Source organism: Strongylocentrotus purpuratus, unplaced genomic scaffold (genome assembly GCF_000002235.5).
Source record: "Strongylocentrotus purpuratus isolate Spur 01 unplaced genomic scaffold, Spur_5.0 spur5_contig_820, whole genome shotgun sequence".
Taxonomy (NCBI): domain Eukaryota; kingdom Metazoa; phylum Echinodermata; class Echinoidea; order Camarodonta; family Strongylocentrotidae; genus Strongylocentrotus; species Strongylocentrotus purpuratus.
In genome coordinates, this window is record NW_022145525.1 from 371,365 (window position 1) to 496,028 (window position 124,664).

General features: G+C 37.5%; 9 protein-coding genes across 10 annotated transcripts in view; 2 read left to right on the forward strand and 7 right to left on the reverse strand.

The window, feature by feature from the left end:
• Positions 1–3,041, reverse strand: part of LOC105439863 (beta-1,3-glucan-binding protein-like) — a 19,479-nt gene extending 16,438 nt beyond the window's left edge. Inside the window, exons 1-3 of the mRNA XM_030980708.1 lie at positions 2,586–3,041; positions 1,478–1,657; positions 41–142 (exon numbers count right to left, since the gene is read on the reverse strand). Of these exons, the coding sequence (XP_030836568.1) occupies positions 41–142; positions 1,478–1,601 (226 nt within the window). The 5' untranslated portion in view covers positions 1,602–1,657; positions 2,586–3,041. The remainder of the gene's footprint in view (positions 1–40; positions 143–1,477; positions 1,658–2,585) is intronic.
• A 3,850-nt stretch (positions 3,042–6,891) lies between these two features.
• Positions 6,892–34,138, reverse strand: LOC100893659 (receptor-type tyrosine-protein phosphatase kappa). 2 transcript variants are annotated; one of them, XM_030980719.1, is made up of 21 exons: positions 34,099–34,138; positions 31,963–32,022; positions 29,582–29,643; positions 27,956–28,025; positions 25,092–25,219; positions 22,474–22,847; positions 22,028–22,115; positions 21,662–21,738; positions 21,152–21,188; positions 19,197–19,294; positions 18,346–18,468; positions 15,013–15,161; positions 14,073–14,208; positions 13,687–13,839; positions 11,867–11,966; positions 11,203–11,279; positions 10,315–10,446; positions 9,674–9,796; positions 9,102–9,241; positions 8,614–8,749; positions 6,892–8,297 (listed from the first exon to the last, which is right to left on the reverse strand). In XM_030980719.1, the coding sequence occupies exons 3-21, from the start codon at positions 29,607–29,609 to the stop codon at positions 7,989–7,991; spliced, it is 2,478 nt and encodes an 825-aa protein (XP_030836579.1). In that variant the 5' UTR covers positions 29,610–29,643; positions 31,963–32,022; positions 34,099–34,138; the 3' UTR covers positions 6,892–7,988. The 2 variants fall into 2 exon arrangements, with proteins under 2 accessions (XP_030836579.1, XP_030836584.1); XM_030980724.1 differs by lacking the exons at positions 25,092–25,219; positions 27,956–28,025; positions 29,582–29,643; positions 31,963–32,022; positions 34,099–34,138 and adding an exon at positions 23,103–23,450.
• Positions 34,139–37,962: 3,824 nt separating this feature from the next.
• LOC591023 (CMP-N-acetylneuraminate-poly-alpha-2,8-sialyltransferase) lies at positions 37,963–46,509 on the reverse strand. The gene is made up of 8 exons (XM_030980732.1): positions 46,311–46,509; positions 45,479–45,722; positions 43,436–43,561; positions 42,495–42,666; positions 41,344–41,456; positions 40,582–40,671; positions 39,404–39,642; positions 37,963–38,299 (listed from the first exon to the last, which is right to left on the reverse strand). Exons 1-8 carry the CDS (start codon positions 46,327–46,329, stop codon positions 38,067–38,069), a joined length of 1,236 nt encoding a protein of 411 aa, XP_030836592.1. The 5' UTR covers positions 46,330–46,509; the 3' UTR covers positions 37,963–38,066.
• Positions 46,510–50,554: 4,045 nt separating this feature from the next.
• On the reverse strand, positions 50,555–55,248 carry LOC115922243. Its single transcript, XM_030980743.1, has 3 exons — positions 55,179–55,248; positions 53,252–53,339; positions 50,555–52,738 (listed from the first exon to the last, which is right to left on the reverse strand). The coding sequence occupies exons 1-3, from the start codon at positions 55,233–55,235 to the stop codon at positions 52,443–52,445; spliced, it is 441 nt and encodes a 146-aa protein (XP_030836603.1). The 5' UTR covers positions 55,236–55,248; the 3' UTR covers positions 50,555–52,442.
• Positions 55,249–55,339: 91 nt separating this feature from the next.
• LOC115922254 (MAM and LDL-receptor class A domain-containing protein 1-like) lies at positions 55,340–65,106 on the reverse strand. Its single transcript, XM_030980786.1, has 10 exons — positions 65,068–65,106; positions 62,361–62,451; positions 61,296–61,547; positions 59,904–60,187; positions 59,314–59,422; positions 58,264–58,392; positions 57,361–57,632; positions 56,160–56,385; positions 55,397–55,468; positions 55,340–55,353 (listed from the first exon to the last, which is right to left on the reverse strand). The coding sequence occupies exons 1-10, from the start codon at positions 65,083–65,085 to the stop codon at positions 55,340–55,342; spliced, it is 1,467 nt and encodes a 488-aa protein (XP_030836646.1). The 5' UTR covers positions 65,086–65,106.
• On the reverse strand, positions 65,094–69,265 carry LOC115922256 (MAM domain-containing glycosylphosphatidylinositol anchor protein 2-like). Its single transcript, XM_030980799.1, has 3 exons — positions 69,079–69,265; positions 67,428–67,592; positions 65,094–65,332 (listed from the first exon to the last, which is right to left on the reverse strand). The coding sequence occupies exons 1-3, from the start codon at positions 69,263–69,265 to the stop codon at positions 65,094–65,096; spliced, it is 591 nt and encodes a 196-aa protein (XP_030836659.1).
• Positions 69,266–70,199: 934 nt separating this feature from the next.
• Positions 70,200–91,109, reverse strand: LOC115922258 (MAM and LDL-receptor class A domain-containing protein 2-like). Its single transcript, XM_030980807.1, has 7 exons — positions 90,827–91,109; positions 79,674–79,808; positions 75,979–76,301; positions 74,998–75,082; positions 74,519–74,680; positions 72,515–72,825; positions 70,200–70,295 (listed from the first exon to the last, which is right to left on the reverse strand). Exons 1-7 carry the CDS (start codon positions 91,107–91,109, stop codon positions 70,200–70,202), a joined length of 1,395 nt encoding a protein of 464 aa, XP_030836667.1.
• A 1,757-nt stretch (positions 91,110–92,866) lies between these two features.
• LOC115922245 lies at positions 92,867–99,456 on the forward strand. The gene is made up of 6 exons (XM_030980750.1): positions 92,867–92,891; positions 93,639–93,813; positions 95,770–95,906; positions 96,645–97,238; positions 97,746–97,821; positions 98,779–99,456. Exons 4-6 carry the CDS (start codon positions 96,915–96,917, stop codon positions 99,162–99,164), a joined length of 786 nt encoding a protein of 261 aa, XP_030836610.1. The 5' UTR covers positions 92,867–92,891; positions 93,639–93,813; positions 95,770–95,906; positions 96,645–96,914; the 3' UTR covers positions 99,165–99,456.
• Positions 99,457–109,110: 9,654 nt separating this feature from the next.
• LOC100891886 lies at positions 109,111–121,277 on the forward strand (the record flags this gene model as incomplete). The annotated part of the gene is given in 7 exon segments (XM_030980813.1): positions 109,111–109,573; positions 115,804–116,012; positions 116,043–116,204; positions 116,971–117,068; positions 118,488–118,686; positions 120,001–120,155; positions 121,121–121,277. Coding segments are annotated over 7 exon segments (1,062 nt in total), but the record flags the coding sequence as incomplete, so codon positions are not given.
• Positions 121,278–124,664: the final 3,387 nt, after the last annotated feature.

Below are 124,664 nucleotides of genomic sequence, written 5' to 3' on the forward strand. Positions count from 1 at the left end.
CCTTATTTTCTAACCAAAATAACTTTTGTTGAATAATTACCTGTTTTAGTAGTGACATCATAGTTATATTGACCAACGTTAACACCAGACAGCGGTGTATTGATGCTATAGTGAAAAGCTACCAGGGTAATGCCAGGTTCATCTAGAAAGAAAAAAATCAATTGATAGGTGATGTAACGGTCTAAATATCTAGATATTCAAGATAAAAACATAATTATGACAATGAAATTAATTTCAATCTAATCACAATGCTTATTATGAAAATAATAACGATCATGACATTCATTTTTATATATAGAGCGTTTAAAACAGTCAGAAATTATAATGGCATTCATTTCAATTTAATTATTATTTTCAAAAATGAAGAAAGTAATGAAATGATTAATTTTATACAACTATATTTCAGGTTACATGCCTGACCTGAAATCTGAACAATTAAATCATTAAAATGTGTGAGTGGATTAACACAAACAAACTGCATCTTAGCTATAACAAATCTGTTATGTTTTAACCGTCCCAAAACCTATGTTTTGTTATTACATGATTTTCAAATGGCTGTTTTTTGTATTCATAGTATAATGAAACTTTTACCAGAATTTTGTTGGTAACATTCCACAGAGGAAAAAAGATATTCATAGAAGATACTGAACATGCACTCGTGTAGTATGTGGGAATTCTTCCTTTTTAAATATTATCTTTTTATGCAAAGGACCCATTCAAGAACGTTGTATAAACTATCCCAAGCGTGAACATTGGACATCATTAAACAGTTTTAAGCATACCTTCACTTGATGCAGAAGCTTTGAATCTAACAACCGCCAATTGTATCTTTATGATTTCATTGTGCAATTGTATTTTTTATTAATTTAAATCTAATCATAATTTTTTTCAAAATGAAGAAATTAATGATGAAATTAATTTCAGTCTAATAAAAATGAATACAGGTTAGTAATAATAATTATAATGGTGATAATAATAATGATACAAATAATAATAATAAAAGATAATAACAATACTATTTCCGAATTCTACGCAATCTTACATTTTCAATAGTGTTGTGAGTCCATTTATTTTCTTGAATTATTTCACTTTGTAAAAACGATTTATATCCCTGTTTCCATATAAATATGTCATTGTACATTTGCTACTGTGTATATTATTTTCTTATGTATATTGTTCATGTGCTTTATATAATGCCAATAACTGAATTTCCAAATGGACCAATAAGATTAATCTGAATTGATCTGAATTAATCTGAATCTGATCTGAATCTGATCTGAATTTTTAAATATAAGAAGTAATACTTATAAAATTAATAATGCTGGAAAAGAATGTATCTTAGGAAGCTTCCATTATTATTAACTAATTTTTGTATAACCTCCATTAATTGAAGCAATATAGTGTTGATGAAATGGAAGTATAACATATTAATATAGTGGATTACTAATGTGAAATATGAATGAGAGAGTATACTCACCTGGGTATGCGAATCGGATTCCCCCAGTAGTCAAGAGGGAGATCTCAGGATTCTTCATATCATACGCATTAATCGAAACTAATATAAGAGGTAGCAAAGCCACTACGGGTCTTAATCGGACCATTCTTGACAAATGTCTTCTTGAAGACTAACTGATCCCCGAAAATCAAACGATGAATACTGTACATGGATAGACAAGGTTATAGATGTGAGCACGACATTGATAACGTCAAGATGAAAGCATATGGTTATAGCTTTCACAATCTTATGTAGAAAATTCCTCGCAAACATCAGTCATTGATTAACTATTTGCTATTGTTTGAAAATGACTGCAATATTAATGTACACTGTAATATATGTATCAGTGGTCGATTCGTTTCTTCTTGTGAAAATGTCTTTTTTCTTTCTTTCTATTTATCTCTCTCTCTCTCTCTCTCTCGTCGGCATATCTCTTTTACATAAATAATAGATAATAGCAAGTAAACACCCCTACGCAGCAATTTAAACAATATTATACAGTTTGCCTTTGTCTCACAACGTTCATATTCATCAATTGTCTCCATTTAAACATTCAAAAAAAAATATGAACAAAAACGATGCAACAAAATATTGGATAATTTTCCAAAAGGAAATATATTAAGTAAAACCAACGAATATTTAATGACGAAGCAAGGATGCTTTTAATGTATCAAATCAAAGTATTTGACAATAAATCATACATAATTGTTTCGATACTCGCGACGTATACAATCTAAAAAACGAAAGGAGATGACAACCCTTAAAATTAGATATCAGTCATAAAATATAACTTGTTAAAGTTTCAAACAGTATTGAAACTTTTGTAACAGCGACATGTAATTTTTCTCCCCCATGTGGATACATTTTTGCGCTATATAATACACGAGATTCCAGAGTGTTTTTAACTTTTTCTTTCTTCAACAAAGTTTGACAGTTGCACAAATTCTTAAATATTCACATTAAATTAATTGAAAAAGCAAGATAGCGATAAAAAGTAAAACTTCACAGTGGTCCCTTTTTACAGACGTGGTAGTGACATGGAAATTTAGCCAAAATAGAAAGAAGGAAAACGAAAAACGCAAGATCTCACCTTTACTTTGTAAAAAAATGTCTTGTCACCCTGGTAAGGTGAAAATGTCGTCTGCTGTATCGAGGTAAATATATCGTGGTCGAGACTTCTCTGTTGATACTTGCTTGTTGGATCAAGGTCGGTTCATTCGACAAAACTTAAACGACACCGTCTTTTTGCCCCTTTTTACAGCAATAGGAGAAATTAGGCACACAACTATTCCTCTTTTTATGAGCTTATGCTTGTTTGTATGCGTATATAGAACAACGCTGTGATTTGTGATTACTCACTACAGGTCACGTTTATTGTTAATAGACCTATTGTTCCGATTAAAGAGTGTGATAGTTTCCTTAGTTGACTTCATTCGCAGCATCGCGAGCTCTACTACCGGCAACAGAGGCGCGACAGACTCGACTCTAGTCCAGAATCTGACCGGCTCTTTAAATACTCCCTACAAATGATTCAAGCCACCGAAGATGGCGTAATCAACGAACTCATATAAACGCTCACAAGCCCAGTCTTAGTCTAGTTCTGGACCCTGTTGATTTTTGTTATTCGCCGACTATATAAGCGTTAAGCCGAGTGATGGCGCGATCCCCGAGAACCGCTCGGTTCTCGGGGATCGCGCCGTCATTAACCCTAATAAGGCCGGGGGGGGGGGGGGCCATTATGGCCCCCCCCCCCTCCACAATTTTTCTGATTGCTCGGGAACGCATATGGATGGCGCCCCGCCGCTCGCTGACTTTTTTCTTTCGAGTCTTGCGCAACTTTTAAAATAATTTTTTTGAAAATCGGACCTACGGTTACAAGGTCACGTGACCTTTTGTCTTTGCATGTCAGCCCGAAAATCGCTCATTTTCGTGATTTGTGTACAAAACGTATGGCAAAGTCATTTTTCCTAAAATCAGATCAAACATGGGTTATTGGGTCTTGTTTAAAGTTTAGGTGGTTGTTTTGGGAGTCAAAATAGTTGAATTGTAGTAAAAGATGAAATAAAACAACAAAAACAATGAAATACATAAGTTAAAAAAACAATGAAATACATAAGAAATTATCAAAACAAGGGATAACATAAGAAATAAGGTGGCTCTTCCAAATTTTTTGTTGTATTATTATTCAGAATGGTCTAATGAATATATCTAGTGAAAAAGAATGCTTAAATATGAATAATATATGATTTATGGGTAAAAATGTGATTTTTATGACTTTATTTGCATAAATTACCATAAATATGCAAATGAGTGAGTTTTTCAAAAAATTGAAATTATCATATTATTCTTTACACTTCACTTGACATGCGTGCAAATTTTCGCGGCGATTGGCCGCTTCGCGGCCGAGATCTTAAGGGGGGGCCATAATGGCCCCCCCCCCCCCGGCCCTACTAAGACTTCAAATAGCCCGGCCTTATTAGGGTTAAGGATCGCGCCATCACTCGGCTTAACGCTTAAATAGTCGGCGAATAACAAAAATCAATAGGGTCCAGAACTAGACTAGCCCAGTCTAAGCATTTCGTCCTAATTTAAAGATCACGCCATCTTCGGCTGGCAGTATGTAATTTAAGTAGGGTTGAGGTCGCATATTGCGTCGGTGTGGTGGAGATCAAAATCAAATAGGCCAGATTCTGGACTAGCTCGACACCTGCTGGGGCAAATTTCGAAGTAATCGCGAGCGCAAAAAGCACATCAGCTAGCAAGCAACCAAGGAATGAGCGCAGCGATAGCGAGTACACCGAATCAGACGTCTCGCCTGAAACACCATCACAACCCGCAATTATCGAAATATACCCAGAAATTAAAGCGGGAAGATCGAAGAAAAAGGAAACTGCAACTTTTTCCTACTAAAAAGAAATAATTTAGTTAACTGATCGGACATGGAAAGAGGAAGCTATCTGTATTATTTTTCATCACCCTTGTCATACCTTTTACATGGTTAGTTATAAAAGGACTTCCTATATGAACTAAAAAATAAAATAATGATGTTACTTTATATTAAAATATTAACAAAGAATTCATATATAAAATTCAATATCATGATTTTGTTTTCATTTTATATCTTTGAACGCTAGAGGTCTTCGTGAAAAGTTAAAAAGCAATAACAATGTTCGACCTTGCAAAATGAGATAGACCAGTGTGTTTTGCGCTCCTGGTAGTAAGGAAAAAACTAGTTCAGCCCCCTCAAAATTATTCGTTGATTACGTCACTGGTGTGACGCCATAACGTCAAAAATAAGGGCGGGTAAGATGACACACGGAATAGGGATTCGATTTCATCATTGTAATTTCCTCTTAGATGTGAAGTTCACAGTGACGTAAACATACCATAGGATCTGTCGCATATTTTATCTTTGAAAATTTAATTCCCTAAATCATCGCATATTCAAGCATACATATTACAATTTTTAGAGATACTTGATTGATATTCTTTTCGAATCGATTTAGATGTCACCATTTGCCGATTGTTTCTGGAAGATATTCAAATACTCTTAGAAGCATAATATTGTATAATCTGTGTAACTTTCCAGTTCTAGGGGGTGAGAACCATCATTTATTTGGATGCCCTTTTTTCGGGGATAACAGAAGATATGTCTATGATAACTACAATACAAAGGAGATAAAGAGAAAGAGAGTCAGACAAACGGAGAGAAGACGAATGGGCGTTTGTGTGTATGTGTGTGTGTGTTTGTGTGATAGAAAGAGCGAGTGAGAGAGAGAGAGAGAGAGAGAGGTGAGATGAGGCGAGGGAATCATGTACCTGATGTATACTCGATAACAAAAAATCGCATGAACATGGTTTTAATATGGATTTTATAGTGCATAGAATTTATTGCAAAATCATCATGAATTTAAAATGTAATGTTCTTCAAATTTCTACAACCATTCTACATTCACTACTAATAGGCCAACATGACATTAAGAAACTAATATTTTCTTTTTTTGTGAATACCTTTGGTGTTTGCTCATAGAGAATGGTTTTGGTGATATATTTCCTTAATCGGGATAGAAAATTACAATTTTTATTCTAAACATAAACAAAAACAAGCAAATTCGCATATACAGAAAAGTACATCAACATTAGCATTCCTAACGGGTGAATTATTGCGAGCAAACCATAATCATATACATTATCGAAACTAATGATTAGAAATGTGCGGCTAAGATGTCGGGGGTGCTCATATCTGTTTCTAAAAAAACGCTTAGGGTAGGTGTAGGGGATCGGAGACCGTAGGGAATTGGAGACCACCAAGCTTGAACCCATCACTGTCTGTCTGTGTTGGCTCCAATATTGCTATAGCGCCATATGTGGCCTTAAACAACACTACTGCATATATAAAATTCGTTTCGAAGACTACAATGCGTTCTTTCTCCGAGAAAATTGGCAGAGTTGACCAAGATAATCATTTTTGATCGTAAAATTTTCACTGACTGTATATAGGGGTGGCTCTTAAAAAGTAATTTCAAAAGGAAGTTTATGAAGTATGCCAACCATCACAGAAAACGTACGGCCATTGTGTGTTACAATGCACATTATGAATGGTGTCTGATCAGAAATGTGTGAAGGTAATGGGGGACACCATGTCTAAGATGGGGGCCTACTTTCCCCCAGTTGTTCATTTAATGTTAAAATGCACTATCATGAAACATATTTGATTGTTCTTGTCACCATTCTAATTTGAATGCATTTCATTTTTAAAAGTTGTTGCTATGCTGTGAGTTTGATCAATGTAAAAGTCACATTGCCAGAACATTATTCTGAAAGTTTTTAAACATAATTTAAAGCACCTTTATTACTGTAAACAACAAACTAAAAAATATTTTTTGCCGCATTGTTTTAAAATCGCTTCAAAATTACAGTAAGTTCATTGGCTGCATATATCTCTTTCAAAAAGTGTTTGAACTAAGTATAACAATCCCATTTTCATTCAAATTGTATTTAAAATGTCTTGATTTTTAACTGTCCCTTATTACCTACACATGTAGGTAATGAGAGATCTTTGTTGATGACGTAATTAATCTTTGTTATCTTATTAATCAGTTACATCATGACCACAATTTTGTTACCAAATAAAGAGAAGAAGTTACTGAAGAGAATACAAAACTTTCTGCATGTGTAACCATTTTCATGTTTATGTAAATTATGCAAATTAAGGGTCTCCAATTCCCACACCTACCCTATATGATTGTGTTTATTGTTGTTCATAATTCACTTCATCCATAGTGCATAATTCCTTCTAACAAGTTCTTACATCATTACCTTATATTTCACATTTCATTCTTACTAGACAAAACATTGAAGTTTTCGTCAACCTAATCCTACATCCAGACTTTTTGATTGTAAGACAGTTTGTTGCCTGTATTACAGAGTACAAATAACATGCCTACAAACTGAAATACAATCTTCAAGACATTTTGAGATATATCACTTCATAGCATGAATTACATAGTGTTAAATATCCATATTAATAGCCTCATGTTAATTATCCACTCTACATATTAATCTTCTTTGAAAGTCGATCACGCGTCCCCGATATATCCCCATCCGCTACACGCCTCTCAAAGCAGTGAAAGAGTGGCTGCTTTGAGGTGCACAGTTTTGACAAAATACCCCGTTCAAAATGTATTCAGTAGGCACATTTACACACCCCAATCACCTTTTCGAAAAACCCATTAAAAACCGTCGAAGTTTGCTCATACCGAATTCGGTGTGAGTAGTGCGTATGCACTATTCGTCGGTGTCCTGCTTGCGTATGTACGTTAGCACAGAAGCGAGAAGAGTCACGTGAGCAAAAATCGGTATCTTACCGAAGTTTGCATTTACACTGCAAAAATCCGTGAAACTTCGGCAAGCGTTTCAAAAGTCCACACTACATAGGTGGATTTTTCGATTTCGATTTTTCGTCTAGTTGCATACAGCTACCGGCGAAACACCAGAATGTAAGAAAATATCGACGATTTTTGGTTACAGTGTAAATGCACCTATTAATATAGGGCAATTTTATTACCAATCTGAAAGAAATACTAAGCGTATTTAATACTAATTTCAAGTGCATATATTGCGTCATTGGAATGTACGCGTAAATAGAACTATGCCCGCTCAATATGTTTTGCTATATTGCCCAGCGATCAGTGTTGAATTCTTGTCTGCAGTTGTTGACCAATCATAGGCCTAGAACCTTGATAGGATGTTTTTAAAAATTATTCTAGAAGCGTTTAGGAATCTGCTCTCCAATCTGCCTACTAAATGGTCTGGGTTCGAAGCAGGGTTCGTCTGACAATAAGGTCTTAAAGGTTGGTCAAGAGACGCGATCGAACGTTAAACAAACCATGGAACTATTTAGTAGTAGCTCCATGAACAAACATACACAAAATTAACACATAAAATCATTTCCCTTTGACAATAAGGAATCGGAACTGTTGTGATAAGACTACTAGAGCTTAGTAATGGTCACCTCATCGAACTCGGAAAGGTGAAGATCTCTTGTTAGAGATTTCTCGAGGTCATGTAATCCTTCCTTTTCATCCGCGTCTTCATCCTGTATATCATCGTCGTTATGAGCGTAGTACTCAATGGGATCAATTTCAACATCTTCACAGTCTTCATCACCCGTTCTTGTCGATACACTCTCCGATAGACCGTCATCCTTTTCCATGTCAAACTCCTGACCGGATTGTAGAGTGTTCTCTTGTGACATCGCCATCAGATGATTCAAAATGCGGTAGCACAACTTATAATCCTCCTAAAAGATAGTGAAACAAAATGAAAGAAACTCCCTGAATAAAGCATTCCAATTTTAGATAAATCATGAGCAAGTCAACAAGCCCGAGATGCTTGTAAATATTTACGCGTACAAAATTATGTGGCAATATTCTGAACCAGCCATCCACGATATTTTGAATCACAAACTCATATTCTTATAAGATGTGCTCGTTGTCGTTTCTCTAACTTTGCCAAAATGATATTTCAGTATAATGTCATGATTAAAAATGATAACCAAATTGAAGCCTTGAAAATCTATTAAATTGAAATTAGAACAAAAGAAATGCTCAACTTACCAAACTCTGTATCATCTGGAAGTTGTCATGTCTCAGAGCCTTCACGATCTGAAAAACATCGACTGCGTCTTCAACCTCCAGTTGATCTAGACACATCTTGACTACACAGAACACTCCTGTCCGTCCAACGCCATTCCTGTAGTTTGTTCATTGGAAATGGATATTCAAACAAATTGATTTAAAATTAATTTTGTATAGGACAGCGCTTCACTTAATGACTGCTGGGACAACATCACCACTGCGCCTAGAAACAACGTATCAGGGACGTTATAAATGTGATCTATTATTATCATCATTATTATTATTATAGGCCGACATATAGATCCTCTTTCCAGAAGTACAGTACGACATCTATGAGGCAGAAATCTATGCCCTTAAGTTTTAGTTTATCGTTATTCAAAATTAAAAACAACTTTAAGCGTAACACAGTGTAAATCTTTATTTAGGAAGATGCTAATCGGGAATTAGTCAGTGAGATTGATACTTACAGACAGTGTACAAGGACTGGGCTATCGCCCCCTTGCTGGCTCGTTACATTGTTCATGAAGTCAAGTAATGTTTGGTAGAAGTCTACTGAGTCCACTTCCTTCCATGATAAGAACTGGAAATGTTGGATGATTCTTGTGTTCTATCGTATTGACGTGAAAATAAAGAACTAATTTAAGACATTCATATAATGAGAAATTCCAACTTATAGTGATAATACTGTTGTCCTTCACATTAGTTAATATTTTTGTAAATCTCAATTTTCGTAAGTTTTAGTAATAAAATATTTTGTAGCAAAAATGCATAAATGGAGAGACCAGCAAACGACTCGGTCTGTAGGATGGTTTACTTTAAGTCACACACCATGTAATATTATGTTTCAGATTATTACTTTCTTAATAACAACAATTGAAAGAAAGAAAGGCTAGTTTACAAATCTTTTTGTTAATCCTCCACCTTGTATAATTCATGGTATATGGATCGTCCGTATCATTTGTATCATACTTTGACGTATTTTGATACCTAGAATATTACTCAAGTTTGAGAAGTGTGATTATGAAAGCCAAATACATACCTTTCTGTGTTTGAGTTCCAATGTACGTTCTGTCCAATGCTCAGATTCCACTGTGTCCAGTACATTCATGGAGAAAGGTTGCTTGATGTTTGGATTGGCCTCATCCCAGTAAATAGAAGAAGCCTGTCAAAACACCATTGGTTAATATACCGCATGCAGATTAGACATTATTCTCATACCGAAAAAAAGTCAATACGTGGCAGTTCAGTTGAATTCGTTCCGTGATTGAAAAGATAAAGGAAGACACTTTAAATTTCTGCGTTGATGATAGCATGGGGAACCCCAGTGGTAGAAAGATTACAGAACATACTTTACAATTTTGACTGATATCACCTCGACCTATATACTTTGGTTTCAAATAAACCGCTTTCAATTACCAATTGCGCATATAAACATTGGTAAAGAGAGGTAATGACAGGAGACTATACTGTCTGATGGATAGGCTATTCTTTAAAACAACCATATGCTCAAAATGTCTGCATCTCTACCATCTGAGAATTAGCTTACAGTTGTAAGTTGCATTTTAGTAGCATGTACAGTCTCTGTTCTATTTCTTCATCTTGATCTTTATTACACGAGAGTTAAATCGAGGGGGAGGGGTAATGTAAAGTAGGACAATGAAAGATGAAATATTTACTCACATCTTCTTTGGAGAGATCGTTGAGCATGACGATGGTACTGATACGGTAGTCGTATATCAGTCGAAGAAAGTCAGTAACAGTCTGTGATAGAGGCATCTGTGTTGTGATTATCTTTTCACGATCTTTGTAGCCCTGAAAGATATTCACTTTCCATTCTTACATACTATACAAGTAAAATTCAATACGATACGATAATATACGATTCGATACGATACGATACGATTCAATACGATAATATACGATTCAATACGATACGATACGATAATTCAATACGAGATTGAAACCTCCTGATCTACATAGCATGTGATTAATGTGCGTTTTCCATTTCTTCATAAAAACGAGAACTGACAGTAATAATAATCTAAGCTCTATTTGAATTAAACTTCATTCCCCTTCCCATCTGCCTCTGTTTCTCCCTCTCATCTCCCTCTCTTAATAAGGAAGCAAATGCTGAAAGGGGCCGTACCATTCCCCAAACATGACGGAAAAAAAATCTAAATAATCATTTAGCACTGCCTAATCCCATCACTTTAGTACAGTTCACTTTAGTTTATATAGCCATGCAACTTTTTATTTTGTTTGAGTCTGAAGGCGACCTCGCTAAATAATATGTATAATTCACAAAAAATTGTCACTATAAAGCACACTCGCAAGTATAGCCCCCCCCCCCCCCCTGGGGTGAGACACATTTTAAAGTTTTCATTTTTAATTAAAAAAATGAAATACCGAAAAATAAGCCTACAAGGACATATGACAATGTTTCCCTTCCAATATCTGTAATTATATTCACTCACTTAGCGTTGACAAGGAAGGAAATATTAAAAGTGTATGATATTACTTAGATATGTTTCCCTTCTTATTATTAAATGATGTCGAAAAGAAAATTACCTGACAGAATGTTGCGTTGATATACTGGGTGGATGTATCAGTACTGAAGGATATTAACAGAGGCCGATGTGTATCTCCTAAACATTAAGAAATAGTTCAAATGTTTGAAATATCACTAATACAAACAACAGTTAATCTCGATTGACGAAATTGAATCAGTGATTATTCAAAATCATTATTTTAAATCTAGAAATCGATCAACCATAAACTCATATTTTCAAAAACATTTTAAACATATACAAGATAATGTAATTCACCGCCCTTCTATCTATAGGAAAACGTGCTGAATTATGACCTTGTTTCACGCATCTATTCATCAAATCTCAATGACATTTTATTGCATTCAAATGTAAAAACAAATGTGTCTGGCTACGGGAACTACAGTGTGTTCTCCTGATTGCTATTTAGACGAGTATGTATACCTTGTTCTGATATTCAATTCAATTATTCTCAACAGCAAAGAAGATAATTACAAAGAAAGAACAAAATAAGGAAATTAAAAGAGGCCTGGGAAACCGTAAAAATTAGGATTTCAGAATGAACAAATTATGAGTCCGGGGGTGGGGTGAGTTATGTACACAATGTAACCAGTGGGGGCGGGGTACTGCCCCCGTCCCCGGTGATTGATGTCTATGACTAAAACCATGTTTGAAATTATATTTACGAGGCAAGACGTTTTGGTAGCGATTCTTTGATGCGTTTTCTTCCAGTTTTCCAACGTTGGTGGCGTCCATCGGTGGCTCATGACAAACTTTGTTCATGATCTAGAAGAGAGAAAACTTAGAGTTAGGCCCCATGACAGTATAGCAGTAGTTTACTAAACGTGGTAATTAGTAGCCCAGGGGCGGATCTAGGGTGCTATGGGGGTTCGGCGGTTCATCCCCCCCCCCCCCCTTGGGCAGCCAAGTGAAGGAAAAAAGAAAAAAGGGGGAAAAAAGGGGGGGGGGGGAGTAAAACAGTATAACGGCGCGATTTGGGGAAAATCCTGGATCCGCCACTGGGTCGAACCCCTCTCTTGGCAAAAAGCTAGATCCGCCCCTACGTCATCTAAGGGCATGATTCATAGTGGCCCAAAGTTAATATTTGAATCTCTTCTAATTGTCAACCCCAGTTGGTTTCTCGACATTACGCCTTCACAGGCATGCACCTGTGAAATATTGAATTTATATTACGTTGATTGCTCCATCAGTTTGTTCCAGTTTTCTACAATGACATGGCCTTTCTATTTCTTCATTATTTTCGACCTTTCTTCCTTCTTATATTCTTCCCCCACTTCGAGCATTATTTTCATCTAAAACAGTCAATAACGACCTACTCTTCATAAAAGACAGATCTTAAAGGAAACCAAAACCTTTATACTAAGTTACTTTTATTGTAAAGTTTAAGATATTTGAAAAATATCAGTGAAAAATTGAACAAAATCGGGCAAGGAATAAAGGAAGTAAGAGTGTGTGTGTGTGTGTGTGTGTGTATTGGGTTTTTACAGACGTGTATCAATCAGATATGATTATTTACGTCTGGGACCGACCTTTAAACGTCACCATCCGAAAGACGTGACTCAGTTTCGAACCTGCGTCCTCGGCTGAATCAGTTTGTAACTTCCACTTTTTAGCTGGATTACAGGCGCACGCCACAACGCCTAGGAGCTTTTTTAAATTACTAGTCACTAGAGGGCGGTATTCAATTTGATGACATCATCTCTGAACAACTCTCCATGCCTTTTGTACATAAAATTTCACAATTTTTTTTGTTTTCTTCATATTTATTTGTGTTCTTGATCCGACTTCATAACATGTGAAGTAGAATATCATTTTGCATTCTATATCTTGCTTTCAGGGGAGTACATTATCTCAATCACAAGAAAGAAGGAAAAACATGAAATTTGATGTACAAAAGGCATGGAGAGTTATTTACAGATGATGTCATCAAATTGAATACCGCCCTCTAGTGACTAGTAATTTAAAAAAGCTCTTACTTCCTTAATCCTTGCCCGATTTTGTTCAAATTTTCACTGATATTTTTCAAACATCTTAAACTTTACAATAAAAGTAACTTAGTATGAAGGTTTTGGTTTCCTTTCATGTACAATTTCTATTAATTTGTTTTATTTTATAAGATTTATGAATCTAGAAACCTATATGACAACGCCGATAATGTTAAGCTTCCTGGGAGAAATTTCAATTGTTGTAAAGAAATCTGGTAATAGAAAACAAGTCAGAAAAAATCTTGGATCAAGCGGGTTTTGAACCTGCCATCTTCTGCTTGCCGGGCAGCGACTCTATTGCTGAGCCATCACTGGTCCATGGCACAGTAACGAACGGAAAACAAAAACCTCAGCTCTCCTTATCCTGCCCTATTAGAATTCATCAGTCCGCCATTAGGACAATACTTTTGAATGTTAGACTTCCTAGAAAAAGTTTCACTTGTAAAGAAAATATTCGCTTTCACCCAGTCTTCTCAAAGTCAATGTCCGTATTACTGTACCTCAAATTCTTGGTCTAGTTTAGTCAAGGTGACATCTTGATCTGATTTGGTCCGCAAGTCAGCGAAATGTTCGATGAATCGATCACGTGGTATCATAGTGTCATGGCCGACAAGAAATTCCAACATGGCGTCATGGATGAATTCATACTGTTCCTAAAGAATAACACAACACGGTTTAACGATTGGTTATTCGAGCAAATGTAAATATAATCATGAAAACAACAAACAGGAAGAAAGACCAGAAAAAAGAAAATCTACATACACAGAATCGCACACATTATAAACTGATTAATGTATTACGTATATGTAGTTGAAAGAAGAATTAAGGATATGCGTTCGTGAAATCAAAACAACTGGGACACATATGTCTGCTATTGGCTACTTACAGGTGTTTGAACCATTTGCGGTCTGCGTTGTCTCATCGCTCGAACGAAGTTGAAGATATCAACAAATCCAGTTTGTTTGGCTCTTTGCATCTCATTATCCAATGCGATCACCACTCCTGTACGACCCACGCCAGCACTAGGGATAAACAGATAATAACTATCTCACTATAACACCAGGTTGGGGGATGTTTCCCAAAGATCATAAGTCGAAACTAACTCGGACTTTAACACTGAGAGATCCATTTTTTTTAATCAAATATATTTAAAAGCAAAAATTAGAGCATTTTAGATTTTTCATGAATTCCACTTCAAGAAGATGAAAGCTCCTTGATGTTAGAAAATATGAATGATTTGGAACAACATGTTATGCCTTTTAAAATAAGTTTTTTTTTAAATATCTTCAAAGATGCTAACGGCTTTCCATAATTGTTTAGTCCAACTTAGGACCTTTGTGAAACACTCCCAGTTCTATTTTAGCAATGAGCATAGAGGAATTATCCCCTGAAAATGAATGTCAACCTTTTCAAGGTTAGCGAACAAATAGGCACTTTTCTTTTACAGTATCATCAAGCTTACAAGCATTACTCAAATGTCACACGATCATATTTATGACAGTATTTGTCATTCTCCTGTCGTTCAGTATAGAAATCTCCATGTAACTTCTAAAGTCGTAACTCCTGGGACCCGTTTCACAAAGCCTTTTTTCAATGACAAATGACAAAAATCAGTGAAAAATCTGCTGATAACCAATCAGAAGCAAGGATTTCAGTAGCTTATAACAAAAACTGTAATTTGTCACTGATGACAAGTTTTGTGAAACACCCCCCAGGAAACACATCTCTCAATGCACACAATATTAATGGTTACCCTACATTCATTCTCTTTCTCAAGCCATATTCTCAAATGAAATAATATGTTGTATATGCTCCTGATGATGTACCTGCAATGAACCAATAGAGGTGTAGATTTATCATCACGTGACTGATTGACCTCTTGGATGAATCTGAGTAGTACGGATACGTTCCTAGGCACTCCTTTATCTGGCCACCGAGTGAAATGAAAGTGATCCAAGCAACGAACCTCCTCGTCCTATATAGTATGTGTTAAAGAAGATACACACTATGAACATGACGGACAAAGAAAGAGGACAAAATGTGCAGTTCCTCAGGTAGATAAAGGAACATCCCTTCTCTGCTATTATCTAAAAATGTGTAGAACAGGTGTCACATGCATATCCACCTGTTTTACTCATTTTTACATAGTAGCAGTGAAGGGATGTTCCTTTGTCTACCTGAGGAACTGTATATTTTGTCCTCTTTCTTTGTCCGTCATATTCATAGTGACAGCAAAGGCGATGAGGATGGGGAAGGGTAGGGGTGAAAGCACATTTGTTATACTGATGTATGGGGGCAGTGACATAAACTTGAACAACATGCTAGTATTCAATTATCTCTTGATGCTTGAATTTTCTCTCCATTCCCGAGTATGCAAACGGGATTTTTTTTTTTTTTTAAACTGGTGCTTACAATGAGATGTATTGTTAGCTAAAGCCCCCATCACATCAAACTAGTTCTCACCACGTTTTTTTTTTTTTTTGGTGTTTATTTGAACCCCGTAAGTGATGTTTTCCTGGCATCTATTAAACACAATGGAGACCATAAAAAGCAGTGCATGATAACGTCTTTTTAAATCAAGTAACAGTTAAATACACAGTTATATCCAGAGTTATCATGTGTTTGGTTAAGTTACCAGATGAGTTGAATATCTTCTCACAATATTTGCACTTGAAAGGGTTTCTCTCCAGCGTGCGTTCTTTTTTCTTTCTTTTCTTTTTTTTTTTCCTTTCCCCCCCCCCCCTTTTTTTTTTGGTTTGTTTTTTGGGCCGCCCAAGGGAGGGGTTTAAACCCCTAAACCCCCCCCCCCCCCCCCGTAGATCCGCGCCTGTTTCCCCGCGAAGCGTGGGCGCTGGATGTGTTTTATTTACTCAAATTGTAGTATTACAACACGTCCGTATTATACCCCCATGTATGGTAATTTACCCTGTATGCCAACTTTTTTGCATGATTCAAACATACCTTCCAGTAAAAAAAAGATGCGAGACTGGATTGCCGCAACTTCTTTGCCCTGTTTGCTTCCATATTGCTTGTCACTACACTCAGACCAGACTGATAAAAAAGTGAGCAACTTGAACAAGTAATCCAGGAAATGAGCAGCCCAGCTCAGCGTGCGTTGCCAGGTTAAATCTTCACAAAATCCCCACCCAAACGACACTTAAAATATCCCCAAAGTTACCAAATTTTGACAGAAAATCCCCAAATTCGTTTTTCATAAAACTCAATATTATTTTCATTCCCAAATATTTATTTTTCATCCCCAAAGACTTCAACAATCCCCCAATTTTTTTATATTTTTTTTTAATGTGGGGATTTTGGGGATGAGAATCGGCAACGCTGGCCTAGCTTGTCACTTCGGCGGTGGCCCGTGTCCTCAAAAAAGCTGATGGGGGGGGGGGGGCAAGGGACTCTGTGACATTTGTTCGCCCAACCCCCCCCCCCCTCCCCCCAAAAAGAAATAATAATAACAATAATAATAATAATAATAATAATAATAATAATAATAAATGAAATAAATACATAGAAATAGAATAAAATAAGATTACAAGTTTTAAAAAAAAGATAAGATTTAAAAAAATGGTCCCCGGATTTTTTTTTTTTTTGGGGGGGGGGGGGGGGTTGCAACCCCCCCCCCCCCCAACCCCCCCTCTAGATCCGCTTCTGATTTATTAACTAGTTCTAACTCGTTCCGAATACGACCAAACCCATTCTAACAAGTTCAGAGATAGTTCAGCTCGTCCTCATCTCGCTTTTAGTGCGTTCGAACGCGCTCCTAAAGCGTGTGGAAGCACGTCCTGGCTCAATGGTTATAAGACCCCAGCGCGTTCTTGCCATTCATTAGTCCCGTTCAACTTCAACGATTCAAACTGTGCAAATCAACACATTCAAGTGAAGCCCCCATCACACCAAACTAGTTCTCACTTGGGTCTGTAAAATGTTGCCAAATGTGCTCAAACTGTGCGCGAACAGAGTGAACGTAGAAGCAATTGTTTACGATCTATTTAAGAACTCTACGGACGGGCTTGGACTGCTTGGAAATGGCAAATCTACCCGATCTGAACTTGATGTGAACTGACTGTGAACGGGGTACAGACGAGATGGAAGTATTGAGATTCGTATTATACACATTATTTACACATTCTAACCCGACCATTACCCTTTTTTAAAGGATTTTCTAGGACGGTTCCGGGACGTAGTGAGAACTAGTCTGGTACGAAGGGGGCATAATTATAGCTGCTGCTAATTGATGTTCGACCACAGCACGTTGTAACACGTTCCAAGTAGGATCGAAGTACGGCGATTCCGTTCATAGTACGGCAATCAGTCTGTTTGTAGTACTTCCTTTTTATTTTAAGTACGTTGTCGCTCCGTCTAATTGCAGGACGGGGACAAGTTTGAACAGGCTTAAAGTTCTAGAGCAGTCTCCTGTACAGCCAGTCTGAGCCTGTCCATGAAGTTCTTAAACAGATCGTAAACAGTTGCTACTACTTTCAACTCCATTCGCACACAGTTTGAGCCCGTTTTGGCAACATTTTCCAGAACGTATTGAGAACAAGTTTGCTGTGATGGCGGCTTTAGTCTTCTCATTTTAGGGGGGGGAAGTTACAGCACAATTGTAAAAGTGTATAAACAAAGAAAGTAGAAACCGAAAGATTGGGTGAAGATAGGAGGGAAAATTAAAGGGAAAATTAAAAGCAAAAATTGAAGAGAGAGAGAGAGAGAAAGAGAGTGACAGCGAGAGATAGACGGGGGAGGATTAAAGTAGAGGAGAAAATATACTACAGGAGAAGAAATCTGTCACTTATTTATCAGATTATAGCGTTTGAATCATCATGCACATGGAGGCCCTGCATGTTATCACAGGATTAGCAATACGAACGAGTATTGTTCCTGAATTCTTTAGGAAGGACTCACTATGAACATGACGGACAAAGAAAGAGAACAAAATGTACAGTTCCTCGTTCTACCCTCAACAATTGCTGTGGTAGATAAAGGAACATCCCTTCACTGCTATTATGTAAAATTGTGTAGAACAGGGATGTTCATTTGTCTACCACAGCAATTGTTGAGGGTAGAATGAGGAACTGTATATGTTGTCCTCTTTCTTTATCCGTAATGTTCATAGTGACTTGGAATAAAATTCTGTTTTAGTGATATACCTTGTGAAGAACAAGCGATCGTCTGGCGTCATGTATGCCATGAACCTCAGCTTCACACGTCACTACTATGTCCTCAAAATACATCTCCTCACCCTGATCAGGCCAGTATTTCTCACATTTGATCTGTAACGACAAACATTGTATCTGTAAGATTTAGTCTTTTACGACAAATAATAGGGACTTTTAGATTCTGCACGACGAGAACGTGGACTGCCCTTTTAAGGCAATGTGACGTCCTTTTAAGACACTGGCAATGACGTCACATTGCCTTAAAAGGGCAGTCTGTGTTCTCGTCGTGCAGAATCTAAAAGTCCTTATTATGAGTGCGTAAACTACCGAATTTTGATTTGAGCCGCGAAATGGTATTGCAGTTCACACAATTACGTAAATGCATTCAAAAGTGGTGAAAATATGAAATCGAATACATCAACAAACAAAAGACAATATCACATATCTGTAATAGCTAAATTGATATAATTTATGGCACAACATGATCCTCAATACAATTACTATATCAGGGTAATATAATTATATGTTTGTTTCCTTTTTCTTTTGTAATTCAGTGCCAAGACATGCTTTATGCTATCTGAATCAAATCATATCAACGTAATAACCATCAGTAGTGAATTTGAAGGGGTGATTGGAAAAACCGTTCATGATCTCAGCCCGTATTTAGGTAGCGAGAGTGAGGGAGGGAGAGAGAGAGAGAGAGAGATTGCTGACAATTATGATTTATATATATATATATATATATATATATATATATATATATATAGGTTAAGAATCAATGTGAATGCATATGGACTACAATGAGGAAGAAAGGATAATACTTAAGATAATGCACATGTTACCTTGCCCTTGTCTACCAGATTGGTTGCCATGATAATAGTTTCCACCTCTTTCTGCCAAACCATCCTCCAAAAATCAGCTATTGACGTCACATTAGGTCCTAGATAGATAGAAAGACAGAAAGAGAGAGAGATAGACAGAGAGAGAGAGAGAGAGAGGAAGAGAGAGAGAGAGAGAGAGGAAGAGAGAGAGAGAGAGAGAGGGGGGGAAGAGAGAAATTTTATTGGGCGGAGCTGATATCTCTATAGTTGTATGCGACACATTCTCGGGGACCTTGAAGTCATGAATGTTTGTTACCCACCCCCGCCCCACAAAAAAATATTCTGTAGTGTATTATGATAACAAAATTAATTGTCTAAATTTTCTGGTTATAACGGGAGAAGAGCATAGATATCAACGTGGCTCTAATAACATAAGCAGCATCAACAACACCACCACCACCAACAACAACAACAACAATAAATCGTCGCTGTTTTCACGAAGTGACGGTAGTGAAAAAAAAATGCATTCACTTTGCATTACGATTTTCCTCACTACCGTCACTTCGTGAAAACAAGGACGAAATGATAGAAATGTGTTAGTGAAGGTTTAAAGCATAATGAACATAGGATGTCCGAAAATTCTGGATTTCTAATCGTTGAAGCAAAAAAAAAGGCTTGTCTATAGAAAAAATAATTTATTTTTGTTGGTAGAAAAACTTAAATCTATGAATACCTGATGAAAATTTAAGAGGAAAATGATCTCAAGCGAAGTCACAGAGTGATCAATTTGTGTTTGATCTACCCATATTAACGTCCACGTTTCAGAACTTTTCCCATATTGGGTTTCTTTGAACTTTTATACTTCTGCACCTTCTTCAATAAACTTGATGCCAGGATGGACTTCGTGTTACATGTCACACTGTCATATTTAAAAGATTGTTTTTAAACGTGGAAATAAATGTTAAACTTCCCTATAACATTTTGACAACTTTACACCAGCTATCTCTAGTCAAACATTTAAAATCAAACGATGATTTAGGGCAGTTGGGATTTATAAACATGCTAAGGTTGTACTTCACGCATTGGGACTTTTTCATTAATTCAATTCCACAACTATAACAATTACAAGTTCGTACTTTAGTTTGGTAATTAACTCATAAAGCTTTGGGGAAAGTTTGAAGAAGTGTTCAGACATTACGCAACTCTACAATACGGTGTTATCTTTTTCTAATAATGTGGTACTTGGTACTTGGTTGGGTAATCCCTTTGGCAGCTCACTCAGGAAGCTATACTGGGATGGTAGGTGAGGCGAGTAACCACAATGAGTGACATTAATTGCTGGAGTGGTGTGTGGACAAAGCACTTATTGATTTACAGTAAAATATGCTAAGTCCAGTGCAAGTATTTAAAAAAACAAGCTAGTAAGCTTATATGATGTGAGAACCAACATGGGGCTGCATCATTCTGATGGAGGGTAGAGCATCCTCCTTGAAGTGGGTTATTCCTTTTGCATTTTGGTCCATAACTTTAAAGATTGCACTTTTTCAATCAAACCACATGACTTGTTTTATACTTCTTAAAGATGAAGTTGAGTTCCGGTCATGCGATTGCATTGTGAGAGAAATGGTGTGGAATCGACCAGAAAAGGTTTATCATCTAGCATATAAGTATTCGTGTGTATTGCAAGGTTCTGGAACCATCAAAATGATAAGAAATTTGGCCAAGCTTGGGTAAAGTTACAAACACTGTACACAGAAAGATGTATATGGGACAACACGAATACGTGGCGTAAGAATTCGTCCCGATTTTACGATGTTACATGACATATTTAGAATATGAAGGCATTTGAAGAGCCATGTTTTTCAGGAAACATGTTTTATCTGATGTTCTTCCACACTTTCATAATAAAAATGATAATACGCTAACAAATATTTTTCACTTCTTCCCAGAACTCAACCTTCTCTCGCTTTGCTTACCCTGTGATGCGATGTAGGTATTTTCCTTTGAGAAACTCTGCAAACAAATATTTAAAAAGGTTATTGATAATAAAATGTATAATATATGTATTGATAATGTACCTCGTGTGCAACAGGCATCATTAGTGGTTCTTGAGGGATTTTGGGCGGCTCAAGCTGCGGTGTCGAGGTCTCCCCCACAAACAAAAACATTTCAACTCCATCCCCCCCCCCCCCAAAAAAAAGGCGAGGCACGTGTAGAAAATGAATGCAAGACACCCTAACCCCAAGCCCCCCCCCCTAAATAAAACAGTTATCATAGAACCGTTCCTGACCACCGGCATTGCATATGCACTTCATTTCCCTATAAAGAAGACACATATTCTTGTTTGTTAGCGGGATCAAACCAGAAAGATATAAAGACCCTTTTCACCTCAATAAAACACTTTGCTAAAGATACATCAACTTTTTACATGTTATCTTTATCTCATATTTTAAATGGCATGTGTTTTTTTAAGAGCCCTCACTTACCTGGATGTAACTAGCATTGACGTAATCACTGTGAGGGTCATCACCGATCAGGTCTAGAATCACTCGAGCGTGGTCATCTTCAAATAAGCATATGATTAATCAGATCATTGATATCGAATAAATAAACGAGATTGAGTAAAAACTTAAGACATGAAGAATAAAGATTTGTGTGTTATTGATAACGTATAGAGATAAGTTTGTGCTACAACTTTCTCAACTTAATTCCCTTAAAGATCATTAACGTACGAGCATTTTTCTAATTTTCTAATTTAAACACAAATACAAAAACAGTTCTACCTGAGTAACAAACTCTTTAACGATGATAAATTACATGTTAGGATTTCGGTAGAAAAGTTGTTGACTCACAAGGAAGAATGTTTTTGTAGCGGTTCTTCTTGAAGTTTGCTTCCATCATTGCAAAGGTCTGTAACTTGTATCTGTGGTCGTATAGTCGCTGTAAAATTAAACATGACAACAGATTATAAATCTTATGACGCAGTTCTCTCTCCCTCTCTCTATAAACTTATTAAGAACATGTCGAAGCGTTTAATTTGTGTGATGGGCAAATCAGTTATGTTCGTTCGACAAATGAATGAAATGAAAATTAAAAATAATTTGATCAAGTCTCTTGGTTTTCCATTATCATGGCAAATTCAACCAAAATGCAACCCAAGTATGTACCTATACTTACAAGAGGTAAGGGGAAACATATGATCTAGTGTTAACAGAATCATTAAAGCGCACCACACGCATGTATATATTTAACTAATGTGCCCATTCATTCTGGTTATTCTGAGTTGAAGATAACTTACGGCCCATTCATCGTCGAAAGTTGTACTGTCATCTTTCATTATCTTGACATGGTCTGCGAACTCCTCGACTGATACAGGACCGATGGTAGCTTCTTCTGTATGTCCACAGGACTCCATGTCTTCTTGATGATTGAAGCCTTTTGATTCATCCTCCCTCTTCATCTCGTCGACCTCAGCAACATCCTCCTTTCTCTGCTCATCTCCCTGACAACCCGGTGATGGCTCCTCCTCCCTATGCTTGAAGTCGAGGACCTGTGTTTCCTGAGAACCGGCTGCATCCATTGGAGGATGAGAGTGGGCTGGTCTCAGGCTGTCAGACCGTGGTTCAACCTTCGGAGTGCTCTGGGTGATACATACAATCCCCGCAGTTTTGTCTGCATCGTGTAATATTCAATGTGATAGCATAACAACGGGATTAGCTAACTATACACAAGGTGGCTTCATTTAATAGTTATTAATAGATACATCATGTATCCCTCCGTTTTACGCCTAGACTATAATCTCCGTGGAGGTAACAAGGTATTACAAGAGTGTAACAATGGAACAAATAATATAAATCAATAATGATACAGAAAACTATCATCAGTTGGGGGATAATGATAACATGTAGTTTCTAAGCTTCTACCAACCTTAATTTTGTTATGCAAGCTTTTGTCCACTCCTGTGGACTTTCTCAAAGTAAGTGATCAGTCTGAGTCACACGTTTGCTTCGCTGCACTGCCTGGTGTCCTGTGATCACTGGACCAAAGATCGGTGACAATAGGTACCCAGAGTCCCTGTTTAGTGATGGCTTAATTCTCTTAATCCACATGGGCTCTTTCACCTTTCTTGCCCAGAAGTTACTTTCAAAGTCTATTATGAGGGCATCCTCCCATCCAATGTTATGTCCTGTGTTGAGGGCGTGTTCAGCTAATGCTGAATGGGATGGGTTGCTCAATCTGAGGGCTCTTTTGTAATCTTTTAGACGCTCATTAAGAGTTCTGCCAGTTTCCCCAACATAAGAATTGTTACAGTCTGTGCACGTAATCTTGTACACAATACCTGTCTTTTCCTCTCCTGAGATTTTCTCTTTTGGGTGGACCAACCTACTTCTTAGTGTGTTAGAGCTTTTGAAGGCAACACTGATGTCCTTGTCTTGGAATGCTCGTTTCAGGCGAGAGGATATAGTGTTGACAAAAGGAAGAACTATACTCTGTTGTTCACTTCTTCCTTTTCCTTTGGGTGGGGAGGGGGATCTTATTTCTTATTTTGTCCTTCGCTCTTTGTCTCATCCAATGCTGGATATCCACAAGACATACGCGCCTTGTCAATATGTTGGAATTCACTCTGTAGTGCATCATTGTCCGAGGGTACATTTTGAGCTCTCAGATACAATGAGCTAGCAACTCCAACCTTTGTGCTGAGGGGGTGGTCCGATTCGAAGTTCAAATAAGAATCAGTGTGGGTTGGTTTCCTGTACACGGCGATGGAATCTGACAGGTCAAAGACCTTTGTGTCCAGGAAGTTCAGTGACCTTTGAACCTCTTCCTCAACGGTGAACTTTATGTTTTGGTCGATGCTATTGATGTAATTAGTAAATTCGTCAATATGCTGATGATCAATGATAACAAAGGTGTCATCAACGTACCTCCACCATATCCTAGGGAGGTGGGGGCATGATTCTTATTTGAACTTCGAATCAGACCACCCCCTCAGCACAAAGGTTGGAGTTGCTAGCTCATTGTATCTGAGAGCTCAAAATGTAACCTCGGACAATGATGCACTACAGAGTTAATTCCAACATATTGACAAGGCGCTTATGTCTTGTGGATACCCAGCATGGATGAGACAAAGAGCGAAGAACAGAATAAGAACTAAGACCCCCCCCCCCCCCAAAAAAAAAGGGGGGGAAAGGAAGAAGTGAACAACAGAGTAGTTCGCCTTTTGTCAACACTACATCCTCTCGTCTGAAACGAGCATTCCAAGACAAGGACACCAGTGTTGCCTTCAGCAGCCCTAACACAATGGTTGGTCCACCCAAAAGACAAAATCCCAAGAGAGGAAAAGACAGATATTGTATACAAGATTACGTGCACAGACTGTAACAATTCATATGTTGGGGAAACTGGCAGAACTCTTAATGAGCGTCTAAAATAACACAAAACGAGCCCTCAGATTGAGCAACCCATCCCATTCAGCATTAGCTGAACACGCCTTCAATACAGGACATAACATTGCATGGGAGGATGCCCTCATAATAGACTTTGAAAGTAACTTCTGGGCAAGAAAGGTGAAAGAGTCCATATGGATTAAGAGAATTAAGCCATCACTAAACAGGGACTCTGGGTACCTATTGTTACCGATCTTTGATCCAGTGATCACAGGACACCAGGCAGTGCAGCGAAGCAAACATGTGACTCAGACTGATCACTTAACTTGAGAAAATCCACAGGAGTGGACGAAAGCTTGTATAACAAATTTAAGGTTGGTAGAAGCTTAACAACTACATGTTAATCAACAATGTTTGCAAGTTTACAAAATATTATTAATTGTATGGCAATAAATAAAGTATCAGACATCAAGGCATTTTAATAAAAAAATGCCTTTTTAGAGGAAGCGGTTTTCAAAGTGATACATACCAGTCACTGTGATTGCATCCCCGTTACCCGTTTTAGAGTGAGTCAGTCTTCGCGGATAAGTAAACTTGACAGCATACTCCATATCGATTTTACTCTGCCTTCGTCTTGGTTTCCGGTGTCGTTTTATCCTTTTTTTGTAAGAATAAATCAGAGTTACCATAGTTACCGAGTCGTCTGAATAAGTGGTACTTCTCTTCGACTGATCAAATAAGTCATTTAAGTTGTACACTTATAAATAGATTTACATATTACACACATTTCCGTAATCATATTTCCCACGATCAAATATAATTACCTTAATGGTTAATGGCCTGAATGTTTAAGGAGATTGTTACATATTACACACATTTCCGTAATCATATTTCCCACGATCAAATATAATTACCTCATGGTTAATGGCCTGAATGTTTAAGGAGATTGTTGCATTATTTCATATTATTTGATTGTCATGCAAGTTATAGGTTTTCATTGACCAGGTTGGAAAACAAAGAGCAATATATAAAAGAAGAGGTGCAGTGTATAAAAAGTTTCTGGGTTCAAATCAATCTCTGTTTGGATCCGGAAGGGCATTAACTATAATTATAAACCAACTTACTATAATTTCAAAAGCAGTTTATAATATTTGTAATATCATGTTTGACTTTCAATAGCAAACAAATACAACTGATTTGTTTTTCATCTAATTCTTTTTCTGTTCGCATTCTTCTTCTAAATTAGGGCTTGTTTGGATTTCTCGCCTTCTAACCTATTTGTATATATATATATATATATATATGTGTGTGTGTGTGTATGTTCTATTTAACTTTTTATGTTAACCATGTTAATCTATAATGTTTCCATTTATATCCTGGTCGCACCGATGAGACTGAGAAAGACTAGGCAAAAATTGAGAAAGATTAGGCAAGAATTAAATGTATGGGCTATCCAACCGTTTGTCTATACTTTACACATTTACTTATTTTCTTATCGTTTGAAATGTGTTTTATATGTGTGTTTTTTTAAAACTTGTATGTGTATATGGATTTCGGAAATAAAAACAAACGAACAAACAAACAAGGTTTCATCGGATGATTCGGAGGCGGTTTGAATATAGGCCATTTTGTTTGACATGTACTTTGATCCAGTTTTGCACTCGGAATTGATTTCGCACGAACTTAAAATAGTTGCCCGTGTGTTAATACTGAAGTGCAATGTATCAGGAAATAATGCCATCCACTTGAACAGAACCCCATCCGTCAATAAATTTTTATATCAATCTTTATCAATTATATTTTGTATTTTGTTTTCGTTTTCATTTAAGAAGATAAGCCTACGAGAAGTTGTTGGTCTACTGAAAAAGTCAACAGACTGTAGATCACAAGGTACGAGGTTCGAATCCTAGCCCGGTACTAACCTGCTTGATGAGCGCTGGTTAGTTTAGCCGCTCGGCTATATCCATAGTATACAAAAAAAGGCTACAAGCGTCGTGAAACGTGACGAATATGAGGTTTTTTTTAAAGACCATCAATACTACTGGGCCAGAAGGGATTAGACCACACAGCGAGGTCACTGACAGGTGGCTATCTCATTAACTCAGCTCTCAACTAACATAAGAAAAAGAGGATCATGGGGGATCAACAGGCACCGATTGGGGAAGTTTTCTATATAGAGGGAGCAAGTAGCTACAAGTAGGACAATGGGGCTTTAAAGAAGAATTTGTGAATGTTGTTTTCTTGAATCTAACATTTGCACTTTTGTGAAATAGCACTCTGACGATTATCCGATTGTAGTAGGTGGCGCTATATCTAATCTGCTTGGCATGGGCAATTCCAAGGAAAATAAAAAAAACAATCATAAATCGGCGATAAGTCCAGGAATATTTGGGCTACCTTTTCAAGCTTAATGATAATATCGAAAGAAATAGTAGAAAAAGCTGCATTTGATTCGTTTATCGATATTTTGAAGTTCGTGTAGGCCTACGTATAATTATCTTAAAATCTCACTTTTGCCGGGGGCAAAACTTGGCAACAATGATTTTGGTCAAAAGGTCGAATCCTGTTATTAGTTCTCATCATTTCAAGCTAAAAGCATGTGAAATTCAATTTTTGGTATTTTATTGCAGTGAATGTAGCAAAGACTAAATATAAAAGGTTTATATAACCAAATCAATGAGCAATCTAAAGCAAACATATAAAATTCTATAAAAAAAAAGTGGACAAAAGTGTAATGTCCATTACGCTCAACTTTAGCTCTGCCTATGTGCAATCTAATATTTTTTTTTAAAACACACAAAAAAGTAAAAATGTCATGTCCGATAAGCTGTATTTGCTGGATCTCCAGAGTCTCCCCGATAATTCCCAAATTACTTTCCCTGGTCTTTCGCGTCGGTCGCATATGAGGACGCCATAAGACCGTAATAGAGACATAATGAGATCGCCATAGACTCAAGCTGACAAGACACTGTGAATATTTGGGGCTCTCACCATCGTAGATATGAAGAAATACTCTTCCCCATTCCTGATACGACCTAGGGGTTACACTCACTATGAACATCACTGACAAAGAAAGCGGACAAAATATACAGTTCCTCAGATCAGGTAGACATCCCTTCACTATTATGTAAAAATGTGTAGAACAGGTGAATATGCATGTGACACCTGTTCTACACATTTTTACATAATAGCAGTGAAGGGATGTTCCTTTGTCTAACTGAGGAACTGTATATTTTGTCCGCTTTCTTTGTCAGTCATGTTCATAGTGACTTTGCTCCTACTTCTTGATCTATCCAGATATATCATTTCGCAGTGAGAGCTCGTAATGTCGGAATGTCAGAATGTGACAGAGCGATTTTAAGCATGATATAACACGGACATACATGTACTTACCACACGCACCATAGTAACGTAATGATGATGACACACAGTAGGCATACGGCAATGGTTGTTAATTGCAAGCCTGTACGGTAAAAATAGATGAAATACATCTAAATCAATCGGTTGAAGCCAACTACAGTCAAACCTGTCTATAGCGACCGCCCAAGGGAAACACAAAAAGTGGCCATTCATAGACAGGTGGTCTTTGTAGACAGGTTCCTTTAGTACATGATTCAATGAGAAACCATTTTCAAGGAAAGCAACAAATGTGGCCTTTGTAGACAGGTGTATATAGTTTGCATGCAGACTCAAACCATTGTAAGTCATAACTATATAGTACATGGCAGAGTCTGAAATAAGAGACTATGTCAACTACACGGTCTACTGAACATCATAGGCTCTGTATTGTAGCTGCTCAGGGCCAGAGATTACAGCTAGCTAGGCTCTGCTTTAGATTTATGGAATTGCGTTTGACTGTCAAATTAGAGTCAGACCAGGGCCCAGTTTCACAAAACTTGTCATCAGTGACAAATGACAGTTTTTGTTATAAGCTACTGAAATCCTTGCTTCTGATTGGTTATCAGCAGATTTGTCATTGAATTTTGTCATTTGTCATTGAAAAAGGGCTTTGTGAAACGGGTCCCAGCACCCAAACGTGATTTGATTCCAGATTATTTGACAGCTTAATCACAGATTTAATGAAACACATAAACAGCGTGTCCACACACAAAACAATTTATCCCGAAACTCTATAACGAAACGTCGTATAAAGAATCATAGTATAAATTTCAAAGTGTCCACACACAAGAAACTTCATATGAATAATCATCGTATAAATTCAAGGATGTCCATAAACAGAAGAAAGTAATCCTGAAACTCTACAGTCTGGTCTCCTTTCGCTCGAGGTCACGTTAAGCCCCGCCCAGTTAGTTACACTAGTTACTCTCCCCCTGTCCACACACAACATTTTCGTGATTAGGCGTGATTTATTGAGTTTCAGTTCGAAACGATGCCCAAACCTGCGTTTCGTTAGACTAGTTTCGTTATACGACGTATCGTTAGTGAGCGTCCACACACACAATTTCATCGTAAAACTATCGCGAAACGGTATCACTATCGCGAAACGGTATAGCTAATCACGGAAAATGTTGTGTGTGGACAGGGGGAAAGTTTAATATGAATATAGTTATATCGAAACCCCATAAGCACGTGATTAAAGGAGGACATGAACGTCAAATATTGTTTAACAGTGTTTCCAGTTTTACAAATCTGAGATGCATGGCCATACGTGTTATCAGTGTCTGTGATGATATGGTGTAATATTGAAGCCCTAAAAAAAACTACGCTTCAAAATGATCATGAAGTGCCTCAAAAAGTAATTATCTTTGAGTGACCGATTTTACCATACTCATTTTCGCCAATAGACTGTAGTGTTATAAAAACCGTGCTAACAATGCACATTTTCTCAGAGGCCTTTTATTCCATTAACATGAAGCATGTAGTAGGAATATCTGACCATTATACGTTAATGATAACACTCATTCAACTTGTAAAGGCCTAGTTGCTTTCGACAGCTTATTCTGACGTTCCAGTAATCAAGTAAGATTAGACAAGTCTAGTAAATGACAATTACTATACCTGATATATGTGAAGAGATAGATACCATGATGGACTGCTTATCTCTCGGTCAAGCTTCCAAACTAAAGAATGTGAAACAAAATCAAGATATCTACTGCGGTAGCATGATCATAATGAAAACAATAATAATATCATGAATAATTACAATTATATTCGAAAATTAACTTGTTACATATTAAAGGTACTATGTCCCTTTTGCAGCCAACCTCAAATTCTGTAGAACTTTGCAGGAATTATGAATATGTCATGTTTGTCCTATCTGTGAGATTTAAACGTTAGCAGTGTCCTTATATTCAAATTATGCAAGAAAACCTGTTTACTTGCTAGACTTCACTGTCGGACACTATTGAGTGACTGACTGGCTTTTTTTCTTCTTTGGTATTAACATACATGAAAAGAGTTGTAAAGGGTACATGAGCATTTGTCTACATCAATAACCCACTTCTTGTGATGGCCAAGATCAAACTGATTGAATCTTTGCGCAGCATAAAACGTATGACCATTCGGTACTATAAATGGAAATCAAGACTATTACTTTTGGGCTCTATAGCCCTAAAGTAGATTTGACAACTAATAGTCGTTATTTTCCAACTTGAAGACATTTTCAAGCCCCACCTTTTTTAGGGAAGTTCTAAATTAGTATTATCTTTCAAATGCAGTTGGAATTTAACTTTTTCATTTTTTTAGCCTGCAAATGGGACATAGTACCTTTAACAGATATAACAGGCGTACGTGGCACCCCTGAGTATTTTGTAAAGAACAAACTGGCAAGCAAACAAACACACAGACATTAAAAAAAAATTATCTCTTATTCGGGCACTAAAGTATTTGTGATTTTTATATATCACACTGTACATGTTGATAGTAGAAATATTGGCAAAATTTAGAGACGGAAATGTTTATAATAGAACAAAGACGTCCCCCCCCCCCCACCCCTACAGTGACAAAGTCATGTCTTTAGATATATATATTACGTTCAACCATAAGAATTTCCATACAAAAATATCACATCAAACGATATATATGACAGGGATTGAGTATTCTTAGTATCACCTTTCCCTCTATCTCTCTACCTCACCCAGCCCTCCCTCCCCCTCTATCTATATCTCTCTCTCTCCCTCTCTGAAATATCTGAATTATGTTAGGGTCTGAGATTATTAAATTTAATTTGTAAATTGGTAGTGGGTAATCAAATAATTTTCCCCTGATATTAAACCAAACTTGTGAGAAAATGAAAGATGTTAGTTGGGAAAGGAAGAGGATCTTATTTAAATACTACATAATTATATATACTAACGAAATGCCATATCATGCTAGTTATTGCTCGCATTTACCACAAGGATCGTCTTCACTTTTGGTTTCATATGCGTTTTGAGTATAATACAATGAGGAAGTAACAGCATTGCATGCGTATGTCTGATTCAATACTCATGTAATATAAAATTTGTCTTTCATGTATCCTGGCACATGTCATTTTTTTTAAAGGGCAGACAACAACAAAAAAATTCTGGAAAAAAAATGTGAAATTCTATTTGGTACCGAAATTCGTGTCAGGTATGATCAATTACTGAAGATATTTTCCTTAAGCCCGTCTGTACTACTTTGGCCTGGAGGGATTAGACCACCCAGCGTGGTCACTGACAGGCGGTTATCTCACCAAATCAGATCTCAAATAACATAAGAAAAAGGGGATCATGGGGGACCAACGGTGACCGATTATAGGCATTGTTTGCTATATAGAGGGCGAAAGTACAGTAGTGCAGTGGGGCTTTAGACATAATTATGCGTAGGCCTACAAACATTGTAATTGCAATCCAAATCCCAATCCACTGATACAAAACTGCAATAAGAATGCAATAAAACAATACAATACAAATTCAATTACATTTGGTTATTCAGGAAGTCGTACACTTATTCAGTCAAACGGTCATTAAGTTTGATTGACAATTAAGTCCAAGAATAATAACTCCATCATAATATTGCAAATCTAGTTTTAAGTGCAAAATAGAAATGATTTGAATTCCACGAGCGTTATCTCTTTGACCAAAGTCAATCTTAAAACTCTAGTCTCAATTATTGAGTCAACTTATTTCTTTCGTATTTCAAAAGAAAGTAAACATCTTTGAATCCACTTGAAAAGAGAGAGAGGGAGGGAGAGAGGGTGCTAGAGAGAGAGAGGAAGAGAGAGAGAGAGGGAGTGAGATAGAGAGAGAGAGAGAGAGAGAGAGGGGGGAAAAGAGAGAGAGGGAAAGAGAGAAAAAGAGAGAGATTCACTGAACCACGACATGACAACCAGCGATTATCAAATATCATCAATATTCGTCATGTGAATATGAATAAAGCATGTGAACTGAATAAGAATAAAATAAAATAAGACATACCTTGTCGGAAGACTGCGTGAGAGCTGATTATGAGCCTATTTCCAGCGGGTCCTATTAAACCTAAACAACAATCATAATGTCGTTTGCATATATTACTTACGATCTCAACTTGAAATGAAGCGATGATGAATTGTGCTGGTACGCCTTAGCCAGCCAGGCCTACTAACTGGCATTACAGGCCTTAACATACAGTGTACCCAAATCAACTCACTACTAACAATATCATACATATAAGCCATGTTCTAAAGTTATACAGTGTGTATACACAAATTGTACCCAACTTTGGTAGCTCCTAATTGAAAATTCATAACTAATATGACTTTGGAATTTATTTCATGATGAACAGTAACTTGTTTTCTATCCAATGGCACCATATTCAAAAAGAATCTGCCACAAGTGACTAACACCAGCCATTAATTGCACGTGTTTCTTTGATCTTAAATGTATATAGTTAAATTATTCCCCGTGCCTCAGTGCATCGTTGTTTAAAATGATGCAATGTATCTTGATTTTCACAGAACGTTGCTTAAATGTGAATAGGATAACCTTTCATTATTTTGAATAGCTTAATGAAAACTCAAAGGTTACTAAACCCAAATGCAAGTAGTAACACATGTGGTGTTAAAATGTAACTATTTTGTATTACTCAAGCGAAGGGTTACCTTAAACAAGGGATGCACATATGGTCAAGATTTTAATCATTTCAACTACCTAATAGTCAAAGTGATTAAATGAGCGATTATTTTTGGAATGAGATAACAAGAGGGTTTAGACAATACTTTTTGAAAAGCCGGCTGCTCGGTCGTTTTCTTTTCTTTTATAAAAAACTGGAAATGTCTTATTAACTCTACAAAATAATTACAATCATTCTTGGCAGCACAATTATAAATATGGTGTTATTAGACAGGGTATACGTTATCTCTTACATTGAAATATGAGTCAATGTCACATAGATTATAACTCTTATAAAGGTCGGTCACAAATACCACTACGAACTGCTACGAACGCCGTACGAACGATTTTCAGACAATTTCGTAAGAACCTTTTAAGAAGGCCGTAAGAAACCAACAATCGTAGACCATTCGTGGACCGTACTTCGTAAGCTCGCAGACTGGTCGATGGTCTTGTCCAAGATTTGTTCAACCTCGTACGAAATATCCTCTTCGAAAGGCGGCCGACGAGCGTCGTAATAACTTCGTAAGAACCACGTGGATCTTCGTACATTTCATAGGGTCGAGAGAAAATTCTAGAAGCCTCAAATTATTACGATGATCATAAGAACGTTTCAAGTACTTAAGAGAGGGCTTTTACGGCGTAAGAACGCCTTACGAACGGAGATTCGTATGGCCTTCGTACGAACGACTCCTGGCAGTCGTAAGGCGTTCGTAAGCAACAATTTATGCCATTTATGCAGCACTTGTTTTGCAAACCGACAATATATATATATATTTTTTTAAAGGTAACATTTTCTTACGAAGGACTTGAGAATGCCGTCAGTTACACCTACGACCAACTTGCGAGAACCCAAACTCATAAGATGGCTATAAATCTGACGTAAGAAGAACTCAGAGCATTCTTTAATACGAAAAAAATGAAAAATTAAACGGCGTTTATACGAACTCCGTAATCAGAACGTAAGAAATTATGCCCCATCTACGAATCACTACGAACTTTGGAATTCGTACGGACGCATCGTTCGTATGTCGTTCGTACGAACAATTGTGATCGTAGCTTTATTAGAAGCTAACAAAGTTGGGTACACTTTTTTAATACGCACTGTAGTCCACGTCCTTTTATTTTTCTGAATTAATCCCAACATCCCCACACGGAAAAGGTTTGAAACAATTGTGGGGAAAGATTTAGAATGCTCCACGTCGTTCTCTTTACATAGTGATTAAGTGCATTTAATATTTAAAAAAGCACCCGGAAGTATTCTCGCTCTCCCACGTTTCATGCTACATTGCTTATAATAACTGTACATCCCTGATTTATTGCAAAATTGTTGGCAAATAAAACAAAAAACAAGCACTTTTTAGTGTACTCTGCAAGACTGAGAAGTAAATAGCTCACAATCACACACAAACTGGATCTACATTTTCAAGTAATGAATAATGAATGTAAAGAAACTTGACTTACTCGACAGGTTCGCATACCAATATCAGTATTGAATGAAAAATGTTGTCGATAGCATAGGATAGGATTTCATACCAATTTATATCTCACTTTACAGAGCTCTTAACCCCTTTCTCATGGTAAAGTTAATTTCAAGGAAATACCCAAACGAGCTGGTAGAATCGGTTAGGATCAGATCGGGGAGATAGTTAGAACATGGTAAGACTGAAGACAGGTAAGTGATGTTTAAAGGCCCACTGCATTACTTGTACCTACTTGCGCCCTCTATATAACAAACAATGCCTAATCGGTGACCATTGGTCCCCCATGATCCTCTTTTTCTTATGTTAACTGAGAGCTGAGTTGATGAGATAACCACCTGTCCAGTGACCTTGCAGGGCAGTCTAATCCCTCCTGTAAACTACGGCAGATATGCTTTAAGAGTTAAAATTAACACAGGTGAATGAAGTTTAGATGGAAATGAGAGAAAATAGACGAGATCAAAAAGTAATGCTTTAGTTGGATAACTCCATGCTTAATGGTCAATCTATTCTCTTTCTTTCGAAAGTAGTATGATTGGTTTACTTTAACTGGTACATAGCAAAGTATTATTATTTGAATGTGAACCAGTGATCTTAAGTGAAAGTAAATCCCTACAATGAATCAAGATTAATTATGTCATGTGACTTTGATTATGGTTTCACTTGTATTTTTAAAGGATGTGGCTGTATCAGCCATAAGACATAATCAAGACATGAGGATAAACAAGTACAAGAATCATGAGAGGATTATTTTGCTTTTATTTATAAGTTGTGAAGTAAATACAGATGAGACAATAGGGACTTTTAGATTCGCACGAAGACAATAGGTCTATGCTACGATCGACGTCCTTTTAATGCACTGCCTTGAATGGACGTCACACGTATCAGTCCACGCAAATCTAAAAGTCCCTACTACTTTCTGAGTTTAAACGAAAGTAAGATGCAGGGTGTTACTGTCCTCGATTGTATGTTAGCATTTACCCCGGATATTTCCATCGCCTGTGAGCTTTATGGAGTTTGTGAGTCGTATATGCATCGAACCCAACATTTATATGACTTGCTGAAATAGGATTTTCTCTACCAAACATCGCGCAATTCTTTAGCGCATAATCAATATTAACTGATTATTCAAGTGTGAAAGATAGTCTTATACGCGCTAATCACAATTCTGAGATAATATAAGGTGAGGAAGCTCATGCGCGGTTCTAGGGCAATTACCCCCTGGGCAATCACACCCGGCCAATTACCAGCGTGGCAATTACCCCCGAAAAATTACCCCCCCCCCCCCGAGTACAATTAACCCCGAAAAATGGCCTTTATTAAAACCAACTTATTATCAGGGTAGGCTTCCCCTTTAGTGAACAGGGGGGGGGGGTAATTTTAAGGGGTGGGGAGTAGGCTAATTGTCCTCGGGGGTTAATTGTCAACGGGGGGGGGGGTGATTGTTCTAGTGTGTAATTTTCCGGTGGTTATTTGTCCTCGAGGATTATAGGCCACGGGGGCGGGGGTATTGTCCTGGGGGTAGTTTTATCGGGGGGGGGATTTTCCGGGAGGTGATTGTCCATGGGGTAATTTTCCTAAAACGCTGATTGGCTTATATTATATCTGCAGAATCCCGATCATTTCTCTAGCTTCGATAACCCCCCCCCCCCCCAACAGCAACAAAAGAAATGCCTGATAGATCCCACAATATTAAGCCCTGGGATTTGAAGGAGCTTAGTGACCGAAAAAAGGGCAAATTTGGGTTACTCATCCGGAAAATAATTTCCACTTAAAAAGTAACAAAATATTAGCGAGAACTAACTTTGGTTTCTCTAGGAGCACCTGATTAAATTTCATTTACTTTCTCTACAACGTCTCAATTCAGTTGATTGTCATAACTCTATACACAATGTCTCAAATCCTTTCATTAAATCGTTTCATATCATTCCTCTATACAAGTATGGAATGTTTGCATACAACATATCAATACTACAAAGAATCGCATCTAAAATAAATAATGATCTGTTCAGTAATTTACATTTGTACAATGAATAATAAATAAGAAAGCCAATCAATAAAAACAAAGAAAGTCTCATACAATAAAAATTACATTCTATTCCAAACCAGTTCCACAGTAAATATTTTTAAATAAAAGCAAACAAAATCATAAAACACATGTATTAGAAAGAGTATAATTATGGCTCGAAAAACATAGAAGCTGATATAAACATGTATATTGGACAAACATTGGGTATATTAAAATCATTATTCGTTGACGGTTGCCTCTAATTAACTTGAATCAATCATTCATAGATATTTAACAAAAATGGCTCCATAACATACTTGAATTTAAATCATACGTGAACACCTACACTTGTGAAACAAAAATTGACAACTCATTTCCTATGGATGAAGGCAGCATATGATATCTTTAGATTCAATGATGATACTTACAAACTTAAACTAAGTATAGTATACGGTTGATTATAGTTGCTTTCATTAAATTAGAGGGTAGAATTTTACAACAAATATCAATCTCAGCGCGGCGATGCCTTTATTTATCCTCTCTTATAATAATTGCTCTATATGGAAGATGATGTTTTTTTTTTCCTCGTGCAGATGCTTGATTCCTCACCTTCATTAATAACTCCCTTTTCCCAAGAACGTTCTATAACTTGCTTGTGAGCTTAGGTGTTGGCTTCTGACGGCTACAAGATCGATTGACTCCTATTTGAATGTGCCCTGCACCCCCCCCCCCCTCCCCCATCCCCTCCCCCTCTCTCTCCCCGATTAATTGTGAGCAATATTTAGAGTTACTGAATTGCTGAGAGACTATTCTAATTCAGGCATATAGACGGAGACCTCCAATTTGACCATCGTTTTTATTTCCTTATTAATTTGTAATCATCAATTTTCTATATTTTATGAACAATGTGGGGCTTAGGCCTATGCATTACAGTCAAGTGTTGTTTCATTCCCGAACTATATCATGCCTCGTAGGGTCTTCGTCGGAAACCCTCATATAGGAATACAAAACCTATGAACAAGAAAGGGAGAAAGCGTGGCGAGCAAGCCACATAATTATGACTGAATAAGGGAGTTTACAGATAGCACATGGTACAAATGACCCCAAATATCCACAGATCTTTTACACATGGAGAAGTTCCACTTTGAGCATCTTGGAATAATAACTGCCAAAGTCCTAGATGTGCTTTATGAATACCTTTTGTTCGTCCTCTTGAAAAGAATACTTCCACCTGCGTATCATAGAATGTACCGTTGGTGCATAAATGAATAATGTTACATAACTTTTATGAGCGCGTATCCAGTATTCATCTCTGTGGGTTTTAACATTTTGGTACAAATGACCTTTATCTGCCCATGCGCAGATTGTTTCTATGAACTGGCTTAAATTGCACCGTCATGACGACAAGAACAGCTAGTGGATATTTACCCTTGACAATAGGAGGAAGAGAAATAAAGGCAGTGTTACGTCATCAAGTGATATGGGTGGTGTAAACAGAAACATATGGCCATCTTCATTTACGAAAATACAACTATAATCAGCCTTTTACATTACATGTAGCGTTAGACAGTTCGTATATCGTCAGTTTGTTTGAAAGGAAACGAATCTCAAAGCAAAATGTGATGTGAACTATGCTGTCAACACAATTGGAATAAGCACCAATATAAGGCAAGAACAATGTATAGGAGACAGATCATATGATCAAGGTAACATTCAAGGAGGAGGCGCGATAGCTCAGTCGGTAGAGCAGTGGTCTCGTGATCCGGTGACCCGGGTTCGAAACCAAGTCGATGCGCTAGTGCCCTTTGGTAAGGCATTAATCCTCATTACCAGGTCCCTCGGAGAGGACCTAAAGCCGTCGGCCGTCTGGTTGCTTACTTACAAGCATTTATGCTTTCTTAGCAGTCAGGTAAAATAACCACCACCACCACATTCATGTTATTTCACGAACATTTTCCAGCATGCATTTGTAGAAGACCGTGTTTGTGCATTTGTAGAAGAATCTGGAATTCTTTGTTCATGTTGTGATTCTTGGTGACTTTCAGATTATCAAAGTAGTGATAGGGTATGTCATGAACCTGCCCTGGAGATGGGTCCAGTTGAGCTGAGAAAGGCCAGAATCCATATAAATGTATTTCTTCACATACACTCAGTGCTACATGCACCAGATAGAAACCTGTTGGGTAACAAAAAATAATCTAATAAATCAATTTTAAAAAATAAATTATTCCTGTCTATAATCTGGCAAACGTTGAGGGAATCAAGTTTGTTGCCCCTGTCATCATCATTTTATTTGTATTTTTGTAGTATGAGACCCTTACCTACCTTTTGCAATGATGCCCCATTTGTTATGATTATGTAACGGGGTAGGGAGGGGTGCATGGTAAACCTAATTATGGGGGCGTTCTGAAGTGAGCAAAATGCAAAGTACAGAGCTACATGAATTTTTAAAGGTGAAGTGTTCTCTTCTATGTAGATATATATATTTAGTTTGATTGAAAATATCTGGTTTGGTACTGGTACTGGTACGGTATCATTTTACTATATGGCGCACATTGTAGTGAGTCTCTTTGGAGGGAGGGGAGGGGAGGGGGTGGTAAGTGCAGTACGCTATTTCACCTTCATTTTTTAAAAATTCAAAATGAAAATGTCAGAGCTGAGAAACATATCCCCAAGAAGGATTTTCTTTTTTAGAAACTGAACAAAAAGAACAAAATGTTGCGCACAAATACCAGAAATGCGCTCCCCCCCCCCCCCCCCCCCCCCCTATCTAGTACGCTTCTTTGTAAGCGAGGGAGCAAAACTACGGAGCGGCTGATATTATGTATTTTTAATTCTCAAAAACGGAATCTTTGGCATTTCACCAAAACAAATTCGCAAGGAACCACACCAACAAAGTGATAAAGGGTACAATTTCGAGCATTACTAAGCAGTTTTCCTTCCTCTGTCTCTCTTTTGAGTTTTTGTGCCCACTCTCTTTTCCGTTTTTTTTGTTTGTTTTTTTTGTTTTGCACCCCTAGATACGCTATTGATTAAGCCAATGGCAGAGGTGTAAACAAATAATAATAATGGAAAAAGAACAACATCGCCCGAATTCACAAAGGAGGTTGGTCGACAAACCGAGTTTTATGTACGTCATAATGACGCGTTTTTACGCGTTTTTTTTTTACAAACCTGGTTTGTAAAAACGCGTCAATACGCGTCATATGACGCACGAAAACCAAGGTTTGTTGAAAAACCTCCTTTGTGAATTCGGGCCCATGGGTTTGAAAATACGCACCGGTAGAAAGTGGTTCAGTTCCGAACTTTCTTTCCCTCCAGAAATCCCATACGAGACGAAAATGAGCTGGATTAGCCACGAGTAGTCTAGGGTTGAGTCCCTCGTATACATCCAGTGATTTTAAGCATGTTTGGGTGTGACTCTGGATACCGAAACAAGGCAACCAGATGTCATCATTGTATTGGGAAATCGCCTTGGCAAACGAAGATATGTTTTCTTCCTTTTTTAGACAATTGAATCTGAAGTTCAATGCAAAAAGAAACAGGAATGGTATTTAGAAAATAACTTTGTTGCAAAGACTATCAATAATCTTTATTACATGAATATTGAATCTAAATTTAATAGATGTAAATAATTTGTTATTCAAATTGTCCGTCCGTATTAAAGTGCTACTTTCTCACTCAACGAATCTTTATCCAAATAATATTGACATTAGAATATCTCTCTAATGACATATAAAGTCTTTAAACTGGATGAAGAAACTTGGGGCGTTTTAGATAAGTTTACATTCAACTGTATGGATGTGTTATACGCAGCATGTATTAATTGTGAGGTGCGTTTCATTCCCATGTAGTCTCGCTCTATCTAACACTTAGCTCTAAAAAGACTAGGGTTACCCTGCCCCCCCCCCCCCTCCCCCTCCCCCCGACATTTCGCGACCAAAACGCGAAAAAGGTTGCCCAACATTACTTCCAGAGCCTTATTTGCTTTATGGGGTAGGGCGATTGGAGTTTCTTTTCACGATCTCCTCTTCAATGTGTAGATGAATGTGACTTTGATTATTTAATGTTGATATGACATGGACATTATGTACACACGATGTTACTACTCTCACCAACAACGGTATGAATGAAGTCATAGCTATTTAAGACCTGTAGATCGGATATAAGAGCGAGCATTTTATCTATCAAACATTTCCCAAGGCCCCAATGACTCTAGTAATGACTACGAGGGTTGAACTTAAAGGCCGGCTGTACTAGTTTAACCAGAAAGGATTAGACCACCCAGCTAGCCAGCGAGGTCACCGTGATAGGTGGCTCATCTCATTAACTCAGCTCTCAATTAACATAAGAAAAAGAGGATCAATGGGGACCAACAGGCACCGATTGGGGAAGTTTTCTATATAGAGGGAGCAAGTAGCTTCAAGTAGTACAGTGTGGCTTTAAGCTAGGTCATACCTTCTCTCAATGATACTTGGATTCATCGTTGTTAAGTTGCTCTTCATTCCAGCATCACATCTAAAAGGCTCCAACGGGGCAGTGTTACACCTGTTATAAAAAATTGATCAAAAATTAATGTATTAGACACACAAACGATACATGTGATTGTAATTGATCAAATTAAAGTATTAAACACACGAACGATACGTGTGATCATAATAATTGATCACATTAATATATTATAATAGACACATGAGCAAGGAACGAGTTTAGAATTATTAAACAGTCTAGGTTATGACAAAGTGGCATCCCTTTAAAATTTGGGGGATGTAAAGAAAAAAAACAAAAGTAGGCCTTGATATCTTTATATAAAATATGTGTCGTTTGGGTACTTTTGCTCAATTTTTAGTCCACAGTATGCACGTATAAAATAGGCATATCTCTCTGATAACACAGAAAGGGATATACCTTTCCATTTAGATGTTCTCCGAGTGAGATTTATAAATGTACTTCACAACAATAACAGAATAAGGGTCCATCTTTCATCATACAGATTTATTCCTTGTTAGGCACTTGGGACCGGGCTTCAGTACCCTCACCTGATCAATAATCTTAACTTAATTTTTATTAAGACAAGATGGACAATGTCTCAAATTGGGACACCTTTATATGAATTTAGCCGGAATTTAGTAAGATTCAATGAACGAATATGCAACTTTAGGCACAGGGTGAAAACGAAAAAGGGTGAAAATGAAGATGAAAATAAAGACTCATATATACCTGAATACATAATCTGACTGATCAATCTGTTTTCCACAGTCACTGTCGAGTAGAATACCGCTATTCCCTACTACACTACACCGACCAAAATGACTACCATCCAACGGCGAAGCCTGTTAACAGAGAGAGAGAGAGTGCAGTTGTCGAGGGAAGGTGCGGACATGAGAGAGATATATATATATAGAGAGAGAGAGAGAGAGAGAGAGAGAGATATAGAGTAGGAGACAGAGATATGAAGAGAGAGAGAGAGAGAGAGAGAGAAAGAGAGAGAGAGAGAAAGAGAGAGAGAGAGAGAGAGAGAAAGAGAGAGAGAAAGAGAGAGAGAGAGAGAGAGATTGATTTTTTTTTGGGGGGGGGGGGGATGGAGAGAAAACGGTTAACGATAAGCAGAGAGGCCGATAGGGCTGCACTGATCGCAAGACACTAAAAGTAAGTGTAATATTTACACACAAAATATGATAGTATAAATGCTGTGTATTATTTGTTTTATAAAATTGTGACGTGGATCCTTGTTATTTGATAAATCACCCTCATCATTCACCCTCATTTCTTCAGTCGAAAGCATTTCAAACGTAGGCGTTTTAAATTCGGCGGCAGCCATTTTCGCGAGTAAAAGTAAAACGATGAAATCTTAATGGTTACGATCGCAAAACATGATCGCCAATGACCCGTCATTACCATAGGATAATGACCGGTAGTTATCAAAATTTCGCTAATCATTTGATTAGGATCCACGTCATCATTTTATAAGAGGGTTTACTGCACATCAATTGAGGAGAATTATCAGATTGCACATGACAAGTAGCATACCTTTCATTTTCGTCTTTTAACGCAACAATACAATAATAGGCCTATTATCTAATAATTTTATACATATTATATTGACCTTTACTTGTGCTTTTCCATCTATCGTACAATATAAGTCTTGCCCTATACAATGTCACTATAATTATAATTGATGTATAGGCTAGCCTTGGTCTACTTTGTGGTTCGGGTATTTCGATGGAGTAGGGTTGTGATTAAGGAAATAATCTACTAATGTGTGATGGATAGGTTAGGGTATAATAAAAGAAAAATACATAAATATTTATTGTAGAAAATAATAAACAAAATATCAAAACATAAAATGGTGTAGAATAATGGATACTTACATTAGGAAGATTGTCCATCAATTTCTTGGTGACTTTGAACTGCTTCATTGGTTTTCCTTTGACTTTCCGATACAAGCTATACGTTAGCGAATCGTTCTCTTTTACATTTTGTTGTGTCAAGATGAAATCTTTATCAGCAGTGAGGTTACTTGCCAATTCGTTCCACTCGGATCTAAAATCGAACAAAGAAATGTAATGAGTTAGAACATCGTGTTACGACTCGCTCGTGCAGAAGGGTGGTGCCGGGGCGGGGGGGGGGGGTGTCCAGGAGGAATATCCAGCTAAGAAAATATAATGATATAACTGATTTTCAGCTCAGTAAATCCATTATTGCAAGGTAATAATACATTTTAACAATAAATTATGTCAACTGTCTCATTGCTGCTAAACGTCATAGACTAACAAATTATAATTTTCATTTGTTGCTCGGCTGCAATATGATTGAACCAGCCACTCGCAACCTGAAAAACTGAGGACAAGTGGAAAGTATTTATATACAAATCTCTCTCTCTCTATATATATCCTTATAATATTATTATAAGCAACTCTTATGTTACATGACTCGAAATCCGCCTGAAATATCATTACAAATACCAATCCAGAAATTGTAATTCAAACGAAAATGTGGCCCAAATCTGTTCTTGCTCGCAAATTACCAGCAATGTACAACAAAGATCATGCTAACAAAAGCATCTCGAAATCAAAATTAGCAAAATTTAAAATGTTTGAAGAAATGGGGAAAATTCGCCCCCACCCTTCATACAATTTAGGACACAGAAAACGTCGATATATTTGGGTCATTATCAGCTTCGCTGCCCCATCGACACGGTGTATTTACTACATGTAATGTTTTTTATCAGAATTTATTTCAAAAATGGATCGTCATCTTTTATTATTTCGCTTTTAGTAAAATGCATACATTAAATACATTTATCGATTACCTCCACATTTGTTGATTGGTTGTATTTGGTTTCCACGGTGTTTCTAGGAAGTGTTGGTATAGAAAGAGTTTCTCTGCTTCATTCGCCACGAAATTCCACAGGTTGCGGGTGAAATGACTGTTAGATCTAAAGGGGAAAAAATCACATATAAAATCCACGTTGAATGAAAATCATGATTTATTATTGCGTATGAATCATTTTCACAGTCTATGAATCGAGAGCTAATTTAAAAAATAAAATAGAGGGTACATTAATTCTGACCAAAATTGCTTTTCATTAAACATGAATAATTATATATGAAAATATGAAACTATATTGCATTATTAAAAATCTCTCAAATACACGGCGTAGATATTGCCCAAAGGAGGGCAACTATACTTGCCCATAGGGTCCATGGTTTGACCAACGCTAGGCAATTTAAGCGTAACTTGTGCAAAGTTTTACCCAATCTGTAATATCCCCTTTTTACGACAAATTGAGGAAAACATAACTCGGCATATGATTGGGGAGAGGTTGGTATGACACATCATTAACCTCCTGTTTGGTAAATAATTCCTAGTTACGAAAGGTAGACAAATCTTGGATACAAATTTGATATACTATTACTACTTCTACTATTAATACTTGTACTACTTCTACTACTAGTAAAATAACGATAAATGTATTGAATATAATTTGTTAAATAATGATAATAATAAAGGTAACTACTACTTCTATTACTGCTACTACTACTACTACTACTACTACTAAAGATGATGATAATAATAATATTACATGTAGATGGATTTATAACCTTTTGTCATGGCTGGGATAGGTAAAGCTTAAGTTGGCACACTTAAAATAATTCCTCAAGAATTTGAAATGTTATCATTGTCGATATAATTATGGAGAGTTATTATCAACGCGATAGAAGACTAGATATGAATTGATACGCTAGATTATATACAAACAGAAAAATGGCCGGGGAATGAAACTATGGGAATCACAATCGTCATAATAAGCCAGTTCATAGATAAAATCTGCGCATGGGCAGATAAAGGTCATTTGTACCAGGGACGTGATAGAGAAGGACTGGAATCAAGCCGCTCTCCTTTGACCCCATGCTCCACTGAGCCGCCGAAAAGTTATGCGCTAATCTGCAACTGTTGACCAGGTGGTGAGATAAAAGAGCGCATGAAATTTCAGGAGTTAGAATTCCTACATCAGAAAATGGTATCACTGCAACTGTTCGCTGTCCCTTCCAATGATTTCTCATCCATTGTTGAATGTGTAAAGAGTAGAACAAGCGAACACAAACTTGTGTACTTTCATCCTTTTTTAAACTTGAAAAATACAAAAAACACGCGAAAACACGCATTAGCAAACTTAATGTTATTGAAGATTGTAAACCATGGATCAAATAACGGGACATTAAAGCATGCACAAATTAGCGCATCATCCTAAAATATTGAGTTTTTGACAGGATGTAATTTTTCTTTTACCAACTCTGGCACACAAATTAAAGGAAGGACGGAGTTTTAAATTTGAAAATTTATTTGTTATAAAGTTTTTGATTTACACTGAAATTTTGCCGGTAATTTAATATTTTGTAATAAATGTAAAACTGGAGCCTGGCTTCCGAAAGTCCCCGCAGTGGAAGCGCGGTTCGGAGCATGGAACTTCAAAGCCAAGTGGAATGTTACACATCCCATTGTTACGCTTTAGAACTCAAGAATGCGTTTGAATAAATTACAAGAGTTTCGCCTCCTTTTCTTTCACCTCCCTGTTTGTACCAAAAAGGTAAAACCCACAGAGATGAATACTGGATATGCGTTCATGAAAGTTATGTAACATTATTCATTTATGCACCAACGGTACATTCTATGATACGCAGATGGAAGTCTTCTTTTCAAGAGGGTAAACAAAAGGTATTCATGAAGCACATCTAGGACTTTGGCAGTTATTATTCTAATATGCTCAAAGTGAAACTTCTTCATGTGTAAAAGACCATGTGCTATCTGTAAACTCCCTTATAATGAATGGAAAATTAAAACAGCAACATACTTATGGTTGGACATGGGTTCAGCAGGCGGTGGCGTCTTAGGTGGTTTCGCTAATCTTGATGTACCGACTGGTCGAGCACGCGTCTCCATTAATTCTCTGGCATTTGCCGTGAAATATGTTATTGTGCAGACTGTTATCGTTGCTATAGTCAGGATGACTAACATACTGATGTTCTCAGAGTGGAATGAGGATCTGTTATAAACCTGAAAGTTGTGCCTTAAAGGCTTGATGTGGTAGCGCCGAGCTGTATAGATAAAAACAATTTTAATTACGTGATAAACTGAAACAAATAATTAATAACAATTTCCACTAAATAACATCATTTGCTCTAAATTAAAGTCTTTTTAAACTTGCTTCTTATTCCCGGTCGAATGGAATATTGAAAATTATAAATTCATGATCATCCAAGTTGAATAAAATAAGTATAAAGAAGCAATTTATAGTTATCCATACTTTAAGAATATCCGCAATCAAAGCAGAGAGACCGGGAAAAACTGTGAATACATAAACTACAATATTGAAAGTTTTAAAAAAAAAACTCCATCGTGTTTTAATCAATTTTCTCTCGTGAATGGGCAATTAAATTCTATATTGAAATGTTTTCTTATTCCCCCATGGGATTTGTAGGCCTAAACAAAAAGGGGAAAGACTGAATATCAATTAACATCCCCCCCCCCCCTTGTTCATTTTTCGGAACAGAAACTTCTGAAGAGCACATCTTCATATAGAAATGAAACTTCCGTTCTTTGGTTGCCTTGTAAAGTGCATAGATGAACACAGAGTATACGTTTCGTACATGAATTTGTACATTAATAAAATACGATCATCTCACCCATGTGTGTGTCGATCATTGAAGTAAGTAACACCGAAGAACTGTAATATTATATCAAACAATCATCCCGGGCATCATTAACGCACGTAAGAGTTTCAGTCCTGCATGCGTCTATGTTTTATGGTGCACTTCCTTCGTTGTGTCGGGTTGATGTCGTATATATATGCCGTGACAATGCATGAAAGGTAGTAATATCGACCCTATTTGCGTTTCAACGTACAGCAGATCACTATTACGTAACAATACAAAAAATACAAAGCGACGAGTATGCAGTGGGTCAATTCGAAAGTCTTCGTGTGTCATTGTAGTGAAACGTACTCTTTGGGCCGAATCCGAGTTTTTAACCGGTCAATATTAAGGTTGTTTCCATTGTTGTTGTTGTTGTTTTTGTCAAAAAGGCGTTGTTGTCGTTTTCTGATTCCCGAAGAATCGAGGCATAATTAACTTGGTTGGTTGGTTGGTTGGTTGTGATGGTTATTTTACCTGAGTGCTAAGAAAGCATAAATGCTTGTACGTAAGCAACCAGACGGCCGATGGCTTTAGGTCCCCTCCGAGGGACCTGGTAGTGAGGATTAATGCCTTACCAAAGGGCACTATAGCACATCGCCTTGGTTGTATCTCTTGTATCTCTTATCTCTTGAGGTGGGGGCCAGGGGAGTAGCGGGGGGGGGAGGGAGGGAGATCATTCTTATTCCTTGCGTTGTGTTTAAGAAACTGATTTTGACGATGCACTCACAGGAATTTTAAGAAATCAACTTGATGGCAAATCCAGTACCCTACTTCATTGCCTAAGGAAATCAAATCAAGCCCGGATTACGTCATATCATTGTAAATATGCTATTTATCAAAGGGTATGTACGAAAATGGCATATATTTTCGGTAGGTTCGTACACCCAAGTATCAACTTCCCTGTCTTTCCATCACTATATGAGAGCGGGAAAAGCGAAGCAAGCGAGCAAAACGAACAACTAATACAAAAAAACAAACAAAAACGCACAGCCCACAAATAACTACTTTGTTAAATAAGAATTATTTCATAATACAAAAAGAAACTAGATTATTATTACCCTAACCCTGTCACCTGTTGTCAAATGCATGGTCACTTGTTTGTGTGTTGTGAGGGTATTGTAAACATTATGGTAGTCCTAATAATGGAATTTCCTCAACTGTCCAACAAATTCTAAAATCAGTATAAGTTGCATTTAAGGAATTTTAAAAAAATAGATCGCCTTTAATATACTTCAATTTTGAAGTAAAGACACCCTCCTCACCATATGTTGTTTGGCATTTACGAGTTAAATAGAGAAGAAATACTACTAGAAAAACTATAGCTCCTGACAGAATTTATGAACTCCCCCCCCCCCTACGATGCCTACAAGGAATTTGTATCTGCTTGAAGAGATGTTAAACTGTGTGTGTGACAGAGAGAGGGGGAGACAGAGGGAGACAGAGAGAGAGAGAGAGAGAGAGAGAATTTCATAGACAAGTGGAGAAGAGTTAGTAGATAAAATACATGTACGTCAGTTTGTATAGGACGCGGGAAAGTTGATATAATTATTCCCCTTTCTTTCTCCCTTCCACTCCCTCTCTCTCTCTCTCTCTCTCTCTCTCTCTCTCTCTCTTTCTCTCTCTACATGTAAACATACAGGATGTCTCAACAGCAACAACGAAAAGGAGGAAAAATAACGGGAATATGATTAGCAACATCCTAAACAATTAAGCACCCAAAATTGAATTCATGATATCCAGTCTAAAGAGATCTATGAATGTACACTGTCGCTCATATAGTTGGAATATATATTTTTTACCTCAATTTATGGAATTATTTTGACAATGATTTATTCCTAATACATCTAGATAATAGTATACATTTTCAGATTTTATTGAATAATAATTTACCAGTGTTTGTTTTGCGTGACTGCTTAAGCCATATGTGTATGCTACTATGCATATCAACGAGGGGACCTGCGCCCTCAAGTCATCAATGACAGTCATGGGGATTAATGCCCACAAAAGGGCACTAATATAGCACATCGACACGTTTTTTTTATCCTGGGGCCTCACAGTTGCGAGGCCATTGCTTTGCCACTGAACCATGACTGTACGCAGCGGGGGTAGGGGCAGTTCCCACAAATAAAAATTAAAAAACAAAGAAAATGCAATCAATTTTAAATAATTCATTGAATTCCCCCCGGTCCCCAACATAGAAAAATCTTCTGTGTGCCCATGCCTTGAGCCCGGTCGTACAGAGGATTTGTTTATGTGGGTCACCGGGGTAAAATTCAATGAAATATTGAAAATTTATTGCATTTTCTTTTCTTTTTTTAATTTGTGGAAACTGCCCCCTACCCTAGCCCCTAGAAAAAATAATTAACCTGGAGAATATTAATCTAACCACCTGTTTGTAATAATTTGAGTTAACTAGAGAGCTCATCATCAAAATATTCAGGCGTTATAGGTATACGATTGCTGTGCACTGGTGCCATTGAATCCCCTCAGATCACTTTGTAACATTTGTAACGTCTTCCCAAAGTAGATCCTTGCGCAATTCACAATGGTATTAGGATCGGGAGATACTACTACAACATTGCCTACAAAATTTAATTAAGAATATTGGGTATTTTTAAAGATGGTGCCAATTAAAATCTCGTTGCTCTCTCTCACACACACACACGCACACATCACACATACATTTTGTGTATGGCTATTGTGTTTGATTATCGTTTGTACCGTCTTTGGCATAGAGTTAAAAAGTGTTTCATTGAACGTACTATCGACTGTAATATTGTTATATCAACAACATATCTTACCATTCGCACCATAATGTGGCTTAATCTTTTAATTGTTATTTGCTACAAAAGTCTTTATTTCAAATTGTTTCAAGATCTATATTAATGACAAGCACACAACGAATGAAGATATTTTTGTTAAATATGGTAACTTTATTTTTTCAAAGAGATGACAAGACTAGCTTAACACCAGGTGAATACATCAATTATTAAAATCAACTACGTAAACAATTATGAAATCTTTCATATACAATACGATAACATCTAAACCAAACAAAAATGATTAAGTAAAAGAGATAAGGTAGTGATTAAACTACTTTAAGCGTGTTGGAATGTATTATGAATTTATAGAAATTGAAGCTTTTTACATATTTGATATTAAACAGATCACATATTGACTATCAAACCATATTACGGAAATACCGATTGAGGATACCAGAACTAAAAAAAAGAAATCATCTATCTGTACAAAGTAGCACAAACCGAAGCGAGGAGGAGGGGGAGGTGGTTTAACCCTTACTGTACTGGGCTATTTCGAGCACTCTCTGACTGGGGGGGGGGGGCCTGGGAGGCCCCCCCCCCTATGATCTCGGCCGTCGAATGTCCGATGAACGCGAAAATTTGCATGTTTGTAGATATTTACATAAGGAACAAGATGGTATAATTAGTTTTTTCCTAATATGCAAATTTTTGTCGTTATAGCCTAATTAATTTTGCAAAATGCTAATTTATGCATTTTACAGAAAACTCTACATATGTGTCCGTAGACTTGTGAAGAATCGTGAAAATGTATTGAATAAATGTTTCCTTCATCTCAAATTCATTAGGTTTCATTATTTTTATGATATTTGAAAATGCATAGGTTAATTTGCATAAATTATGAATACACAAATTACGCATTCATGAATATCTAATCTGGAAATATACAGGGAACTAGAATCATTACAAAAAATGTCAGACTCCACTTTTGTTATGTTGAAACTCATTATTCGTATGAAACTTCTTTTCTAACACAAAATAGTTATTTGATGGAATTAATAATGATAATTTATGCAAATTTGATGCGATTTTCAACATTTTATTTTCTTATGTATTTCATTGTTTTTTATTTGTTATTATATCTATTGTTTTATTTCTAATGTATTCTTTTGTTCTGAAATACATCAAGTTACTTTGAGAAACATATAAAAGCAATTTGATATCAATACATATCTTCACATTTCTGCTTGTACATGAATATATGCAATTATAGCACTTTTTTGATGACATGCGCATACTAATTGTTATGTAACACCTTACAGGTATATCTGATTTCGACGAAAATGGTATCAAAATGTGCGTAAGACTTGAAGAAAAAAAGTCATGAATCGACAATTCGAAATTCCAAACGGTTGCGGCGCGATCTCCGAAAATGTCGAGGGGGGCCTCCCAGGCCCCCCCCCCCCCCCAGTACAGTAAGGGTTAAGAACTTGTCGTAGTGGTTTAAGCACTTGGCTGGAAGTGCAAAGGTCCCGAGATCGATCCCGATACGGTACTAATTAATCTACATTAATCTACATTTGCCACTCCATACCAAGGAGAGAAATGAGGGACCTTTATCAAAGGGGTAGCTTAATCGTTTTTAATTTAACGATAAGCTTTCTATGGTGTTCCATAAGAGTGACGTAACAACTTGCAATAATATCTATGTTCTTGTTTGCAGTAATCGATTTTGACCTCCCCATTGGGTCCCCTCGCATGAACAAGGAAATAAAGCAGAAAATAACGTGAATTGATTTCGATATACAAACATGTTTAACAAGTTTTCTCTTGTTCTAAAACGCAGTCTCAAATTAATGCTTTAAACTCATATTTTCTAGTTCGGTCGCTACGATCCCTCATAAATTGTGGATACAGTGTTTCTAGTACTTTACAAGGCCCCGAATTGGCGAGTTAGGGCAGGTATTTCTCTCTAAATAAGGGAGTGCAATATTTGTTCTGTCCCCTTAGCAAGAAAACAATACAGTAACATTCTTGTAAGTTGTAATACAATCATCGTGAAAGATATTTCTAGTGCCCTGAAATACTGTAAAGAGTATCGACATTAAACAAAAAAATGTCCGTACTCCTTCACCTCTTCCTCTGATATCACAGAGGTACGCATATAGGTACGCAGAAAGTAAGAGTTACGCATATAGTAATAGGTACGCAGATAGTAAGAGGTACGCAGATAGTAAGAGGTACGCAGATAGTAAGATGTACGCAGATAGTAAGAGGTGCGCAGAAAGTAAGAGGTACGCAGAAATTAAGAAGTACGCAGACAGTAAGAGGTACGCAGACAGTAAGAGGTACGCAGATAGTAAGAGGTACGCATATAGTAAGAGGTACGAAGATAGTAAGAGGTACTTAGATAGTAAGAGGTACGCAGATAGCAAGATGTACGCAGAAAGTAAGAGGTACGCAGATAGTACGAGGTACGCAGATAGTAAGAGGTACGCAGATAGTAAGAGGTACGCAGATAGTAAGAGGTACGCAGAAAGTAAGAGGTACGCAGATAGTAAGGGGTACGCAGATAGTAAGGGGTACACAGATAGTAAGAGGTACGCAGGTAGTAAGAGGTACGCATATAGTAAGAGGTACGCAGATAATTAAGAGGTGCGCAGAAAGTAAGAGGTACGCAGAAAGTAAGAGGTACGCAGATAGTAAGAGGTACGCAGAAAGTAAGATGTACGCAGATAGTAAGAGGTACCAAGATAGTATAAGTGGTACGCAGATAGTAAAAGGTACGTAGATACCAAGAGGTAAGCAGATAGTAAGCGTAGCTATATTTCGGAGCAACATTCGCCCAAAGTCTGTTCAAGGTGGGAGTCCTGGACTTCTTCTCTTTGAGTGGCACCACCAAAATGTTATATTATTAGGCAAACAGTACGCTGTGCATTGAGTTGATGAGTGGTACAATGTTTTTACATTATAGATTATTGAAGGGCATCGAATACTGAAGTTTCTCTTTCATTTCTGCACACCATCTCTATACATATATATATATATTTGTTTCCACAATGTAAGAGAATCACATGTTATGCTTGATTACCAGCCTATATGAAATATATATTACATGATAAACCTGTATTTGCTAGGTTCATTAAAGAAAACACCTGGAGAAAGGCATAACAACATTTCATGTATCTAGACTTTTGAATTTCTAAAAACTACGAGACACTTTAGTAAGTCATGATGAGATATTCTTTAAAGTGTCAGTCTGAATGGTCCACCTAAAGCATGTTTGCACCAAGACATGCCCATCCATCCATCCTCTATCACAGACACGGGCAATGTTCCTCTTCTTATCGGCATTGATGACAGACTATCCATCGACAACGGAAGACTCGGGTGCATCCAGTTCTTGAGTAATGATGGTTGGAATCTCTACCGCTTCTTTCTTGTCTTCGTTGACAAAGGCGACATCGTGACGTTTATAATTCATCTCGGTGACGGACTGAGAACAGCGATGAACTATGGATTGGATGCGACTACGATAGATGAAAAGCAAGACAGCCAAGACAGCCACGATGATGAGGATGAGGATAATGATACCAGCAGCCATACCAGAACGGTTACTACTCCTTGATGATCGTGTCTGTGATCTGCCATTCAACGATCCTAATAATTCAAATAGAAGCACGAATAGAAAAAAGAAGATTGCAATGGGTAAATATATCGCCAAAGAATGCTTTGACATTGATATTGTCTGATCTCCTTTTCTTCAAAATCAGTCAATTAAAGACCGTCACCACTACTGGGCCAGAAGGGATTAGACCACACAGAGAGCCATCGAGGTCACTGTGACAGGTGGCTATCTCATTAACTCAGCTCTCATTTAACATAAGAAAAAGAGGATCATGGGGGACCAACAGGCACCGATTGGGGAAGTTTTCTATATAGAGGGAGCAAGTAGCTACAAGTATGGCAGTGTGCCTTTAATATTACTTATTAGCGGTCTTATAGAGCTACAAAACGCGTCACTATAGACAAGACACGAATAATACATGCACAATTTTGCACATGTATAGGAAAGTAACCTTCATAATATTACACCCACAGTCCCACACGCCCACTTGTAGGCGCGCGCACACACGCACGCACAGACATTTAATCAAATGACAATATATTTACCGAGAGAGTTGCAGGCTGCTGATGACACGACAAAGTTATCTATAGCAATTACTGCAGCATTGTTTGTGGATTGGATGGATACCACGACCTGAATAAATAAAAATTCAACACTTTATTATCTATGAAGGAAAAACTTAAAGCCCACCAATTATGAATTACATATTTCAGCCTGAGAGAAGGGGGAGGGTTTGTGAGTTTGATGCTCTCAGCTATGAGAATGCAACGGTAGAAAACCGATAGATAGATTATTATTAGAAAGTTTGAAAAATATGTAATTCATCATGGTATTTTATCAACTTATCGCATAAGGAAGCGGAAAATTATCTAAGAAAAATGAACCATGTTCATAAACTATGGATCCAGATTTATGATATCAGCACCCCACTCACGCAGGTTAGTTGGAAGTATTAACCCTTACTGTACTGGGCTATTTCGAGCACTCTCTGACTGGGGGGGGGGGCCTCGGAGGCCCCCCCCCCTATGATCTCGGCCGTCGAATGTCCGATGAACGCGAAAATTTGCATGTTTGTAGATATTTACGTAAGGAACAAGATGGTATAATTAGTTTTTTCCTAATATGCAAATTTTTGTCGTTATAGCCTAATTAATTATGCAAAATGCTAATTTTATGCATTTTACAGAAAACTCTACATATTTGTCCGTAGACTTGTGAAGAATCTTGAAAATGTATTGAATAAATGTTTCCTTCATCTCAAATTCATGAGGTTTCATTATTTTTATGATATTTGAAAATGCATAGGTTAATTTGCATAAATTATGAATACGCAAATTACGCATTCATGAATATCTAATCTGGTAATATACAGGGAACTAGAATCATTACAAAATTGTCAGACTCCACTTTTGTTATGTTGAAACTCATTATTCATATGAAACTTCTTTTCTAACACAAAAAATAGTTATTTGATGTAATTAATAATGATAATTTATGCAAATTTGATGCGATTTTCAACTTTTTATTTTCTTATGTATTTCATTGTTTTTTATTTGTTATTATATCTATTGTTTTATTTCTAATGTATTCTTTTGTTCTGAAATACATCAAGTTACTTTGAGAAACATATAAAAGCAATTTGATATCAATTCATATCTTCACATTTCTGCTTGTACATGAATATATGCAATTATAGCACTTTTTTGATGACATGCGCATACTAATTGTTATGTAACACCTTACAGGTATATCCGATTTCGACGAAAATGGTATCAAAATGTGCGTAAGACTTGAAGGAAAAAAGTCATGAAACGACAATTCAAAATTCCGAGCGGTTGCGGCGCGATCTCCAAAAATGTCGAGGGGGGGGGCCTCCCAGGCCCCCCCCCCCCCCCAGTACAGTAAGGGTTAAGGATTGATTGATTTATTGATTGATTTTATTAGTAAATTATATATCATGGAATATACAATAGAGAGAGAGAGAGAGATACACCCTGACAGAAGAACCCACAAAAGCTAACAATAACTTAAAGCTTATTTCCAACGGAGAAAACGATGTGAAATTTAAGCCGGTCTTTGACCACATCTGTACACAACACATTTTTGACCAAACTATAATACGAAAAGCTCCCCAACCCAGTGTTTATGATTGCACATGGATCTTGCTAAAGGATTAAAGGGAGTGTATCATGGGAAATACTGGTTAACGCCATCTATGTTTTCTTTTGGACAACTGCACGTTAACGAATGGACTTGATTAACTGGGTCAGTGCGCAGCGTTCGCGAAACAGACCAAGTTCTCCTCACGCTCCGGTTTCGCGTATGTTGCATGCACGTGAATGCTGCGGTCGCGTCGTCCGTAGTCGTATTATTATATACCCGATTGGCCCCGAGTAGGGCCACGGGAAAGACACATAGTCTCGTCATGATACACTCCCTTTAATGTTAAATGACATTCAGGTGAATGGTTACCTGGTATACAATAAAAGGCTTCAACGAGTGAGACTGTAGCAAGGATGACGTGTACATCTTCCACTCAGTCATGTTCTCATCGGTCAAAGAGCCGACCTTTCTTCTCGTCCCGTCTTTTTCTTCCACAAACATAACTATCGTCTGTTCGCTGGTCCCCTCAATCACGTACTCGATGCTGACACAGAGATCCCCAGTGGTGGGTGAAACAGTCAGATGACCAGAGTAGAGTTCAGAGGGTTGCCATTTTACGGATGATTGAGATAGCGCCACATACATGAAAGAATTGGTAGCTAAAATTAGAAGGAGAAAGGAGAAAAAACATTGTTTTTCTAAACCATGCACAAAGTATAATCAATATAAATTTGAATTCTATCAAGTCTATACTAAATGCCTCCATACCGACACTGAAAATGAAAATTTCGCTTCCTGTAGACCATATACATGTATTACGCTGTGAAAATGTAATCAGTAGTTATGTGTTGACCACACTTTTAATATAGGTAACAAAGTATCTCTGACAAGAATCATTATTTGATAAATATGATTGTAATTATTTTGTAGTCAAGATAACAACGTTATCCAATATTACCGTTCTTGTTAACTGCTGACCTGGACTAATCCTTTGGTTTCACGTCATTATACGTCTAATAAATCGTTTACAGTAACATTCTGTAAAAAAAAATGAAAACAATAAATATTTACCTCTTGGTCTCTTCACTCAAACCTTGCCATTTTATTTGTTTGTGTACCTGTACACAGCTCAAACGCTATTATGTAATTGGTGCAGTTCGGTTTCTTATTCGTTACTTCTTTACTTATTGTCCCTAATTGGAAAGCAGTTTTGTTAAACTGAATGTACCTACCCTCTATTTTAAATAAAACTTGAATAATTAAGTTAATAAATTCCCTTTCTTCGCCTGTTCTTTGTTTTTCTTTTTGTTGTAAAGAGCGCATTCATTGGTTGATGAACAAACAACCTACCCACTGATTTACTGATGAGAGGAAAACCTTTTCCATAGATGGCATCGTACCAGTCCCAGTGGACCTCATTCTTAGCGGAGTTTGTAAAACCGCATGCATCGGGTCCTAACTCGAAGTCACATGATGTTTCGGTGACAAGGTCAATGCAAGGATGGGGTAGAATGATGATGTCATCGATGGCTATATCTCCCTGGTAACCTCGTCCAGCATATGCTCTGAATACAATCTGTCTAACACAAAATAGACCCCGTTAATGGTATCAATTTCATAAACAGACATCTGAAGGACAGTATATTTTTCTGTAAAGTGTTCTGTATGCACCAAAGGAATATTTTGACTGCATTTATCAGGGGGCGGTCACTGTGATCCGGGAGAGGGAGGAGGCTCTTTAATAATGCATTACAATTGATAACAATAAGTAAAGGTGCACCAACCTGTTGAGGCTTTTAGTGCTATAAAATGCAAATTTCACCATTCAAAATGAAACAATTGTCCCTACACCACATTTAATAAAGAAATGTCTTCTCTATATTATTCTATAGCTGTCCCTTTCGACCTCATGTTCTGATTTGCCTATCATATGTAAAAGTGGTGGGTGGGGTTGGGGTTACGTACTAAGTTTAAACAAACATCTATATCAACTTTCTTTTCCATGAGTTCCGAAACCCTCCTAGCAGACTAATTACAAGATTTGGATCATGGTTTATTTCTTTAAGGGCACAATGTAAAAATATTACGAATTACAGCACTCACATAAGTTACAAGCCGATAAAAGCAATATTATTATTTGTTAACTTTGAAGTGAATATTACAACGGTTGGGCAGTTGATAACATGATTATTAGGATAGTTGGCCATTGGACATAAATATTGTGCAAGGACATAATGGTAATAGGCAAGCTGTGGGCTCTTTGTCCGATTTAATTGTGAATGCTTGTGGCTGGTAGTTGAGAAATAGATAGGGGTGCGCCCTCACTCCCCCCTCTGGATTGGCAATGGGTTTCGTAAGATCAATCAACCAAATGAATATGATAAAAGCCAGTGGCGGTCCTTTTAAAAAGTAGGGAAAACTAAAATATAGTCCTTTACCTGAATTCCCACTTAATTATACGGATCTGAGAAATCCAATGGTTATAACGTTTAACTTTCTCTATAAATAAGATGGGTCATATTTGATAATGATCTTGTGTATGTATACTCACGTTAAAGTCCCCACTGATATCAATATCAGCATTGACAGGCATCCAAGTATTCTTCTGTTTGCCTTCAATCGTCTTCAAAAGTGTGAGCTTAGGATAGGTCGTGTACTGAGCAGGTTCTCGCAAGTACACCTCCAATCTACGAGTGTCATTGCCACCGGCATGGTAGTAGAAGCGTACACACTGCTTTCCGTACAGGTGCATCCGAGGCGAGAACAAATCCCCGTACTGGCTTGGTCGGACTGGCTGTGATGTCTCGTAGTACATGTAGTGTCCTAAGTCACACAAATAATTCAAACTCTGCACCACTATTTTCTCATGTAAAACCGTTACCATGATTAACATTAATCCTAGTAGTAAAAGGACTGGGTTATGTAACATTATATTCCTCACTTTAGAAATCCAGCCATCTGATTGGTCGAAAGTGAAGTCGTGATTTTAGATATTCCCGCAAAATGACAAAACCGGTCACTTTTCAAAAGACTATTGACCGGTTTTGGCATTTTACGTATATGCGTGCAATATCTCAATGGAAAGGATTTTTGCACACAAACTCGAATGGTGCGCGATCAGACACCCTATTAAGACTAGGTCTCGATAGCGAACTTGGTTATCATGATTAGTAAGTCGCACATGTATTCTATGACCCTTTTCGGTATATAAAGTTATAATGACTGCTTTAATATTCGAGGCATAGTTGTTTTTATAGGCTCTCGGGGAGGATCGTGCTATCACCCTTCGGTACGCCTCGGGGCGACAGCACGATCATGTAACCTCCCCTTGAGCGTATAAATACAACTATGTCTCTCATAGCAGTCATTATTACTATACTCTTCTTTCCACTTGGAAGCCCCAAAGAAACCAAAACAGAAAGAATGCCATTAAAACCGATAGCATGTAACTTACCGCTTGCGTTACCAAATGAATGATCACCGGAAGGTCCTGTAAATCTGGAAGGGGTTTCCCCACTAATCCTAGTCCATTTGCCAGAATAACCACAGGAATCCTCTTCAAAGTCGCAGGTTCCAGGGATTCCTGTCACCGACAACAACATAACAACAACAACAACAATAATAGTAATAATAATAATATTACAAATTAATGTTCATTTCTATTCCGGCCTATCTCTATTTCCGTCTTTTCTAAGCGCATAGGGACTCTCTTTGTGTTAGTGATATGTGCTTTACAAATAACGTTCATTATTATCATTATTATTATTAATAATAATATAATGATAATAATAATAATAGAAAATGGGGATCATGGTAACTATTCGTTCCGGTGTCCATATTATATTCGAGTGAGATTTAGACTCACAGTGGATGGCTCAATGCTAGACCAGTGGTTTCGTAAATTGGGACGTCCTAGCTGCCAGATATCGGGTTACCGCCTGTGGTAAATCATTCATCCTCAATTACCGAGGAATCAAAGCCGTATGGTTGCATCATCTACAAACACTATATTTCCTTTCTTACCGGGCAGGTTATCAATATCGTGATCATATATTTTCATGATCATATATACTATCATATTCATAATTTTTTCGTGAATTTAACCGTCTTGCCACTTTCATAAGATCCCTTAAATCATACTTCTTTACTCAGTAATGATATGATTGACCTCTTTTATTTCGGAATGGGGGACCTTCACGGTTTCATTTAGTTTGCCTGCCCCATTCCTGGCAACTTGTAAATGCCCATGGGAATCACGATTAAAAAATATTAAATGATTTTCATCCTTTGTTTTGTGTGGTTTGTTCTTCTATGTAATCCTCTGTATACACTTTGTTTTGCCGAATAAATAATAATAATAATAATTATATTTTACGGGTTTTATGTTTCTCTTCACATTCTTGGATTTTGTAAGCGCTCTGGCAGATTAGGCTTGTATGTAGTTCATGTTGAAAACAGTTTAAAGAGTCTCTATGCCGGGCGGAATAATAAAACAAAAGCTCACCATTACTTCTAGGACAAATCCCACTTTCGACAGTGACGTCATCAATAATATACATCATGTATTGTCGATAACGACTACTCGGAGCTGGCACAACAGCTTCAAAGATAATCTAAGACACACAAAATGAGAGTGAATAAATACGTTTTTTCTATATATATGTTAGTAGTAGAATCTAGATAAATATGTGGAATATATTTCGAACTGTTCTCTTTCTCACCATTATCTTCAATAGGCCATCTTATCATCATCATCATCATCGTCATCATCGTCATCATCGTCATCATCATCATCATCATCACCATCATTATTACCATTATCATTATTGTCATTAATTATATTATTATTATTATATTATATTATTATTATTATTATTATATTATTATTATTATTGTTGTTATAGTTATTGGTATGGTAATGGCTGGGATAATAAATCATATGGCATTAATTCAATATTATACGTATTCCTTAAATTCATGGTTGGGAAAAAGGATACCTTCTACGTCTATCATAATACTAAACGTCATTCAAAGTTCTATAAAATGATATGTCTGATTGAAATTTGACATGATTGTAATCTTTGATAAACTTACATTCAATGGTCTTTGGGAAGCAGGGATATCGACGCGTATTTTCCACCATTTCTTATTCGTACGCCAAAAGTAGGCCCAGTTTGGATCGATTTCTCGTGTTTCTCCGTACTCTTTGATGTAGACATTTAAGAAATCGTTGGTGTAACCATCCTTGTACATGAAGAATGTGAGACATCTCGGTTGATTCGATCCACTCAACAAAGGTGATAGTACCCTAGTACGATCATTCCACATCAGCCGAGGTCTATCCCAGCTTCCACGATACCAGAAAGCCATGAACCATCCTGAACAACCGACAACAAAGAGGTAGATACAAGGGTCAAGGAATTGCAAATTTAATAAATAGTTGATGATTTTGAAAAGATCAGTGTCCTTATTATATTAGAAATGGATAGAAAGTGAATAGATTATTACTTTTCTCCTTAAGTTATTTCCCCTCGATTGTATCTTTATGTTTTTTACCCTAAAATTGCACACTCAAATACAATTTAGTTTCACATCTAAGTTTATTCATATGTATTTCCTTATTCCCCTAATACCTTGCTCTTCTTGGCTCTGCTCTTAAAGTATATATATGCATTGAGTAGTTGTATTTATACTCATTTTACATATACACGAAAATACCTTTGATGATTTAGATAGCAGTGAATACAAGTATCCATCAGCATCATGATCATAGTCCCTTATTGTCAGATTATATCAGTGTTTAAACAGTATCATACCATCAGGAGTCTGTGAGGTGTGGTCACCGGATGGTCCTTTAAAGGGAAAGTCCACCCCCAAAATAAGTTTGTTTCGATAGAGGTAGAATAATAAGAAAATCAGGTGAGTGAAAGTTTGAGCAAATTCTGAATGAAAATAAGAAAGTTATGAATTATTGAAGTTGTGATCAATCAAATACACATTGGCAACTCTGTGACTTATTATACGAGCTCTCCTTCATTTGCTTTGTGCATAATATTCCATAAAATCATGTTTTCTTCGTTATTGATGACGGAATATATATTTGTTCCTTGCAGGGGGAGTATAGAAACATATTTGCAATTATTATATTTAGGGTGCATGTATGGTTGAAATTTTTCTTGAGGGAAAATGAAAATTTTAGATTTTTTTAGTACTGAGCAAATGAAAGTTGAGCTCGCATGATACGTCATAGAGTTGCCAATTTGTGTTTGATTGATCACAACTTCAAAAATCCTAACTTCCTTATTTTTAATCGGAATTTGCTCAAACTTTCACTGACTTGTTTTCTCATTTTTCTACTCCTATTAAAACTAACTTAATTTCAGGGTGGACTTCCCCTTTAAGTCTGTTCCAGTTTGGAAATCGATTATTCAACATGTTAATATTCCTCTAATGTCAGATTATACCAGTGTTTAAACAGTATCATACCATCAGGAGTCTGTGAGGTGTGGTCACCGGATGGTCCTTTAAGTCTGTTCCAGTTTGGAAATCGATTTATCGTCATGCTCCTGTAATAATAACCGTTGATATCTTCTTGAAGATAATTGGCTCTAACACGCCTCCAGTCCATGATGTCATCTGTTGCTTGAGTGAAATTACACGAATCATCTTCAAAGCTGCATGTCAAATCTGACAGGAGTCCTGCTGGTAATGTAGTTGGGATAGGTTCTTCTGTGGGATCTAAGGGGAATTCAGTAATACTAATAATAGAGTGCGTTTATGCTCAATTTTGAAGGCAGAATGAGTGATTTGAAACGCTCATCGTAAACGCTCCGGAATTCAGTAATAATAATAAAACGCACCTTTTTGTGAGTTTACGATCGGCGATTACGATCGCCGTTTTTCGGTGATTCTAAAAAGATGAGAACGCAACCGTGTTTTGAACTAAACGCGTAACAAATGCCTCATTCTGGCCAGAAAAAGTGGAGCAAAAACGTACCCTTAGACTAGTAGACGCATAATCACAGCTTATCAAAATAATAATATTGAAAGACTTAAACATGACAAATGGAAAGCAACTTTAGAGTTGGCATTTCGTAATAAGCAGTACAACGTTCGTTCCGGGGGGAGGGGGAGGGGGGGGGGGTCTGTGGTATTTTTCATTAACAAAACGGCCCATCAGTGTTTTTAATCGTGATTGAATAGTCTGAGAGTAAACCCTATCAAAGAGTAAAACCTACCCCAGCCATATATTGTCAGAGAGTGAACCCCTTCTTAGCCATAATTATATGGGATCATACAAATAGCCTAACAGGGCTAATATCCATCATGTGATCTTGCCAATAACATGGTGTAGTCCTACATTAAGCTCCATGTGTCGCAATGGCCACTATGGTAGGGTAAATGACGTTCACTCATGGCACTTTCGCTCCAGGATATATTTACAAATGTTTTCCAGTATAGTATATATTAGTTATATTTTAATTAATTGAATGATTAAGTAAATACTGTTTGTTGTCATTTTACCTTTCTATAGCTGTTATATATACTTACACATTGGACAGGGTGAATTGGGAAAGTACTGCACGTCATCTATGGCAATATCGGTTCGATAATAGAGGCCGAGGACTCCTTCAAACACAACCTATTCGTGAAGAAAGTGAGAAATCAATCATAATACTCATCAATTCATGAGTAATCACAAACCAAATTCCAGGCTTTCCGTAGTAGATGGAAAATAGACTACACCAGTGGCGTACGCAGGATTTTTTCAAGGGGGGGGGGGGGGGGTTTAAAATCGGGTCCAAAATTTCGCAACGACTCAGGAAAATTTGAAAATCGCGCCGGCCAAAAAGTCGCTCAGTGGGGGGGGGGGGGGGGGGGGGGGGGGGGGGGGGGGGGGGGGGGTAAGCGGACACTTTTTTTTTTTTTGGGTAGTCCAAAAAAAATCGCAACGACTCAGCCAGCCGGAAAGTCGCTCAGTGGGGGGGGGGGGGGGGGGGGGGGGGGGGGGGGGTAAGCGGACACTTTTTTTTTTTTTTTTTGGTAGTCCAAAAAAAAATCGCAACGACTCAGCCAGCCGAAAAGTCGCTCAGTGGGGGGGGGGGGGGGGTAAGAGGACACTTTTTTTTTTTTTTTTTGGTCTCGAAATTTGAAAATTTGACATTTGTTCCTTTGGGGGGGGGGGGGTAAGGTTTTCTTAGGTCAGTCGTGGGGGTAATTTTTTTTTTTTTTTTTTTTTTTTTTTAATAATTAAAAAAAAAAAAAAAAAATCCAAAGGGGGGGGGGGGGGGGGTTTTAGGGATTTTTTAGGGGGGTTTATACACATAAAAATACAAAGGGGGGGGGTTTAACCCCCCCAAACACCCCCCCCCCCCCCTGCGTACGCGCCTGGACTACATCAACAGTCCTTTTCACGACTACACACCCTCAAGAAAGATTACCGAGAGTTCTTTCAGGACTCCTCAATCCTCCCTCTCTCTCACATGGTGCATCCGCAAGCTTTACTGTATAGATGGAAATGTTACTGTTTATAATACGCAGTGGAAAGGTCCGATAGACCATACAATACCATATGATATATATATACCATCGGTGCATAATCGAATAATAATTACTTAACTTTCATGAAAACGTATCCAGCATTCGTCTCGCTGGTTTGGCAGATTTCGACACATGACCTTTATCTGTCCATGCTTAAATAGTATCTTCGAAGTGGCTTACATTATTTATCAGGTTCCTTCCTGGTTCAAAGATTATAGTAAGAAATGCTTTCATGAACATTTATGACCCCCACCCCCTCGACCCCCCCCCCCCCGGAATAAAAGGGTTATCTCGAATGTTTTGGTCATTTAAATATCAAGTTATCTTATTGGTAAAGAAGGTAAGAAAACGGGGCATGATAAGAATTGTTTTATTCTCAATAATCAGAATTCAGAAAGAAGGAAACAATACGTTTATTTAATAATCATCAAAATAAATGGCTTTTATGAAATTTCATTGTAAATATTTTTCAGAAGAGCAGTTTATAACTTTATATTTACAGATTTTCTAGATTGTGAATTGCTTTTCTAGGACCAAGGTATGTTATTTTCGGTTAAAACCATGGAAAATTGGATTTGTGAAAAAAACAATAATGCAATATGGTAAAAACAGTCTAAATTTTGTTCAAATTCACGAAGAATGTATTGAAGGTTTAACCTGGACCTGGTGGTAATCAACTCCTTGGGGATCGATGAATAGATAAAAATTGAAAATAACTTTCAATTAATTTGAAACTCTAGTCTAACATGTATATCGCTTGACCAATATTCATTGAATCAACTTAAACTTGAATTGGTACAAGGAGATATTGACAAAACCTTCTGTTTTAATCCTCACTGACAGCAGAAGTATGAATAAGGAATCATAGGACAGACCATTTCATTACTTTTTACCACGAAATAAATTTCAAGGTAAGAAAGGTTGTAACCTTCAATACAAAAATGACTAGATTTGGGTATACTGTTCGATATACTAATTGCAAATTATGACATGCGATATACAGTGTGAGTCAAAAAAAAAAGTTTACACCTAAAAAATTGCTAATTATTTTAAAAATGATTTATGAACAGTAAATTATTATACATCTTATAAAAGAGTATTTTATCCCAATTAATTTGGTATCATTTTTGTGCGGTATGTGTTCACGCTTGGATGAACAGGAGGCACTGTATGCGAGAGTGCAAAAATCGACTTGCGCCAAAGTTGCTTTATATGTGATGATTGAATAAAACAATGGGATTTGGGTTCTAATTCGGTCTTTGCAGATCCAAATAACATCCCTAACAAAATCAATCAAGCCACACATATCAAATATCAAATATCAACAACATTTGTGCGCGTGTGTGTGACTTTCCTTCTGCAAAAAGGATATGCAGTGCATTTCATTTGATACAATCAATTCATTCTCTCATCCGCTAATCCCAGCATAATACTGTAGGCATCACTTTAGCGCAAGTCGATTTTTGCACTCTCGCAAACAATGCTTCCTGTTCATCCAAGCGTGAACACATACCACACAAAAATGATACCAAATGATTTGGGATAAAACACTCTATCATAAGATGTATAATAATTTACTGTTTATAGATGATTTGTAAAATAATTAGCAATTTTTTAGGTGTAAACTTGTTTTGTCTCACACGGTAGTGTGCAGATCACACAACAAAGAATGAACGCGCAAGTGGCAATAACAAAGATTGAAAGTGAAAGAACATACATTGAAGTCTCGCGTCATGTCGGTGATTAAAGAAGATGCTCTGTGCATGTGTTGCCTTGGTTACCAGAAAGTGACCAAGCTGGTTTATCAGGGAGGGCGCTGTCATTGTATTTGAAGTAGACATTCAACTGTCCAATATGGCTGCCATACATATGAAACCAAAACTCAAGACAAGATGAGCGTTGTGGAGCGTTGATAAGAGGAGAGATGAGTCTAGATTTACTTCCTGGTCTCTGGTAGACACTGTCTATGTGTACGTAGAATCCTGATTACAATAGAAACAATACACATGTACTTATGTCAACGTTTTGATAGTTTCATACTTTTAATTGAATGTAATGTTAATTGTTATTGTATAATTGTTTTAAATGGGGGCACGCTACAAGAGTCCTATCTCGCACCCCGGGGTAACGTGTCTGACACGGCCGGTTGTAGCAACTACTCCAAAGATCAAGATACATTAATCTTGATCTAACGAGACACGAACGAACGATGTCAACTTTTCATAGCATGAACCAAATAGTCTTTATGCACTTATATTTTGAAGGAGAATATGGTCATAATTGGGACGGAGCGAAACAGCGAGAGGGGTTCCTGGGGTGGATGTGTTTTAGAGCCTTATGGTGTTCCGTTAATGCTATGGAGCGCAAGTCTTTCTTTTTTTAAATTTAACTTGATTAAAATTATAAACTTGGTTTGAAATGTACTATCGATTGGTGGTTAAGTCAAAACCAAGAGATCGATCATTACAGAAAGGAGCATTGTATTCCTTTTGGATCTAACTTACCTAATTTATAATAATTTAAGCCCATAACTAGACATTGATAGTCATGACAGCTAGCTGAGGAAGGTAATACAGACAAGGAAGTATGAGAGAGAGGGCGAAACTGAGCACTATCAAAACTGTTCATTGCCTCCCGGTATAGATTACGATATTAATAATATTGATACTTAACATCACGAAAGAAATATTTTACCTGAAATAATAAATTATGCAATATATCCATCTGATTTACATGGAGGGTATGGTATACATTTTCCAAATCACATTATAAAAACAATACATACATAATAGAAACGTAATATAGAATGAGGAATATGAGTATATGGATCGCCCACTTTGTTAAGATATATCAGTTTAAAATAACCCCCTTCCCGTGAAAAACAATTCAAATGGTGCCAAGTCAGATTGGGTACAGGCAAAATTCGCCTTTGTTTTTAATAGTTCTTTCCTACAACTTCCTTTGGAGTAATTTAACGAAGTTTGGAGCATGGGTAACATCCCTTTAACGTGGGGTCTGTTCTGGGGACCCGTAATCCCAACAGCTACGGTAAGACCGACAACATATTTGTCAATGACTCTAATACCCCATTCACAGTGGTTTTGAAATTTGTAGCGGCGTTGTAGCGGAGCGGCGACACCGCCATAACACCGCTACAAATGCATTCACAGTAGAAAAGTTATCCCGCTGCAGCAGCGGGATAAATATCATGTACCCATTCACGCTGCAGCGGGTGATTTTTATTACCTCCGTAACAAACACGTGTATGCATGGCTCATGACCCGCGAGTGACCCCGATATGACCGGAAATACTTGCTTGAAATTGCGCGGTAAACATGTCAAGTTGCTTTTTGTATCCTCGATCATATTACTTTTTAAAAAACTAGCATTTTTATTGCTTCCAGTCAGAATATTTTAATTTTTTGAAGTGTGAAATATTTTTATTTGGATAATTATAATACCTACATAATAATAAAATCAATTTGAATCCACTGGTTACTTTATTTCTATTTCACTTTATGTTCCCCATTGCTGTAGAAAAGAGGTCAGTGATAGGTAAGTAAACAAATCACACGTGTTTGTCGCGGTGTTATAGCGGAGAGCCTTCACACTGAGTAAACACCGCGACAGCAGCGGGACTGTCCCGCTGCTGTAGCTAGGCGTCCCTAGCGATAGTTTGTGTCGGCGTTATCGCTAGGCGGTGTTATCCCGCGATAGTTTATAACGGGTCCGAGCCTTCACACTGAAGACAACACCGCGACAGCAGCGGGACAGTCCCGCTGCTGTCGCGGTGTTTGAGGCCACTGTGAATGGGGTATTAGTCTAACTACTAGGTAAGGGTAACATCTAATGGGCTAGATGGAGTGACTACTTTAGGTCAATCTAGACAATCTCTTGGCCTACAATTCTGGACAAGGCTTTATCTCAAGCGGCTTCCACGTTTATTTTTTCATGAAAAGTGAATATGCGAATACACGTCGGTTATATCATAACGATTCTTAACTTAGATAACTAGCCTTTCTATCCACCCGTGTTCGATCCCGAAAAGGCTTATTGAAAGAGCCAAACCGGTCTTACCCAATTCATCTCCTCTTGTATGGTCCTGGGCGGGGCCAGTGAAGGAACTATCCGTGGCTCGGTTCGTCCACTCCCAGTTAAAGTTTGCGGTGGGGTCATGCGTATAGTAACATATCTCAGCTTCTCCGAAATCACAATCGACACTTGGCTCAATGGCCACTGGGTCTAGATCACGATAAAAGAAACAAATAAATCAATGAAACGAATTAATCAACCATCAATGACACTGTTTAGTTTTGTATGGAGAAAATCAGTTGAATGATTACGCAAATTCTTAATAATATGTGGAAACTTTCTTGCAGCGATTCTTCTACATGCTCTGCACACTGTTATTTATCTGAAAACGATATTATCTAGTGGATGAAAACGCGCTCGGAGAAGTTATCCCTAAGCTAGTATTATCAGGATCAGGACAATTTGATATTCAGTAGAATTTAAGCAGATAATTTCCAAGCCCTGTTGTAGAATCTCTTGAATCTCAGATGCATTCCTACTCAACTCTTAATCTCTCCCATCTCTCGCATTTTTAAAGCTCGTAATCTCCTGAATTCTTACAACTCGTAATCTCTTCCATCTCCTGCATTCTTACAACTCATAATCTCGTACATCTCTTGCATTCCTACAACTCTTAATCTATTCCATCTCTTGCATTCTTACAACTCATAATCTCGTACATCTCTTGCATTCCTACAGCTCGTAATCCCGTACATCTCTTGCATTCCTACAGCTCTTAATCTCGTACATCTCTTGCATTCTTACAGCTCATAATCTCGTACATCTCTTGCATTCCTACAGCTCGTAATCCCGTACATCTCTTGCATTCCTACAACTCTTAATCTCGTTCATCTCTTGCATTCTTACAGCTCGTAATCTCGTACATCTCTTGCATTCCTACAACTCTTAATCTCGTACATCTCTTGCATTCCTACAGCTCGTAATCTCGTACATCTCTGCATTCCTACAACTCTTAATCTATTCCATCTCTTGTATTCTTACAGCTCTTAATCTCTTACATCTCTTGCATTCATACAGCTCTTAATCTCGTACATCCCTTGCATTCCTACAACTCTTAATCTCGTACATCTCTTGCATACCTACGGCTCTTAGGCTGCGTTCATGCTTAAATTTTGAAGGCAGAATGAGCGATCTGAAACGCTCATCGTAAACGCTCATCGTGATCGCAGTTCCACGATGTAGTGTTCATGCTTACTTCTCTGGCTCCCAGGCAATTCTCCGTGTGTGGCCTTAATTGGTCTTCCAGCTGGATTCGCAAACCTTCACTGTGCATGCTACGTAGACCCACTAGAGGTCAGTGCGTTGACCCCATTTAAACGCGTTTACAAATTGTAAACGCATCTTTTGTGAGTTTACGATCGGCGATCGTGATCGCCGTTTTTCGGTGATTCTACAAAAGTGAGCTAAGACGCAACCGTGTTTTAAACTAAACGCGTAACAGATGCCTGATTCTGGCCGTCAAAATCAAGCATGAACGCGCCTTAGTCTCATACATCTTACAGCTCTTAATCACTCCCATCTCCTACATTCTTACAACTCTTAGTCTCTTTTATCTCTTGCATTCCTTCAACTCCTAATATCGTCCATATCTTGCATTCCTACAACTCTTAATCTCGTACATACCTTGCTTTCCTACAACTCTTAATCTCGTACATCCCTTGCATTCTACAACTCTTAATCTCGTACATCTCTTGCATATACAGCTCGTAATCTCCTGCATTCTTATAACTCTTAATATCTTCACTCTCCTGCATTCCTACAACTCTTAATCTCTTCCATCTCTTGCATACCTTACAGCTCTTAATCTCGTACATCTCTTGCATACCTACAGCTCTTAATCTCGTACATTTCCGGCATTCTAACAACTCTTAATCTCGTCCATCTCTTGCATTCCCACAACTCTTAATCTCGTCCATCTCTTGCATTCTATACGACTCGTAATTTCTTCCATCTCTTGCATTTCTACAGCTCTTAATCTCGTCAATCTCTTGCATTCCCACAACTCATAATTTCTTCCATCTCTTGCATTTCTACAGCTCCTAATCTCGTCCATCTCTTTCAGTTCTACAGCTCCTAATCTCGTCCATCTCTTGCAGTTCTACAGCTTTTAATCTCTTCCATATCTTGCATTTCTACAGCTCTTAATCTCTTACGCCTCTTGCATTCTTACAGTTCTTAATCTCTTCCATCTCTTGCATTCCTACAGCTCTTAATCTCGTACATTTCCGGCATTCTTACAACTCTTAATCTCGTCCATCTCTTGCATTCCTACAACTCTTAATCTCGTCCATCTCTTGCATTCCTACGACTCTTAATTTCTTCTATCTCTTGCATTCCTACAGCTCCTAATCTCGTACATCTCTTGCATACCTACGGCTCTTAATCTCGTCAATCTCTTGCATTCCCACAACTCATAATCTCTTCCATCTCTTGCATTTCTACAGCTTTTAATCTCTTCCATATCTTGCATTTCTACAGCTCTTAATCTCTTACGCCTCTTGCATTCTTACAGTTCTTAATCTCTTGCATCTCCTGCATTTCTACAGCTCTTAATCTCTTACACCACTTGCATTCCTACAACTCTTAATCTCTTCCATCTCTTGCATTCCTACATCTCTCACAACTTAGGTTTTCGTTCATTTTCTTAGCCCACTTCTTGCACAAAAGTGAAACAAGTGATATATGTTGAATTACTTGTGATGAATTAGAAAGAAAGCCCTGTAGCAACAATTACCAGATATCTCTGTATTCGTTTCGTTATATACTCACGTTCTCCAGGACATCATAGCGTGATAAGCTCACATCATCGATAGCAATATTCTCCAAGTTTCCAGCCGTAAATTCGAAGATAATCTAAGGGAAAAAAAGCGAATTGGGATACTGTATTAGAGTTGATTACACAATTAGACATATCATAAATAATTAATCCTTTAATTTAGAGTACGTGACATTTTCAATAAGTGATACACGACACGTTTTGTCCATTTCATTAATCTGTTTTGTCTTTCACCAGATTACTGACTTCTTTTTTCCAAGTTAACTTTATTTGTGAGCGAAGCGAGCGACCAAAGACTCTGATAGTAATAGTGATAATGTAAATTTGTAATCAAAGTATACTAGGTAACAAAAAAAGTTACAAATAGACGGTTCCTCGAAGATGATATGACAATTTTCCGACTGTGCCATTGGTTATTTCAAAAGTGTACACCTAACCGGCACTCCTAAGCTGCAAGTCCAGTTTATAACCTAAGCGTCTCCCAATTCAGAATTACTCCCGTACTGCTATTACCTCCGCTTGAGGCCCAGATGAAAATTCTGAATTTGCCCGTTCATATTTTTTGTTATATTGAACTCCAGAACATTCATATCATATTTGTATGATATCGCACTTGTCTTGAAAATATTTCGCTAGTCGTTCCGACGTGAAATATGCTCATGAGCTCGTGGGATTTACCTTTATATCAAACCATTCAATATTATATAAATATTTGTGAACCGGCCCATTCAGATTTTCTCCAAGTGATGTTATATTTGATGGAGGCAGAAGGACAGGTGGGAGTAATTGTACGAGGGTAATGCAGAATTTGGAGGCGAATATAATGCTTCATTAAACACCGATATGTATTCAATATATTTTAGATATAAATAAGGGTATTTCGATCTTATGCCTCGTTTTATTCTCTAGTCAACAACCGTCTTGATGAGTTTCATGTAGTCTTGCTGTGATCTACTATGTGCTCCACTATGAGAATGCAACCTAAGGGTACGCACGTAGAAGACTGATGGGAATACTAATTCATTTTCGAGCGCGGTATAACATTAAAATAACATTAAAAACATGTTATATTGGACTTTTGTGCGAACACATGTATAACAAGATGTTTTATATACCTCACTTAAGAAATCCAGCCATCTGATTGGTCGAAATTGCATTCATAAACTTTAACTATTTCTGTAAAATTCCCAGTAATTATGGTTAAAACAGTTCTAAAATCCCAGTAACCATGGTTACCGGGAAAATAGTTCAGTCTCCATGGTTACCCCATAGGTTTACATGTTAAAAAATGGTTTGAGCGATCGAGGATACCGTACGTGTGCGAAGAATTGGTCGGTATTTTCATACAAGACAAGACAATTCCAAACAAGACAAAAATGGCTAAAGAAACTGTCCCAAGTTTTCAACTTATCAAATGCAAGACTCGCTGACAGCAAGAACAACAAAAAGGGTACGTGAAATTATCCATAAACATGTTAGTTTAGTTGCTGAAAATGGAGTACCAGCATAGACATAGACGAAAATAGATCTAGTTGTCATGGTGTCTGATCGCGCACCCGATGTTGTGTGCTATATTCTTCCCTTAAAGATTACACGCAATGCAGTCTCTATGCAGTCTACGTGCATTGCGCGACCATGCAAAAAAGTCAATTTTTTTTTTCCAATTCGAGATTCAAACCTTTATCTGTTGTGATCCTGAAGGTGATACTCAATTAGTGAGGTGTCATATGAAAGCGCAGGTTCTTCTCTCTATTCCCCACAGGGCCGGTCCACCCCAAAATTGTAAAAAAATATCTTGCTTAGACTAGAATCTAGATCTAGTCTACTCTCAAAGATACACTCATTAAAAACAACCGTGCAGATAAACTAGAGAAAGGCCAAGGTGGTGTCATTAGTTGCCTCTTTTGTTTTCGGCATATAAAAGTATTAATGACTGCTTTAATATTCGAGAAATAGTTGTTTTTATACGCTCTCGGGAAGGTTACAATTGGGCTATTGCCCTCGGCACGCCTCGGGGCAATAGCACAATTCTAACCTTTCCTTGAGCGTATAAAAACAACTATTTCTCTCAAAGCAGTCATTAATACTATAGAGTATCACATGATAGCTTTTCAATAACAACGGTCAAGGTAAATCTTTATCTCACACACCGGGCAAGTATCAGAATCACAGAAATGTAGAGCAGCAGAAGTGAGAGCAAGACGCCCTCACACACAGCCTGGCGGGAATCATCGGAATCGATGGATAGCACCGATAAACCCAACAACAACAACAACATCATCTGTATATTATTTACCTGAAATTTAAGAAGTTGTTCAATTCTGATTTCAGCAGCGCGCCAAACGTTCCCTCGTTCACCGCCAAGGAGCCATTGCGGATCACCTAACTCCTCTGAGGATTCATTCTTGACGTAGACCCTGATCTGACCCACACCATCCCCTCCATGCATGTGGTACCAGAATAGAAGACATGCTGGGTCTTCGCCTTCATTCACGGGAGCTAACATGGGTGATACAAGACGAGCAACCTGCCCTGCTGAATGTCTCGATGATGTACGACGCCATCCCCACCCAAAGCGGCTATACGCATCGACTGACAAGTATTGCCCTGTTAAAACAAAGGTAAACCGTGAACCCTATGGACACGAATGACAAATGATACAAAGAGGGGGCAACAACGAAAAGCTACCGTGTTTGAAAGAAAGAAAAAAGGGACACGTACAATCGTAATGTAAGCATTGTATTAAATAGAAATTTGAATATTCCTACATCCTGTCAATTAATCAATTCATTGTCAGATATGTGTTCAGCATTTTCTTGTTCCTCTCTTTAACGTTACACTTTTTACGTTTTCAAGGTAAAGCTTCCGCATCATAGTTGTTGGTCTGAAGATTCATTTGCGAGCTAAAGAAGCAAGCATTGCCAAGCAAAATAATGATTATTCATGTGTTTGCATTGCTACCGATCTTTGCAGTCAGCATTTGCCCCGAAAATTCCTTAATAATTGTCTAAATTGGTTGGTTGGTTATTTTACCTGACTGCTAAGAAAGCATAAATGCTTGTAAGTAAGCAACCAGACGGCCAACGGCTTTAGGTCCTTTCCGAGGGACCTGATAATGAAGACTAATGCCTTACCAAAGGGCCCTAGCGCATCGCCTTGGTTTCGAACCCGGGTCACCGGATTACGAGACCACTGCTCTACCGACTAAGCTATCGCGCCTCTACAATTTTATATTCTTGCAAAAGGGCCCATGATAGCCTCGCTATGCGATGAAGTTAAATAGGGCATGCAGTTTAAAGGATGGGTTCGAACGTGCCTTTTTTATTAGTTGAAAAGAAGGTAGTTTATTAAAAGGGCACACGTTTTACTGTATAATGGAAACACTTCTCGTATCAAAATGACCCATTTACATCAGAAGCAACTGATAGCATCGAAAAAGAGCACCATTGTTTTTATTAAAGGGACAGTGTTTGCTCTTATAAAACTTGGGGCATTGTGCACATGCCCCCGGTCCCACTGTCTTACACTGTGGTGAAACAATACGATACCAGTTATTACACAAAGCTTCTCCTATTTTGTCAAGAAAAGATTTGGCTCTCTATACAGAGATGACTGTAAAAGTGCATATTTTGTAAAATGGAAATATAGGGAAAAGTGGCAGAAAACAAGTTGACCTTTTCGCATTTGAGAAAGGGGCACTTAATAGATTTGAAGAAACTCACTTTTCGGAAGAAAAAGGGCACTCGGATAATAGGGGACACTTTTCAACTAAAAAGGGGCACTTGTTAGCTTTGTATAGGGGCAAAAGAAGGGAAAGTGTACTCAATAGAAAAAGGGGCAGTTTTCATATTTGAATAAGGACATTTACCAGTAATAAAACGAGACATACTTTTGGTGTACTTGACAAAGTGCTCCCCTACCCGAGCACCGCCTCCGACACTGACGCCCCATTCGTACAAAGATTACGTAATGAATGGCATGCAAAAGACAACCCATCCTCATATCAAAATGAAAATTCAATGTTGAGGACGAAAATCTATTTCCGCATTTTACTTTGACTTGACCCAATTCTAGGTGGACTGCACATTCTATGATATAATTAAAAAATAATTATTGGGGATTTTTTTCCCCTTCGTTTTTACTAGCAATTGCCTTCTTCGTAGCGCTATAGGATTTGTTGGGTTTCAGCTATTTCTAGTTCAGAAATGTATTTTAGCCCATAATTGTAATGTGTTTTTTAAAAAGCATGAAATGTAAGACAGTATTGAAAATGGTGGAGTAGAGTAAGGTTTGGTGTTACCTGTGCCATTGCTAAATGTGTGATCTCTATTCATAGCAAATGGATTTGGATTTTCAGCAGCATGGTATTTGACTAGATTGAACTGGTCGGTTCCATCTTGAGAAAATACACAAAGGCCTGCAGCCTCAAAAGTACAGTTGAACTCTTCAATAGGTGCTGGTTCTGAAAAAAAATATAACATTAAAAGAAATATTTGGTCAAAGCTATTCAGCTATTTCTCACTATATTTTGAACATAAGGGCATGTAAAGAGCAATACTTTCAGGGGACATTTGTACTTGTCCAAGCTTACATATTATTAAAAGAATTAGAAAGCTCAATTTTTTATTTAATCTAGAAAATAATACAAACGCCCATTATTGATCATTTATAACATATTTAAACAATTAAAAAAAATTGTCATGCTACTCTGTTTTACGGTCTGTATTTGTTTTATCTCATTGCAGTGTTAGAATTATATAGAAGAGTTTTTATTCTGACCTGGAATGACGTCATCATTCACAGTGACGTCATCAATAGCGATATCACTAGCTGCAGATGCTCCACATGTTGCTTCGAAAACGATCTGTCGGTTATGAAACAATTTCGAAGACGCTAGAACTTAATTCACATGAATACATCCCTTCTTTCACCAAACCCTTTTTTTATTTTTGTTTCATAATGTTGCTAAGAGCATGTGATTCATGAGGGACTTTAGTCAATATATATTTAGAAAATGAGGGAAATTGATATTAATTATGTATCGTCTCCTGAGTGCCAGAAAGACGCTTATTAAGTTGTTGTTTGTTTTCATGATTCCATTCCAAGCAGGATTATACACTTCGTTATCATTGCGTTTAGAACTTAGAATTTAAATAATTCAAGCAAAATCATTCAGTCAAATCGAAAGATTAAAACTAGCTTCTTCTTTTTAGTGTCGAGTATACCTATTCCTAAAACAAAACAGAAACGGACCATAAAGCTAAAGGGTAATTTGTGGCAATAATGCATTTCACTATATTGTTTCACATTATTTAAAAAAATTAGGGTGAGAGGGGGACCCCCCCCCCCTCCACTCTCACATCCAACCCGTTTGTCTAGATAGACTACTAATGTAACATACTCCCACTTCCCTTCATTCTAAATTTCCATTGGGTAGCATGACGAATCTTATAAAGCCCCGCACTGATCACTTTTCTCATAGTATGTCTTTCAAAGCGAAACCACAACTTTTTCTTTCAAATGCGAAACCACAACCCAAACTTGCAATTAAGCAAATACGATAATCCAATGATTTGCGTCTACCACTCTACCCACACTGAAATGAACATGTTCAAACGATCAGGGGTTTCCCCCATTCAAAAGGGATACACTCGAATACTTTCACCTCTGGACTTTTCACTCTCGCTCCTTTTTCATAACTCTGAAGGTATTAAGTTAAAATGATAGCATTACAACCAAAAGAAAAATCAAGCGACGTACATGAAAATCTGTTGATGGTCTAGGAATCGTCACATTTTTCTTCACCCATTCGGTGCCGAGTACACCAGGGACTTCTAGTATTTGTTGCATTGTAGTGGTGGTGTTCGTAGTCGCTGTGGATGTATCCGTGGTTGCATTCATAAGAAAACAACGAAGGTTCCCCATCTCCTGGCCATTCTTATGAACCCAGAAGGTGACCTTCACACCGTTGGTCCCCTCATCATCATCATCACCACTGCTACCATTGAAGCGAGGAGATATGAGGCGGGCAGTTGAACCAAACGTTGCACCCGTTGCTTCCAGGTACATATAATGTCCGAAACCTGCGGTATCAGTAGTATAAGGAGAAATTAACAAGTCTCTTCTGATTTGCTTTATTTTTTTCAGCACCTAAAACTAAAAACTGAACAAAAGATCAATAATATTAGGGACCTCATAGTGGTAAAGACTTTCTCATGCTATCCACTATATCTTAGTTGCAGAGCAAAAATATTATTTATACAAATATTAAAAAGTAACAAGACGGAGTTACGCAAGTAAGAATTGGAGCACCAGGAACGCAATCAAGTACATGTAACTCGGGTATCAATCCTCCGATCCACTCCAGCCGCCAATAAAGACAACAATTAAATTGCGTATAGTATTTAGTACCCTAACCCTAACCCTAACCACAGGATTGTTTAATAGCAATTATAACATTTAGAAAGTAAGGAAGAAGTACATAAGCAAAAAGGACTACAGGATAATACACAATGTATTTATAATTACATCATGTACTGTATGCTTTCAAAAACAGGAGTGTAACCCTCCCCCTGTGAACTCTTTGTAAATGTAACGGACATGACAGAGAAAGGACAAGGGACATTTTGCACTTCTGAATAGTTTGTAATTATTTAAGGTTCAATGAGTCTTAAAGGGAGTACTAGATTGTTATAATCCGATTATAAATATAAATACCTGTTGTAAAACTTTAAGATTACACTTATCGTTGTCAGAGCTAAAGAAAGACAAGTAGCGTAGCAGACATGACGCATTTGTCCAATCTTTAAAGGTAAAGACCAGTTTTGGAAACGCCCCCCTCTCAAAAAATGAAATGTAAGCTCATGTTACCAATAATGTGAAATAATATGTTTTGACTAATACGTGATGATAAAAATGTTGCCGGTAAACGGCCCACTTATTAAAATATATTTGGTGATCCAGCCTGGATGGATATCGCGAATGCACTTCAACATTGAACATTTGGGCATATATTCTGTTTTTTGCGAATTTTGGTTGAAATATTGCAATCTTAACCTCTGAAGGCAATATTTAAACAATATTGAATGGATATTTTGCACCCAAAACCCTTGAACCGCAATTTTACCACAACCGGTCTTTATCTTTAAAGACCTCTACATCAGTTCTTTGCGTTAAAATTAGCTTTGGTTTCATTTATCACAATCAGAGGCGGCCCTCTTGGGGGGGGGGCAGGGGGGGGGGCACAGTGCCCTCCCACTTTTTCAAGTAACCAAAAAGTGCCCCTTTTTACATAGGAAAAATGCCCCTTTAAACTTTTAAGAAGTGCCCCTTTTTACATAGGAATAGTGCCCCTTTTACTTTGACAAGTGCCCCTATTAATTTGTAAAAGTGCCCCTCCCCCTTTTCAACTTTGATAAGTGCCCCTTTTATTTGGACACATGCCCCTTTTCCTTCGAAAAGTTCCCATTTTTCCTTTGGAATAAGTGTCCATTTTCCATTCTCATAAGTGCCCTTTTTAATCTCTAGTAAGTGTCCCTAGTTTGGTACAAGAAGTGCCTCTTTTCACTTTTGATAAGTGCCTCCTTCACCTCTGATAATTGTCCTATTTAAATCTGAGAGGTACGTGCCTCTTTTACTTTGACAAGTGCCCCTTTTCCTTTGTAAGAAGCGTCCCTTCCCCTTTTAATAACATCCCCATTTTTAACTCGGATAAGCGCACCATATATTTTCACATGTGCCCTTTTTCCTTTCTAATAAGTGCCCCCTTTTCTAATGATAAGTTCCCCATTAAAAAGAGCCCCTTCTCCTTCTCATAAGTGCCCTTTCTCTGGTAAATGACCCTACGAGAAGTTAATCCTTTTCACTTCAGATAGGTGCCCCCTTCACCTCCGATAAATGCCCCTTTAAAATCTGATCGGTGCCCATTTTCTATTAACTAATGCACGTTTTCCTTTATTACAAGTGCCCCTTTTTTATTCACATAAGTGTCCCTATAATCTGGTCATTGCCTCTTTTCAGATGCGAAAAGTGCCTCTTTTCACCTCTGATAATTTCCCTTTCAACAATATATAATAATATCTTATAAATGCCCCTATCAAAATCTGATGGGGGCCCCTTTTCCGTCGACAAATGCCCATTTCCTATTCTCATGACTGACTTTGTTCATCCCTGGTGAGTGCCTCTTTGTGAGGGTGTAAGAAGTGCCCCATTTTGACCTCTGATAATTACTCTTTGTACTTTGGCAGATGCTCCTTTTCTTTCCTGATAAGTGTCCCCTTTTCCTCTCATCGTTAAATGCGCCCTAGCTAATTTCAAGCGACTAAGAGCACTTTTCCCCAAAGCTCGCTCGCTACGCTCGCACGCATCTATAGATGATTTACTTATGTTAGTTATCAAAGGTCTTTTCAGTCTTCCGTTATGAGGATGTGCTTATATAACCCCATTAGGATTGGGGTTTTTCCTCTTTATAAGATAAAATTTTTCGCACTTCGACCTCACACATCTTAACATTTTTCCTCGCTCGCTTCGCTCGCTCGCAAACAATCTTTTTAGACAATCGAACCCAACCGCAAAGCACGATGCTTTATCTTGTATGATGTATAAAGTGAAACAAATATTGAAATCATCCCTTGTAATTGTAATCACAATGTAGGGGTATATACCAATGTCTAACAAATTGTATATTTTCGCTTTGAAATTTCCTTTTGAAGGTGCCCTTTTTTCCCAGAAAGAGCCCTTTTTTCTTGATGCCCCCCCCCCCACTAAGGAAGTAGCTCGGCCGCCCCTGATCACAATTTACTACCAACTTATGACTTGAAATAATGAGACCTAAATATATTTTGGAAAAAATAGCCGCTCAATTTTGGGATTCTTTTTTTTTCTCGAAAAATACAATTCTTTAATGCAGTTTCAGTCCTATTAATATTATATACCAAGCCAATTAAAGTGTGTTTTCAGCTCCAATGTTCAATTCTAATTTGTCATGGTAACACAAATATTTATGGGGTTATAGAACAAAATAGTATTTTGCGCAAGTGAACAATTTCCGTGGAATTGCCCATACATTGGGAACTGACTTCAATTCTCCTGATTAGCAGTCTGTCTCTTGTGTACTATGACATACTACATTTTACTATCGTCTTTCACACTATCCATTACGGGCACACACAACAAACTCTGAGCCCCGACCCCCCCCCCCCCCCCCCCCCCCCTCCCCCCCCTCCTCTATCACTCTCTCTCTCTCTCTCTCTCTCTCTCTCTCTCCCTCTTTCTTCGGGACACCAATAAACAAAGGAGGACAGTGGTAATTCATCCCCACAGATCTACGACTACCACGGTGTGCGTTTCCAAGACTATACTCCCTTTCACGAGAGGAGGTAGGGAGTGTTTGTCTGGTTTTCGAATGACATGATGGAGTGGAATTGTTTTAGCAGATCGATTTAGTGGGTGTGTACCTGAGGTATGGTCGCCACGAGGTCCGGTTCCTTCAGTTGGAGTCAAACCACTATGATGAAGAAACTCCAGATCATCTCTTGTATCTTGGGTGAAACCGCACAACGCAGGTTCATCGAAATCGCATTGGAAATTCCCTGTGATAGAACATACGAGACAACCATTTAAAGGGGATATCTATAAATATATTTCCCTTATATGGAATCGGGAGTGTCGTGGGAGAGTGGTTCATTCACTTGACTCTTAGTCCAAGGATTAAGGGATCGAATATCAGGCCGTAGGCTTCCCTTGATAAAAACGAAATCATTATTATTATTATTTGTATTATTAATAATAATAATAATAACAATAACATTAATAATAATAAAAACGTTACTTATAAAGCGCTTACCACCGAAGCCTCTAAACGCTAATAACATTATTATCACTTATATCATTATTATTATTTTCATAATTATTATTATTACATCTGGGAGGGGGCAACCATCATTCCATATTAGAATACGACACATATGATTGATATAGATTATTTTAGTTATTATGCTTGATGGATGAACTTGAATTATGTTATGTTATTTTACCGTTACTTCTTAAATCTATTTATATGTAACACCAGTGGATGTGGAGAACCTCATGACAGGATGGAAATTCTTTTAGGTAATCCTCAGGCGTCCACTGGTGGCTTTTTCACTGTCTTGCAACTCTTAATGTTATATGCTCTGTGTTGTCATTTCTATTTTGTTTATACATGTACCTGGAAATCAAATAAATTTCAAATTTCAAATTTCAAATAGATCTATATTCAAATAAAGCAAACGAACACAGTTTCGTCAGTGGGCTCAGTTCAGTTCAGTTCATTTTATTCAAAACCACACAAAGCATGATATAATCTGTTACATAAGAAAGATGCTATAGTAATAGTATATCATTCAACATTATTATTCTAACTTGATTACATCATAAACTGAATGGTTTTTAGGACCCTTTAGAAGCTAGGCTTATGAGCGGGGCGGGCCCTATAGTCAACAAAATACATACATTTACGGTAAAAAGAATGTTACGTATGATTTAATGATTATACAATGGATGGAAATACTAAGCTGATTTATTATGGTTCTAGGAAAATTACCCCCGGGAAACTACCACCCAAGGACAATTACCCCCCGCCCCCCCCCCCCCCCCCCCCCCCCCACCCTGAAAAAAAAATATTTGTGTTACCACGACAAAATCTTGAGCGCTAGGGGGGGGGGGTGCGATTTTTTCAAATTTTCGAGGGCCCCACTAAAAAAAATAGTGCTCAATCACTATCTCCACCCCCCCCCCCCCCCGCATACAGTACTTTAAATCGTGTCTAGTGTGTTGATTACAAAGTAATTTTTTACCAGTTTAAAAATGTCTTCTCCTTTTTTATTCTTAAATGTTCCCATACGTGGGGACATAGTACTTGGCGAGTGCCAGAGTCATGAAAAAAATATAGTCTGTGAAGACTGTGGGATTTGGGAGAAACTTTTCATTTCTTAGGAAGGTACCGTGACTAACAAAAAGTTGAAATAACGCTGCTCCAGAGACATGTATTTCTATGCATTTTGAGAAGCGATATAGACAATTACCTAAAACTTACATCCTTCGTGGAAATCAGCAAACGCACTGGCGTTGCAAAAAAAATGTAATTAAAGGGAAATGTGAAGTGATGAGGAAGACAACGTGCTATTAGTATTTGAATGAATATGGGTTCATGCAGGGGATCTTATGGGCTCGTAGCCATCTCTCAATTTGTCAGATCGTCTTTTGCTATTGAATCATGATTGTCCAGGGGGTAATCGTCCTCGGAGGTAATTGTTCTCGGGGGGTAATTGTCCTCGGGGGTGATTGTCCTAGGGGGTTAATTATCCACGGGGAATTTCCCTCGGGGTAGTTGTCCTCGGGGGTTATTGTGCTCGGGGGTTATTGTCCTCGGGGGGTAATTCTCCGGGGGTAATTTTCCGGGGGGTATTGTCCTTTGGGGGTAGTTTTCCGGGGTCGATTTTACGGGGGGGGGGGTGATTGCCCAGGGGTAATTGTCCTGATACGCGGCTATACATTGTATTACATTCCGTGGCAAGCTCTAATATTTACTTCGATCGATGTAACGAAAGCGATGTCAAGATATCACTGATATAAAAACATATTTAGCAGCTTTCTGCTTCATCAGGGGGAGCGGCGTATTTAAGGAGACAGGGGGAATGTGCTCCGGGTCGGCACTTGAAGGGACGACAAAAAAAAAACCCTGCAAAAGATTATCGTTGCATGCTCCTCATTGAGAGTGATACTGCAGTATAATATAATGACATCTGGGATGGTACAGTATATGTGAAAGAAAACTGTTTCTGTTTCTTTGCTAAATTATTTCACTACATTTCTCATAAGAGTTGAGCCCCACTTGAAGAATACTAAAAAGAAGAAATAAATAGAAAGCCGCTGCAGTCACAGGCGTATACAGAGTTGGAGGGGATTGGGGGCAGCCTCCCCCAAAGATTGGTAAAGTTCCAATTTTCAAGCAACCATGAACCATCAGCTCATATTCCAGCAGTGTACAGTGAAGTAGACCAGTTCAGGCGGGGGCTTGGGGCGCTCGCAGTTTCAATGCTTGCCGCCCCCACCCCAGCCCCCCCCCCCCCCCCCCCCCCATCCGGGCGCCGAAATACCTCGATATGCCACCATCAGAGGCATGTCAATAGCCAAATAAAGACGAACAAATGCGTAGAAACATAAAGGACGGGGTTTTTACCTTTGATTTCTTAGGGTGGATATCATAAAATAGAGTGTTATTATTTGTTGCTTTACTTAAAATAAAATAATATTTTAAAAGAATTGTATAATTTTCTTTTACAACAATGATTGGCTGATTTGTACAGTTCATTTTGCACGTCAACATAATAAAATTGTAATGACTTGAAGAAGCATACGGAAATCATCATTACTTACATAAACTTTTGGAATACTTTATGTTCCTTCTTGTACTTCAATGATATTTTCATGAATAATGGTACCATCTTTTAAATTAAATATTGATCAACAATGTCACACTGTCTGGTAATTATTCAACACGCAATTAGGAGATAAAGTCGATGCAGTGCAAATGTTGATCGTGTAATTAATACAGAAGCGGTTAGTTTACACATATTTATTTCAAATGATTTAAAATGATTTATTTCTCATGCAAAACACAATACAAGAATAATTATATCACAACAAATATGCAATGAAACGACAAATATAATGGAAAAAGCACGAGAAAAGAGGAACTAACTTGAAGCAGAGCTTGTTGGCGTGTTAGTTCCTCAGATGCTGTTTTACGATAAAACATGAACAAAGTATGCTTAGAAATCAATAAATAGACAAATATGTAGCTAAGAAATTGTAAATTTGGGGGGGGTGAATAAAAAAAATTAAGAGGGGAAAAATAAAGAAAAATAGTTAAAGACAAAAGAAAGAAAGAAAGATACAAAAAAGGGAAAATGAATGATTGCAAAAGCTCTAGAAAAGGGAAATTAGATCCGTAGAATGAGGGAGAAAGAGATTGAGTCGAGAGTCAAACAAACCGAGATTCGATCATGTATATGTGTTTATAAGTTTAATCATATGTTATTTATTCTGCTATCGTTGTAATATTCTGAAAATGCAAGGTTTAGAATCTCCTCTGTTCTATATATATATCGTTGCAAAATTCACTTTCTTTGTGTCTTTTACTATTTTTGGCTGTAAATTTCTACATCAGTTTCCTTCCAACAAAATGTGAAGTCTATCGACAAGAGACCTCGCTTATACTACCAGTGAGCCTATAACAATTAACCCTTATCATCGGAAATTTAAAATTCTGAGGACTTTGGGGAGGGGGCGTGTTGGAATTACCCTCCCTCCTCCAAATTAAAAATGGTGTAACTGACCACAACATCCCCCCCCCCAAAAAAAAGGTAATAATAATAATAATAACAATAATTAAAAGAAAAATGGCAGGTCTGATTATAAGAATCACATTCGAGGAAAGAAAATAATTTTCCCAAAATCAAACGGAACTCGCACTAGAAGTAAAAACGTGATGAAATGTAAATAATGGAGTCACGATATAATAACATCCTCAACATATTTAGAAGAGAGTCTAGGAGTTGTTTTGCTTTTGGACACTATTATGAAGTAACCTTGTGGCGGGGTTGATCTAACTCTAAGCAAATGTGAGCTATATACTGCGTAACATCGATGTTAAACGTTTACCTCTGATCGAGATCTTTACCATGTTTACGCAGAACATAGTCTCATTTTTTTTCTTCAGAATAAATGACAAAATAATATCATCTAGCAGTGAGATGATAATTTTGACGAATGCTTTTACTAACTATAGGTCCATGCATGAACCCTAGGTATTCTTTAGTACATTGCGCATACGTACGTGCCCTCTAACCCGGCCTAACCACTTACCTCGAGCTAAACCAGAACCCAATAGTACCCTAATCAAAAACATATACATGCGACCACAAAAAGTGATCACCGCGTTCATCGTTTGGTTTCGGCACGGGTTGCTGTCACTAATAATTGTGATCATATACTTCCATAACAATACCATGCATGTAGTCATCGGGTCATCATTCAAATCAAATGATTTTAATTCTCATGCAAATCATAATACAAGAATAATTTTTTCACAACAAAAAAAAATGCAATGAAACGACAAATATAATGGCAAAAGCACGAGAAAAGAGGAACTAACTTGAAGCAGAGCTTAGAGGCCGCCTAATACTACCGCTCACGATGGTGCGGTATCCTGCGTTCTAAATTACCTCTCTAATTTATTGAAAAATATTTACTATATATTTCTCATCTTCTCTGTATGCTTCCTGGAGTTAGTTTATCGTATGATATAATTGTACACGATTTTCTATTCAATTACTTTTGTAAACATTTTATTCATTGTATTTGTTATTGTTCGAATTTGAATTATTATCTTTTTGAACGCAGAAATAAAATCAATCAAACAAAACAAACAAGTTGACCAGAGGCGTTTAAAGGTTACACATATGGTCCATGGTTACTTCAATACAATGTACATCTATACTAGGTATCATTCTTATAACCAGAACTCTCAATCATAATTCAACTATATGGTAATGATTAATTTAACTTGGTAAAAATTAGTCAAACGATAAAGTACTGAAATAATAAGCTCACCTGAGCAGATAGGGCTCCAGTTAATAGAGAGAAAAATGATAAGAAAAACATGACTTCCATCTCTGAATATCCCTCGGAATGTAAGGATGGCCATATTTCACTGTATGTAGGTCTTCCACCTGTGGAATTATTGTGCACACTGAACTGAGCTGAGGAGATGAAGTGGTGAAAGAGAACGGTCCACGTCGTTGATCCCCTGAGTGCATACCATGCTCTACCCGGCTCCACCCCCTTCCTCGTAGCCTACTCTAGCAGACCCAGCAGGAAACTTGAACCCCATTACATTACTCTCAGATCGAAGGGTCTTCACATTTATGAACTTCCTTAATTCCTTAAAATGTCCCCAAAAGGGATTCCCTGGTCGATTACCAGCCTCCTGGACAGAACCTGGGGTTTGAGTTTATATCAAAAAAGTTAAAAGTTAAATATTTGAGGAATATTGAATAATAACCCGCTTGTTTTGGGGAAAAAGCATGAGCTAGATTTAAAATATCGTAGTACAAAATAATATTATTAGTGCTGTAAACATATTCCCAACAGTCGATTGTTTTCTGAAAATTCCTCATGAACGCAATTATTCTGATCGATGGTAAAGAATAATTTGTAATCGTCAAAATTTCAATAAAAATTCACATGATGCTGAGTGTAAATCAGAAAAAAATTGAAAATCACTGATTTTCTTATATTGGATTTAAGGAGATATGAGGCCATTGCGCCCTTTTCGGTGGGACTATTTCAGACTGAAAAATGTCATTAAAAAAAAATTGGTCTAGAGTGTACTAATTGAAGATGATCTAGAAAAAGGATATCATGTTAAGTCATATTATGTACTGCGGCTACATCGCCCTGCTACTACTTTACCGCCTTCCGGGACCACCCTCACCACCACATCTATATTATTCTACCAGGGATATGTGAGTTTAATATCCCTGATTCTACCACGTTTACTATAATTACTAACACTACTCAGGGAGGTGAGACATACCCTGCACTACTGCTAATAACAACAACAACAATAATAACAGTAATGTAACCCTCTTATTTTTAATTAGGGCTAGGCACTACTATTTTGGGGGGAAAGTGGACTCGATCTATATCCTATGTTCTTTGTCAAGACATTGATCTACATTTGCCACACTCCACCCAGGTGAAGTAAATGGGTACCGGTAGGAATGTTTTCCTTTTATTACGCAGCGCGCGTAACAGTTGCACTGCGCTGAAAGCCAGGGTAATTATGCTGCATTGATATTGAAGAGCGCTTAGAGACTTCTGTTCTGATAAATATAGTGTAAGGCGCTATATAGGCAAATATAATTATTAAAGCTGGTAACTCATTCTAAACTTGACATGGCATGATTGGGCCAGAGCTGAGAAAGAGATCGGTCTCCAGAAGATGACATTGTTCTCTGAGCATCAAATAGGGTCTTCTTTAGATAAACTTAGACTACGATTTCAAGGACAAAAAAATTAGTTATTACTTTCCAAGTAATGAGCTAGAATTGTATACTTGGGACGCTCACTGACATGTAGCCCAGTGGTGGGAGGACTCCCTGATCTAACCATGGAGATAAGTCTCCATCATCTAACCAAATAGATACCAGCTAACCAGGCGGGCCGCGTATTGTTTTATTTACAGGCGAAGAAAATGAATTTCACGATTAATTCTAATGAAACTGCTCGCGAAGGGCTTAGACTGTACTTCAAAACTTTATGTATCTTCTCAGGAATCTTGGGTTGTGTTCAAATGTTAAAATATCGTTACATAGGGCCTTTCAGTCTTCGGACTCGATGAGCGAGAAATAGGTCGGTTTTATGAGCTGAATCAAATTAAGCTAAATCAAATTAAAGGTACATCGAAGTACTACATTCCGTTTGATAGATCATGCTGCCGTCTCTGTTCATGTAAGACAATCCTTTGTGTTTGTCTTCCAAACGCGTCCATTGTATCTGGTAGACTGGCCGAAGGGAAACATCAAAACGAAAATAACATTGGAATATACCCGTATGTTGTCATGTTAGTGATTACATTCTTAGGGATTATTTCAATATGTGTTTTTTTTTTTAATGCTAATAGTAGCTGTAACTTGAGGTCAATACCATGTTACCCTGAGGTCACCTCCTGCTGAGAAATGTTGCATTCATACACACACGGGGGGGGGGGAGGGAGAGAGAGAGAGAGTCAGAAAGAGAGTGAGTGAGATCGAGGGAGAGAGGGTGTGGAGAGAGAAAGAGAGTGAGTGAGAGGGAGAGAGAGAGAGAGAGAGAGAGAATCGAAAGGGGTGGGGTTCTTGTACGTATTCAAATATTCCCGTTCTAAAGCTTGTGAGCAATAAGCAAAATGTACTTCACTCTATACCCTAAAAGAATATAAGCAACATATAAGATACATATCAGGGACATATTGTGCGAGAATGGGAAAGCGTGTCTTTTTTGTTGTTGTAGGGGTGAGAAGACATGAGCCCCTGAACGCTGGCGTACTGATGGGGGGTGTATTTCTTATTCGATACCAGTGATTTACAAATGTTGCTGTTATGACATGATTTCCCGGTATTTTTTCTCCATTTTTTTGTAAGTCATACCTTTTCATGCGTTTGTTGGATAATAAGAAATTCCCAAATTACAGTCGGGCGAAAAAGACGCTTATTAAGAAGCCTTTATGTCATGGTCCACAAAGTGGCTGGGCTCGAGCCCCCCCCCCCCCCCCCCCCCCTCTTACTTTTTGAAAAAGTATGTTAAAGAGAAAACGAAAGAAAGACGGAGAGGAAAATAAGTGACCTGCCAATGTCACAAAAAAGGCATTAAAAAATGCTCATCTGACCGTAATTAAATGCCTAAACCCCACAGCCCTAAGGCGGTCCCCTGGATGCTCATCTGACCGTAATTAAATACCTAAAACCCCTGAAATTCAGGGGGCTCTGCCCCTGGATGCTCATCTGACCGTAATCAAATACCTAAAAAAAACGAGCTTCCGAGGGTTATGCCCCCTGGACCCCACCAAGGGCCTTAAAGAGGGCCCTGGATGCTCATCTAACCGTACGTCACTGCCCCTGGAAGGTGAGCCGACTGAGCCCCCTGGAATGTTTGCCCCCCCCCCCCCCCCCAATCCCAAACTGCTTCCGGCGCGCCTGTATGTGATGATACAAATTTTGCCGGAAAACAGCCTACTAGTTGATTTATTTGGTAAATTATTATATCTATTCCAGTCCGGATAGATATAATAATTTATCGCGTAGTCCCATATACATCTTTCTGTGTACAGTGCTTGTTACTTTACCAAGACTGGGCCAAATTTCTTATCATTTTGATGATTCTAGAACCTTGCAGTACACACCAATACTTATGTGCTAGATGATCTACCTTTTCTGATCGATTTTACAATGCAATCGCATGACCAAAACTGGTCTTTACCTATAACCATTTTGTTCGTAGTTGTTTTCGTTTAGATACTTTTCTGAAATAATCATTTACCTTGACCGAAACTGTCGTTTAGCAGGCGAAATCTATATAGCACTCTTACAAAATAGTGTTTACACACAGGCATTATATTACATTCAAAGATAAACAGATGAAATTTAAACCAACATGAAGAGGTGTGGCATAATTGTATTTCGAATTCGAGCTATGTTTTACTTATTTCAAGTTTAATTGACTTTTCCAGTAGTCTGCGTAACCAGTCTAGTTCAGTATACCGATATGTAGGAATTATAAATTTAAATTTGATTTTTGTTTCCCTTCTCCATCTCCTCTCTCTTCATTTCTCCCTGCCCTGGCCCTCCTCTTTCTCTCTCTCTCTCTCTCTCTCTGTCGCTCTCTTTCCCTATGTCGCTCTTTCTCTCTCCCTATATGTGTGTCTCCCCTCCCCTACTAATTCATCTCTTTCTATTTATTTGGGCCTATTGTGCACACATTCACAAAATACCCCACTTTTCAAATATCGTTAAAATAATGACCCTGTTATCATTGGATTTCCTGCTCTATGTATATCAAAAAAAGAAACTTCAAAGAAGGATAAATCCATCAATAAAGACATCATACCCCATTTTTCAAATCCAAACTTACAACTTTGTTTTCTAATCCGGGAACTTTATATAGGTTAATGTAAGGAATATTTTTTCTCGCCCAATTCGTGAGAAAATATTTAGCGCCGAATCAGCCAGCCGGTAAATAATTACTTGAGGATGGGGGGAGGGGGGGGTCATAAATAAAACACAGATAAAATGTGTCTTCAAAATTCTAAAAACACCCCCACTTTTGCAAAGGGGGTGTTTGAACAGCTAAACATCCCCTGTTTGCCAAGGGCACCCAAAAACCCCCTCCCCCAAATACGTCATTGCACTGGACGTTACATATGGAAACAATAAATTGCCACAAGATATTCGTTATATTTCAAGTGCAAATTGCTTTCAAAATGCCATCAAAACTCATTTGTTCAAAGCGGCTTTCCAGTAGCCTGGATTTACTTTCACGCTGTTTTTGTTCCATTTGTGTGTATCTTCGTGTAATTGTATTTTTTCTTCTCCATTGCGCCTCGAACACATTAGTCATGTGTAGTTGGCGCATTACAAATAATCTATATTATTATTATTAATTTGCCCCTCTATACCTAAATAATAGAGAAATAGGATCCGGGGGTGTTTCATAAAGCAAAGTTACGCATGACTTTACGAACGGCTTGTATATGAAGTACCAGATAGGATGCCAAAAGTTTTTTTTCTGATTTTTCCAATAACCTCAATTAAATTATGGCAAAAAACACTTTGCATTAAAAATGGTTTTTTATAATAAGAATGTTAATCTACATCTGCACAGTTCAAATTTAGTTGATGCAGTTAATAATGATTGAGCATCCCATTTGGCTTTTCATATACAAATCGTTCGTAAAGTCATGCGTAACTTTACGAACAGCTTTATGAAACACCCCCCGGTAGGATCGATGACAAAAGCCTTTGTGATAGGGCATTATGCCCTCACAGAGTGCACGGTCGCCGAGGATGGTAGGGATATTCCACAGGGAGTGGAGATGATGCACACTGTGAGTGAATGAATCCGATGACCGGGTTTACAAAATGATATCTGTGAAGCCGCTTATGGCATTAATATATTTGTCGGTAATTGGTGGCTCGTTTTGTCGATAATCGGTGGCCTTGACACCCCTCCCCCTCCCCCAGTGAAAAAGGTCTAGTGACGCCCCTGATAACAACACAGTTTATACACTCGAGATAATTTTTTGCAATATACAGTAGAAGTACCGGACCACCGTCTTTGTGCATTGTGCAGCAACGAAGCATATACAACGTCTGACAACGTGACAGATCACTTTTCTCTAACTTCTAACCAATCAGAAGGCCTCGATCGTTTTTTTCCAGGAAGTGCCGCTGGACATTAATGCGCCAAATGTGCTTCTCAAATAGGCCTGTTTACTAATGTATTCACGGACCTTTAAATTTGCACACGGTTGTAAGCTCTGGCAAACAAACCGAGCGCAGTGTCTGCTACGGCCCTGCTACACACACTTTGTATACGGCGATGTGGGGAATGCGAGGAAAAAAAGGCTGATCATCGTCCTAATAAACTTCGTTTAAAACTGTTTGTTTTCCAACCTTAGGGTATATAATTAAAATAAATATAGTTTTTCTCAGTTGTACATGACAAATCTTCGATTTATTTTCCGAAATCCGACGAAATATCGCAAAAATGGGAGGTAAGCATTGCTGTTACGGCACGTGTAACAGCGATTCACGGTACGCAGACAGACCCCATATGAATGGTGTGTTTTTCATCCCGTTCCCCAAACCAAAGACGAACCTGGAGAAGTGTAAAATATGGATTAAGAATTGTGGAAGAAAGGACTTTGGAATCGACATATTATATGCTTTGAGTTTCTTTCTGTCGTAGTCAGTTCTATTTACTATCAGGTAGTTGAAAATGTCGTATAATCCGAAATCTGGTATACTTTCAAAGTTCTCGGTGTAGCCGGTGATTTTCATTGGGTCGTCGAACGAGCACCCCGCACGCTCCAACTTCTCCCGCAGCGACCGTGCGGAGTCGAAGCTCGCAAGGTCCGGGTCTTGGGGCAAAGCGATATCGGCCACAGCAGTCGCAAGTTGAACTAGTTTCTGTTTGTTGTACCCTGATGTCGTAACTCCTCTCTTTCTTAAATAATCGGTGAGCTCCTTCACTGTCCACTGCGAAAACGGCTTGCTGGAACTACAACTCGATGTCGAAGGCGATGCCATTGTAGAAATTAGGGTGAAAAAACGTCGCGGTCGCTAGCAATGGCTTTGTATGTGTATAGCGTAGCGGGCATGGAAAAACATGTGGCGACCGTGCCGCACCACGCAAAGCTTGCCCTACGTAGTAACAATCGCTAGGGTGCGAGGGATTATGACGTCACTCGCATATCATTAGTAAACAGGCCTATTGCAAAAGATCCCTTGGAGGGGGTAGGAGAAAGCTATTTTACGTCATAATTATTACTCCAGGAAGTGCCTAAAATGCGTCTAACGTGGTTCTTAAATTGCAAATGCTTCCTGGTGAGACACAGCCTCCGCTCCCTCGCCGCTAAAGCCTCGCTCTGTCGCTTCATCGTTTTACATACATTTCATCCCATGCCATTTTGTGCCTGGATCGCCACTGATGCTTATACCCCTTGAGCTTCGGGGGCTCCGCTCCCCCCCCCCCCCCCCCCCCCCCCCCCAAAAAAAAAAAAAGTTTTGCTCATTACGCCACTGCTAGCAAGTGCAAAGTGTAAAATATCTGGGAGTTTGTCTATAGACCAGTACATGACGTGGCAGGATCATGTGAAATACACTTCAAATAAAATTGCCTCTATAGGTTGGCCCTACTTCGTATAGAGTTAAGAAATATCTCACAATATTGATAGTGCCAAAGTACTTGCCAATTCCTTTATCCTTCCTTACTATGACTGGTGTAGTGTCTCATAAAGTACTTGCAAAAACAGAACAAAAGATATCTTGATTAAGCAACACAAGCAGATGGCTACATTGTCCTTAAAATAAACACATCGATTTCCACCTCCGAAATGTTTAGTACCCTAAAATGGATTGATATGGAAAAAAGATGGGAGTTCAATAAAAAAATAAATTGATTTAATAAATTATGAATAATAGAGCCCCATCATATTTATATATTATGTTCACCCTGTCCGTCAATACTCATAGATACTCAACAAGGAATTCTGAAAATCAGTGTGGGCGTTATTATTCCAAGAATTAAAACAGAATGTGGAAAACGTGCCTTCTCAGTTAAATGGTGCTCTTCAGTGGAATAACCTACCCCACTCAATGCGAAATGCTCAGACCAAGAATACTTTTTGTTCTCTCTATCTTAAGCAGCGATGTTAAAGATAGATTTGCCTTTCTTTCTTTATTTCTTTCATGAATATTTACATAAATTCTCAATATAATCTGAACAGATCATTGATAATTCATTATTTCACTCTTATTCTTTACTTATTTTCTGTTATATATTACTATGATTGGTATATTGTTTATATTGTTTAAATTGTTCAAAGAGTTTGTATCTTCATGTTGCATTTGTTTAAAGAGCCCCTGGAAAACAGTATTGTGATTACCGACGGGGCTACCCTGTTTTTATAAAACGAAATAAATAAATACACTTTTAAAAAGAAGACGGCTCCTCCCCCGGTGCTCAAATGGAGAGGGGGGGGGCGTTGAGTAAAACAAAAATAGAGCGCCATATACCCCCCCCCCCTTCAGATGCCAACTTGAAGCAGAATTCTTTTTACCAGAGGACGAAGTTTCTGCCACTATTCAAATCTGTTGTTGAGAGGCAATGCATGAACACCCATCCTCTATAAAGTTTTCAAAAACTACCTATAACGTGTGACGCCAGGGCAAATAAGAAACTTTGCGTCTCAAGTTAAATCCAAGTAAGTAAATAAAACGCCCACCAAAAGAGGGCAGGCTATTAATAATCGCTGTAGAATCTATTGACAAACAACTGACTGTACTGGAGCTGAATTCGATTACGTTACGGTAAGCCTCCCGATTTTCTCGTGATGTCATTTATTTTAAGTAATCATAGCTTTAAACTTGTATGAAATCTCTTTATATGATAAATAACGATTCTAATGAGGCTTAGAACATGGTATTTATAGATCTAGATATGTACTGTGCGAGAAAAAGAAAGTCTGCGGGACCTTTTGGTCACTCCATCACGGCATCAGACTCTAGCCCCCTAGAGCTGCCCGGTAGGTAACTCCAGGAAGCTCCGGCGTCGGCGTTACCCGGGCCGGTAGCGAGTTTAAGGCACGCGCAGTGCAGTGAGTGTGGATGAAGCTGAACTGAAGCAACACTATATCTTGGCCAGTGAGCTATAAAGTTGTCTCTGACTCTGAGCGTGTGATTGCCATTGCGTGGAATACTGCACTGCAAAATTTGCCTACATTTTATGAAATTATGACATGTCACTGATACTTGTGGTTCAAGTTGGTTGGTTGGTCCTCCACAATATATATAGATCTACTCGTCTGAGTTTTAACTGGAGGTACGTATAGTATTGGGTGGTAGTCGACTGTATTTGAATCACTGTGGCTGACTTAAAAATACATTAGACTAGGACTTCTATTTCTGCTTAAAACTGTCTTAAATAACAAAACAAAAACAGCTTTGGGAATGGAAGGACATTTTTAATTCATTATAAAAATTGCTTGTGTTTTGTGAGTTGTATAGAAAGGCTTTTTTGCTAATAATTTGATCTCTTTGTCTGTGTCTTTTGTTCAGTAAATCCAGAAGATACAGAATGAAGCACTCGGTTGCAGGCGGAGCTGCCGCTATTCTTGAGAAGTCCAGAAGTCGTATGAGAGGTCAGCACTTTACATTAGATGGTAGAGGGACCTCCAAGAAAACTGAACAACCAAAACAGCCAAGCAAGAACACCGAAGATGATGACATTGCTGTGAGTTTCATGTGCTGCAGGCATTCATATTCATTGATGGTTGGTCATCTCAACAAAACCCCCAATTGTTTTGATGGCTCTCCTAATTCTCATATTACTGTTCTTTTTTGTAATGTATTAGGACAAGTAACAAAATTAATTGTTTTTAAAAGATCAGTGAGGGAAGCCCTTAAGTTACTTTGGGGATTTGTTGTTATTTGTTTAAAGATGGCAGCCATTTATATAAGGGCTGCTGAGAGAAAGCTTTACTTTATCACAGAAGTTTGTCTTCAGTTTGTCAAGTCAGGAACAAAAATCAGAAATTAAATAATTTTCTCTCTCTTTCACTGACCACGTACAGGCACCATACAGTGCAAAAAGATAGTGCTTGTCTGTGGTAAATAACTATGTACTACAAACAAAATACAGTGGCACAGCAGTATGGTATTGTTCTTTTAATCAATGTGCTACGTTCAAACTACAGAGTGTACATGTACATAGAGATGTTAACAATATTGAAGCGGCATGCCACCACCAAAATATGTTTCAGGCAGGGTCATGAAGGCTGTATATTTCATGTATTTTTAATGTATTTGGTTGAATTGAAATTAATGAATTTACTTTACGGTACTTGAATTGAATATTTAGATAGAGGACCAATTTCCTCAAAATAAAGAAAAAATAATTACCGGTAGTACAAAACTTGATGACACATCCTATGGGTTAACAGTTAGGAGTATGAACAGTTCAGGGACCCGTTTCACAAAGCCTTTTTTCAATGACAAATGACAAAAATCAGTGACAAATCTGCTAATATCCCATCAGAAGCAAGAATTTCAGTAGCTTATATAACATAAACTGTCATTTGTCACTGATGACAAGTTTTGTGAAACGCCCCCCCCCCCCAGGAGTATAAAGAAAACACAGTATTACAAGACCCAGCACATGAAACCAAAGATGGTTTGGGTTGTGTACTTGCATTTTTTAAAAGTTTGGGTCTAGTTCTGAAAGAGGAGAATATCAGCTTCAAATTGGTAAATTGCGACTCATCAAAGTTGCATGTTCCTAACCCAATCAAAAATGAGATGAATTCCAGTCTTATAGAATACTAGGGGACAGAAAAATGCATTTTGATTTTAGAATGTGTAATTTTTTCAAGTGATCTGACTCACAAGAGGTTTGCAAGTGCTGCAAGGTGACAAAAGAAGGATTAGAACTGTAAAAGTAGAGGTTTCTGTGAAGGAATTATCACAATGTCCTAGAACACTAATGAGCACATCCTGTTCCTTATGTCTCCAAGGAAATATTGTAATAGCTTACTCTGTTTTTAGGACTATAGGAGATCAAAAAGAGACCAGTTGCCAGGGTCATAACAAACTCAAGATCATACAAACGTAGGTCAACAAAAGGTGCCCAACTTTTAGAGTATTTGATGCTTTCAATTTTTTAAAAACTACTTACATGTAGAAGAAAATATACTCTTGCGAGAAAAACCCGGTACTAAAAAGTAAGATTTGACCTTCCTGTCCAAATGCACATTTAATGTGCTCCAGGGGCGGCCGAGCAACTTCCAAAGTGGGGTGGGGGGGGGGGGGGCACCAAGAAAAAAGGGCACCTACAAAGGGAAATCTCAAAGCGAAAAAATACAATTTTTTTTTAGACATTGGTATGTAATACATTGTGATAACATTATCAGGGATGATTTCAATATTTGTTTCACTTTATACACCATACAAGATATTGCTTAAGCATCATACTCTGCAGCTGGGTGTGGTGATTCCAGTTGGCAATGGGCTATAAACTGTTGATGTTTTATATTTACAACACCCCTTGTGGACCCCGTCACCACCCAGGTATCTGTCTATAGTAGTTTAGGGCTGAGTTTACTTCCAGTGTTAATGAACTTTACAAAAGGTACAGAGTAATTTCTTTATGTTTCATGTTGCTCCCTTTTTATGATCTGCCTTTATACAATAGGCCTATTTATCCCAGCTTTCAAAGAAGACATCTGGGAAAAAGAAGAACATGGATGACATCGGTTCTGGAATGAGTGACTTGAGTCTTTCTGATGAAGCAAAGAACTCCACTTCAATGAAGTTTATGAAAAAATCAAGGTAAGTATTTTAATCAAGACATTAATCATAAGGGTGTTGAGTGGTTAGTTAAATCATGGACCCTACTACAATTATTAGGTCCATGGCTAAATGCATTGTTACATGCATCGCTACATGCAAGCAAGTTATTTTGATATCTTCTGCCACAGTGGTTATTTGTTCGTCCATCTGTCTTGCTCTCTGTTACCATGATAAAATGAGGACTACCAAAGCAGTGAGCACTAACAAAAGAAAAATATAAATGGCGCCGACTAATATTTCGCTCAGTGGGTTGGGGGGGTGGGGTGTAGTGAGCATTAAAAAAAAGGGTAATTATAACATTGAGTTTTTGTTTTACAAACGCCTTTTTTGATACAGGGCTTCATTAGGACCTGCTGAATGCTGGTAGGGTAGGAGCCCCCGGCATAAATATTCATATACTGGGTATGTGTTATTGAGGGTCCCATGGCGTTTGTACAACAAAAACTCAATGTTATATTACCTTATAAATTATATGCGAGCTATGAGGCGACTTTCCGCCCCACACCCTTATATGATATTCTTGATGGGGGCTCCTACCCTAAAATCGTTCAGTAGGTCCTAAGGAAGCCCTGTACCAAAAATGGTGCTTTCATCCAGCAAGTAACGGTAATTAATAAATTTGACGCTAAGCTATCTGACTAATTTGTATACTGACTTAAAGTGAATTGAAATTAGTCCAACTAAATTGATTTCATTTTCTGTTTTTCTTAAATGCAGCACTGCAAGTGCGGTACTACCTGGCCCTTCCCAAAGTGCACAGAGTATTCAACAGTCGGCGAGACCGATGTCGGGGAAGAAGTCTACGAGCTTCACATCCAGTGCCCTTCAGCGAGCCTCAAATATAATGCAAAGATAGCTTCCAGGAAGATAATAGTAGACAGTGATTCATCTGAAGATAGGTCCCGCGACCAGTACCAAGAACTTGATGTCACTGTGGATACTTCCAGCCCTCCTGCGCCTGCTGAGAATAGAGACAAGTACCGATTCATGAAAAAGCCATCGGGTAAAGTTGAGCCAGTAGTCGATGGGGAATCTATTAAGCAAGAGAATCCATCTTCCTTCGCAACCCCACTAGAAAGTTACCCTCGCACGGCTTCTAATGCAACAGAGTCCAAGATGAAGGCAAAGCTATCAACCAAAGCAAAATCAGAAAGTGCCACAGTGCCTTTGACATCTACTCCTATTAGAAACACACAACAGAGCAGCAGTAGACGGAATGTGTACAACAAAATAATGGCAGAGCTTGATACAGATGAAGAGAGTATTGACTATTTGATAGGAGACACCGCGGAATACTCCTCTTTTGTGAAGGTAGGGTAATTTGTTTTCATAGTGATATGTCACAAATAAATTCATTCATTTCCTATACTGAATTTAGTGCGGAGGCATATAGGACACGCAGTCGCAGTTGTCTTGTTTATTAATAGAATATTGCTTGCCAATATTTCTATTTTCTCTTTTCAGCTCAGAACTGGACTTTAATGTTTGATATTCTTAGCGTGTATTGACTCTTCGTGGCCAGTGCATTCATAGTTCTAACTTAGAGAATGACCAACTCATTATTTCTGCCCTGCCCCCTTTCCCTTCCTTTTTCTATCTCTTTTTTTACTTTCTTTCTTTTCTTACTTTCTTTCGCTCTTACTCTTGTGAACACTCACATTTTTTTGGAGCTATTTGAGGCATTGTTGGCTTGTTGTCACTCAAAGAGGGTAGTTGTAATTATAACCCATTCTATTATCAAACTTTGATCATGTTCATGTATATAAACAATATGACAAATTTGTTGTAATGTTTTGTCATTTCTTTGTACCTTGACAGGATGTGCAGCAAGTCGATACAGTTTCAGATCAAGTATCAGAGAATCGGGCATCCCCTCGAAGGCTCTCAGATACGGGTATGTTACTGCTGCTACTCTTATATCCAGGCCATTTTTGTTCTGTATTCAAAGGTTCTGTGCTAGTACCCTGAATTTAAAATCAGCTCATAAATGTTATTACTTCTTAATAACACTTTATGTGTAATTGGTAGATTTAAATACTGAAATCTGACTAAGAGAAATAAAAGACTTGTTCATAGACTAGTCGTTGCATATTCACATAAAATTCAGTGCTCCTGACTTAATTTCCAACCATGTATGACATCGTTTACTGTGTCAAAATGGGATTAGCATGAATAAGTACAAAAGAAAAGTTGAATTACATGTAAATGTATTTGCACAGAATTGGTTGGCCACAAAAAAAAAGGTCTTGAATTTACAACAAAATAAATGATATAGTAGCACAAAATTAGGACAAAATGTACACTTTTGAGGTAATTAAAACAAAAATCTTTAACACACATGTCTGTCAAATTACCGGTAGTTTAAACTACACACATATACAGTCAAACCTGTCTATAGCGACCGCCCAAGGGAAACACGAAAAGTGGTCTTTATAGACAGGTTCCTAGTACATGTTTCAATGAGAAACCTTTTTCAAGGGAAACAAAAAATGTGGTCTTTGTAAACAGGTGGTCACTAAAGCAGGTTTAACTATATATGCATGTATAAAACACAATAAATGATGAAGAAAAGGCGATTCAGGCTTTAAATCCATCATTTGTATTAGGTCACAAATTTTCGACCTACATGTACACATGGACTTGTGGAAAAACGTGGAAAAACAAATATTTGGCTGAAATTTGCCAATTGAAGACATAACTATTAAAGATCCCAGACTTTTATCATAAAATCATTTGTGATTTTAATATTAACAAGAAATTGAGGAAACAGAACATTGATCATCAAATCATAACACATTTTCATGTTTTTTCCTGTATTCTTAATGATTTGACTTTATCTTACTTTCCACAGGTTATCTCGCAGAAAATATGGAACATATATCCGTGGTTGAATCTAGTGTTCAGTCATCCATAGGAGAGGATGTAGGGCTGACATTTTTTGGTCTACAGACCATCGATGACTTGCTACCACCAAGTACCGTACAGACTCCGGACGCTTCTTCTTCTCATCATCATGATGACATATCTCATCACAAAGACATTTTTGGTCTACAGACCATCGACGACTTGCTACCTCCAAGCACCTCGCATATAACTCCAGACTCTTCTTCATCTCATCATGATGACATATCTCATCACAAAGACATTGAGAGTGTAAGAACAATGAGTCCATCAACGGTTGCGGACTCTGTCGCTTCAATACATACTACTCCAGAGAGTAGCAGGACTATGTGCTGACTCTTACTCTTCGGTCGCATCGTACAGCGAGTCAAGAAGCTACCTCTCAAAGTCAGATTCCAATTCTTCTCTTTCTACAAGCAACAACACGAGATCCAAGCTCTCAGACACCAGCATCGATACCATCACGCCTTCTAGATCTGTTTCCTACTCGCATGACTTTGACACCTTATCGCAGTCTGATGATACGACTGTATCGGATGACCAGACTATTGCGAGCGATTTCTCTACCTCCCATAGTGAAAGCAATTCTAGAAGTAGTCAACCAAGTATCGTTTCGAAACGTACAGGACATGATGCAGCTGTTCAAACTTCTGGTTCCTTGCATTCCATCAACCATCATTGGCTTAAAGGTATACATAAATGTAGCTCTCATCACCATAGGCAGAATTACAATAGAAAATCATTTATCATATAACTTGTAGAATTAGGAATAATACAATAGTGAATGAAATGTATTTTATCAGCTAGGCGGGATTCACAATGAGCTATGTATTACATAACTTGGTAGAATTATGAAAGAGTGAGATATTTTGTCATGTACACTTGTAGCTGCCAGTAAACCAGGAGGATTAAGAAAAGCAACACATTTTGCATTGCCACATCTGGAACTGCCTACATTTTGTCTCTCAATACTTTAATACAATGATCTATCAATATTCTTGTTGTAAATATATACCATGTCTCCACCTTAAATGGTTTGATATTAAGCCCAGGTTTACTTGGCCAGGAGTCTTGATAATGTTTGCTATTTTGATATAAAATTTTGTACATTCGGGCAATCGGTTAAGTTTTCTTTGCCTTTACAACTGATATGTTGTGGGTTTTGTTTTCTCCTATCTCTCTTCTCTTCTCTTCCTCATTCATTCAACTTCTTTGTTGCTCTTCCTTTTTCTATCCTCTTCATTTCTTCTCCCTCGTTCCTTCTCCCATGTTACTCCCACATCCTTGTCCCTTTTCCCCTCATGATTGTCTGGGTTATTTTATTCTCGTACATTTCCCTATTTTATTTTAACCATGTCATTCTTCATCTCTTGAATATAGATTATGATTTCCAGACACCAGGATACTTCAAGCTTCTAAGTGCAAACGTTAATGACGCAGTGTCTCATGTTGTGGACCCAATGGTTTTGCAGAGTAAGTTATTTCATCTGTATCTTACTAGATATAATTCTTTCAAAACTCTTTCAAAAATTAAAAGAACCATGTAGCAAATTGCACTTTTTTCTAGTATTAAAGATAAACTTGAGTTCTGGTAAAAAAAAAAAAAGAATTCTTACAGAATCAAACGAAACTTTCACTGAATGTTCAAGATTACAAATAAATGTCATTTGCCGAACAATTTTGGTAGAAAATGTATACTGGCTGAGTAATGAGCAAAGAAAGATAAAGAAATCAAGGTTAGTAGCCCCGACACCATTTGTGTAGTCCCATATACATCTTTCTGTGTATAGTGCTGGTTACTTTTCCAAGACTGGGCCAAATTTATTATGATTTTGGTGACTCCAGAACCTTGCAGTACACACCAATACCTACATGCTACATGATCAACGTTTTCTGATCCATTCCACAACTTTTCTTTCACATTGCAATCGCATTACCAGAACTCACCTTTATCTTTAACATGTATTTGGCATTATGTGAGACCCTCGTGTACAAATAAACTATATCAATACAATAGCCTTTCACTCCTTTAACTATTGAATTAATTTTTTTATCAAAGATGGTGTGGTCATACTTAGTGAAAGTATAAACATGTTTTGGGGAAAGCTATTACAAGAATCCTTAGTTTAACCAGGCTGAAGTAGACATGTTTTAGTGTCCTTTCTGTATTTTGGTTTGTGGGTCAAGAAATTGATAGAGACCCCATTGAAATATTGGTTATCAGTCAGGTAACCTGTCAATCCTACATGTAGATGGTATCACAAATAACTTCTAAATTACTAGTACTTAAGAATGACAGGAAGATGAGATGTTTCATTGTTCGGTTTGAAGTGTCCGCATACTTCAGGGACCAGGATATTTTACAATACTAACAAATGTAAGAGTGTATCCAAGATGGTCCTAGTACTGGTATTCAAACCCATGTCAGGTAACTCGGTGTCGGGTATCCGTTACGATCCAGAAAAATTCCAGTTTGGGACTCGCTTAAGTTTGAGCCCGGTTTGATTTAGAAGTTGGAAAAATTCTGTCAAATTTTGCCAAAGTACTGGATTATTCTGCAATAAATCAAACCAAAATCAAACTTTATTTTTCCCAAAATATGTTTTTTTAAATTTTTATTTAAACCTTATTATGTACATATTTCTATGTTCTTTCTTAACCTGTTTTGTTTAGTCGTTAGCAATCATTACAACAACAAAAATCTTGGCCATGGAAATACTTTAACCCTAATAGGGATTCCACCCCCCTCATTTTTTTTAGCGCTGTGTTTTCATTTCTATGAAGCACATCTTTTTACATCAAGTTCTTAAAATTCAGATAATTGGTTACTGCACAGCTCCCCAAAACGTTCATGCTACGCGCAGGGGTAGGCGGAGCATCTTTCAAAAGGGGGGGGGGGGCACCAATAACAAAAGGGCACTTTCTGGGGGTAAGGGATAGCTCCAAAGGGAGACCTCAAAAGCGAAAAAAATACAAATGTTAGACATAGGTATATACCTCTACATTGTGATTACATTATCAGGGATAATTTCAATGTTTTTAGTTTTTTGTACATGGTCCTAGTAGTCAGGTGGCTCAGTGAAATGATTGTTACTTGCCGGATAAAAGCATCATTTCTGGTACAGGGCTTCCATAGGACCTACTAAACGATATTAGGCTAGATATATTGTGTTCAAGAAATTTGAAAATGTGGTATTTAACTTGTCATCAATTAAGATTAAGATTGTTTCATGTCATCATGTTTTTTAGCGCTGAGTTCTTTTGACTCTACTTCGCTGGCGTTGCATGCAAACCTAGTAGAGCAAGTCCGACAGACACAGCTAGCAGTCACCAACACAATGAGACAACACCAAGCCTTTCTGGATTCATTACAGGAAGATTACTGCTACACTACTCTGGAAAACACGAAATCAGTAAGTTTTGGTTTGATGCATATTTCGTCTTTCCTTTCCTCCTTCCATGTTCATGATACAGTCAAAACCTGTCTATAGCAGCCGCCCAAGGGCAACACAAAAAGTACCCTTTGTAGACAGATTGTCTTTGAAGACAGGTTCCTTTAGTACATATTTCAATGAGAAACCATTTTCAAGGGAAACAACAAATGTGGCCTTTGAAGACAGGTGGTCTTTGTAGACAGGTGGTCACTAAAGCAGGTTTGACTGTACAACTCAATGTATTGAAAGACTCAAAGATAAAGTAATTGTGTTTTGTATTTCACAGATTTCAGTACCATTCAATACCCTTTAGCTCTGTCTATTTGACACAGTTGTTTCAAGATTGCCGTTGTAGTGAATATATGGTCTTACTTAATACCTAGAGTTCTTCAACAGTATTGATACTGTCCCCAGTTTGCTATTGGTGCTGTGAGTTAGCATTTTATTTTCCTACCAACACATTTAAACAAACCATTTTTCTTATATGAGATGTTACACTACTTATGAATGGTGCAGAGTATTGTTGTATATGCCGCTCTGGTGGCCACCCGTTTAGCCCCATCTAAATATTTCAAAGACCATTGGAGAAATGAACTTCAAACCTGGTACTGCTTAGGCATTGTTTTCTATATAGAGGGAGCAAGTAGCTACACGTAGTACAGTGGGGCTTTAACACTGTACATGTAAACTTTATGAGGTTGACCATTTGCAAACAAATAATGACACAATACATCGCCTGTAACTCATTCTATATATCTCTCTCTCTAATTCACTCTCTCTATGCTCTCTCTCTCTCTCTCTCTCTCTCTCTCCCTCCCCCTCTCTAATTCACTCTCTCTCTCTCTCTCTCTCTCTCTCTCTCCCCCCCCCCCCCCCCCCCCCCTCCCTGTCATTCACTCTCTCTATTCCCTCTCCACCATCTCTGTGTTTTTCATTATTTTCCATGCAGTTTATCAAAAGGCAAAAGAAGAGAAGAAGAAGAAGGGACAAGGACCAAAGAGAAACAACTTTAGAAGAAGATAGGAATTTTACTTTATAGCATTTCTTTACATTAGTATTGATAAGCCCCACTGATAAGCCCCATAGAGTGGTGAAGTGTGACGTCATCATCTATCAATTTTTAGAATTTCTCAATTTTTTCTTCATTTTCCGAAAGAGCATCAAAAATAATGTCCAAATGTCGAAAAACTAATTGAATATGTTAAGTATTGGCTGAGATATGACCATCTGAATGAATATATTTCCTATAGGAACTCAGTGTTATATGCTCTGGCTCCTAACCATTAGGAGCCAGAGCATATAACACTGAGATCCCATATGCAATCTTTTTATTCAGATGGTCATATCTCAGCCAATACTTAACATATTCAATTGGTTTTCGACATTTGGACATTGTTTTTGATGCTCTTCCGAAAAATAAAGAAAAAATTGAGAAATTCTAAAAATACATTTTTATGACGTCACAGCTTCGGTACTCTATAGTATGAAACATCTGTTGCATTGCTGATATTACTGTGGATCATTCCTTTACTGAGGATACCCTTGTAGCATTTCCAAATCTCAGCCAATGTTTCATCTGCTGAAGTTAGAAGTGAGATAACTCCATGTTACAGGGTAAGAATTAAAGATAAAATTGAGTTCTGATAAGAAAAGAAAATGAATTCTCACAAAATCAAACAAAACTTACACTGAATGCTCAAGATTATAAATAAATGTCATTTGCAAAACAATGTTGGTAGAAAATGTATACTGGCTGAGTAATGAGCATAGAAAGATAAGGAAATCAAGGTTAGTAGCCCCAACACCATTTGTGTAGTCCCATATGCATCTTTCTGTGTACAGTGCTAGTTACTTTACCAAGACTGGGCCAAATTTATTATGATAATAATAATAATAATAGTGGCTACTTGTATAGCTCACAGGTCCACCTTTCGGTGCTCATGGATTTTGATGACTCCAGAACCTTGCAGTACAGACCAATACTTGCATGCTACATGATCAACCTTTTCTGATCAATTCCACACCTTTTCTTTCACAATGCAATCGCATGACCAGAACTGATCTTTATCTTTAACCCCTTGCTGGCTCTGAACAGACACTATGATACGATTAGACTGCTGCTTTTACAATTTCTAATGATTCTAAAGTTCATTAAAAAAATTCTTGACGGTACTGTAAGATTACGACTTATATTACGTTATAATATCATTTCTTGAAAGCCTAATACCAAGGTTGTTAAATACTTTGTTTTATGCCCATCTTTGGAACATTTTTCACTTTTTGTGGCGAATTGTAAAATGGCGCAATAAGGATGAATTGGATTTGTGAGGTTTCCTTGATGGGAGATGGAGGGGGAGGGGGGGGGGGTCTGATATATATATATATATATATATATAGGTAACTCTTAGATATTTTGGAGCTTTCATTTAGAAAACAAATGGATTTACAACAAACAACTTGCGTTGAAGTATGTTTGAAGCGGGCTAAACAAACATAACAGAATGCACTCTCTAAAAACATTCTTCCATACAAGAAAATAATCAAATTCCCTGCTATTTCAAAACCATGAAATATTTAGTATGAAGAGCATTATTATACATTTATTTATAATTCTTATTTGCCAATCCGAATTAAACACAGGACATGTTACTGTATTATGACGAGTTGAAATGAAACAGATTTAGTGCACAAAAACAAAACAATTGCAATGACAGTATTTTGACTGCCTGCATTTAGTTGGTTGGTTTATTTCATAGAACCATCATGCGTGATACATCAGGTCTGTTGACAAAAATTTGAGGGACAAGATTTACTAAAGCGCAATTTCTTACGAGTCATATCTATCAAAAGCTTTAATTAAAGGGTGGGTGCTGCGGAATCTGTGAATAGCACCCACTTTAGAGGGCAAGTTGAACCCTGATATTAAGTTGGTTTTGAAGCAGAAAAATGAGGGAAACAGGTCAGTGAAAGTTTTAGCAAAAACCGATTAAAAGTAAGAAAGTTTTGAACTTTTGAAGGTGGGGTCAATCAAAAACATATTGGTAACTCTGTGACATATCTTTTGAGCTCCTCTCTCGTTTGCCCAGTATTAAAAAACTTCATGAATTCATATTTTCCCTTAAAGATAAAGGTAAGTTCTGGTTTTAAAAAAAAGGAAAATTAATTCTCACAGAATCAAACAAAACTTACACTGAATGTTCAAAATTACAAATAAATGTCATTTGCCAAATAATTTTGGTAGAAAATGTATACTGGCTGAGTAATGAGCATAAAAAGATAAGGAAATCAAGGTTAGTAGCCTAGACACCATTTGTGTAGTCCCATATGCATCTTTCTGTGTATAGTGCTAGTACTTTACCAAGACTGGGCCAAATTTTTTGATGAATCCAGAATTTTGCAGTACAGACCAATCCTTACATGCTACATGATCAACTTTTTCTGATCCATTCCACACCTTTTCTTTCATGATACAATCTCATGACCAGAACTCACCTTTATCTTTAAGAAAATTTTCAATCCTACATTCACGCTAAATATAATTATTGCAATTATGTTTTCTAATGCGATGCCTGTATGAAACAAATCTATTCGGTAATCAATAAGAAAAGGAAAGTTTATGATATCTTTTGTACAGAGCAAATTGGAGAGGAGTTAGCAAGACATGTTACATTGCTGCCAATTTGCATTTCACAGATGACTACTTTTAAATTTCATAACTATTCTATACAGTTTTGATTGGACTTTTGGTTTTCATTAGTTTTCACTAATTCATTTCTCTAATTTTTTCTGCTTTAATTAAAACCAACTTAATATCAGGTTGGATTTCACCTTTGAATATGCTAAATTATGCCCAAAAAAAAACACGAATTTGGTATGATAGATAAAACAGCAATTACAGTGTTGATTACTCTAACATATTCTTTTTTCTTGATTTTTATGTTATTTTATGCTTATTTATTCATAGAACACACTTTCACTAGTATAACAAGAAATAAATATACCTCAAACTCAAATATTATTGGTGAGATCATCAAATAAAATGAAGTTATGATAATTGCAATAAAATATATTTATTGATTTGAATGCTATGTTATATACTACATGCAAAAAACATGCTTTATTTGTCAAATTCAGTTTATCTAAATATCCTGTGTGTGTGAATACGATATACCGGTAGTGCAATTTCAATTGATTAAAAAATATTGATATTGTATAGGTTGTGCTGTAACTGTCTCTTTCTTGGGATTTGTATGTACATTTAAAAGAAAAATGAATAACTGGAATTGGAGATGACGGAGGGAAAAATAAGTGGAATTAGTATCGAGTTGAGATAAAAATAAATGAAGTTTGAATGTGGTGCTATTGAGTTGAGAGTAGAAATAGTATAGTGATTTACGAGATCAAAACATAAGTTACAGTGATGAGTTCAAGGGCGGTGGAGAATCTTTCAAAGAGGGGGAAGGAGCTCAGGAGGGTATCAAAAAGGGTTCTATTTGAAAGAAGAGGACACATACATAGGGTAATCACCTAGTTTTTTAGACATTGGCACACTCTCCACCCCCCCCCCCCCCCCCTCCCCTCCCATTCCGGGAACGGAGGGATCGCATTCATGTTCCCAAAATCTCCGGTAAAGGGGTACTTTTCACGCACCATAGTCCGGCTCGTAGTACACAACAAAAATCGACCCGTATTGACTTAACACACACGGACTTTAATAAGGGGTGCTTTCAAAGGAAAGGAACATGCATACGCGTGACCTAAATAATACTGAGTGTGGGGGGGGGGGGGGGGGCTCGATCTCCACGTACCCTTTGGAGAGGCAACCACACGTAGCAAAGTACAGAGAAGATACAAAAATACCTTGCTTACATGTAAGTCAAGTCATTTCACTCGACACTCTTGATGTCTTGATAAGACCATTCATCGTTATTTGTTTCATAAACCTTTTTCAATTCAATCGAGCTTTATTGAAACAAGATGGCAGGCACAGGATTATCTATTTGTATAATTTTTAAGTGCAACTAAAATACTAAAACATATGAAAAGTTGCAATAATAAGCAAACATGTAAAATAGAATATTAAAGTTACACGAAGTATGTTACATGAATAACATTGAATACAAATAAAAGACTGATGTAAAACTGATGTACAGCTAGGTACCTCGATCACGGTTCTAATATAGGAAAACTACCCCCTAGACAACCACCCCCGACCAATTACCCCCTTGGACAATCACCCCCCCCCCCCCAATCACCCCCTTGGACAATCACCCCCCCCCTTGGACAATTACCCCCCCCCCCCGAAAAAAGTAATTTCCGGGGAGTTATTGTCCTCGGGGGGGGGGGTAGTTTTCCGGGGGTAATTGTTCCAAGGGGGGGGGGGGTTGTCCTGATACGCTCGACCACTGCTATCAATTATATATTTTTGTTAATGCATAATAGTATGTAATGAAAAGGTACTATGAGGGCAAGGAAAAGGAAATAGTATGTTGGGGCTATTTGATGAGCGGAATACAGAATGAGGGAGAAGTATAGAATATGGAGAAAAGAAAATACAGATAGTGATTAATTGTACTTGAGTTGGCTTTACTTCAACAGAAGTCACTCAGTCCAGACTACAGGGACCCGTTTCACAAAGCCTTTTTTCAATGACAAATGACAAAAACCAGTGACAAATCTGCTGATAACCAATCAGAAGCAAGGATTTCAGTAGCTTATAACAAAAACTGTCATTTGTCGCTGATGACAAATTTTGTGAAACGTCCCCAGAAGTGATGTCATCCATCATATTCTTTTTCCCAGATGTCTTCTCTAAGAGCTGGTATATAAAGCATGCCTATTTAAAAGCATGCGGACATCAAAACAGAAAAACAAACTATACTCGATCTGCATCATTTCCTTTAGAATAAACTGATGACAGAGTAAAGGCAAATTCATCTTGCATGCATATGTGTATGTGTGTGTTGTTTTGACTTGTCTGTTTGGGTGGATCGACTTTGTCCTTATTGGTTGTAGCCCACACCCCCTTTGAAACATGGCCTCGATGATAATAAATCATTTATTGATGAATGCTTGATAAATAGTAGCTGCTTAATCCATGAATATGCTGATTTTAATACACGTGGGGATTACATCTTGGGCACATTACACAATAGGACTAGATGATGGAGGCGTATCTAATAAGTATGGCTTTGGGTGCACGTTTATTCCAACTCGATCTGTAGGCTACCCCCCCCCCTCCCCCTAGATACGCCACTTCGTAGAATTTAGCCCCCCCCCCCCCCCCCCAAAAAAAAAAAAAAAAAAAAAAAAAAAAAAAAATTGTTGTATTGCCTTTTATAGTTGCTAAAACATGGGTCGGTCGGTCGGAATTTTTTTTTTTTATCTCTCTCTTTGGGCTGATATTTCTATGTTTTGAATTCATTAATACATTTTTTTTCTTAAGGGCAATACAACATATTGTAGGCCTTATTATAGGGTGATTTAAACCACCGATAATCATTTCAGTTTTACTCACTAAATATGTATACAATTAGCATTAGTCTTGTATTTGGATTTCAGTTTGAGGTTAGGGTAAGCGTTATATTTAGTATTTTGGCCATCATAGGCTTAGGGTTAGGGTACTGGTTAAAAATAAAGTATCGTGTATTATATGCATTTGGCCAGATCGTCGGTTAAAAAATAGGCCTTCTTTCATGGGTGTCGATACTTACGTAATACCTATTCATCAGGGGGGATGAATGAATAGATCATCCCCCCTGATGAATAGGTATCAGTTACGGATCGACACCCATGCCTTCTTTTATCGAACTATGCGGTATCCCCATGGAAATTTACTTGCTTCAGATTCTTAGAGTATGGCCTGAAAGTTTTATACAAATTGTGCAGTTGTATATAGAGACCAAGGGGGCGTATACGGTGTACCCTTTGCCCTCGTCATAAAAAAAACTCTCTTCGAGTGGGTTTATCTCCTGTCTATCGATCCAAACACACTACATGTAGCTGGGTATAGTCTTGGACCTTGGGCTGACGGTGATTTGCAAATAAAACACTCCTACGTGCAAACAAAACCTCGCAAACTTAGATCCCGTGATATATAATGGGCTTTTACTATCAGTGATTCAGCAATTCAGTACAGATCTTGCGTTCATTGTGTGATGTTTACCGTTTTTTCGTTTTCAATATCTACGTTCTGTGCATGGGATTTGTCTTAAATAGTTTGCTTCGCCATGGCTAACATGAAGGTGTGGACCATACTATTGGTTTGGATCTCCTTCCACGGGAACTCCGAAAGTCAAACTGATATGACGGGTAAGTATATTAATAGTAATAATAACTCCGCTTTTATATAGCGCTTAAAGGTAATAGTGATACAAAGTTTTGGGAAATTTTGAAAATTGGGTGGGTAGTGATTCCTTACCATTTTTATATATTTGGATGCCCCTGTGGATGTATTATTAGCACTAGAAAATTTAGCCTCTCAAACAATTGTGCTTTCGAGAAAAATTGAATATACAAATTTACCGGTGCTCCCGGTAAATTTTGACCAATTTCAAATAGCGCCTACGGCTGTACACTGGTAGCTGCGACCATGAAAATCTCAGAATATGAAGTTGTGATATATAGTTTCCGAACGGGAACAACTAATCGGTAGATTTTAGTCAAGCAACATTGTTTTATAGCTTAATTTATATCTTGACCTTGAGAGGGAGCTATACAACATAAAGAGTTTATTATTTACAATTTCATAACTTTAGACTCGATTTCAACCGCAACAACGATCACTGAATATTGTAGGACCGCATATGCGTCCAATATGTTCATTTGAACCAAATTCATGACCCCATACCAAAACTTTGTATTACCTTTAATACATCAATGACGTCTCTAAGCGCTTTACAGGTATATTATTACCCCGGTCATTGGATTCAATACTTGCCCGCACACAATGTGTGCACAATCTCCACTCCCTGGGGAGCATTCCAGCCAGGCGTAAATTAACGCTCAAAACTGTTTGACCAACAATGACGGTCGCATGATAACCATGTTTTTTTTGTCCAAATTACCATCCACCATGGTAACCATGGTTATCATGGTACCAAAACAATGAAATACATTGTTTAATGACCCAATGTATTTCATTGTTTTGGTACATTGATAACCATGGTTACCATGGTGGATGGTAATTTGGACAACAACAAAATGGTTATCATGGTACTTTTTTGTAAGGGTTTATTAATTGGTAAGTGAAATACCTGTACCCTATCTTTTTTTAATCATAATATCTCATTCTCTATGATGCATGTAGCTTCCTCTACGGAGAGAATACCAATTACATCAACAAAGTTTAATGAAATACAAGACGTTTTGCCAAATGTCTGCAGAAGTGAAATAGATGATCAAAATCAAAATCAAAATCCCATGATTATATGTTTATAGTCTCAGGCATTTTAACTCAATGCACTGAAATAAAGTATGTAGAGACATACAAGATGAATTATTGACGTGCATGCGTGTATTAACCATTTATTGCTTGATGATATTCGTATGTTTTTTAACCATGCGGAAGGGCGTTACCTAGGATTTCTTAGGGGAGGGGGCCCAACTTTTTTTTTTTTTTGCTCCCGAAAATTTGAAAATCGCGCCGGCCGAAAAGTCACTCAGTGGGGGGGGGGGGGGGGGGGGGGGGGGGGGGGTACAGGGCACAATTTTTTTTTTGCTCCCGAAAATTTGAAAAACGCGCCGGCCAAAAATTCGCTCAGTGGGGGGGGGGGGGGGGGGGGGGGAGTGAGCACATTTTTTTTTTTTTTGATCCTCAAAAAAATTTCAATACAGGCCCGAATTCACAAAGAAGGTTTGTCGACAAACCTTGGTTTTCGTACGTCATAATTTATGACGCGTTTTTACGCGTTTTTTTACAAACCTGGTTTGTAAAGAACAAAAGGAGGTTTGGCGAAACAAAAGGAGGTTTGGCGACAAACCTCCTTTGTGAATTCGGACCTCAATGTTGTACAATATAATTCATGGCATATATATTATTATAGACGTTTTCCCTTTATTTTATTGTGTTTGCTATTTTTCTTCTGGCAAAAAAAAAAGAACGATATTTTAATATGTTGTCTATAAATATGACGTAATGTATATATATATATATATGTATTCCGTAGTTATATATGTATCGTGACACCATCACAAGCTCTATGCTTTCAGGTATAGTCTCAACTTTTTCGTCCGTGTATGCAAATTTACTTTATTATAATACATACAGTAGCGGTACTATATGTCCCGTTTCGGACCAAAACAATGAAAAGGTTATATTCCACCATCATTTATTTAGTGAAAGATGATACAAACTTAGAATTTCCCCAAAACGAAAGGGCTTGAAAATGTCTTTTTGTGGGATAATAAAGACCGTTAGTTGTTGAATCGACTTTAGGGGTTGAAACCCTTTTAGAAAACAGGCTTATTTTCACACCCTTATTTTGGCCATTAGGCATTACAAGAAGTGTGCTATTGATGTAGACAAATTCTCATGTGCCCTATACAGCTCATTTTATGTATGTTATTACCAAGGAAAAAATGAAGTCAGTCAGTCACTAAATAGTGTCTGGCAGTGAAGTCTAGAAAGTAAATGGTTTTCCTTACATAATTTGAATACTAGGACGTTTAAATTTCCGATATAGGACATACGTGACATATATTCCTGCAACGTTCTACATAATTTGATGTTAGCTGCAAAAGGGACCTTTAATTTTATAACTAAATGGATTCAGAATCTGATTCTGTACCAGTGTACCTGATAATCATATAATGAAGCAGAATTGGCGCGATTTTAATAACCCCAATTTGGAAGAAGACGACAAAAAAATTAGTCACAAAAATCGCTGATTTTAATCACTTCCGTTTGTGAATATAAATGAAGCTTAATTTAGTGTGAAGACTCGATCTGCTCATACCATATTCGAGATGATGCAAGACGTGGTCCACATAGAAGAATCCATGAATTAAATTTAACCTTTTAAATTGATTGTTAAATTATAATTTCATCAACACTGTAGCTTTTCTTTTGTGTTGCTTAATCCCCTATAATTGATCATCTCGGGATAGGCGAAAATAGTGATTTTTGTTCATGTGACCTTATTCGACCTCTATGCAGCCAACCGTGGACAATCCAGTGACTATTGTATCACAAGAATTGGGCCATGCACAATACTCTACACATCAAGTCCATGCAAGTCCATGCCCTGATAATAACACGTTCATAATGATATACATCAACAAAATCAATCTTATAACAATTAATAGGCAATTAATACATTATAGAAGTGTCTTTTTTTCTTTCTTGTTCACACTGTATATTCGAGCTGTAAAAAAACCCTATAAAGACAAACAAATGACAACTTTATTTAATTTTCTATGGGCCGACGGATGAGTATGAGAAAATAATAGAGAATAACAAAACATTGCACACGGAACCCAAGTCCGAATTGGGTTCCGTGTGGACATATGGGAACGCGTTGGGTGCGTCACCCACGAGTTGCTTTTATGTTTAAAGGACCCATGACATCGAAATACAAGTGAATTCCTGTTGGTGTGCAGTCCTGCATACATCTCATATTTGATATGTAAACTTCTGAATTTGTTTCATAGATTTTTTAATATTTTTTTAAATATTTGTTTTTCAAACTTGCTAAGCTCCACCCAAAACCTCCAGATCTCATTCCCCTTGTGACATCATCTGTCAGTCACCTTGAGAAAGTGGCATGTAACTTTGCCAAATTTGACCTCCTGTTACAATACCACAAACAATAGCAACATATAAGATGCTATGTCAGACATGTCAGACTAAACTAATATTCTAGAATAGATAATGGTATGTAATTTCCCCCCAGCTTAGCACACGTTCATAATAGAATTGCATGCTTCCATACATTATGTACAATACATCATCATTGCCTTTGTCTTCCTGGTGATGATACAGCTAAAAAAAAATATTTAAAAATCTATGAAACAAATTCAGAAGTTTACATATCAAAATATGGGATGTTTGCAGGACTGCACACCACATGAATACACTTGTATTTCGATGTCATGGACCCTTTAAATGAGAGATTATTTATGTTAATACAGTGGCTATAACAAGTACTTTGGAAATAATTATGTTTAAAATGCTTATTTCATGACATCTGCATGATTTGTTCGTTATCAGATTATGGGCCAAAGAAAGTCTATGCAATTGGATGGTACTAGATAGAAGTACTGCCATTTTATTTGCACAAAAACGTTTCAGTCTCAGATAGGAACAAAGGTCAATCCAGGCAGTTATAGTGCATGTGCGAAGACTTTTAACTATCAATGATTGATTTGAACAGTCATTTGATCTTTAACCCTATACCGAGCTTTGCATACTCACAGTGGCGTATCAAGAAGTTTGATAAAAGAGTCGAGGGGTGGAATCCCGCCCCCCCCCCCCCACTCCGGGAACGGAGGTACCGCATGCGTGTTCCCAAAATCTACGGCTCGTAACAAAGCAAAAGATTTACCCGTATTGACTTTACACACCGGACTTATGCTGAAAGGGGGGGGGGTGCTGTAAACACGCAATATGAGTACCTAAATAACACTGAGTGGCCGGGGGGGGGGGTGGAATGCAGCACCCCAAGACAAGGGTCTTATAACTGGGCAACTTCTTTGTTCTTCTACGTATATACCGTGTGAGTCAAACAAAAGTTTACACCTAGAAAATTGCTGATTATTTTAAAATCATCATTATGAACAGTAAATTATTATACATCTAATGCAAGAGCGTTTTATCCCAAATCATTTAGTATAATTTTTGTGTGGTATGACTGCATGTGTTCACGCTTGGATGAACGGGAGGCATTGTTTGCGAGAGTGGAAAAATCGACTTGCGCCAAAGTTGCTTAGTATGTGATGTTTAATCCGTTCAAATTTCAATAAAACACGCTAAGCCTTGTTGATCGGGTGGTAATGTCTTTTTTTCATGACCGTGTTAAAGGGGGGGAGGGTGGGATGAAGGAGGGGGCGGGCGGGTGATGTACCATTTAACAACCAAAAAAGAAGCACAGAAAAGAAAATTGCGCCTTGTTGTGAGTGACAAACTGAAACCATGCCACTCTGTGTAAAGATGGCCCTGAGTTCCCATTTTTAAGTTTCGTTCAGACACCCCCCCCCCCCCCCCCTAAAAAAAAAACCGCCGTGGTATATTTTGTTTTTAGGTTCGAAAAGAATGACAGCTGACGGTGCAACCCAAATGAGGCGCGTGTTCACTGAACTCTACGTTATTATTGAAGACCAGAAGGTAAAGCGTAGGCCTATGCAAAAATTGACTTGCACAAAAGTACTAAAGCGAGAGAATAAATTGAATGTCTCAAATGAGATACAAATCATATGCCATTTTGCAGAAGCAAAGTCACACACAAACACACGCACAAAATAATGTTCTTTGTTATTTTAAATTTAATGTGTGATATGTGTGGCATAATTTGGATCTGCAAGGACCAAATTAATACCAAAATCCCAACCGTTTTTTTCAAGCATCACATTATCAACAACTCGATTTTTTGCACGTTGAAAATAATTCCTCCTGTTCATTCGAGCGTAAACACATTCCACACAAAAATGATACTTAATGATTTGGGATAAAACATTCTTTCATGAGATGTATCATAATTTACTGTACATAGATGATTTTTGAAATGATTGGCATTTTTCTAGGTGTAAACTTTTTTGACTCACACTGTACACCCCAAATATAGTTAGTTTCAAGTTTCAAGTTAAGTGAGTTTTCCTGGGCCAATGGTCGAAAGCTAGCTATACACAATATCTACACAGTAATGCTGGGTACGTCACCGCCCTCATCATCACCACTATCACCACCATCGCCAACTCCACCATTCACAGTGATGTCTTTACAGCACAACTCGTCTGCAACAAAACCTATTATTTGTCTGGATAATGTTGGAATGATTTATGTTCTTTCAATTTTATTATTGTATAGTCATTTCCTATGTCTTTTATTGTATGTCTATTATTTTTCGATCTTTCCATCTCTCATCATCTTTTCATATCCTTTTATTAACTTCTCTCGTCTTCTCTTTCTTTCCATATGTTTTCCTTTATTTCAATATTAATTTTCACATTTTGTTGTATCATTCCCTAGTCTTGCTCTTTCTCTCTCCCTCTTTCTCTCTCTCTCTCTCTCTCTCTCTTTCTCACTCTCTTTTCTTCTCTGTTTTTTAATAATGTTTAATATTTAAGCTTTCATTCCATTATATGCTACTTCTATCAAATCATTTGTATTATTTTATCCGTTGTTCTATTAATCTATTTCATCTTTCTTCATTTTTCATTGTTTTTTTATCCTTCTATCAACTTTTCTAAGAGACTTTCTGATGTGGTATTCATATTTATTTTGAGATTTAGAAACGCGTAAGTTGATATTCGAGCAAGCTAGAGACATTATTCAGGACACTTGCTAGTTTTGCGTGAATTTCAAGACAATTCTCTACTTTCCACAGTTACCATGACGACGGAGATGATGGGCACAGCACCCATGACCTTCAGGACCCTACCTCCTCCTCCCCCGCCATCAATCCCACCACCTCCACCTACCACAGTTGAACCTACACCCGAGCCACCAGTTACAACGAGAATCCCTCCGCCACCACCCTCCTCCGTCCCCACCACCACCTCCTCCACCATCAGCCACCGTACCAACAACACCAACGCCTACCCCTAACCTTCCTACCACAACCAGCAGGACATCAACCAGGATGTTAACCACCACTGTGGCCATCGAACCTACTCAGATGCCGATCGAAACCACTCGCCAGAGAACGGAACCCATCAATGTAGAACGAATCCTGTCGCTGAATCGCTTGGAAAGATTGGTGTCTTGCTCACCAGTCCTCTAGAAGAGGTATTTTTTTATCATTTGTATTTTTTTTATCATTGATGATTAATCTTCCACTGGTAATTCTGTTTCTCTAAAAGAAAGCCCTATACCTCAATATAGTCCGAACGTTGTTTGAAGTAGGCACCGGTTAGTATTATGGCAATCAGTCAAGTATGACTGTTATCACCAATAAACTTTCATTGTTATGGAATGTGAATACCACTGATATCCCTATTTACACCTATTTTCTTATCAAGGGTAGGCCTCTTATTCGAAAACGATCAAGGTGTCGTCCCCCGGGGTCGTCCCTCGATATTGGAGTAGGCCTACCCCCCAAATTGCCTAAATGATATTTTAACGATGCCTTTCCCCATATGAGAAGAGAGAAATAGGGGTGAAGGTCGCGTGACACAACTGTAGATGATTATTTATTTAATCAGTCCACTCATTTATTGTGTAATTTATAATCTCTTCCTTTAGATTGTCACACTTTATTATTTCTGTTCTCTCCTTTCTGTCTCGTCCATCATTCTCTCTCTCTCTCTCTCTCTCTCTCTCTCTCTCTCTCTCTCTCTCCATTTCTCTCCTTTGTATTGCTGTATTACTATGACATTATGTATACATTTAGATGCTGCGTGTAAGCATCGGCTTGCATCGTGATGTAGATATAAAGTAGACTTCTAGCCTCCATTCCCGTAATTATGCTCTTACATTTTTACTGCATTTAGTGTAAAAAGAAATCTTTAACTATTTATTTCTTTTATTTTCATTTTTACTTATCTATATACAGTTTGATCGAGAGGAATTCAAGAAGGTGATATCCCGGGAGGTCAACAACTACTGCTCCGAATTCACAGGGCAATGTGCAGGAGAAGGAAACACTGTAAGGTATGTACAGCGTCTTTATTTTCCGTAACCTAGCCATCCTAGAATGCATATTAATATTTGAATATATAAATATTTGCGTTGGTACGGTGAGGTGGAGATCAAATTCAAAATTAAATCGGCTAGACTCTGGACTAAATTAACCAGTATGTTGCGATGATTATGGACAAGTTACGACCTGGGTAGTCATTCGTTTATACGGTAAGCCTCCCGATTTTGTCGCAATGTCATTTAAAGTAAACTTAGCATCAGATTCTGTACACATGCGTGCGTATCATGAATATTGATGACTAGCGCATAACGTATAGGTCCTATTGAGCCAATCAAATGCAGCGACAGGATGGCTAGGTTACGAAAAAAAAAAGAAGCACCCTGTTTGGATAAGTCTCAATCACATCCGGGGTGCCTTTATTCACAAAGATCCTAAGTCGAACTTAACTCAAAGTTGGACTTAAACATTATGGAGAGTCACTTGTAGCCTTAAAATAAAAATATATCAAAAGCGAAAATTCAAGTACTTTTGACTTTTCACATCAAGAAAATGAAATCTCCTTGATTATGAACGATTTTAATCAACATTTTATGCCTTTTAAAATAATTTTTACAAAATATTTTCAAAGATGCTAATGGTTTTCCGTAATTGTTAAGTCCAATGTAGAGTAAAGTTCGACTTAGGATCTTTGTGAAACATCCCCCCCCCCCCCCCCGATCCGATAAATCTCCAATATCTAATTGCATTATGACACGAACGCGCTTATACAATTCGCTTTAATTTTCACATTTCACACAAATATTGGGTACACGGACGACCTTTGTTGCGCACAACTACTTTTATTTTTCGATTCCACTTTAATACGATTCATTTACACTATTGTTGATTTACACTAAACAACCCTTTTCAAGTATATTGAAACTTTTGGTCACATTTTTTCGTAAAGGCCGGTGAGGTTTTCTTTTAAGCGATCCTAATATTGTTAATGATTTTGAAATATGAAGTTCTTAGGAATAATGTATCTGATTAGATAGGCGCATCGCTACACCTTTTTACAGGATGAGGGATGTAAAGGATCAACTTTGCTGACTAGGCTTTTGAAAATTTACACACACAACAAAAGGAGGTTAATCACATTTTCAAATTTGCCGGCAAGGAAAGGACGTGTTGTCGGATTTCCCACATTACTTTCATTTTTTTGAGATTTGCCAACAATTTTTAATGTCACACCCCACACCCCCTTCTGATGACCATCCTAAGGGCGAATCGTCAGAAGTAAGAAATCAAAATGTTTTAAAAAATGCATTGTCGAAAGCGCACCCCTTTATTACGGTACCTTTGATTTCGAGTTATTTGGTCATTTTAGCTGCAAGTCGGTTATTGGGATTTACAATCGTTTTCGATCTTTTGACTTTTATTTTCTGTTTTAGTGCCAAAAACGTGGTGATTATAAGGGCGGAACTCTACGAGCAACCTGAGGCGAATGGGGCCGGACGTAGACTACTTCAGGAACAGCAAATCTTGGTAGAATACTACGTGCAGGATCCATTTTTGTCTACGAACGTGTTTCTTACAACGGAACAACAACGAATGTTCCTTGCTAATGAGGGAGTGAACGACGCCCTGCAGGTATGTGCAGCTTTATTTTGAGAAATATTTAATTAGGGTCACGGTAATTCAATGCCACCCGAATGGTTTAATGTAAGGACCTGATTTAAATAAATTATTATAACTGCTGAATAATACAATTACAGTGAGAGTTATAGTCTTCATGGACATGACAAAGGGTAAAAAAAAGTGTTTGGACTAGAGTATACTCTTTAATTATTTTCCTGAACATAATGGGTAGAAAATATTTCGGCCAATTTTCTGGAAAATTCCAATTTTGTCACCCGATGAGGATTGAATTTCAGAGAATTTAAATTGCCGTTCACCAAGTTTATTTCATGATCCGTGCTTTAAACTCACATTTGAATTCTTTTAAAATTCGTTTTCTCATTGCATGGATAAAAGGCATGCACTCAATCGCTCAGTCGTGTACAATTATTTTGTTAAATGACCACTTTAATGATTTTCCATATTTTTAATAATTCTATATGTTGTGTAAAAGAGTAACAGGTAAGCTATCTTACACTATTATTTGCAGATGATAAATTTTAGTTTTAATTAAGTAATGGCGTTTTATATAATGACGTTTGTGGCACTTTTATTTTATTTTAGAACATCTAAAAGTCCTGAATTTAATCCAAGCAGCTTTTGTAAAATCGACCACTTAACTTTTATGAGTATTATCAGCTTGAGCTTTACAGAGCGTTGCAGAGATTTTCAGAGCCGAAGTGATGTATCATAATTCAAAATTTTCCTAAAAGTATGATGGCAAATATTCATGATAAGCAAATTTACAGCATTTATTCTTTCAAATTCGAATTTTGTCAATGGGCAGTTTTATTTTCATCCCATTTGTTGTGTACAAAACTCGGGCTTTATTTTTCACTCCCTTCGCCAGTATTTTGATCTGGAATTGTACACATACATGTACTTTTATAAACTTAACTTGCTGCTAGATAGATTGTGATTGTGACATACGTTTTTGAGTAACTTGTTAAACCAAGATAAACCCCGTTCTGACTAATGTAAGGCCATGGTCATGCCAAAATATAGTTATTTTTATTGTAATGTTTAGATGCAAATGATAATTGAATAAAAACATTCTCTATTTTGCAAAATGAAACGAAATACTATTATTTATGGAGGTTTTTAAATTTGAAATTTGATGATTTCCATTTTTTGCATTAATTAGTGAACATAGGAAGTGAATGTGCAGTCGTATTACCGAGTGATTGTGATGTCATTCTTAAATTGCCCCTCCAAGTGAAAAATCATTCAAACAGCTTTTTTAAAATTTTATTTCCCCCCTGATTATGACTGTTGTTTTCTTTGTAGAACGACATCGATGGTTACAGTGGCATTGCACCTGTGTACGCTGAACCTTTGGGTAATGATGGACTGGAAGGTTGGGAGATAGCTCTCATCGTTATAGGCTCAGTGGCTGCTGCTGGACTGGTGATTGGAGCCGTAGCTTTCCGTATGTCTAAAAAGTAAGTTTAGTCGTAGCTTTCGGTACGTCTGACAAGTAAGTCAGGGCTGTCAACCCTCCCGCAGTTGGAGGGCAAGTCTCACGCCACCACGCTCATTCTCCCGCCGTCCCAATGCTCGTAGCGGGAGGCGTCATTTTCTTCTGCGGCACAGATTTGGGCTTTTTTTTTTTTTAAGAGGTCTTGATTTAACCATAACCCTAACCCTAAACTTTCCCATAGGCTCAACACGCACCTAACCCCAATCTGTGCCGCATAAAAAAAATAACGCTAGCGGGAGACTCCCCCAACCACGCCCTTCCTCCCGCTCTACCGCAATCTCCCGGTTTATGAATCGTAAGGTTTTTTTTTTGCTCAACGGGGGGGGGGGGGGGGGGGGGTAGTGAGCACTTCGATTTTTGTTTTTCTTACTCAACCCCCCCCCCCCCCCCCCCCCTTCCCTGTTGAGCCAAAACAAAATTGCACTGACGATCTCCCTCGAAGCAGTTTCTCAAAGTTGACAGCCCTGAGTAAGTTCAGTCCAGCTTTCCCTATTTTGTACCTTTTTGTACCTGTCGAATTTCCCCTTCCCTTTTTTGTTTTCTCTTTGTTTTCATTATTTGTAGTTTTGATGAGCTAGAGCAGTGCATTAATTAATACACTGATTGTCAACCCTCCGGTCCTGTTTAGTGATACAACTTATCATTTACCTTTCATAAACAGACTAATGTTTTTGTCATGTCTAAGTTTTGTAAAATTTTTGTTAGATGCTTTGTTAGCAAGCACGATTTGTTAAAAAGATAATAAGACAAAAACATGATAAATCGAATCGAATAAAATCAACTTGGTATATGCGATGAAATAGGTCATATTTGGACATGTCACCTTTTCTCATGCTTATAATTATTGTCATAACACGAACTTGTCACTAGATGGCTTTGGATTTATCAGATGAATGATACATTTTCGACGGGGATTTTCTTTTTTAGCAAAGAAAAGAGCAAGCATATGGATCTGGAACTGCAGGACAAGAAAACTATACCGCAAACGGAACATAATGGAAATGACTATTCTACAGTCGTAGCAACCGGTTTGGACACACCAAAGACGAAACCTTCCGTGGATGAAGCGGATGTTGCTACACAGGTAAATTGTATTAAAGCCCCATTGTCCTACTTGTAGCTACTTGCTCCCTCTATATAGAAAACTTCCCCAATCGGTGCCTGTTGGTCCCCCATGATCCTCTTTTTATTATGTTAGTTGAGAGCTGAGTTAATGAGATAGCCACCTGTCAGTGACCTCGCTGTGTGGTCTAATTCCTTCTGGCCCAGTAGTATTGACGGTCTTTAAGTGCTGGGTTTTTAATTCAAATATTATTATCAACAGGGACGGCGATTTCTTGTCGCTTGAGATGGATGGTACAGGAAATCCAACTGCATTCGATATAAAATGTATTTCATTTTAACTTTTAATTTTAGTAGACAATATACAAGGGTCACGCATGTGCTATGTCGTGTGGTACAGAATGACAGACAAAGTTGCAGTGCTCGGAACATGGAACTATTGTCTATAGTGATTAAATCTGTTTACCCAACCTCGAAACAGTCGAATAAGAAATGCATAGCATATATTAGGTCTATAGGAGCAGTTTGTATGGTTGTACAGGGCCTTGGCCTTCCGATTCCTTAAATTTGACAAAAACCTTCATCTGCAAAATAGATATATTTTAATAATACATAAAGTAACGTCTACATTTACTATCATTTACAAATTGATATTGAATTTACGTGGATTTGACTCCTTGGAGCTGACTCTGATCGGTAATTTGCATAGAATCATTGGTATAAAAAGAACACCAAAACCCATTTTACTTGCCTTTGATTATTCTAAAAAATAATATGTTCACAGAGTATCACAGATAACCAACTTACCTTCATTTCGGGAAGCTGTCCAAATAATAATAATAATAATAATACATTAATAGAGCGCAGAAACTATCCAAAAAACTACTGCGCTACAAGAGCTCCTGATATGCTTAGATTTACAGTTAATTAAACAGATGTGTTTTCAGTTTTGATTTAAAGATATTTACAGATGGTGATTTCTTGACTTCAAATGGCAAGTTATTCCAGAGTTTTGGGGCTGCACAAGCAAATGCTCGATCGTTATTTTTGTTTTGATAGATGGGATCTGCAGCAACAAAGTATCTCGGGAACTGCGCAAGTTGCGATTGTGTTGATTAAGTTTGTAATTCAACAGTTCTTTGATATAAGTGGGAGCTTGACCAAGAAGTGCTTTATACACAATCAGCAAGATCATACATAATTGAAATACTTATGGATATTTTAATGATTGTACAGTATTGATATCTTGCACAGTTTTTGTGTTCCAATTAATTAATATATCTCACCATTATTTGAAGTTATCTTGTTATTCTAAAATTTTCATGTTTGTCCAAACCAAACCAAACCTTATGAATGCAAATGTACTGCCAATGAATCTGAATTTGTTATTGTTCTGCGTTTAAAATTATTTCGATTACTTCACATAGATTTCTCCCTCTTCTTCTACTTCAGGCTTAATCTCGTCTGTCCTTTCAATTTCCCTGTCTTCTACCATATATTTTGGTTGTGCAGTTTATATTACTGTATTTTATTTAAAGGTAAAGACCAGTATTGGAAACGCCCCAATTTCAAAAAATGAAATGGAAGCTCTCATTACTAATCATATATTTGGTAAATTTGTTTCTCTCATCGTCTGTGAGAGATATAGGGTAGTCCCATATACATCTTTCTGTGTATAGTGCTTGTAACTTACGAAAAATGGGCCAAAATTCTTATCATTTTGATGATTCCAGAACCTTGCAGATGCTAGATGCAAGATGATCAACCTTTTCTGATCGATTCCACAACGTTTCTTTCACAATCCAATCGCATGACCATAACTGGTCTTTACCTTTACCAATTTTCAATGTATAATATTTCTAAATATTTTAAACTATTGTAAATTCAATTGGTTTCAGCCTTTGGATGCTATTTTGAATATTTATTTTTTGTAAACAATAAACCAGTTCAATCAACGAATCAAAATCATTCTTTTATCTGTAGTATGAGAAAATTACCTCAAATTGACCCAAGAAATTGAACGTGGATTTTCAGAACCTCAGAATTTTAAAGTAGGGGTATCATACATTATTATCTGACATCATCGTTCAAAAGGCTAATAGCGGCCATTTTGGTTTGGTTTGGTTTGGTTTTATTTTCCGTATACAAAAAATTCAATACATACAAGAATACAATTTACAAATAATACAAATCTAGAATAAAAAAACGGCTGGAAAGCTCTATTCAGAGCCATTATTAAAATGGCTCTGTTCTTCCTAGAGGTCCAGAAATAATCAAACATAGAAATAAAACACAAAATATTAAAAAATATATATTACAAACGCACTATCTACAACCCCCTCCCAAACCCTCTATAACACATTATGAATACGACTGTTACCATCCTCCCCCCTCCCTGTTTACACCAAAAGTTTATACATCAAAATCTAGTATCCATTCATTAAGGCCCTGTCGAAATAAATTGAGTGTGTTAAGTCTACGTAAGTTAATCGGTAATTCATTATATAATTTAGATCCGCGATAAAAAAAAATGTTCGTTTACAATAATTAGTTTTAGGTTTGGGCAAGACTAAGTTATTGATATTACTTAGGGCATAATTGGTTTCTTTGTAAAAGAGATTATTCTGCATATAGTCTGGAGTTAAATTATGGAAAATCTTATACAGCATTATGTACATGTGCTTTTTACGTCTGGTTTTTAGGGATTCCCATTTTAAGAGGTCGTGAATTTGATATGTTGAAGTATGATTATGAGGGTTTATCTTAAGGATTATCCTACCAGCCCTATTTTGAAGTTTTTGAAGTTGGTCCAGATAATTTTTTGGGGAGGATTGCCATATAATGTCAGCATAATCAAAATGAGGAATGACTATTGATTGATAAATTAGATTAAGAAAAGATTCATTTAAAATGTGTCTCAGCCTTCCCAAAAAGCTTACCATCTTTCCTACTTTCTTAATTACTTCACATAAATGTAAGTCCCATTTTAATTCAGAGTCTATATTCATTCCTAAGTATTTAATGTTCTTAACCTGATTAATAACATTACCACCTAGTTTTAAGTTAATGTTTGATGTTTATGAAGCATTGACTTCGTTCCCATTAACATAGATACTGTTTTTTCACAATTTATATAAAGTTTGTTATGGCACATCCAATCAGATAACGAAATTAATTCATTATTAAGAACAGACTGAACAGCAATAGGGTTTACATTTGAGAAATAAATAACTGTGTCATCTGCATATAAATGCAGATGACAATAATGAAAAGCATTAGCTAAATCATTGATGTAAATTAGAAATAAAATTGGACCAAGTATGGAGCCTTGAGGCACACCATACGTTAATATCAATTCATTTGAAGAAACATTATTTATCGAAGTAAACATTTTACGGTTAACCAAATA

Bases quoted from the DNA above. Each gene is read 5' to 3' on its own strand.
- LOC100893659 (XM_030980719.1), bottom strand. From the start codon at position 29,609: ATGGTATCTATCTCTTCACATATATCAG. The intron at 22,116-22,473 runs GTAAGTTATCTT...TTAATTTTACAG, and splicing joins CTTTCGACGATGAATGGGCC to CGACTATACGACCACAGATA. The intron at 14,209-15,012 runs GTACATCATCAG...GTTTATCCCTAG, and splicing joins CCTCTATTGGTTCATTGCAG to TGCTGGCGTGGGTCGTACAG.
- LOC591023 (XM_030980732.1), bottom strand. The intron at 42,667-43,435 runs GTAATCGATAAA...GTTCGATTTTAG, and splicing joins ACCAATCAACAAATGTGGAG to ATCCGAGTGGAACGAATTGG. The intron at 38,300-39,403 runs GTGCGTATTTTC...GTTACCCAACAG, and splicing joins AACTGAACCACTTTCTACCG to GTTTCTATCTGGTGCATGTA.
- LOC115922243 (XM_030980743.1), bottom strand. From the start codon at position 55,235: ATGTACACGTCATCCTTGCTACAGTCTCACTCGTTGAAGCCTTTTATT. The intron at 53,340-55,178 runs GTAACCATTCAC...TTATTTATTCAG, and splicing joins AGCCTTTTATTGTATACCAG to GTCGTGGTATCCATCCAATC. The intron at 52,739-53,251 runs GTAAATATATTG...TTGAATTATTAG, and splicing joins AGCAGCCTGCAACTCTCTCG to GATCGTTGAATGGCAGATCA.
- LOC115922254 (XM_030980786.1), bottom strand. The intron at 61,548-62,360 runs GTAAGTATATAT...AATTCCCCTTAG, and splicing joins CAATTCACCCTGTCCAATGT to ATCCCACAGAAGAACCTATC. The intron at 57,633-58,263 runs GTAAGTTACATG...TGTGTGACTTAG, and splicing joins TTCATTTGGTAACGCAAGCG to GACACTACATGTACTACGAG.
- LOC115922256 (XM_030980799.1), bottom strand. From the start codon at position 69,265: ATGCAAGAGATGTACGAGATTAAGAGCTGTAAGGTATGCAAGAGATGG. The intron at 67,593-69,078 runs GTAGGAAAGCAA...ATCGTGATCTAG, and splicing joins GATGTACGAGATTAAGAGTT to ACCCAGTGGCCATTGAGCCA. The intron at 65,333-67,427 runs GTAAGACCGGTT...TATTGTAATCAG, and splicing joins TACAAGAGGAGATGAATTGG to GATTCTACGTACACATAGAC.
- LOC115922258 (XM_030980807.1), bottom strand. From the start codon at position 91,109: ATGGCATCGCCTTCGACATCGAGTTGTAGTTCCAGCAAGCCGTTTTCG. The intron at 72,826-74,518 runs GTAACACCAAAC...TTGTTTTAACAG, and splicing joins CACATTTAGCAATGGCACAG to GGCAATACTTGTCAGTCGAT. The intron at 70,296-72,514 runs GTAAATAATATA...TTTTTCCCTTAG, and splicing joins AACAACTTCTTAAATTTCAG to ATTATCTTCGAATTTACGGC.
- LOC115922245 (XM_030980750.1), top strand. From the start codon at position 96,915: ATGAAAAAGCCATCGGGTAAAGTTGAGCCAGTAGTCGATGGGGAATCT. The intron at 97,239-97,745 runs GTAGGGTAATTT...GTACCTTGACAG, and splicing joins AATACTCCTCTTTTGTGAAG to GATGTGCAGCAAGTCGATAC. The intron at 97,822-98,778 runs GTATGTTACTGC...TACTTTCCACAG, and splicing joins TCGAAGGCTCTCAGATACGG to GTTATCTCGCAGAAAATATG.